Here is a 141,289-nt window from a genome sequence, read left to right on the forward strand (position 1 = left end):
CTTTTCTCATATGAAGTTTTTTTATTCAAACTTCACCTTAATTTATAGCAAAATTGAACGATAAAACGTGAAGGCTAGGGCATTGTGATGTTTTTCTATCTTTTCATTCAAGTATAATATTTATCATTTGAATAGGAGAAAGGTTTTTATTCGAGAGCATTATCTTTTGATAATGACTATTGTTGAAAATTATTAGATGAACCTGATTTTAGATATTACAAAATGAAATCTATTATCAACCATTTAAAAATATTTTTGATCCATAAACTTGATTGTTATAAAAATTATTAAAATAAATGCATGACTGTTTGATGGTTGACTTATTGGTATGATGATATTTTTTGTTAGTGTAGTCAATTATTGGTTACATGTGACATTGAAATTTGATGATGTAAATATATTTAATTTATTAATAAAAATTTATTTATTTTTAATATTTATTAAATATTTTATTAATGAATTTAAAATAAAAATAAAATTTACCAGACATGAGCATGGATGCTACCTCGCCAACGCTTCAACAGCAGTAGCCCATTGGGCTGCTGCTGGAGCCTCATGCCAGCTGCGCCAGGCTTGCCTCAACGTCAACCTTGCATCATCCCACCGCCGGCATGGATAACCACATGGCAGTAGCCACCATAAACGACTAAGAGTGTGTTTGGCAGTGTGGTAACGGTTGCTTTTCAAATAGCTTTTCGTGCCGAAATATATGCCAATGATGTTTTTTCATTTTTAAAAAATCATTTTTGATATCAGCACATCAAAACGATGTAAAAAGTACAAATCGCACTCAATTTTAGCAAAAAAAAATAAATTGAAATTTAATGAAACACCATTTGGAACGCAATGCCAAATGATGTCTAAGTAATTTGAAAGGAGAGTTCACACCTAGTACAAATTCGAAATTTCTTTATAGAAGATCTCAGATAATTTTTCCCTTGAACTCTTCAAAAAATATTTGTAGTCAAAGACATGCCAGAATATCCCTTGAATAACTTCAGAATAAGATGAAAACTAACTTTAGCTAATATATAAAATATTTATTTATTTTTCACAATACATTTTTCAAGTAGATATATGCACCTTTCACAAAATTAATGAAATCAATTATTTCCATTCTTGCCTCAACATCAATCTTGCAACGTACCACTGTCGGCATGAACAACCAAATGGCAGTAGCCACCACAAACCCCACCACAAGTGGTGCTGCCACCACCCTAGGCAATCCCCATGAACAGTTTAATTCCCTCTTGATAGCAATTTCAATAGTCAAGCAAACACCGTGCAAGAGAAAGAAGCAGGTGACCTCCCAAGTTGGCTTTCGGCGTCCAATGTGATAGAAAATCAGCTCGTGCATGATGCCAGAAACCAAAAATGATGCGATCGCAGCTGGTAATGGGGTCCATTTTTTTGTCATAAAACGGCTAAAAATGGATCTCACAGGATTGAATACTGCAGGGTGTAGGACACTAGTCACCATCAGGTTCCATCTTTTGCCCCAAAAGTCTTGCAATGAGCTAGCCAGGTATGGCTCATCAAACTGTGGCTCGAGTTCTATACCGAGGAAGGCTCGAGCTACGGCTCCAACCATGGCTAAGATGAATTCTAGACCGATATAAATGTGGATAACATAGACTAGCAATATGATTTTTGAATGGATATATTCTTCTTTGGTGTACATGTAACCAAATAAGACCAGTAGTAGAAACTTTATGAAATATCTTAGAGGTCTACTAAGGCCTTTTCTGGGGACTTCTTGAGATGGGGTATCAGTATCATTGTCTTCAACATTTACAAGCTTCTCAAGATCTTGATTATCATTAACATTTACAAGCTCTCGACTATGAGGTGATAGATTTGGTGGAGGGTTTTGTTGAATCTTGATGGGAAGGCAAGCTAAGGCAATAAAATGTGGCAAAGAGAGGGGTGGTTGGGGTGATAAAGGGCCCTGGTCTAAGGCAAAGAGAAGAAGCTTGAAGTTTGCAAGCCATGAGAGGAAGAAAGAAGAAAGAGCTCTAAGATTGAAGACAGAGATATAGAGAGGAAGGACAAGAAATATGCATATGACTGGGAGGATAGCGAAGAGCCTAGCTGTTCCTTTGTCGATGAACTTACCTATTTTGTGACAGTAGCAAAGTAGGGCTAAGACAAGCATCCATACCATGAGGAAGTTGGGCAAGCCACCTCCCATTTTCAATCTATGTTTCCTCAAATTGTGAGGAGACTATGCGTCTAGAGCACCTTCAAGTTGCAAGAACCATCCTTACCAGACAGCATATGTTCTTGATATATTTTATTTACTGTGGCCCATTCACCATGTGCTTTAAATGATTTGATATGAATCCAAGACGGACAGCCAACCGCATTCAAGATTTTTCTTCTGTTTACTTTACTGAATTGATGTGTGCTAAAGATTTTTCTTTACACCATGGCCTCTTTTTTGTGTCCATACTACTTGTCGGCTGTTGATCTTAACAAAAGTAGTGTTTCGAATCTTTTTTTTTACCTGATTTGTGTTTGATAAAATTATGCTTTTATATATTTAAAATAAAAGGAAATTGCAGAAAAAAAGACAGAATGTTTTTCAAAACTTGTCATATGCGAAGTAATTTAAGACTTGTAACTTGTCAAAACTGAATATTAAATCGCAGTATATCAAGCTTTAATTAGAATCTTAATTTTCTCGTTCTTTTTATCCTCTAACGAAGGGTATACGTAGTTATAAATATATAAAATCTGAGCTTAATTATGTGTAGATTATCTTATGTATTTTCATTAATTTTGATGACAAATAACATAACATAATGATAGTTATTTTTATCTCTTAATATAAAGCTACATCTCCATCACACTGAATGCCCTTTTCAATTGCTTTATACATTGTAGGTTGCCCGGGCCCCGGTGTGTTCCATATCCTTTTGGAAAAGGAAAGGATAAAAAGAGAGAGGGCATCAAGACGAAGGGATAGGCACACGATTCTAGAGCTAAAAAGAGTCGTGTAGGGAAAATAAAGATCACATCAGCAATTCTATTCTTATATATCCAAGTAATTAATTAATAGCCATGATCGTGCACAATCAAGCTAAGAATTGTGTTCTGACAAAACACAAGAGTTAGATTTTCAATTTCCATTCGAAGATTTTTAGGCTTTAATTTATTAGGAATTCAAAGGATTTATACATGTTTTTTAGATAATAGTCGAGAATCTTTATTGACTAAACCAGAATACAGAGATGAACAAAATTACCTGTTTCATTGAAGAAAATTATCTGAGTATATCAAGATTGTACGTGTAACATAGTTTAAGTCTAAAACTTTTAAAAATAAAAATTAGGGTGGGAATATATTATTTGAAAGAAGGTTGTTTTCATTGTGCACACACTGTAATATATTAAATTCTCGGCAAAGGAATTTTAATTGTTAATATCATCATTATTTTTGGGATTTGGTTAGAGTATCAACGAGACAAAAATTCCACAATTAATCCATTATTTTATATATGAATAGTCTGTAAAGGATATCCTAACATTTATAAGAAGAAGACAAATGGTCTAATAAAAATTGGAAATAGTGCGATTAAATTTCTTATTATGGGAATGCTATGAATTAATTCTTGGGGAATTTCTTTTGAAAAAAAAAAAGGGGGGTCGGCTATTTTTGTTTGTGTTGATTAGGAAAATCATTGAGCAATCGTTAACCAAGTTAAGGTGGTAAAGGAGAAAAATGTACTAGCCTCTAGGTGTGAGGCTTTTAATTATTTCTCAAGAACAAAAATCCGTGCATTTATAAGGTTGGTTCATTTGTGTTTGTTACTTGATTGCTATTGTTTTTTTTTTTAAAGGTTAAAATTAATAAAAAAAATAATACTCAATTAAAAAATAAAAAACCAATTGACACTAGAATTGTTTATACAGTCAAAATTAGCATCAATGAAAACTCTCTTTTTATATTAAAATCTAATGATCTTTTCTCACAAAAAAAAAAAAGACTAGAAAATGAATTTTAATAACCAAAATCTTAGGAACCTAATACATATTAATTCAAAAAGATATGGATCAAACTTAAGTTTTTGTACTATGTTTGAAGTTGTTACATATTTTATGTGTTTTTTATTTTGGTCTTTTTTTTTTTAATTTATTTCTTAAAAAAAAAAAAGAATTAATTGGTTATTAACTTGGTTTTAAAAAGGTTTAATTATATATAAAAAAATAAGAATCAAATTAAAAATCTAACAAAACACTAATATTTAGTTTAAAGTAAACAGTAAAAACACCTAACGGCATAGTGGTTTTTTTTTTTTTTTTAATGCTGTCCCGTTCATGTTCGGTTTTGGTTTGGTGGGAGTCATGACAGGCGTTGGGCTTAATGGAAATAATCCTCCTGTGTTACATAAACGTCAGGCCAGTGGAGAAATTACATAAAAATAAAATCTTATATTATTTGAAGAAGTTAGTTGATATGTAATTGCTAGGTTTTATATGGTGGAGGAAACGCAATGCCCTGATGTTTGAAGTATAGTTGTATTAAAACAGGTTTAATTTGGTGAGTTATTGGTTCGGTGACATTTCGACTCAGAATCTTGTTTTAAGCAGTTGTTTTACTACTCGGTTAAATTTGAGTATGACACGATCAAGTTAAATCCCATGATTTTTTTTTAATAATTTTTATCCAAAACCCATCAATCAAAACCCAATTGATGATCGTGACAAGTTATGGGGTAAGCACTATTAAAGTAAGATCATATTCTCCATGTTTTACTCAAAGCTCAACAAATTCAAGCATAATTATGAATTAGGATTTCTACTAAAGATTTCAAGTTCAAGAATTTGTGCTTCTGTGTTTTTTTCTTGTAAGATCCTCGTGTTGCATTGCATATCTAAAGAATGTGGCAAAGGTTAATGCCCCGAATATTCAAATAGCAAGATTCATCTCCAGGCAGCACAATTAATTGTCAGCTATTTGTCCCAAGCATTTGTGTGTGTGTGTGTGTGTGTAAGACTCATTGACCATTCAGTACCACTCATTTACATTTCATGGATAATGTAATACTTACAAACGCAAGCATGACAAAGAAGATAGATAGCAGATGAAGACAAAATATTTTAAATGATTGATAAGTTTTAAATTTTCTTGATATATTGGAGATGATTTTATTGAAGAGAGTATTAAGAATATAAGCCCCAGTATGATGTTATGTTTCAAGTGGGTTGGGTAAAATTTGAATTTTTTTATTTTAAAATTAATTTTTTATATTTTTTAATTGTTTTAATGTGTTAATATTAAAAATAATTTTTTAAAAATAAAAAAAAAATATTATTTTAATTTATTTTTAAGTGAAAAACATTTTAAAATATAACTACTACTATACTCTCGAATATAAAATAAAATTAAAAATTCATAGCACTAACATCGCCATCCCACAAGAACCTAAACATGTCAAGATTAACATGGTAAACAACCTCTTCAAGCCTTGTTTGCTGACAAAACACTAACCAAGGTTTCAAATGCCACAAATGAAGATTCACCTTCCAACAAAGCTTTCCTTTCAATTTCACTCATTGCTTTGACCTTGCTTTTTACCTCACTAGAACCTTCAATCACATCTTTCACAGCTTTTGCTATTTTGTCTGCCTTCTACACATCACTAGCATCCTTTCTATAGTCCTCAAGAACCTTTGTCTACTTTGCTAGAACCCAAGTGCAATCTCTTTCACTTGCGGTTCACTCAAGCTCCCCTGACTTCCAAAGCGCAAGAACACCACAAGAATCAAGAAACTTCATGATCTCATCACGTTGGTTCCCATCAGCTACTGGACTGTTGCCCTTGTGATAAACCACTGGCCCCACAGTGTACACTTGCCTCACCATCAAGATAGTCAACAGCATATATAGGATTCTACTTCACCAAATGTATTCACAATAATACCCTTTACCTCCTTGAATTTTCTAGCATGGCCCACAAAAGTTGAGTACCCTCCATCATGGAACACCAAACTTGGCAAAACCTTGGAGGGAATGGGTTCATGTAACCAGGGATGATAGAGTCAGGATCAGTTGGTTGAAGGTGATCCCTCCCTTGTCAAACTTATCAGGAAGGTAAAGCATAGAACCGAGAAAAGCAGCACCAGAAGCCAAGAAAATATAGCAAATCAAGAACCAAACCAGGTGACTTGTTGGACAAAGCATCGTTGAAAATTGCATCCTTAACATGGTCTCTATGATCAGCAACGAAAATTGAAACAAAATGTTCAGGACAAGCTAGAACATCTTCTAGGGGTGGTGGGGTCACAGAAGGAAGACCTAGGAATTGAAACTCAGGATGAGATGCATTGAAGTTTCTCAACATATGTCGCAGCATTATGTGCAAATGGTGGTGACATAAGAAGCATTGTGGTGGAGAAACTTTCATCTCTTTCAAGCAAACGTTTTGCAAACTCCATGACTGATCATACAAGGTGATCAATCCCTGGTGATGGGACAAAGACCAGGGCTTAATTTCTTGGGTGCCATTTTTGGAGGATATGTAAGGTTTTTTACTCCTTTGTGCTCTTTGGTGGACAAACAATTTGGGACTGAGTTATAATAGATGCTAGATCTAGTGGGAATTCAATGCTCCTTTACTCTGAATAATGTTTGAGAATATATTGATTTCCACATATTGAGTGTTGCCAGTTGTTTGAGATTGTAATTTTAGTTGTTATTTAAATAATTTTTTGTGTTAAAATATATGTTAATTATTTTTTTTATTTTTTAAAAATTATTTTTAACATTAATACATCAAAATAATTTAAAAACATTAAAAATATATTAATTCAAAATAAATAAAAATAATTGAAAGTTTTATAAAAATAATTTTAAAATACAGAAACAAATAACTCTAAAAAAAATATTAAGTACCTACTAAGATTTTAATTAATTTTTTCTTTACAATAATTATAGCGAGGACTGTTTTTTCCGACAAAAATTCATGGGGAACCAAGAAGAAGTCAAAAGATGTCGTCCTCACTTCGAAGGAAATACATTGTTGAAAGAGTCCTATTTTCAAAAAAAAAAATCATTTTTTTTAAAAACAAATTACATTTTAATTAACATATAGATGCGGTAAATAAAATATAGTGAATTGTATATTTTAAAAACGTTAATGATTGGTTGAGATTGGAGATATGAAAATTTTGTACAATTTATTTGTATTTATATTTTTTGTGTAATGGAAAATATACCTAAGATAATTTAATGGAAACTTATAATGACATAAAAATCTTGTCATTATCCTAAATTAGAAGAAGAATCAATGAATTTCCTTATAATAAAAATTAGGCGACATTTAAACTTTCTCTCTTTCTCTGTTTTTTTTTTCTTTAAAAAAATTCTATTTGTGATTTTACTATGTTCAATGAAAAAGAAATATTTGAATTTTTATTCTATTTCAAGATATCTATTTCTATTTATTATATTTGAAGATGTCTATTTCTAAAATTAGATTAATCATAGATATTTTTTAATTAGATTTCAAGTCAAATTTAATAATATTTATATTTTATCTATTATTAATTTAAAAATAACTATTAAAAGGAAACAAAAACCTCATCTATTCAAATTGGTTTTATATATTCAATATCTATTGGGTTTGAATAAATTATTATTTTTATTAGTTATTATCTCGAGTCAGAAAAGATATATAAGACACATCCATGTTTTTATATTTTAAAAAAATATAAATTCACTCAAAAAAAATTAAAAATATATTTATTTTATATATTTTATAATCAAATATGTTTTGTCTCTTTTACATTTATCATTTTTATTTCATGATATTAACCAAAATCAACCATGAACTTTCTCTTGCCATTAATGTCACCGACAAAAATAAAATTGAATGGTTTATCATGCAAGAAAATTCGAGAAATGCATTCCTTGGTATTTGTGTCGAATTGAGAGTGTTTGGAAATATTAGTTAAAGCTGTGGTTTTTTAAAAATTTTAAAATATTGTTTTATATTAAAAATTATTTGTGTATATTTTGAGAACAGTAGGTCACCTCACATGCAGTGCTCTTTGGCATTTAGCAAACATTTGATCTGAACGTACTCAGTGGTTGGGGTGATCAATGCTAGCACTGAGTACCTTTAGTACTTTTTGTTTGTTTGTTTGTTCATAAAGAAGACACAGGTTGCAGCAGGATCATATTTCTTTTTTTTTTTTTTTTTATTTACGTTGGTGTCCGGACCAGCTTGCGCGCACCACAACTAATCTCACGACTCACTGAATATCCTGCAAATCCAATGAGCATGTAAAGCACCGCAGGGGTGACAGGCGTGCACGATGAGGTTTGAACCCATGATGCAGAGGAAAGGAACAAGTCCCTTCAACCGCTGAGCCAAGACCTCAAATGCAGCAGGATCATATTTCTTGATTCGAGTGTTGTTTGTTTTAGTTTTTATGCCTGAGATTGGATATAATTTATTTATGTATAAAATTCAATCATAAAAAAATATAATTTTTTATTTTTTATAGTTTTTTTTAGTGGATTTTATATCTAAATCTCAACCTCTAATAAAATCCGAGAGTTACCCCTACAAATTATCCATGCTACCAGAGAAAAAACAGAAAAGGGATGGCCTTTCTACAAGGCCTCCGCTTAATTAAGAGACTAATGCATACAAAATCAGAACACAATACTGTAACTTACTATGAAAATGAGATTAAACCATAATAGGAAGTGATGATCATTGATGAAAATTAAGCTCTTCAAGGCTTGTTTTCTAACCATTGATCAATCAACTTTCCTAAAGCAACATATGAAGATCCACCCTCCTCCACAGCTTTCTGGGCCATTTCACTGGTTGCTTTGGCCTTGTTTCTAAGTTCACCTCCTTGCTCCATCATGGTTTTCACAGCTTTTGTTATGTCCTCTGCCTTGACAAAATCTGTGGGACAATCTCTCCTAAAATCCAAAGTCAATTCCACTGGTAATCCCAAGTCCTTCACCAGCTGAAATGCGTTGATATGTTGCTCACCATATAATGGCCAGGTTATGATAGGCACACCATACCATAAGGTCTCCAAAGTTGAGTTCCATCCACAGTGTGACACAAAAGCACCTACTGCTCTATGTGCCAAGATTTCTACTTGAGGTGCCCATCCACATAGCATGCCAATATTTTTAGTCCTTTCCAAGAATCCCTCTGGCAAGATTTCTCCATAGTTGTCAAAATAACTAGCATGCATCTGCCCCTTGGAGGGTTTCAATCCAATGGACCATAAGAATCGGCGTCCACTCTTCTCGAGCCCGATTGCAATCTCTTTCAGCTGAGCCTCATCAAAGCCTCCTCCACTTCCAAAGCACAAAAACACCACTGATTTTTCAGGTTGATCACCAAGCCATTTGATGATCTCGTCACGCTTAACAGCATCTGATCCTGACAAACTCTTTCCCCTGTGATCAATCACTGGCCCGACATTGAAAATTGGTGGTATATCATCTCTAGCCAAAAGAGCATGAACTACATGAGACTCAACCTCTGAAAATGTGTTAATAATGATGCCATTGGCATCTTTGAACTTCCTTCCATGGTATGCAAATGTTTCATATCCCTTATCGTTGTGCAGTAACGGCAAAACACGGTAAGGCACAGGATTTGCATAGAAAGGGATGATATAGTCAGGGTCAGTAGATCTAAACTTAGGCTGGCCATACTCTTCCCTGTCTGAAAGGTAAAACATCAAGCCAAGAAAGGCAGCACCAGAAGTGAAAAAAACATGAGAAGGGACCCCAAGTTCTCTTGCAACATCAATAAAGGCAGTGCAAAACAAATCAAAAACAACACTAGCAATGGGAGCAGGGTTATTGGCCATCACTTGGCTAACGATAGCATCTCTTACAATGGTTTTGTGATCATTGATGTAACTACTAAAAGCATGTTCAGTGCTCACAGCTAAAGCTTCTGCAGAAGGTGGAGCTATGGTCTCAGGAAGGGCGATGAACTTGATTTGTGTATGGGCTGAGGCAAGTGATTCGATGTACTTGCTTATGCTCTCAGCATGTGGATTGTTGATGACAAGCATGGTTATCAAGAAACTGTCATTTCTATCAAGAACCAGCTTTGCAAACTGAGCAGTTGATACAAGGTGGCCAACTCCAGGTGAAGGGATGAACACTAGCTGTGCTTTCTTCATTTTGGAGGTTTTGTGGTGATTTTGTGATGCCAACTTATTGATTTGCTGGAGTGATCCACGCTTGCCTTATAATGGCTCAATATCAAAGCCACAAACCATCACGTGCCACAGTGCTAGTAGTACATAATGACAATATATTATTTTATCTTAGAAAAAAAAAAAAAAAACTCCGAAAAACCTTATCTCGAATTGCTGCTTCGAATTTTTCCCACCATCAGATGAGGGTCATATGACGGTGGAAACGAATTCGAGGAAGATATCTAAGCAGCTAAAATTATGAAATATATATTACAGTACTTGTAAAGTATATAAGAAAAACGAATCCAATTTAGAAACATAAAAATGTGTTCAAGATCAGAAGCTAAGATGCCGAGAGAGGTACGATAAGGGTTGATTAGTTGATAGTTACATTTGTGGTATTTGGTGACTAAGGTTTGGCCGGAAGTGGGAATGCTACATGATATTTCAGAAAGAAAATCTTGCCCATCAATGTGGAGGTGGTAATTGTTTGGTCCCCCTTTATCTTTGTGGAGAGGAATAAAAGAGGGCCAATAATTCAAAGAAAAACACATAAGTATGGTAGCGGTAGTGGATAAATAAATTCTAGAATCCTAATAAATTATTTATTGATTCAGCTAGTGTATAAATTGATATAAAAATAAAATGTTTTATTATTTCGGGATGAAAAAGACGACGATGGTGAAAAACAAAGAAGACATTCCTTGAGCTTGCAGAAATTCATCCTAAAACTTTGAAATGATTTTTCTTCTCTTTTCAACCAAACATTTTTTTTTTTTTTTTGTATCATCTCATGTATAATATTTTGTATTTTATACAATATTATACATAAAATAAACATCCTTTTAATCGGAAAAAATGATTAATAGTGTAAAAGTTGATCTCATAGAGGTGTAAGATGTTGGAAAATATCACCATAGAGACCGATTGGTTTTATAGTAAAACTCTCATAAGACTCCAATACCAATTCTATACCTCCAAAGAGAAGTTGAGAGCAAGAGAAACCTAAGAATATTGTTTTTCATGACATTACTACCAGACGAACTGGGCAACAATCAACAAACCAGAGCGCCTGCATATCCACGTACTCAGTTTTGAGCCCTACAGAGCAAAGACGAACACAACGCAGGACAACCAAACCATAGTCACTATCTGAATCACCCAAGTAAATCATAACCGAGTGATTTCCCGCACCAACAAGGCAAGGAGTGATACTTAAACTGTTTTACTTGAGCATTTGTAAGCAATCTACAACTCGGGGAAAGTATTGAGTATTTAAGTTTCCTGCTGCAATAGATGGATAGTTTTTAGTAACAAAACTGTTCATTCCTTCAACGATATGAAACAGCAAAACTACAGCCTTGTTTTCTATGAAACTTCGTATTTTGCTAAGCTTTGTAAATCAGACAGGTGCCAATCAAACAACAATGCCATCTCATCTGATCTTCCGACAACCATTTACAGAAGGGAAAACTCTTGTTACTTGCACCTAAAAACAGTATGATGATGGAGCAACAATAGGACTTCTAACCTCCAATGCTACTGCTGCTGCTCATATATCTGCACATATGCCTCAGAGAGCGCAACCATCTGAGGAAGGGTTTCAGAAACATGCAGATCCTGCATCTCATACCTGCACAGCATTGATCGTCAGATATGTTATATAATTACTACTTTCATTCACAACCATACCAGTGGATTAGAAATAGAATTACCATAGCTCTTCTGACTTCCGCTGCACAAAAACCCTGTAGAACCCCTCATTAGGCTTTCCATCATGGACAATGTTCGCAATCAAATCATACTTCGAGCGCAATCTCTCATTTTCTTTAGGCATTGGCAAAGGAATAAAATCTTTCAATTCCAAGTTCTTCACAGGAAAGTTGACTGTAACGATAACAACAATTAGCAATGGATAATGCAAAACCAAACCAAGTTCTAGGTTAAATTCACTGTTAGTGTCCAGGATTACCCAAGGTGGGATTCTTCTCGATGAAAAAGTTGTTCTTTTTAAATCGCTGCATATGTAGTATTAAATATCGTGGCAATCTGGTGACACGATATTTCATCCGGGCAACACGAGGACGAACAACTTCAGTCACAGTATCACCATCAAATTTCTTCAGTATATTGAACAGAGGAACCTGAAACAATAGCATAAGTAAAAAATGTCTTCACCAAGAAGAGGAAAATCACAAGTGGAATTTAGTCAATTTACGCAAAAGGAAAAAAAAGTCCAGTATAAATAAGCCCAAAGACACAGCCCGCATTTCTGGGTCACATGTGATCATCACATACACACAAATATAAACTGTAAATCCAAACTTGAATACTGCAGTTAATTCAGCTTTCATCTAAAGCCCAATTCAATAAGGTTTTAATTTAACCAATTGAGCAAAATATAGACTTGCATGGCAACCAACAAAAGCACTAAACTAGGAGTTGAAGCGAGAATAGAAATTAGCACTTCTTCTCAACAGATGAATAAAACAAAAGAAACTGAAGAATAGAAAACTGAATTATGTTCTATCCCATGGTCAATAGCAAACCCTTGATTGCCAGGGATAATGGAGGCATGAGCTAGGACTTTTCACTTATTTATAGATCTGGCAAAAAGAATCAACCAAATGTTTCTCTACCCAAAGCAGCAGTGTCTAAATTCACTTCTATGGATCTAACCAAGCATCTGTTTTTTTTTTTTTAATCATTTCATTGGGTAAAGGCATTAAACATGATGCAGTGCTTAAGGCAGAATCTCAATAACACCAAAGATATTGCAGGATAAAGCCAACTAGCGCACTAGCTCAGCTAGAGAGTGTTTTGGCATCACCTCTTTAAAAAGATATAGATCAAGTTATTAATATTTTCAGGCTAGCTAACACATAATGCATAATTACCTGAGGTATTATATTCTTCTCCATTACATCTTTAAACAGAGGAGGTGGTGGCAAATCCAGTCCAAGCATTAAGAATTGCATTCCAGAAGTTTCCGTGAAAATATCATGTTTAGTTCCACCATCAGTAATTCTTTGATCAGAATTTTGATCATCAGCATTTTGTTTCTTCTCAGTGATAGCTTTGTTAGGACTCTCTTTAATAACCTCCAACTCACCCTGCCAAGTCAAGTTTAGATAAGCACCACTGAGATAAATAATATTAGCAAGCAAACTGTATAACAGATTAGAAAGTATTGGAACAGTAGCTAGCACCTGAAAGCACTCATAAATGATACTGTTATTTTTCTTTGAAGTTCTAAGATTTGCATGCAGGGTATTAAGAAGCCATGCCATGAACTCCACAGGATCAGACTGTTGTCCTATTCGAAACCGTTTCTTACTAACTTTCATAACTGCCTGGAGAAATTCATGTGGACTCACCTGAAAATTCCCAAGAAAATGGATAAGAAAATTAAATGAGGAAACACAAGTTGAACATTGGAAAACCATAACTTCATAGAAATAACCAAAGGATCAAACCTGTCCTTTAAAGTTCCGAGCATGCCATATTTTACGCATGAGTTCTCCAAAGCGTTGAACAAGAGGAGACTTACAATGCTGATAGTTTTCAGGGATAAGGAAGAAATTCCTTAAGGGTGTAACTCTCATTAGAGACTGAATTGTTACATTCACAAAATCAGTTTCCTTGATGTTATTCAGACCCACCTGAAGGTTAAAATCAAGCAACATAGTTAACAATGTAAAAGGCCCAAAATCTGCATCTTATTGCAAAACTAAGTTGTATCCTGAGGGGAGATGGTTACCATTCCAGGAAGGTAATCAGACCCATCAAGTGCCCTGGACCATTGCCTGTTTTTGTCAATCTGTCCAACTTGATCCCTGGTAAATCTGCATGGATGATGCGAAGTTCCTGAAAGTTAGTAAATTTATGTAATAGAATTGAAAGGAAATGAAATCAATAACACTGGAGACAGACGGGAGACAAGGATAATGGGGTTTGTAACAAGTCAACCCTCAAAGATCAAGAACACACTAGCTATGAGGAGACTCAAAATATTCAACTTTTATTCATCCATGTCTACCAAAAGGCTATTCCCTTCAAATATAAACTAGGAAAAAATAAAATTAACCAAGGAAATATCTATTTTCCCAAAAAAGCTCCAACATCAAATAATAACATAAACCCTGAGGCCAAAGAAAATGTATAATGCACCACACACACACTGAGAGCATGAGAGAGAGACCTTGGATTGAGAACATGTCGTATGTCATCAAGTGATGGGTCAATAATCTCATATCCATCAGGAAGACAATAAACCTTCTCTGTCCTAAGATTGATGTACACATGGTGTCCTGCTTCAAGACTATGAGTATAAGCATGGGATTTCTTCCCTCTTCCTTGGTAATACTTCCCACAAACTAAACATGCATACACATTCAAATTCGACAGAGAAACAGAGCAAAATTTCTCGAAATCAAAATCCAACACCTGCAAAACCCAAAAAAAAATAATCATCAAAACCATATTTTAAGCATGCAAACACATAAACATAGATAAACCAAAACCCATATATATCATCCAAATAAATGTCTCCTTCAAATATTTATTTAAACAAACATGAACATGACTGCACAAAAAGAAGCCATGTATGTTTTATGGGGGGAAAAGCACCTTTTTAATACGTTTATGTAGACAAAGAACTACACAAACAAGATCCCAAATATATCAACCCAAAAAATGCATCCTAAGCATATCCATGTACACACACGAACACACAATTACACAAACAAAAAGCCACGTATATCAACCAGAAAAATGAATCAGATAACACACTTTTGCCTACAAACTACAAAATAACTACACAAATTATCCAACAAAATGCATCCTTCCACACATTTAAATACACAAACACACACATAAACTAACAAAACCACATATATCATCCAAGAAAACACATATTTAACACATTTATGCACAACAACATACATGTAACCTCATGTAAACAAAAATCCATGTTATCTCCTAGATAACACAATTTACTACATATAAACCCGCACATAAAATATTCACAAAAGATGCAATCTTTACCTGTCGATTAACAGTATCCAAATACGGGCAATCTTCACGAGGCTCAAATTGACTCTTCCTCCTTTCCAAACTATCCCCTTGTCCATACACATCCTCTTCCTCCTCCTCATCCTCACCATTCTCCGCCGCAACAACTTGTGTATTACTCCCCTCCACCCCAACACCATTAATTGTTTTCCCCCTTTCGAAGTCCTCGTCTTCATCATCCACATCATTGTAAGGGACAAGTGGGTTTCCAATACCAGAAGCTGAGGACTGCTCATCCACTCTCTGCCTCTTTAAAACACTTCCACTTTCTTCACTCCCCATATCATCTTCTTCTCTCTTGTTTTTCATTATATTTTCTTCCTTCACTGTTATAACACGTTGAAAACAAAAGACAAGCTCAGTTTATGCAGATTTAATCAAATCTCAAGCTCTAAAACATCAAAATCAAAACTTTAATCAATAAAAATAACATTTCAAGATAAACAACAAAAGGGGTTTCGAGAAAACAACTAACCTTTGATTCAGTGATCTTGAGAAGAACCCCAAATGTTTCCGATGTCTAGACTACTGAAAGAGCTTAAGCTGACTTCAGGAAAAACGACTTGTCGTTTCTTACCTTTTGAGTCCCACTTCTACCCTTGCCTGATTCCTAAATATATTAACAGTGGTAATTAATTTTAAGGATCGCTTTATTTTTACTTGTCTAGAATTAATAAACGAAAAGCTTACGAAAATCTATTGGGAGTTTGATAAACTTACCTTTAAATAAATTATTATAATTTTTTATTTATGATAAAAGAATTTTCAAATTTATTTACACATCAATTAAAAGTGATTTTTTTTAAATAACTTTTTTTAAAAAAATCAATGAACATGTTATTGGCTTTTTGAAAAGCCACTATTAATAATATAAATTTTTATATTTAATGATAAACAATATACTATCCAGACTAGATTGAGTTTTAACGAAGATTAAATATTTTTTTAAAAAATTAGAAAATAAAAAATAAAAATAACCAAATGATACATCAGAACAATGTTTTTCCAAAAGTCATTATTTTGCATTATTGATAAGATCGATGCACACAAAATTCACACTATATCTCACATGTAAATGAGTGTGTTAAGAAGGGCATTTTTCGCATGATTTGGGTATTTTCTATTCATTGTAATTTGGTTTTTCATATATATTATAGTTATCAAACACTATTTAGATCATCATGGCCCATGCATATTTTAAAAGTAGAAGATAAAATTATTATTATTATTATTATTATTATTATTATAAGATTCATCACGTGAAAAAAATATATAAATACCCTTAGAATTTACCTCTGCCAAAACGTTAACAAAAACTAAAAAAACTTAAGGGGCGTCACCTCCTATCCTTTATTCTTAAGTTTTTAATCGCATTTTTTTTAATCTAATTATATAAAATTAAGTTTAAAATTAAAACAGGGATGAAAACTTAAGGTCGGCCACTGTTCATATAAACGGTGAGCCTCTTTTTCCTTGTTTTTAATTTTCAATTTTTTTAATTGTAAACCTATGTTTTTATTCTTTTTACATTATATTTTTTTTAATATATTTTTAAGCTTATTTGAGCTCATTAAAAGTAATTTTATCAATTTAACATGCTTAAGAGACTTAATGAATTACTTATTAAAAGATAAAAAAATTATATATTTTATATTTTGAATCTAGGTTTTTCTATAGGTTTTTTCACCAAGTTGGAGTGACAGAATAGAAGCGTAGGCTTGATCAAAGTTGAAGTACACATATTTAGATTTTTAAAAAGGTATTATAGGCAAAAATCTAATCTTATTTGAAATTCTAATCAGGCATGCAAAATTGAGTCAGAATCCTACTCGCAACAAGATTATTTGCTTTACTAGATATTTATTTGAGCATATCTTGAGCTTGAAATGTCACAATTAGATGATTTCAAAGTCCAAATTCATCTACACATCCAAGGTTGCAACTTTTATGAAGAGCTTCAAGTCAGATAAAATTGTTTTCAAGATGAAAATTATAATACAATTTGAATGATGGGATGGGTGTTGTCTCTTGATCTGATAGGAAACTAATAAGATAGGAGTCTTGATGTTTAAAGGAAATATGATGGGATCAAATAGATATTTTCTCAGGCCTGTAACCTCCTAGTCTTTATTCTTGATATCTTATCATGAAGGTTGCAACTTAGAATTAAAAAAGAGGAGATCAACGTGACAAAAATAGAGAGGAAAAAATGTTCTTTACAACTAAAATTTTCATAGAGTTCATCTTTACTACCATAATTTTTAGAGATCATAAGCAACAAATTCTCAATTTCGGTTCAAGGGGAACATATTTCATCTCCATTATCAAGTCGTAAAAAGTAACATTATCATTGTAATTATTTCAAATTCAAGTATTTTTTTTTTATTATTTCAGAACTATGCTATTGATTTTTGTTCATGATAATTGAATTGTTTTGAGATGGCATATATATTTTCTAGTTTCTTTCAATCCATAATTGTAGTTAGGGACTAAAGTTAAGAAGCAAAAGAGTTAATTTGATTTCTGCAACTCTCAACTTAATTTATGAAGGAAAAATAAGTTAATTTAAATTGTCAAGCTTTTAAACGATTGCTTAATATAAATTTGACAAACTTTGCTCTTAAGGCTATTATCTAGTGAATTAAATTTTCTTTACAATTTTAAATTCGCTTGATGGTAAAAAATTGATTAGAAAGTTTTGTCTAATTAATTTACTCATAATCTCCTCGATTTCCCTTAGCTTTAAGGGATATCAAATTTATTTGCTTGAATGAAAATTATATTTATTTTACTTAAATGACCAACATATTTATAAAAATGGATGCCTGGACCATTGAACTGAGTGGTAGCCAGATTATAAGCAAGGCATAGCAGATGATGCATTGCCTGTTTCTTTTTTTAAATAAAAGGTGGATGATATGATCAGGCATAAGTGCTTAAGTAACTTGGCATGTTAGGGTCTTAAAAGAAAGTTCAGATGCAAGGATCTAAGTCAAGAACATGTTTTTTAGCCATATTTATCCTTCTTTTTTATAATTAAAATAAACAAAATATTATTAAATGCATTAGAGCTTATAACATAAGTTATGATTTTGACTAGTTAACCCATATTAACAAGAATTTACTCAATACATCATTGCCTTTTAAACCAACATTTTTAGTCTTATTTTATGTTATTTTTTTATTTTTTGATATTTCTTTATTCATGAAGTCAACTGGTGAGATCAAAATAACTACCTCATGATTGAATTAGAAACTTGTACGTGCCAAGGACACCTATATGATTTCCAAAACACCTCTCTCTTCTAATGGCTCCTACCAATAAAACATTATTATGTCTAACCTCTCATGTGTTTCATTGTACAAAGTAAACGACTGTATATAGAATTTATTTACAAGTGATATTTTAAGTCCGGATCGTCTTGCACAATGAATATAATCCTATAATCCAACCAGAATAGAGGAAATTATAAGTATGTGCATAATGCTCCATGAACAATTCTATCAAGTCCTTCGTCATCTAATGGAACCATATCATTTGTCATTTAGATTAAAATGATTGGTTGCAAGATGTCTAAGCTTGTGGTTACAATTTCAAAATCGATTATGAAATTAAGTTTGAGAGTTGTAGAAAAGTGATGACAATGCTTGAAAATGTCATGGATGAAAAAAAAAGAAAAAAATTTCTAAATTGAGTTTGAGTTCAAATTTGTTGCAATTATCTTACATTAAATTAAGATTATTTTTATTAGTTATTTTCTAATAACCTTGATTTTTTATTATTATTTTTATTTTTGAAATTTCAACAAAGTCTCCTCTATAATTATAATATCCCAAGTTATCGACTAAACCTGTATATTTCAAGAAAATTGTTTCTCAAACTCAATCTAATCACCCCAAATCAAATATCATCACAACATTAACAAGTGTCATCTTCTTTCCAATTTTATTCATGTTTCTTATATCTATTATATTAAAATTAACAACAACATTGTTGTCTCATATAAACAAACAAAAAATTAAAAAAATAACAAAAATATTGAAAGAAAATCAAAAAACATATTAGTAAGAAGAGTATATCAAAATGCCTAGGGGATCACCGAAAATTGGTTGCATAGGAGCAAGTATGCAAGATTGAAAAATTTGATGGTGTGTTTTTAATTGATAATTTGAAATGTAGGTCTTATTTGTTTTTGTATTTTAATAATATTTTTGAAAAATTTTGAAATTCTTTTATTTTTTTTATTTTTTCTTTAAAATTTTTCTTTAATTCAAATTAATTTATTTTTGATGTTTTTAGATTATTTTGATGCGCTAATATTAAAAATAATTTTTAAAATATAAAAAAATATATTATTTTAATAAATTTCTAAATAAAAAATACATTAAAAAATAACCACAACAGTACATACCTAACAATACATTACAAATGAGTTTCAGGAACAGAACTAGAAGGACAGTAAAAATTATGGCTTCCTTAAACTGTCGAAGACGCAATGAATTTCGAGCGTGTTTGACAGTGTGGTAGTGGTTGCTTTTCAAATAGCTTTTTATGTCGAAATACATGCCAATGATGTTTTTTCATTTTTTAAAAATCATTTTTGATATCAGCACATTAAAACGATCCAAAAAATACAAACCGAACTTAATTTTAATAATAATAAAAAAAATTTAAATTTAGACAAAACACCACTTGGAACGCAATGCCATACGGTGTCAAAGAGAGGAAAGGATATACTAAAAATAAGCATTTCGTTTCACAATGAGAATTTTTGCTATAAAAGTACAAGTAAAGTGAGACTTCTTATTTCTGGTGAATCCAGTGAAGTGACTTAAAGCACATAAATTGAAACATCAATCGCGACGATGTGTTTGTTTTTATGATTGGGGTTGAATTTTGTGAGTGGAGTTTATTAAAAAAAATAAAATAAAAAATAATTTTTATAATTATATGCATAATTAAATTATACCCATTTTTTAACCATAAAAACAAACATATCCATTAGGATTCACATCTTGAACACAGGTCTTTTTATTCTTAGAAAGGTAAATCAAATGTCTTATATTCGATGTCATAAAGAAAGGATTGGTGTGACCTGACATGATCGGTCGCAATTAGCAAGCTACTTTTATTGTATAGCTCAAGAACAAATGAGCCTCTTGACAAATAAAAATAGAAAATCTCTACCGGAAGACATGAAGCTTATATGCTTGCACTGAAAGAAGCATAGGTAAGGATTCCAGGGTCTTGTTCAAACTTTACCATGTCTTCCTCGGACAGTCCAATCCATGCTTCTATTCCCTCACCGTCTTTTGTATATATCTAAGAAAATGGCAACCCTGTTAAGCTTCAAGGCAGGACTTAACCAAAGAGGTTTGCCCCACCCAAAATCAGTTTCATAAAATGGAAAGTTGCACCAACTACTGAAACCGAACACCGTCAAATTCGAACCCTTTCTAGCTTCCTCCCCGGCTCTTTTGAGGAGTTTAAAGTACCCACCACCAGCATGAATCTTCCTGATAAAGTCATCATTCATCATCCTTATCGACTCGTGAAGTTTTCCCGCTAAACCATTATAGCTCAACTCCTTACTTTCACTCTCTGGCCACCTTGCTATTGTCACTTGGAAGATGTTTCCAATTGATTGTTTTGGCACTGGTGGTTTCAGTCTCCTCCGCAGATCGACAGCAATGGTTGCAGCATTTATCTGCATCGCTTCATTTTCTCTGGCGACGGTCATCATGGCCGTCAAAATAAGAGTTGAAACAGCTATGAAACGAGACGGCCGATCCAAAGATGGTCCGTTGCCTACTTCATCTCTTAGAGCAGCTAACCTGGAACCATCAAATTAACAAGAACCTTTTCATCACGATTTCACTTGACACATCCTCTTTTACGAAGCTGTGCAAAGAGAAGCTTGATAGATCTTGTGGAGGAAAGAGAGTCGTGCAGTCGAAAACCACCTCGTCGATAACGTTATTGGGATCACGAGAAATTGCAGCCCAGCAATTAACAAAGGTTGCTAGAGTGGACGCATCAGCAACTGCATGCCAAATGCAGATACTAATTGCGACCCCACCACAATTGAAGTAATTGACTTGAACTGCCATCGTTACCTGATCAGTGCTTAGTTTAGATGACTTTCCATATGGGCTACATGGTAGTAGCTGTTGCTGCTGATTTATGTCTGCCTGCTCAAGTACCATGGATATGTCACCAGCCACTCGAGCTTCAATGAACTCAGCGCCATCATCATTGCAGTCAACTGAAAAGCCATCCTTTATTCGTCCAGCAAAAGGGTAGAAGTGAGTTAATGTTCGTGAGAAAGACTCTTTCAGATGATCAGAGTTCTTGCAGAGATTCTCACTGGCCGGTGAGTAAAAGAGGATGATGGGGATGTAAGGAGGAGGAGCTAACTGATCTGATACGAATTGAGTTTTACTCTTCGAAGTTTATTCACAATATTTGTATATTGATTTCAAGATATAAATTCATCAATACATCTGCCTTTATATAGCAATAGACAGTAAAACTATTATGGAAAAACTCCTATAATTACAGTCTGTTACAAACTAATTTATAACTGATATAAATATATTATGTATAGCTAATAGTAAAGTGAAACTAATATAATATTTAACACCCCTCTTAAATTGGTGCATAGATATCAGTCATGCCTAATTTGTCGAGACTGATATGAAATATGTGGCTCATTCTGCCTTCGTCAGTACATTTGCAAGTTGATCTTGAGATCGAACATGAGGAACTTCAATAATCTTTTCTTCTAATTTTTCTTTTATAAAATGTCTATCAACTTCAACATGTTTAGTTCTATCATGTTGGACAGGGTTATGAGCAATGTCGCATGCCGCCTTGCTATCATAATATAACCTCATCGGACTTGTCTGTTCAACCTGTAATTCCTGCATTAAATTTTTTATCCATAATAATTCATATATTGCTTTGGCCATTCCTCTGTATTCAACTTCAGCTGAGGATCTAGCCACTACTTCTTGTTTCTTACTTCGTTAAGTGACCAAGTTTCCACCCACAAATGTGAAGTATCCCGATGTAGATCTTCGATCTTGTATTGAGCCTGCCCAATCAGCATCGGCATATCCATCAATCTTCAAGTTGTCCCCCTTTTTAAATAGAATTCCTTTACCTGGAGATGACTTCAAGTAACGCAAGATACGGGTGACAACTTTCATATGTTCTTCACTAGGGGAGTGCATAAACTGACTGATTACACTTAAAGCATAAGCTAAATCAGGTCTGGTATGTGCAAGATACATTAACCTTCCCACTAGTCTCTGATAACGTTCTTTATTAGTGTGGATTTGTTGTGGATGTATACTTAGTTTCAGGTTTTCTTCTATAGGAGTGCTGACAGGGCTACAAGCTGTCATACATGTTTCTTTTAACAAATCTAAGGCATACTTTCGTTGTGACAAAAATTCCTTCTTTCGATCTTGATACTTCAATACCAAGAAAGTATTTTAAGTGACCTAAAGATTTCATTTCAAATTCTTGTGCAAGACGAGTCTGCAAAGCTTTCTCTTCTTCAGGATTATTTCTGGTTACTATCATATCATCCACGTATACGATTAGAGCTGTGACTTCCCCTTTTTTTATTTTCAGGAATAACGTATGGTCAGAGTTACTTTGCTTGTATCCAATGGATTTCATGAATTTAGTGAACCTCCCGAACCATGCTCTCGAAGATTGTTTTAACCCGTATAGGGATTTCTTTAACCTGCATACCTTTGTGCTTCCTTTGATTTGCATAATGCATCCAGGAGGTAATTCCATAAATACTTCTTCTTGGAGATCCCCATGCAAAAATACATTTTTGACGTCAAATTGATATAGGGGTCAGTCACGGTTCACGGCTAAAGATAGTAGGATACGAACAGTATTTATCTTGGCCACCGGTGCAAATGTTTCCATATAATCAATCCCATAAGTCTGAGTGTATCCTTTGGCGATAAGCCTTGCTTTAAACCTTTCAATAGTGTCATCTGCTTTATGTTTAATGGTAAACACCCACCGACACCCAACTGGTACCTTTCCTGCAGGAAGTTCAACTACTTCCCATGTGTAATTTTTTTGAAGGGATCTCATTTCTTCATTCATGGCCTCTTTCCATCTTAAATCTGTTATGGCTTCCTGCACACTGTTAGGAATAGATATAACAGATATTTGGTTTATAAAAGTTTCATTTTCCTTTGATAATCTATGATAAGACACATAATTACTCATAGGATAATGAGGATTAGAGGTAAGAAGTGGTTCGTACGAAGTTTTGGGTTTTCCTCTCATGGTTCTGTGAGGTAAAATTTTGAGTTGAGTTTCAGAACTTACTTGAGGTTCAGTTATGGATTCAAGTTCAGGATACACTTATAGTGGAGAGGCTGGTAATTGAGGTACCTGAGTTTCTTATTGCAGCACCTATATTTGATCTTCTTTACTGTCAATAGTTTGTTGTTGTTCTGCTCCTATATATTTTTCACTATTTCCATCTAATGCATCTTGCATGGTATGTGAAGATGCATTACTAGTATGTTTATCTCTTGTAATATATAGGTCGTCATAACATGTCTGCCAGTTACTCTTGTTGTGCTCTTGACTTGAGGATTCAAGGGGAGAGTAATACATTTTATTCTCATGAAATACAACATCAAGTGTAGTGTAGAGTTTCTTACTTGGTGGATGATAACAGCGATACCCTTTCTGATGCTGGGCATAACCAACAAATACACACTTGAGTGCTAGTGGTTCCAGTTTATTCCTTAATGGTTTGTGAAGATGAACAAATGTTGTGCATCCAAAAACTCTTAGTTGCAAATGTGACACAACATGAGAGCATATTGTTTTATGAAGAACATTCAGTGGGGTCTGAAATCCTAATGTGCTTGAGGGTATCCGATTGACAAGATATGTTACTACTATGATAGCTTCACCCCAATATTTAGTTGACATATGAGCTTCAAATAACGAGGCTCGAACAACTTCAAGAAGCTGACGATTCTTACGTTCTGCAACCCCATTTTGTTGAGGGGTGTAAGGGCAAGTGGTTTGATGAACAATTCCATGATTAATCAAATATTGTTTCAACTACTGATTAACGAATTCTCCACCATTGTCGCTATGAAGAACCTGTATTGCAGAACTATATTGTGTAGCTACCATGTTATGAAATTGTTTGAATAATGAGCTTACTTCACTTTTGCATTTCATTAGGCAAATCCATGTCATACGTGTGTGATCATCAATAAAGGAAATAAACCATCGTTTACCATTAAAAGAGCAGGTATTTGTTGGACCCCATACATCTGAATGTACCACCATGAACGGTGCTGGGCTCTTACTCATGTTGTTTTGAAAAGGAACTCGATGGCTTTTAGCTAATTCACATACATCACATTTAAACTCTATGTTTGTTAGCTGAATAAAGAGTTTTGGCATTAATTTCTTCAAATATCGAAAGGATGAGTGTCCTAAACTTTTATGTCATGACCAAATTTCAGAGGTTGCAGCAGATTCAATATTTGCAGCAGATTTATTCATGGAGAATGCTTGAGCTAACTGGTGACAGCTTGCTGGGGCTAAATCCAGATAATAGAGCTTTCCCCTTCTAGTACCATAACCAATTGTCTTCCGAGTTTGAATATCCTTGAAAACACAAAGGTTAGGCCAAAAAATAACAATGCATTGCAGAGCAAGAGTTATTTGAGCTACTGACAATAAATTATAATTAAGAGTTGGAACAACTAATACGGAGTCAAGACTTATATTTTTAGTGAGGATGACAGATCCTTCCCCATTAACAGACGATGAGGTACCATTTGCTGATGATATAATATATTGTTCTGATGGTTTAAAAGATTTAAGCCACAATTTGTCAAAGGTCATATGATCAGTAGCTCCAGAATCAATTATCCATTCATTTCTACTGCTAAGAGTGGAGGTATGAAATACTTTACTAGATTCTTCCTCTATGAATGTTTCTTTCGGATGTTGATGTCCTGCCACAAATTCTTCCTTAGTCGTGAGACTGGTTTTGTTTGAAGGATGTTCTGCCACAAATCTCTCAAGCGTCGCCACTGCAACTAAAGCATGAGTATTTGATTTTGAATTTCGTTTACGAGGTGCTTTAGCAGGATCCCACCATTCTGGATACCCAATTAATTCATAGCATTTCATCTTTGTATGTCCAGTTTCACCACAGTGTGTGCAGACATATTCTGACTTTGCCTTTCCAATTTCATAGCTGCTGTTATGAGTTTCTGATGTCCAATTCTTTTCAATAGTAGGGCCATTTGATCGGTAGTTTCTTGGCTTACCTTGTCGTGCCATCATTGCATATGATTCTGCATGGCCAGCTCCAGCTTCATTGTTTAAAGTAGATCTGCGAACAGCATCACGGCGTATATAGGCAGATGTATTGATGAGGTGTCGGTTTTGTTGTCTTATCATTCATCATGGAAAAACATGATCTCAGGATGCAAATAGAAAGAAATGTTCAAGAATAGGCTTCAAGATCAGAATGCAGAAGAATATTTCAAGAACTGGTTGGACTTGTACGATTCAAGACTGGATTTCAAGATAAAAATGCAGAGCCGAAGAAATATATTCAAGAACAGGTTTCACGATTCAAGAATAGATTTCAGGATCAAAATACAGAGGGATATTTCAAGAATTGGTTGGAATAGGTGATATTTGTATAGCAGAACAGATTGCAAAAAATTGATAGATAGAATGCAGGATCTTGCTGTTGAAGTAAACTGAAAAAAGGATATATAAACATAGAAGGATGCAGATAAAAAAAAAAGATTTCAAGGGAAAGATATATCAGTCATGCATTTCCATGCTCTGATACCATGAAACGAATTGAGTTTTACTCTTCGAAGTTTATTCACGATATTTGTATATTGATTTCAAGATATAAATTCATCAATACATCTGCCTTTATATAGCAGTAGGCAATAGAACTACTATGGAAAGACTCCTATAATTACGGTCTGTTACAAACTAATTTATAACTGATATAAATATATTATGTATAGCTAATAGTAAAGTGAAAATAATATAATATTTAACATGATCAAGGACAGAAAGCTTATAGGTTTTTAGGTGCTGTGAAGTGGAAGAAGAAGGTTTCAGGATTTCTTTAGAAATGATCTGAACTTCCATTTTCTACTTTCTTGTGAAAGAAAAACATAAATTAGATGCTAGTGTTTGATTCAATACAAGAGAACCGACCAATACTTACATGGAGCTGCACATTTTTTATAAAAGAAAAGTTAGGCTACGAATTGGTGCTCATGTTTTTTATACGAATTGGTGCTCACGTTTTTTATAAAAGAAAAGTAAGGCACCACAATTGTTGCCAACTTTGAAAAAAAAAAAAAACAGCGAGGATATGCTCAGCCTATAGATAGATTGCATCCCAAAGCCTTTAAGGGAAAAAAAGAAGAAGATGAGGTGTATCAAAGCATTTTGTTAAAAAAAACATTGTTCACGTGTAATATTATTAACATATACTTTATTATTTATATACACGGAAAGTCCATAGCATATGTTTGTTTTTTGAAAAATAATTTTTTAAATTTTTTTGTGTTTGTTTGTTATTAGAAAAGTTGATTAACAAAAAAACACTTTTTAATCAACGAAAAATTTGGTTTAGTTTTCAGGAAAGTGTTTTCTTGAAAAATTTGGGCGGAAAACACTTTCTGAAAGTCATGAAAAATTTAGAAATATCATATTATTTACTGATTATATCAAATTTGATCCTCAAACTTTTTGATTGCTATATATATATTTTTTATTTTGAATATTTATTTTTTAATTTCATCTCTTAAAATTTAATTTTTTTATTAACTTTGGTCATCATTTTTATAATTGTTATTTTTTTTTTCTTATCATTTTTTTATTGAAATTTTTTATCTAAGAAATTTGATCCTCATTCTTTTGATTCTTACTAATTTTATTTGAAATAATTTATGAAATGTTAATTATTATTATTACTTTAATTTCTTCATCTTTCAATTTTTTTATTTTTTAGATTTGATCTCTATTATTTTGATTATTATTTATTTTATTTAAGATAATTTATGAAATTATATTTTTTTTTTCAATTTCATTGTCATTCAACTTTTTAATTTGTAAGATTTGTTCCTTATTATTTTAATAAACTTGAGAAAAATAAAATATTAATAAGTTATTTTCCAGCTCATTTTTCATGACATAACGAAACACTGAAAAGTGTTTTCCAACTTATTTTTCATTACACTATCAAACATCAGAAAATAACTCACTTTTCTGGAACTCACTTTCCAAAAAAAATACTTTCCAACAAACAAACGAGGTCTAAATTGATAACTGTTATTATGGCTAACTTTGAAAAGAAAGAAAGAAAGACAGCAAGCTGAGATGAACAACACAAGAATAGTTAATATATATATATATATATATATATATTATATATATATATTATTGATTAATTTTTTTAATGATAAATAAATACAAGAAAGTTTGAAAATAAATTTCTAAAATAAAATTTATGTAAGACAAATAGGGTCTTAGTTCCACTTTATCACAATAGATATAACGATTTGTTATGATTAACAGAAAGGGAAAAAAAAAAAAAAGAGATGGAGGCTAAGAGGACTTGGGATACTCCTAATGTCATATATATCAACCATAATCTAACCGTGTTTTGAATGGAATTTTAAAACTAATGACAGGAGGATTTGTGATGGTGGGACCTACCTATCAAATTTGAAATGTCGGACTTCTTAATTTTTAATTAACTTATTTTATCACATGTTAACATCATCGCAACTAAATTGGGTAAAATTAAGGCTAATGACATGAATCTGGAATAAAAAATAAACCGTCATATCAAACAATTACAGACTTTTTCAGGCAAAGAAATCCGCTTTAAACAGAAATACAATCTTTTCTACTACTTCCAGGAACCAATGTCGAAGAATCTTATGGCTGCTTGAAAAGTGTGGTGATGGCTAATTGGCTACCGGGATTTTGGTAAAAGTTAGGCATGGACACGTCATGCCGTTGTTCTTGCACCCACCGACTGAGCAGACTCCTCCGTTCGGGTTAAAAAGAAGACTATTCTTGTAGTTTACGCCTTATAAATAGAGGCTAGAGTGAAGCCAAATGATGACATCTGCTTGTTTTATTGCTTGGGATGAATGAGAGGTTGGGGTCACGGGGAGTATTATTGAAAATTACTAAAAAAATTAGTTAGGTGGGTATATTCTTTGAATAATTTAGATTCTATATATATATAAGTTTCAATAATTATACCCACCTAACTAATTTTTTAGTAATTTTCAATAATACTCCCCGTGACCCCAACCTCTCATTCATCCCAAGCAATAAAACAAGCAGATGTCATCATTTGGCTTCACTCTAGCCTCTATTTATAAGGCGTAAACTATATATATATATATATGCGCGCGCATGCTATGTAATTTATTTTTATATAAAAAAAAATAAAAACTTTTCACTCTTGTATGGTTAGATATGTTATCAAACTAGGTTAAAACTTGTAGTCTTTATTGTTTTCTATTATTTACAATATTTATCAATGAAATAATATTTTCAATCAAAATAAACATTGCACCAATAAAGTATTGGACCATGTAATTAAATAGTGTCTTTGCTGGTTTTTGCATGCTTTTCCCCATTTTTTTTCTGCTAATGCTATAAAAAAATATATTATTATACTTTGAACTATGATTTTTTAATATGAAAGATGTAATGCTTCATGTGTTAGTTTAACATCCCCTATAACCAATCAATTAGTTATATATGACATTATTATTTTATATAAATATATATGTATTTATTAATAAAAGTTTAATTTATTTTTAATATTCAAATAATATTATATCAACGAATCTAATATTTTATTATGAATCTAGAGTAAAGATAAAATTTATAAGATAAAAATAATTTACAAAAAAAATTATATAGTTGTTATAGCTATGATATTCTTATTGCATCGAAGTACTATGACTAAAATATTTATGGTCGATACTCTTTTAAATATTACTATATTAAATTGGGTCATTTGAGTTTTGTCAAGGATTGAGTTAAGTATTGACTTAGTCTTATAATTATTACTCCAAAACTTTTCGCAATTCATTATAAACTATCACATGAACAAGTTGAATAGTACATTAACATAATTGTTTAATATGTTTAAGACTATTGAAGGGGCTCTTAAAAAGAAAAAAGATTAAGTTCTTCTAATTAAGTCTTCTAGAATGTCTAAAAAGAACCCTCTGTCTTTGGCAGGCAGAAGATAAGCTTTCTCATATTCCTCATCTCTTGAGCTTTACCCCGTTGATGTTGAAGCCAAAGAAACGAGGGGAAGGGCACAACTAGTAGTTCCCACAACCATTCTTATTCAATGTTTGATTCGAATAGCTAAGCGGAGGCTGAATTGAAGAAAAGAGTAAGGATTGGAATATGAAGGATAAAAAAAATAAGGGTATTGTCTCTAAAACAAACAAACCTATTAGGAGCATTAAGAAAGATAAGAACACTTGTCATCATTGTGGCAATAAAGTACATTGGAGGAGGAATTGCAAGGAATAGTTTGCAACCGTAAAGGTAAAAATGCTTAATGAAGCTTGTACATTAAGTATGTATATTATCCAATGAAAAAATTGTTTTTAATTAATATATGGATATTATCCAATGAAAAAAAAATTGATATTTTGCTAATTTATAAGATTTTTCAAAAAAAATTTATAAATAGTAAGTTATGCCTTTTATTTTTTTAGTGGTTGTCTGTTAGATAAAAAAATTATTTAAATCATAGAAAAAAAACTATTATTCTAGACATAGCAATCCATTTCTCCTAAATAAGAATTTAAGAGATTTTTCAAAGATAATTCTTGTGGATTATCGTTGGAGGTCAGACAATTAAACAACTCGTGGTTTGCGACAACCTAACCTTTAAAGAATTATTCAAGCCAAAAAAAGATCATATTTTTTAGGTAATAAATCCTTAAACAATTATAAATTTATCTAATGAGATTCTAGGGACTCTTAAAATTTTTTGTTTTATTGTTTTCATTGCATGTATGATATTCAGAACCCTAACATCATGTTCAATATGTAGTTCGCCTATTTGTACACCCATGTCTCTATTAAAAAGGTGTTAAAAATATATTTAGCTTGAAAATACATTAAATTGATATATTTTTAATATTTTTTTATGGTTTTGATATATTGATATTAAAAATTATAAAATTTTATTATCCAAAAGAGAATTAAAAAATCTAAAAAAAATCATTTTAACTTATTTTCAAATAAAAAATACTTCTAAAAATATCATGCATAATAAATATCAAATACATAAAACTCGTGTCAAAATAATGACAAAAGATTGTTATAATTATCGTTTTGAACGCAATAATACATATTGTTATTTTATCGCTCATATAGCATATGTCTCATTTAGTGAAATCATAGATGAATACATATACTTTTAGATTCCATATGTTGTTGAATTATTTTTGTGTGTTGTTTGATATTTTAATAGTTATTGTTTTGTAAAGTATTTTTTTATTTAGATATTTATATAAATAATAATTTTTAAAAAAATTTATTTTTAAAATCAACATATTAAAATATCAATAAATACAAAAAAAATATAAAAAAAAAAAACTCTTTTAAAAAAAAAAAAAACAATGTTTTGATCAATAACAAACATGTGAATATATATAAGAATATATATATAACACGTACAAGGATTCCTTATCATTATCAAAATGAACAGTGCCTACAAAGATATTGCCAATTACCCCTAAAAAATATCCTTAATTAAAGAAAGATGGTTTAAAAAAGTTCTAAAAGATGTTTGATTTTGATTTCTTACTTATATGTTCAAATACATTCGCTATTATGGCCTAACTAGAATTGTAAATTGCAACACTAGTAAAAACACTCTAATCTAATATAAGCGAGTTGCATCAGCTGATTAGAATTCATAACTCAAGTAAAAAAAATCATCATCTTGTCAGCTTCTATTTCTAACTTTATGCTAGACTCTACTGTAACTTGAAAACTCTCGATCGGTTCTCATTATAGATGCAGAACAAAAGCATTATTAAATTTATAAAAGAGTTTGAAGAACAGAACTGGAAGGTCGCCAGAGATTCTGGCTTCCTTCAACTGTAGACGATACAACGAATAAAGAAAGGAAAACGATCGACGTACGGACTAAAAATACAGTGAAGTGACTGAAAGCATACAAAGTGAAAGAACCATATCCTACCATGCAACTCGATACATTAGGATTGGTATGGGGGCATGATGCCACCAGTCCCAGCAGCAAGCAAATTTTATTGAATAGATCAAGAACCAACGAGCCTGCCGACAGATCAAAATAGAAAATCTGGACCGGAAGACATGAAGCTTATATGCTTGCACTGAAAGAAGCATAGGTAAGGATTCCAGGGTCTTGTTCAAACTTTACCATGTCTTCCTCGGACAGTCCAATCCATGCTTCTATTCCCTCACCGTCTTTTGTATCTAAGAAAATGGCAACCCTGTTAAGCTTCAAGGCAGGACATAACCAAAGAGGTTTGCCCCACCCAAAATCAGTTTCATAAAATGGAAAGTTGCACCAACTACTGAAACCGAACACCGTCAAATTCGAACCCTTTCTAGCTTCCTCCCCGGTTCTTTTGAGGAGATTAAAGTACCCACCACCAGCATGAATCTTCCTGATAAAGTCATCATTCATCATCCTTATCGACTCATGAAGTTTTCCAGCTAAACCATTATAGCTCAACTCGTTACTTTCACTCTCTGGCCATTTTGCTATTGTCACTTGGAAGATGTTTCCAATTGATTGTTTTGGCACTGGTGGTTTCAGTCTCCTCCGCAGATCGACAGCAATGGTTGCAGCATTTATCTGCATAGCTTCATTTTCTCTGGTTACGGTCATCATGGCCGTCAAAATAAGAGTTGAAACAGCTATGAAACGAGACGGGCGATCCAAATATGGTCCGTTGCCTACCTCATCTCTTAGAGAAGCTAACTTGGAACCATCAAACAAGAACCTTTTCATCACGATTTCACTCGACACATCCTCTTTTACGAAGCTGTGCAAAGAGAAGCTTGATAGATCTTGTGGAGGAAAGAGTGTCGTGCAGTCGAAAACCACCTCGTCGATAACGTTATTGGGATCACGAGAAATTGCAGCCCAGCAATTAACAAAGGTCGCCAGAGTGGACGCATCAGCAACTGCATGCCAAATGCAGATGCTAATTGCGACCCCACCACAATTGAAGTAATTGACTTGAACTGCCATCGTTACCTGATCAGTGCTTAGCTTAGATGACTTTCCATAAGGGCTACATGGTAGTAGCTGTTGCCGCTGATTTATGTCTGCTTGCTCAAGTACCATGGATATGTCACCAGCTACTCGAGCTTCAATGAACTCAGCGCCATCATCATTGCAGTCAACTGAAAAGCCATCCTTTATTCGTCCAGCAAAAGGGTAGAAGTGAGTTAATGTTCGTGAGAAAGACTCTTTCAGATGATCAGAGTTCTTGCAGAGATTCTCACTGGCCGGTGAGTAAAAGAGGATGATGGGGATGTAAAGAGGAGGAGCTAACTGATCAAGGACAGAAAGCTTATAGGTTCTTAGGTGCTGCGGAGTGGAAGAAGAAGGTTTCAGGATTTCTTTAGAAATGATCTGAACTTCCATTTTCTACTTTCTCGTGTTTGATTGTATACAAGAGAACCTACCATCACTGGAGTTTTATATAGGGGCCAGAGAAATTACCACTATAGAGCTTGATCTGATTCTGAAAGCTACTGATCATAGCCATCGATAAGACTAGTGATATGATGCCAGCTCCACTACAAGTCGGAAACGAAATACCGTGAATCAAGATTCCATCAATAACATCAACCACGTCTAAAACAGTGACTCCACTTGCGAACTCTTGACGCGTTTTCTGACTGAACATTCAAACGTCAATCAATCATGTCTCCTGTTCCAGCAGATCTCATGAATATTGTTTTTTTAATATTTTTTTAAAAAATATATTAAGAAAATATAATTTTATTTTAAAAAAAAATTATTTAATTCCATAACCATACAAAGATTAAAATTTTTAATTTTCCACACCATCCATTTAAAATACAATGCAATATCAAACACGAGCAACTTGATATTATATTAACAGCTAATTAATATTATCTCAACGCAATCACCACCATCATCAAATTGAATTTTTCATTTCCAGACAAACAGTCGGCGGCGACTTCTGCCGATGTTTCATACGGCATCATTCTAATGCCGTGCGGATTCCGGCATTGTGTTCACACAAAATTAGAATAACTGTTTGGTTACATAAACGGAAACAATATGGCAGTATTTCATCCAATTCACTATGGAATCTAGGTCGGATTCCATTACAAGATTTTTCATTAAAATCATCCCTTGAAGAACACAATTCAATAACTTTATAACTGCTCACAGCTCAGCTTCCTTGGAGTTTTTAGACACCTCTTACAACTCCCAAATGATCTCTTACTACCGGTACCAATTCTTACTGCCACAAACTTCTCAAATCCGACTCAGATATGATATTTAAGTTTTTTGACACTGTTTTTCCTTGCAGACCTAAGTAATGATATTTACATTTTTTTACTTATTCATATAAAAGCTCAATCCAATCCGTAAGTACTCAGTTATTATTTCTAGCTTGCACCGAATAAGACCTAAGTACTCCTGGGCCACTATACAGCCCAGGTTATGTGGAAAGAGAGATGAGCAAAGCGTCCCTCATGGGATGACACGTCATTCAAAGTCGTCTTCTTCACCATGTCATCGGAATTTGGCCTTCACATGGATTTCACAACATGCCGACAGGCATAGTAGACCTCATAAATGTAAATCTAACTTCAAAATCTATTTTGAAGTATCCAATTCAAAGCTTGTAACTCGGCAACTAGAGGGATTTTTCCAGCAGAAATTGGACTGGAAGATAAAGAAACAACCCTGAAAGGAGGAGGCGAGGAGAAGTCTAGAAATAAGAGACATTCTATGCGACAGAATCACTCCTAAGTCCTAAAGTCAGCAACTCAGCCAGGTTCCAGAGTTGAGTCCGGAGTTTGAAGTAAAGCTATACAAATAGCCAAAATGTCTTAAACATTCAATTAATTAAATAATAAAATAACAAACACCTTTCAGAACTTTCCGAACCTATCAATCTTTCTTTTATTGTGTTTTCCCTCTTTTTTCAAACAATAATTTTGCGTTATTTGATAAACATCACCATATTTGTTGTTGCTCAAAGTATTTGATGCCTTTAATTAATTATTAGTATTTGATTATTGGCATAGTCTAACTGTCCATAATTACAATAATTTTGCAATGATTTACAACACATTCCCACTGGAAAATTGGTACATGTAACACCTTTGAATTGCCATTATCATTTAAGTTGATCCAATGGGATTAATCAAGAATCTTTTTGCTCGAAATGTTATATTTTGCATCTCTCGGGCTATAGGAGCTGCTGAATGCTGATTGATTAACATGACACTGTGAAGGATTGGAGTCGGGTATCTCTGAATTCAAGATCCTGAGTTTCGTACCAGTTTTTTTCAGATTACATCAAGTTATCATTATTTTTTTTTCATTTTTTTTTTAATTTGAACCTAATGAAGTCTCCAATTCAAATATGTATCAGGTCAATTTTTCAGTCTAGGCTTTATAACTATGACTTAAACTATATAAAATCTATTAATACCAATTATTTTGTCAGTGCTTAATATCCACAGGAAAATTAATAGATAAAACAATATTTTAATCATTGTTTACAACCTCCACTTTCTCCTTCTTTCTTTTGGGTCTTAAAATCCAGCTGAAAAAACATTTCAAAAATTCGATAAAGACTTCTTTCCTAGTTAAATCTTCCCTCCATATTATGCCTACCTTTCTTTTTTACAATTGTTTTATTTTGAAAAAAAAGGAAAGAAAAAAAGTTTAAAAAAAAACATAAACTTTAGGCAAGGACTAAGTTATAAATGAAATTTAAAGTATAGAGTTTTTAAAACCACAAGTACTAGCTAATTAGTTATGTTAAACTACAGGGACTAGATCATTAACTCTTCTTTCTTTGGGGTCAAGTTAGCTTCTCTCGTTATTGGGTACAAGCCTGGCACGTCCCATGCAGAAAGGTCATGTACTCTTGTGAACTTGCTCTGTCTTCTTATCAAAAATACCATTAGCGGCAAGAATTTCCGGTGAGCATTTGCGTTTTGCCATTTTTTCAGTCAGACCTTTCATCAAACTCCTTGTGTCGGTTACTATTACCATTAAAGAATTCTCAAAATCAAACCCAAATCAATGTCCAGCCATATCCCATTTGATATCATAACTAGAATCCTCTCCAATCTTGACATCAAGACTCTCCTATGCTTCAGGAGCGTGTCAAAAGGATGGCGTTCTTTAATAGACAGCAGTGGTTTTATCAACACCCATATGAGCCTGTCAATCAAAACCAACACTAACAACACCCTTCTTATTCTTGGAGAAGGAGGCCTCAATCCCATAAACTTCGACGATCTTTCTCCTGGTGACCTATTAAACTTGCAAGACCAACCATTTATTTCAATAGGATGGCAAGATGTTCGTTTAATGGGTTCTTGTAATGGTTTGGTGTGTTTAAGCAATGATGATGGTGACGTTGTTATACTTAATCAATCAACGCGAGAACATAAAAGGATACTGTCTCTTGTTCGACATGGATTTGAACTTTCTGTTAGTTCGGCACCAGATGAGCATTGGGTTTGGGGAAGCGGATATGGGTTTGGTTACGATGCAGTTTCTAATGACTATAAGGTTGTGAGTATTGCCAAGTTTCTTGGAATAGGTTTTACTAGTTTCAAAGAATCAGAAATGAAAATTTATAGTGCAAAGAAAGATTTGTGTGGGGTTATTAAGATCCCTAATGATATGCTGTTTACGAATGATAAAATGGGTGTTTACGTTCATGGATCATTGCATTGGATTGCTAAGGGGTTTGGTATTTGGAGGGATATAATTGTTGGCTTTGATCTTGGATTGGATGAGTTTAGAGAGGTGCCACAACCTGATTATGGGGGTAATATTGTGATTGACATTGATCTTGGTGTGTTGGGCAGTTATTTGTGTGTGTTTGCTAAATTTAGAGATCGGAGTGCTGACGTTTGGATTATGAAAGAGTATGGGGTTGAGGAGTCTTGGAGTAAGGTGTTCTCTATTTCGAGAAATGTGTTGTTTTATGATTCAGTAAGGGCGTTGAGTTACTCTAGGAGAGGTACAGAAGTTTTGTTAGAATTGGATGAGAAAAGACTTGTTTGGTATGGCATGGAAACTAGAAGGGTTGTGGATGTTGTGATTCAAGGAAGGAAGAAAGAGCGCTTGGAAGCAATTTTATGTTTGAATTCCCTTGTTCCTCCTGATGGTAATGACAGAGTTGTTAACAGTCAGCAGCCGACGAAAGAGCAAAAGAAGAACGAAGAAGAAGAGGTATTGCTTGATCTTGTTTTTCTTGAAGTCTTGGGATTGATGATTGAATTGCTAAATGTTTGCATTTTTCAGTTGAGCTTTAGTACCTGAGGTTACTAGAATAACTGGTGATGTAATTACTGATGCAATATATTGTATCATGGATAATCCAATCATTAGCATTTTCATTAGAGATTTGAGCCTACCCTGTTGTGGCTTTGTACTTTTCAGGGATGACTTCCTTCCATCAGGATTCAAGCTCAAACTGTAGGCAAAACCAAGTGAATGTGAAGCTTTGAAGCTGGGAAGAAACAAGGGTTACAGAACATTTTCAGTTAGTGTTTCTTTTTCATGTTTTTGTTTTCCCCTGCCGGGGTTTGGTGGGTGCAATATGAATACAGTAGTCCCGCCTTCTGTCTTTTGAGATCTCCATCACCTTATCACGCTTGAACATATTAAAAAACCTTAGCTATAATTCTTTCCAAAATGTAAAGACTAACTAGTTCAAACTCTTGCTTGCATTACATCAAAGCTCAACATATTATTATGTGTTGCTTGATCTTGATATTACTAATACTGAGTGTGTGGTGCGAAATATTATTGCGATGTTTGACTGGTTCTGATATGTTTTTCTGTGCATCCCTCACGTTTACATATCTGGATTGGATGATGGATTGCAAATGTTATACTAATGAACAACATCGTGCGAGCATTGATAGTACTGATTTTTCTGCAGAAATCTTGAATTCACCTGACTAAGATACTGTTCAATCAATCTTTGTTATTTCGAGTGATATGAAACATCACCAGACTCGGCAGTCTGACTCGTTAGATTTTCACCTATTCAATCTTTATCTAAATTTTTTTCTTTATTGCTTAACATGTATATCTGGATATCCCTGTAGAACACACAAGAAACTTATTTTCAGGATCTTGGATTAGTTGCTAGTGGTTCAACTACTTGCATTGTAGAATTTAGGATTGATTACTTTGATTACACATATATGAACACACATTTGGAAGGAAAGATTCCAAATACTATCGTTCAGTTTCTGTGACTTTCCATGAGGTTCTGCTATCGTTGCTTAACACAGTATGTAGCTAGCTGACAGCTTGCTCTGAATCTGGTATACATTGCAATAGCTAAGGTTCATTTACAACAAAACTATTCAAGTCCTAGTGTGCTTCTTGAATTTTTATACGTTGTTTGGTGGCTCTAATTACTTGTAGTCACTGCCCACCTTCTGGTCACTTTCGAGTCCAAACTAGATGGCATTCTCTTATTATGGACTTGCAGAATTGAAAACCTGAGAAATCAGCAGAAAACACAATATGCTGTTCAAGATAACTCTATTTTGTCAAGTATCTTAACTTCAATTCTCTTGACCCTGAAACCTACCTTCGTTCTGGTCTTTATTTTCATGTTAATGGACCAAAGTTATTAAGCCTGATCAGTCCATAACCTAGATCAAGGCTTTAATCATGTGAGATGAATCAATTAAAACAATATCATTTATTAAAAAAAAAAAAGATTGCAACCCTCAACTAAATCAATCCCTACCTAGTTTTTTAAAACCTAGCCAAGCTCAAGTCTCACATCAACATGGTCTGGCAGGCCAGCTCTAATAACAATGGTCTGGACTTTCACAGGCATTCAGTTCTTAATTTTAACTCGTCAACTTCACCAAATTTGACTGCTCATTATCCAGTATAAGAAGTTTTGTCCCATGATGCTCGTATGATCTCCATTGTGTTGATCAAAATCAAGATTCTGGGGGGGTATCCATAGCTGGATAAATTTTATGGCGATGAGAACAAATAAATAGCCACATGATTTCCACCATTCAGTAGTGCAACAGAGCTTACAGCACCTGCACATGCCTCCATGGAAGTAATTCCATGCAGATCACAAACAAAAGAGGAAACGATGCCACTTGCAGTAGAAAAACAACAGGCTATATAACAGGATACACATATTGGTCTTTTTCAAGTTAACCGGATTTTACAATTCCACTGCGGTTTCCTTCATTCTACTACGAGGGTTAGGCATCGGGAAGTCAAACTGACAATAAAATTAGCACGAAAACCTACTACATCCAAGGTCAGTGACGGTTGTTACATTTTCATTCTGATCATAGTCGAGTAATCACCATTTCATCTAACCACGTTAATTCACAAAGGACACAACAAAAAATAAACGATCGGAAAAACAAAATAAGCTTCTTCGCTATCTGGTCTACTATCAGAAGTGAGCAGATGGTCATCGTTCCATGCACCTGCAAGTAACAAGAAAAAAACTAGTCTGATTACCTGTTTGGTATGCATCAGACTGCAAGAAAGTTAATCAACATATGAAGAACAGAAAATATAGCAGGCACACCAAAAAGGTTTTAAACCCAAAGGATGACAGCAAGGGGGATTCAGCAACAACAGAACTTCTAAAGCTAAACTACTCGGGTGAAGATTTATAACTAAGCAGCAGGGTAATCAAATCACCAACTAAAACACAAAAACAGGAGAGCCGACAATACTAAAGATTGTGGATCATACTAACCAGTCATCATCACGGAACATCATGACCGTTTGAATAAATGATGCCGTGCTAACACCTCACCTACCCCCACTGCAGATATGCTTTCACATCCAAGAAGATCACGAAGCTTTGTATCACATTGTATCGCCATTGAATTTAACGGATCCTAAAGACACATGAAAACCATGGAACTTTTAGATTCCAGCTAACTTATCTAAAATAAAAATTAAGGTTTATTGGGAAAAAACAGTATATAATAAAAGAGAGATTTATCCAAAACAAAGTTTCATTCTAGAAAATTAATTAACGAGCTAATATGGAAAGTGCATGGGGAAAGAGATGGATATCTACACTCAATTCCCACCTCCAACTGTTTTAGCTTTATGTACTCCCAAACACGTCTGGATGCTTCTGTTTGGGTCATTTCCCTCTCAGTAGTCCCCAAAAACTCAGCAAGTCTTTCAGATATTACCACAAGTGATGCACCAGGTTCAGTATTTTCAGTTGGGGTCTCAACATCCACCTTTGCTCGCTTAGCTTGACTGGATTCCTCTGAACACACATTAACAAGAAGAAAATTTTAACCATCTCAAAGTCACTGCAGAACAACAACACCAACACCAACAACAACATGCTTACTGTAATTATCATAGAACATACTTGATGGTTGAAGCGGGATGATATGTTTAGCCAGTAACTTATTCATCTTAAACATGTCAGTGCAGTCTGTCTCAAAAACCACACGTAAAGCATCATCGCAAATTATCTTCCTCTTGTTACTTGGATCCTGGAGGTTGTTTTTCCTTATGTATTGCCACAATTGCTTCACAATCTGCACAAACACAAACCACCATTCTTAGAAACAACAAAGAATTACTCCATGAACAGCAAAGCTACCTAGCCAAACTAAGAAATGCGCCTGACCAACAGCATATACCTCAGTCCTTGGCAGCGCTGGCTCACCAACAATGGCCTGAAGTTCAGGTGAAACACCGCATACTTTGTTTAACCCACCAGGTCCACCTCTTCTTTTGGATCCAACTGGAGCACTGCTGCAAAATAGTAAAATACAAACACAAGTTCAATCTCAAGTTCAACCACATACTATAAACGGCTGCATGATTTTGCATTTCAAAACATCTTCAAGCTCCGATCAAACAAAATCAACAACGGCCGGAACTTGCACACTAATCATCAGCTAAAAATACCCAGAAATAGAGACTTGCACACTAACCATAAGCTAACAAATGCCCAAATAATGGATTTTTCTACCCGGCAACAAATTTATAATAAACCTCCAATTGGGTCACTATTTAACCAAAAAAGGTGACAGTTAAAATATTTTTAACTCTGTTTGTTTAGTAACTACAAAGACTCAACCTTTATAATAAATCTTACTAACCAGAAACAGATGGAAGTTATAAACCCTATAAACTAATCACTTACTTCTATAATTTACCCTAAAAAAAAAAAAACACATAAAAGCTAGATTTGCAACGAGTAAAATAGAACAAATAAACCCTCAAAACCTCAAATTGAGCCATGAAAAAAAACCTAAAACGAAAAAAAGACAAAAAGCCCTCAACTTTTACCTCTCTTTAGCCACTTCATTAGTAACAACCCCAGCATTTTGGACATGCTGTGTCTGCCTATGCTGCTGCTGTGCTTGCAGCTGAGGTGGCGGAGCTGGGGGAGTCACCACCGCTTGTGGCTGCCTAAAGTTAAGGTCCTGAGAAAAAACCTGGTGCTGGTGGTGTTGTTGAGGATGGTGCTGGTGTTGGTGCTGGTGGTGGGGGTGAATGGCAAAATGGGAAGGGTGAAATTGTTGTTGAAATTGGAGGGCAAAATGGTCTTTAGGGGTTAAGTTAAGAGCTTGCCCTTGTTGGAACTGAAAAGCTTGCTGTTGTGGTGGCAGATGCCCGGTGGTGGTCACGGAGGCGGGGGCGGTAGCACTGGCGGTGGTGGTGATAGGGTGGGAACGGAGGAGAAGGTCAATTTGGTCACGAATAAAAGCAGCTTTGTGTGACAAATCTAGCCCTAATTTAGCTTCAAGTTGCTGTACGACACCGTTTAATGAAGTAACGGCGCTTGGGTCTGCTTGCCGCAGCACCGTCTCTACTCCTTTCGCTATCTCCTGGTCCGTCACCATGGCTTGCCTCTCTTCTCTCTCTTCACAAATACTTTTAACGGAAAAAACGGACACAAACGGTAACTCTCTCTTTCTCTCTAGAAACCGCTCTCTTTCTCTCTCTAGAAAACTTCTCTGTCTCTTTCTCTGTCTACTTTCTCTCTATCTCTCTCTTTATAATTTTCAAAAGGACGGAAATGACCTCCCGGTTTTCAAACTGGAAATGACGGTTTGCCCCGGTGAGAGGCGTGTTTGAGATGGTATAATGGGTATTTGAAGAAGTCTTCTCTTTCTTGGAGCTCTAGGCTGTCATTTTGGGTATGCGGGATGACGGTTTTGGGCTTGCAGATTGGGCGTTGTAGGGGAGGGGAGGCAGGGGTGAGGAGGTAAATCGGGTGGATTTGCAAGTGGGATTTTATTTTATCTTGGAATTTAAAAAGGAAAAGATAAGACTTGAGAGAGTGGATAAAGATATAATTAAATTGAAAGGGGGAAATGACAAGATAAAGTGGGTTTCAGTTTTTATTTATTTATTTTTTAAAAAAGTTATTTATTAATACAAGCAGTATTATTAAACTCATTTTTGTTATTTTTAAAATTGTTTGGAACACAATACAAATTATATTTTTAAAAAAATTTTAAAAATATTTTTTTTGTTAAAACTAATTTTTTTTGTGTTTTGATCGTTTTAATACGCTAATCTCAAAAATAAATTTTTAAAAAATAAAAAATATATATTATTTTAATGTATTTCAACAAAAAAAAATACCTTGAAAAAAAATTATAACCACATACCTGAACACACCTTCGATTGACCAAATTAAAATTTAGTTTAATTTTAAAAAAAATTCAAATAAAATATGAATAGAAATAGATACATGCTCACAAAATTAGTTATTACCGAATGATAATAAAGATCATGTGTTAAAAAAAAAAAACAAGCAAGGGTATATTGGTCATTGGATTTGTGATTGGGAAAATGGATGGTTTGATAGGAATTTAGTAGGGTTGGTCAACAACATAAGAATGTTGGTAAAGACCGAAGAGTAACAAATTAGAGCTTTATGGGTCCAAGATCTACGATTGGAACACCTTCTCTTGCAGCAACATCACCTTTGTTTTTTAAGGAAAGAGAAATAATTAGACTTTGGAAATAACCTTATTAATCTAAGTGCTTGTCATTGGCCTCGTAGATATATTGCAATTTGCAAATGATCCACGAATTTTTTTTTTTAAAACATAGTTTAAATCAATTTTATTAAACTTGACTCGGTTTAGTTTGATGAATAACTCTTTTAACTTATAAATTAAATTTTAAAAAATAAATGATATCATTTTAACTATTTTTAAAAAATACATATATTAAAATGAAGTTGTTATGAATTGATCTAGTTACCCTATTAACCTTATAATTTGAATTTTAAATAAAATTTAATAATTTTTTCTAAATTAATAAGTTTGTGTCACGATCATATCTTTGTGACTATAATATAAGCAATTATTTAACATCAAAATCTGTGTAAGTTGTCGAGATGTGATGAAAAGGCTTGGGTATTAGTTGCATAAATGGACAAGGGGAGGACTTGAGTTCTTTTTATGGGGTCTGAATTTTTTTTTTTTTTTTTGCAAACAAGACAAGCACAAAAGGAATAAAAGAAAGAAAAAGAAAACAAAGGGCATGTATTGATGTAGACTCTTTTATCTTTTATCCCTTTATGATGGCTAGATTTTGCGCAAAGCCTGTTTGTGGTCCATATATTCCATGGATCTTCCTTTTAACTTGAAAAATGCCATGTGAACACATGGTTTCAAAAGTAAAATATATTATGCCATTTGAGAGATAAAAAGACCTCTGGTTCAAATTTAAAAAATAAAACAAAAGAGAAACATGTTAGTAATTAATTTATTTAATTCATAACTTTTGATTTTGCGGTATTGACTTTGATGGTAAATGATTTGTTATCTATATTATCAACTAGAGTTTAAATTTAAAAGAAAAAAGTTTTTATGAAATATGTTTTTTTACCACACTTAGAAATGAATATACTAAAAACCTATTAGAGATGCAATTTATTCTTGATATGTGAAACTTTTTCGAGGTAAGAAAACACATTGGATTTAAAATTTTTAAATTAACTCAAAGTAAAGTTATTAAATTTGATATAATGTATTTCATTATTTATATTAAATATATATAAAAAATTAGTTTTTAATTGAACTTGTTGATTTGTCGGGTCAATTCATGACCTAATTAAAATATGATTTAATTTTTTTTAAATCATTTTAAAATAAAAATACCAGTTAATTTTTTTTAAATAAAACAATACTATTTTTATTAATTAGATTCAACTCGCTTAATTTGTGTCCCTTATTGCTTAAAGCTTAAAGTTAGATTTTAACCTCCAACTACTTTCTTTACTAAAACGAAGCCCAACAATCGAAAGGCCACAAATTACGAATGGGCTTACCAATTTTAAACCCAAAGAAACCAAGCCCACGTGAGACTCCAACTCCATCACCTAATTGTCTCTCAAGCTGTCAGTAGAGGGGTAACACACCACCATCATGGCACAGGTTCTTAGCATAAAGCCTCTACATTCGTCAACCCGACCCGAATCAAATGGTACGCTATTCTACAACCAGACCCGCAAGCAAGATGGAAAGAAAAGATGGACCACTTTGCAGCAAGAACTCCGCTGTAATGGCAAGTTTTCTTGTCTTTTCCCGGGCAGTGGCAGGGAGTAACAAAAAAAGTTTGCTCCTTGATGCTTTATTTTATCCCTTTTTGAGAAAATTGTTACTGGGTTTTGTTTGGATGTAAATGAAGGAAATTTTGATCTGACAGTGAGAAAGATTGAAGCTTTGAGGTTTTTTGTTTTGGAAATCAAAACCCATGTTTGGATTTTGGGGTGATTGAAAGTTGTGGTTTTGAATGGTGGATGTGGAACGTGATAAGGTGTTTTAAGTGGGTTTTTGAGCTTCCAAGAGAATTGCTGTCTGCTTAATTGGGGAGGCTGGGGGTTACGAGGTAGTGTGCGTGTTAATTGCAGTATTTTTATTGAGTTGGAATGAATGAAGGTTAGCTGGTTGTTTAAATGGGATCTAGTTTATTTTAGAAGTTTAGAATATTCTGTTTACTGATTCAGCTATAGTTATTGTAAAGAATTTTGAAACTACGTTGAGCGTTAAATGTATTTGTAGGTATAAATTAGCTTTGTCTTCTTCGTGGCTGCAGGAACGAGCTTAAAAAGCTTTAGAAAGTGCTCTTGGTGGAAAGAAAGATGAATTTGAGAAATGGAACGAAGGAAATTAAGAGGAGGGAGGCAGCAGGTGGAGGAGGAGATTCTGGTGGGGGAGGTTGGTTTGGATGGGGTGGACGATTTGGCTGGTCCAATGGTGACAACTTTTGGCCAGAAGCACAGCAAACTAGTCTTGCTGTCCTGGGTATTATTGCCATGGTAAGGTTTTCCCTTTTCAATTCTTGAGTTTTTGCAATGTTGTTGTGTGTGATTAATTGCTCTCTCCCTTTTTCTTAAGATGTTATTTTATGTGTACAGTATCTCGTAGTTGCAAAAGCTGACTTGATCCTTGCTGTTATCTTCAATCCTTTGCTATATGCTTTGCGAGGGACAAGAAACGGGCTAACTTTGATATCATCAAAAATCTTGAGAAATGCATCTCTAGATGGCCCTTCTGATTTTTCAAGTGCATTAAAGAATGGCGTTTCTGTTGAAGTCTCAGCTAAAGAGAGTGTCAAGAGAAAATGGGGAAGCGATTGATAAGTTGTGTCTAAGGTTTAACAGTTACTTCATCCCTCCACTAGTAGCTGGTGTGGCATCTATACTTGTATTGGGCAATCGAATTGCAGATTCTTGAGAATGCATTTTTTGAATGGTGAAGATTACCAAGCCTGGCTGCGTAGTGTTTAAATATCTACCCACTAGGGTTTGGAGACGTGCTTCCCTCTTGTTGGGGCATTTTGTACTTGAAACTAATCTTCATCTTCTCCGTGTTACATCAAGATTAAGGAGTATTTGAACATCAAATGGAAAGAGACTTGTTCCATATTTTGTCAGTAACCTTCAAGTCTACTTTTCTATAATATGCATCATTTATCATCTCTAGATAATCCATTATTTTTTAGAATTGAGGAGACCTGTTTTGATTCATTTCAAATTTATATTATACAAATTGGATTGACTTAGTTTGCAGAGAAGGATCCAACAAACCACAGGGCAGAGCAAGAGCCATTTAGATTCTCTTCATTTGCACTGCATAATTTTCTATTTTCCCAATTTCGTTATATCTGCTTTCTTGTCTGGATTTACTGAGTAATCATATAATATTGGGATTGAAGAGGGGATTTCGAAGGTGAATACTCGTGTCCAGTCTGCTGTACCAACGGTACCCATAAACGCAGCCAGAGATTACTACTACAAGTATGGGTACTGTGGTTTTACTACTGAAGGAGCAATGATGAATGTACTTGGAGCTGAGGACTAGGTTAGGTAAATGGCAAATTTTGCCACCATCCGAGCTGAGCTGTGTTGCTGTTGTGCCATAGTTGACCTAGGTAAGATATCTCTGCCAACCTGCTGACATCACGTAATGATTCAAGCACATCTCTATCAACCACTGGAGTATTGGAGGAGCTAGAGTGTGGTAAAAATCAGTGTGAAAACAAGCTCTTTGTTTCATGATTTCATCAACACAAGGGATAAGGTCAAGCAAATAGTTCAACAAGGATTTCATGAAGTTCGTAAAAAGTTTTTAACTGAGGTGCATGCATTTGTTGACAAACCCTGCTGTGAAACTACCTTTATCCTGTTATTTCCCTTGATTCTGAAATTATGAACCTCTTAAGAGCATCATAATTCCCTCAGCGGCTTGAATTATGAGTGGGGGACAGAGACTAAAGAAAGAGGAACCATACAATGCAGAGATTCTCCTTGCTACCTACACAATGGTCAAAGTTATTAAACTCCACTTGAATAGGAGGTTGGGCAAGCTAACTAAGATTCACTAGGGTTAATTAAAACGTTTCATTTTTTTTTTTAAATAAAATGATTTGTAATGATTTTTTTTTAAATTCAAATCAGTTTTAATTAAATTAATTTTTACCTAGATTTTTTTTAAAAATTTGATCCAAGGCTAAATTTAATAATATCAATTCTGTGCATGATAATATATATATATATCGATTCTAATACATAATTGAATCAATGAAACATTTGTTTGTTTATGGAATCATAATTAATCAACCTACATTATTTTGAATTCTTTCCTCTATGCACTAAGCTAAATCATTATGTGGGTCCTTTTTCTAAATTTAAAATGACATTATAATTGATTGATTTTATAATACTTGTAATCACCAATATTGTAGTTCAATATATATACATATCATAAAATGTATAATTGATGAGTTTTTCTGTATCAATATTTGCTTATCAACTCAAAATTGTTGATTTAAAAACTCACCAATCATTGATTATTTTTTTTATTTATTACATTGATTGGGTTTTATAGCAGGTATCAGAACTAACTCGAGATTTAACATGGTAAAACTTGAGTTATGAGTTTATTAAGCTTATTTTTTTTTTAAAAGTAAAATAATATTGTTTTTATTTTTTTAAAAAAATTAAAGAATTAATTTAATCAATTCAGTTATCATAAATTTTAAATAAAACTTAACTCATACTAGAGTAAACATCAACCATAAGTCGGGTTTGATAAATATGAATTTTACATCTTACATACAAACGTTTCACCATTGACAAGGACAAGAATGTGTACATCTAAGCAACCTAAGATCAAAAGTACTAAAAACTGAGAGCTTATCCAAAGTCAAGACTGATAAAAACAGCTGGTCAGACCAATAATAATAATCAGAATCCTAAGCAGCTTTTTTTCATGTCTCAATCATGGTTTCCATTACAGAGAGTCAAAGGGTATCCATCATCCATCCAATCCTAGGCTGTCTTACTCTGACATCTCTGTCTCTGTCTCTCTCTGTATATTTTTTTTTGTTTGTAATCAAAATCATGCACTAATTTTTAAAGCACCCATCTCCTTGAATCATGGTCTTCGTGGATCCTCCTAGTGCATGAGTGACCTTCACGATCTTGCCACCTCTCTTTTTTTCTTTGCCATTGTTGCTAAGTTAAACACAATTTTAGGATCACCACATGACTGTTTCCTTTTCCTTTGTTTGAACTTTCCAAGAATTAAACTCGTGCCCCTCTTCTCCTCTATCTCTCTTTCTTGGTTTTGCTAGTGTCTTTTTGTTGCTTGAAGGGTTGTGTTTTGCGGTGTTTTTTTTTGAGTGGATTTTGTGTCGTGTTTAGCTTTCTAAGATTCTTTGACCTTCTTTCTTTTGTTGGTTTCTGGTTTTTGGCTTCTTTTTTGTGTTCCTTTGCTTTTTTGGGGCTTTCTGTTTTGTTTTTTGTTACCTGAGGGAGACACAGACGGAGAGATAGATACACAAGTGCCTGTTCCATCTAGTTCTTTTTGTTACTGTTGATGGGCTGTTGATGTCTTTGGAGGTTGGCGTGGATTCAAATACTAAAAGCATGGGTTTTGATGAGAAAAACAAAGATGAAGTTTCAGAGACAAAAGCAACAACGAAAACACCTCCAAATGAAGAAGAACATAATGTTGATGAACGTAAAAGTGGTGGGATTAGTAGAAAGATGAGTGAGAGTTCTCTTTATGCAACTGATCAAGAAGAAGAGGATGATGATGAATCTCATGAAAGGAAGATTGAGCTTGGTCCTCAATACACACTTAAAGAACAACTTGAGAAAGATAAGGTTTGTCTTTTCTCATTCTTGTTTCTTGTCATTGTTACAGTTCGATTTTTGCTTTATTTATGTCTATTTCTTTTTTCTGTTTTCTGGGGTTTGAGAATGTAGGATGATGAAAGCTTGAGGAGGTGGAAGGAACAGCTTCTTGGGGCTGTGGATATTGAGGCTGTTGGAGGTAATGAGATCAATCAGCTTAGAAAATTTCAAATGTGTTAATTTGAAGTATAGTTTAGTTTTCCTTTGCAATTACTGGTAAAGTTTTTGTTAATTAGGGGTTTGATTTTGGTTAAACACAAGTATAATTGTCAAATTAGACTTTCTTTTTCCCAAATTTTATAGCAATTGTGTTTGATTTCATTTGTTACTATGGTGTGTCATCATCTCCATTTATTCAAGTATACTATTTCATTGGTTGAATCTGTAAATGGTTGAATTTTGGATTAAATTTCCTCCGTTAGCCTCTTGGATTCTTGGAAGCAATCTAATCAATTAATGGCAGGTCAAGTTTGTTCAGATCTCTGACATTATCTTAATGGCTTTTTTTTAACTATGTAGAGACTCTAGAACCTGAAGTTAAAATCCTGAGCCTCGAAATCAAATCCCCTGGTAGACCTGATATTGTTCTTTCAGTTCCTGAGAATGGCAAGCCTAAAGGTTCTTGGTTCACCTTAAAAGAAGGTAGCCGCTATAGCCTGCAATTCACTTTTGAGGTTAAGAACAACATTGTTTCCGGCCTCAAATATAGTAACACAGTTTGGAAAACTGGTGTCAAGGGTAACAGTCTCTCTATCAATCTCTTGCAACCTCACCCTATCTGGCATTCTTTTTTAATGTGTAATAATGAGTTTCCCTCGTGGTGATTTTTCCTTACAGTTGATAGCTCGAAGGAGATGATCGGAACCTTTAGTCCTCAGGCAGAACCTTACACTCATGAAATGCCCGAAGAAACTACTCCATCTGGTATTTTTGCTAGAGGATCATATGCTGCTAAAACTAAAGTAAGTTCTAACAGTTTTCCTTGTTTTTTAGCCCTTCGATATTTTCATGCAGCAAATATGTGGGTTCAAAATATGTTCAACCTAGCACCTTTTCTCAATGATACTTGTTAAATTTGAAATGTTACGGGCTCCATAGACTTTATTTGAAGGTCTTAGAAGGCATTTTCACATGGACTATGCACATCATGTTCAGCCCTTTTCATCTGTTCTGCTGATTCATGTGACAGTACATGTGGGGCACCTACATTCAAGAGCATGGTTTAGAAAAAAAGGCAAAAATTCAAATAATTTCAAATATGCTAGCATTAAATCCATTACCATTTAAAGTCCCACCACTTTAGTTAGTGTTTCAGAGCATCCAGCAAGGCCTAACTTAATCTGCTTCGAATTGACATGCAGAGTAATGTTCCAATCAACTAGTTCTGGAGTAATGTGTGCCATAAACTATACAAGTGAAAATTTTAATTTGTGTGTCATCCAACGTTTAGACATTAAATTTTACAGATAAATTATTATATCCATAGATTTTCTGGTTTGCACAAGCTGCTACTGATTTCCATTGCTTTCTTCTTTCTCTGTCTCCAGTTTGTCGATGACGACAACAAGCGCTACTTGGAGATCAACTACACCTTCGACATCCGTAAAGATTGGCTGCCAACTCAAAACTAAGGGTTTCTTTTTACCTTCAAGTTGCAGCTTCCATATAGTTGTTTTACAAGTTGGAATATGCTTTTGATGTTTAACACATCTTCTTTTTATTGTCTTATTTATGACTCCAATTTGAGACTGGTCATTTGAACAATGAAGAGAGGATTTACAAATTTTCAGCTAGATGTTCATTTTCATAATTGTTGGTTAATAAATCCACCATTAGCTTAAATTGAGCACTTCCTTTCTTTCTCTTGGATCATTATTTTGTTTATTGTCTCAAGACAAAAGAGATGAAGACAGAGAGGACATGTCCTCTATACTTTTACTTTTTTTAAGGATAGGAATTCACTTTAAAACCATCCCAGAAACAATTTTATTTTATGTCTCCATCTTCATTTCTCTAACCAACCACATTCTTCTCTCTTTTGTACTTGTCCCTTCAGTCAGTCGCGTGGCATTAACTCAACGCAGCATTATTCTCCTTGTGCTCTGCTTTCAAAGCTGGACAAAGTTTTCTGCTTTAACTGCCTTTTTCTGTCATGTTCTCTTCGTTGCAATTCTTTTGCAACGGTTCTGTTTTGCATCTTTTGTCGACTCTCAGTTTAGTTTTATAACTATCATGTTGAAACGGATGACTTGCGGGGGTAATTGGCTCATCTTTCTAAGGACATTGTCTGGGGGACCAGGAGCCTATGATCATGGTGGGAGGGAACACAACAGCAATTGTCTGGACTGTCATTGAGAAAGAGTTACTAAAGGTAGAAAAGAACGATGGATGTGATTCAGGACACTCGTCGTTGCATTGTGATCAAAGCCATGCAGCTTCTGAATATATTATTCGGATCCTAGCAATGCAAGCGATTGTGAATCTGCAGTGGCATTTAGACAGTTTTCGGTTAGTTCCTCAGTATAGAAGAGAAGGAGGTACGAGGAATAAGAATACATTTTGCTAATTTCATGTTCATGTAAAAAGAGAGATATAGAAGACAGAGACGGCCAAACCAAGTTATTTTATCTCTTTAAATATCTCATATTTTCAATCATTATACTCAGCTTTGGATTATTAGAACTGAAACTAGAAAATATAAAAACGAAGCTTTTGTTATTTTATTTTTCGCCTAGGTATCTGGGCTTGTTGATTCCAAGCTTTGTAGTGATTGGGCTTGCTTCCAAGTCTATATATTTTTTTATTTTATCAACTTTCAAATATGTTTTATCACGTATATATATCCATATTTTATTTTTTTAAAAAAATATTTTTTAATAATATAACAGTATTAAAAGTTTGAATTTTTTATTTTATCAAATTAATATGAAAAAAATCAATGGATCAAAATAAACAATAAATGATTTTTATAATTTAATAGTTTATGATAATTAAGAACGAGTGAATTAGAGTATTTTTTTTTTTTTATGAATTGAAAAAAAGTTAATAACAAGAGAGTGTTTTAAATTAAAAAAAGTAAGATTTTTCTTTTACTGTATGAGTTGGTTTTTCATCATTATGAAAGAAAATAATATCATTATTGAGAAATTAATATAATAATTAAAACATACATAATATATTGAAATGAAAAATTCTTCATGTTCTTAAAGAAATTGAATTTAATGATGAAGAGGTGTGGATTGAATGATAACAAAAAAAAGTTGTATTTGTAATGAAATTATTTTCTTTCATTTCTAACCATGTTAGATTTTAATTTTGTGTGGGTGCACAAATTTTATTTGATTACAAATTATTCTTTTAACATGTTTGCTGGGCTGATAAATTATCATTTAAAGTTACTAAAAAGAAATTAATAAGTAAAAAAATAGTTTTTATTTATTTATTATTATAAATATCCCAAGTTTAACAATAATATATACAACTTGTAAAATAAATCTTTCAACATTTTATAAAAATATTTTAATATCAACACATTAAAATAATACAAAATATTAAAAAAAAATTTAAAATAAAAAAATAAGAACCCGACCTAGCTTTCATGGTAAATTGGATGACTAAACCTAGTTCTAGATTTTGAAAATTCCATGATTTATCCATTAAAGCCTCTCGGTTTTCTTCTGTTTCGGGTAATGTTTTCTTCTGTCATACCCTTCAAAATTTATCCATTAAAGTTAATATATATATATATGTCACGACCTGAATCCCGGGTTCATGACCGGTAATGTAGGAGCAGTATCGAAAGGACACCTCACCCACGCTAAGCCTTAGAACATACATATTAAAAGAACAATTTATTCAAAAATACGCAGCCCTTTATAATCTTCAGAAATATTATATTATTCAAAACTAATAAAATCAAAAGATAGTTTAAAACTCTCCATTAGTAATTAAAACAAAAACAATAATCTATAATACTCATTACATTGTCAAAATCCAAACTTAATTAAAACAAGGTAATAATGGAGCGTCTAAGACATCAAATCAAAACTAAAAGGAAAGCCTTGCAAAACAAACAAGGCATACCAACTAAAATTGAAGAAGCGGAAACACTCAACAAAGTCCAACTGCTATAAGAACTAAAAACCTGAAATAATATTAAAAATGAGGGGTGAGTTCAAACAACTCAGTGAGAGAATAATATTTAATATACATTTTAGATATTAATAGTTTGCAAGATGATTTATCTTGATATACATGTACATATACATATACATATACATACTAAACATATTATCATAACGTAGTGGAATAAATGTCAGAGATTAGATGACACCCGAAGGTGACCAGATGACATCCAAAAGTGACCAGATGACACCTGAAGGTGACCACTGTGGGATGATCAGTCGCCACAGGCTGATGCCTCTCTCACTAGCTAGGTATACAGAATACTATGTGCACAAAGACTAACTACTCTCCGTTAGCATGGAGTTACTGACAAGTCCTATATCAAGGCATAATAGGTATTCATATAATCATCAAAGAAATATATATCATATCGAATAGAATTTAGTTCAACAAATTGCGAGTGCAAATTCAAAAATAAATGAGTACTCGGAAAATAAAGCAAAGCAAAATATATAGATATTCAAGGAATTAACTAGTTGTACTCATCGTATAATCAACATAAATATTTATTTATAATATATGCATATTAAAGATTATCCCACTCACCCGACAAATATAGAACTAAAAGGAATATCAGATGAAAGACCCGAAAAACCTATTGAGTATCGTTAGAAGAACCTACAATAAATATACGAAATATACTAAAAAACAACTCAAAGCAACACAATTAAAATATTTCAATGCATAAAAGAAAACCAGGTTTAGTCTCTTAGGTTTAGGGACTAAAACGATAATTATCCAAAACAGGGACCAAAACGTAATTTTACCAAAACTGGACCAAACTATAAATACATAACCATACTGAAATTTCACCCCTAAACCATCCTCAATTATGTCTAGAATGAATCAGGGACCGAATTGTAATTTTATAAAGTTTAGGGACTAAAATGTAAATTCCCAGAATTTAGGGACCAAACTGAAAATATTCCAAATCAATTATCAAAATGAGATTCATCATCCTTAATCTCATAATAACATTGTCCAGAATCTCAAAATACATTTAGGGATCAAATTATAATTTTTCCAAAGTTTAGGGACTAAACTGTATTTCTCATAAATCAAGGACCAAAATAAAATTTGGTCATCTTCAACCTCAATGCTATTCTGTCCAGATTTTCCAGCAAGGTTAAAATGAATTTCTTAACCCATAAAAATTAATTTAAACAAATCAACTCATAATCCTTATTTCTAACAAAATAACAATCAATCACCTAACATTAAACCCTTTATAATCATAAATCAATCTTCACAGCATAAACTTTCAATCCTTATAAACCCTAATCTCTTCTTTAATAATTCCATAAGCGAACTATAATCAAAAGTAATATGAAAGGGAACCACTTACTTGCTACTTTCACCTTTCTTAAACCAAAAACTCAAGATAAAAAACTAAACTCTTTGGTTTGAGGAGGGGAGGGTCACAACGGCTACAGGAATTAGAAGAGAGGAAATAAATTCTCTTGCAACTCTTCCTTAAATACTTAGGTTGGGTTTGGGCTGACTTGGGCTTAGGTTTATGCCAAAAGTCTGGGTCTTACAAAAAAAGAAAAAAGAAAAAAAGAAATATATATATGCTGTTCAAATATATACGACTAGTGATATATATAGTTGTTTAATAAATTTTGTTTTGTTTTGAAGGACAATTAAGTTATTTAAGTACTGTAAAGAATAAAATAACCAATTTATTTCTGATCTATTTAATAATGATTAATTAATGTATCATAAAAAAACTATATTACCTTAAAAAAATTATTTGATTTTATCACAAAATAATCATTACACCATCATTGCTATATTGAATATATATATAAACCATGCCTTTTAGTGTTCCTTACTAGATTTAATACCTGCGCTTCACAGCAGGTAATCTTTGGAGACGTGGAAATTCATAAGAGTAAAAGTGATTTTTGCTAGATATGACCTCCTCTAGGGTCTGAGTAATTGGATTGAGTCAACTCAAGTCAGTTTTTTATTGTTCACAACAAAGCTTTTTTCAAGTTTATTTCATAAATCAGTCATGAATTTAAACAACTCCAAAAATAATTAGGTTTTTAACCAACATTTAATGAATTTTAAGGATAAATTAACATGCGCACTATTTAAAGCTGATTTTTTTTTTTTATATATAAATTTATATATAAAGCAATATATGTATACCATTAAGTAAATGGTGACCGAATAAAAAGAAAGATTATAAAAAGTAACTAAGAAAGAGGAGAAAAAACAAAAGACCAAACTAATTAGTCCTGTTAAAGATACATTAAAAAGATGAGATCTGTGTAACTAAAATCTTTAACCAAAAAGTCAGATGCTGAAAGGTAGAAATGACTTAAATTAGGTGGCAACTGGGGTGGGTATGATCAACTTTGCTTCTTCAATAGTACTGTATATCGCACGCCATTTTGTTCCAAAGCATTCAAATTAAGCACTATTCTTCTCCTTCATCTCTCGCTCGGTTTTCGTCTAAGCTTATTGCCCTTTTATGCTTCCGTCTCTGCTTGTTCAGCTGCTTTAATGGTAACTTTGCACTTAGCCTTCTCCAACTCTGTATTGGCAAGAGCTGCCTCTCCTGCGAGCTTGGCTACCTTAAATTTATGAACCTCGTCAATCTTCTATAGATTGAGTTCAGTATATAGAGCCTGGATCAAGAACATTCAGCATCCAAATATTTGAACCAATTTAAAAAACATGTTTTTGTTAATGGTTCATTAAGTTATGGTGTCTCATATCATTTTCATTATAATCTATCAATTAAGTTCCTTCCTGACATTCAACAGCCAACTGAGTCCATGTTCACATGCAGGCTTGAGTTCAATGACAACTAATTTCTTTCAAATTTTTGGTGCAATTGATGATGAAATAAAATACTTTTTTGAAGATTTCAGGCAAACAATGACCAAGGAGTTTGAAATAATAAATATTGGTCTAATGTCCTACTATTTAGAGATTGACATCAAATAAAAAAAATATAAAATCTTTGTGAATCAAGAGAAGTTTTCAAGGGAGGTTATCAAGAAATTCAAGATGAAGAATTGTGCAAAAGTGAATACTTTAGCTGAGTGTGGAATATAGATGTTAAAGAATAATGAAGGGGAGACACTAAAGTCTACAAATTTAAAAGCCTAGTTGGGAGTTTGAGATATTTAACATGTACTCCATCCAAATATTTTTTTTGTAGTGAGACTTATAAGTAGGTTTATAGAGACACTTATTATGATACACTTCAAAGTTTTGAAGCAAACTCTTCGGTATATCAAAGGTATTGTTAATTTTAGCTTATTCCATGGTTATTCTAATAGCTTTAAACTTGTGGGTTATATTGATAGTGATTCAACTGGAGATATGGATGATAGAAAGAACACTACAAGTTTTGTTTTCTACAATGGGAGTTATAGCATTCACACAAAGTTTAAAGAAGCAATCTGTAGTCACTTTGTCAACATGTGAAGCTGGAGATATAGCTACTATATCATGTGTTTGTCATTCTATATGACTAAGGAGATTATTGAAGGAATTGGAATATCACAAAAGAAACCTATTGAAATTTATGTGGACAACTCATCAGGCATTACATCAGTAAGGAATCTAATATTTCATGATAGAAGGAAGCATATTGATATAAGATTTCATTATCTAAAATATTGCATTGCAAATAAAGAAGTTAAAGTCAAGTATGTGAAGACTTAAGACCAAATCACGAATATTTTCACAATGCTACTCGAATATGATATGTTTTCCAAAATAAGAGACATATTGGGAATTATAACAAAATCAAATTTAAAAGGAGATGTTGAAAGTAAACTAGATTTTAGTTTTTCTAAAGAATAGAGGAGCCGATTGACTTGAATTAAATGAATTTGTCAAATGGTTAAGTCGGCATAATGCTTTTCTTATTCATATAAGTTTTTTCCATTGTAAATTTAATTTTTTTTATAATCGAGGACTTTATGCCTATATATGAGGTATTATTAATTAATATATAGAGAGTGAAATAAAAAAGAAAAACACTTCTTTTTAATATTGCATTGCTTAGTTGATCTTATACCACACTTTTTTTTATTTCCAACATAATACGCCCAAGTAGCTAACTTAAACAAAGAAACCTAACCAACATGTCAAAAGGAAGAATGGAAGCCGTTAAAGATCTAATAAACTGAAAAAAGAAAAAGAAAAAAGCAAACTCATCAATCTTTCATAAAAAATAACAAACCACAAAGACATAGATAAAACAAGACCAAAGAGAAAAATATTGGAGCAACGAAACAGAAATCATGAGGAAGCAAGCAAGAAAAGAAAAGAAAAAAAACTGAATAAGGAAAGCTGCAACACACACACACTAATCCGGCAGCCCCTCTCTAAATCAAGCAAGAAAAACTACAGCTACCAAACCTGAAAAAGTAAAGGACAAATGATGAACATCAAAGCTAGCATGAAGAAGAAGCAGAGTCATGTACTATCACAGCTTATAAAATGACAACACACTCATTGACAATAATACGACAGAGGTCTAGTTCTTGGAAAAAACAAAAACCTCGTGGCAAAACCATCATGGAAAATAAATTATTAATACCCTCAGTTAAAACTATAACTAAAAGAGCAAAGTTTTTTTTTACTGCAGTCTGTAGACTCTGTACTAAAAGCTGAAATGTTTTTTATTTTTTTTATTTTTAACTTTTTGCTTTTTTTTTCTTCATTTTTTTCTTTGTTTTTTTTAATGGATATTTTTTAATTTTTTTTTGTTAATGTTAAATTTTTTTGTATCTCAAACTTTTATAACACGCATTCCGGGTTTAACGGGTTAACCTAGATTTTTTTTTCTGGTTTTTCTTTTTTATTAAAATTTTTATTTAATTTATTTTGTTAAATTAATTATGGGTTAACCTGGTTTCATAGGTTAACCAAATTAATTATGGGTTAACCCGTCAATTTTTTTTTCTATACAGTTATCAAACTTTTATGACGCGAATCCCAGGTTTGACGGGTTAACTTGGTTTGAGGGTTAACCCAATTAATTCATTTTTTTTTTACTTTTTGCTTTTTTTTTCTTTGTTTTTTTTTAATGGATATTTTTTTAATTTTTTTTTGTTAATGTTAAATTTTTTTCTATCTCAAACTTTTATAACATGCATTCCAGGTTTAACACGTTAACTCAGATTTTTTTTCCTGGTTTTTCTTTTTAATTAATTTTTTCATTTCCACAATAAAACACTGATTCCTTAGGTGTTTTTTTTTTTTTTTTTTATGTTGTCTTAGTTTTTTTAGCTGGTTTTTTATGTTTTTTGGGATTTTTTTTGCTTCTTCCTTTGTTTTTTTTTTAACAAATATTTTTTGTTTAATTTAGTTTATTAATATTTAATTTTTTTATTTAGTGGTCAGACTTTCATAACACGTTTACCGGATTTAATGGGTTAACTTGGTTTGACAAGTTAAAATATAATTTTTTTTGCTTTTTATTCTTTTTAATTAATTTTTTTCATCTAGTTTAGTTTGTTAATGTTAAATTTCTTTATATTTAGTTATTAGACTTTCATGACACATATCCCGAGTTTCGCGGGTTAACCTGGTTTCACAGGTGAACCCAGTTAATTCCAGGTTGACCCGTCAATGTTTTTTTTTAATTAATTTCATAAATGTTTTTGTTTTACTTAGTTTGTTAATGTTAATTTTTTTTTATTTAGTTATCAGACTTTCATGACACATGTCACACCCGACATCGCGGCGGTCCTAAAAATAATTCTCTTGAATTAAGAAAAAAGAACAGATTTCTGGCATCCGATTCTTTTAAGGCAAAAATGTCTCGTTTGAGGAGTCGCCACCTAGTATTATGGTCACTAGGAACCCTAGCTGGTCAACAGAGATTCTATGGCTCGGGATTGGTTACGTAAAAGGGAAGATATTATCACCCCTTAAACGTTCTGCCTAAGGCAAACTGCATTGTTGGTTTTGTCTTAAATTGCTAAATATTTATTTTTGTATGCTGTGATGATTTGTTTATAATATTCCTGACTCTGGCGCCAATGAATATTCGAGCCCGAATAATTCCAACTCTGGTGTTGGTAAAAATTCGTAGCTACGATAAAAATTAGATCAATATATTTTTTTATTCCCTACTCTAGCGCCAGTAAATAAATAAATAAAAATAAATTTATTTTTACACATACTTTTTATTTATGCACACATTTTTTATTTTTCTAGCTAAACAAAAATAAAAAAAAACACAACGAATAAAAATAATATAAATTTAAACTGATATTTTTATTTCTGACTCTGGCGTCAGTGAATAAACCAATAAATTTACATTATTTTTATTCATGCGTACATATTTTTTATTTTTATGTTTTTTATTATTTTTTATTATTTTTATTTTTTTTTGGGTTGGGTCCAGCTCAGCCCACATGGGTGGGCTAGACCCAGCCCACTCCAGCCCGGTCACTGGCCCAAGCCAGTGACCCGGCTGGGCAAAAAAAAAAGAAAGAAAGCAGGAAATGAATTAAAATCTAAAGTGAACAGTAACCGGTGAATTAAAAATGAAAAGCGGGGAAAGAGAAGATTACTTACCTGGTAGCTGCACTTGAAGATGTGATGACAGTAATGGAGGGCCGGCCGGTTAATGTTACTTTCTCCTCCTGCGTTTGGTTTGTCCCTTTTTCTGGTCTTCTTTCTCTCTGCCTTCTTTTTATTTCTGGTTTCCTTCTCCTTCTGCCCCTCTCTATATCACTTCTCTCTCTGTCCTCTGCTTTTTCTTCTTCATCTTCCGTCCTCTGTCTCTGGTTCTACCACGTTCTCGGTGTCGTCTTCTTTGTTCTGCTGCCTCTGGTTCTAGAGGCCGGTTGCTGAAGACTGTGAAGACGATGGTCAACGCCGGTTCTCGTCTCTACACTTTCGTCCGATGGGTTGAGTTTACGTCTCCTTTGCTCCTGGTTTGAGATCACCTTCAGTTCTTAGATGAAGGGACAAAGACGATGGTGGGGTTGCTTGAAATGGAGGAAGCTGCTGGGGATGAAGGTCTTCCACTACTGCTCACAGTGCAGAAATCATTGCTGCTAATGTGAAATGGCGCAACTATGGAAGAACTGTTGTCGCTACACTCAATGGAATCAGCAACTGTTGGCCTTGCTCATGAGCTGTGAGGGAGATGCTTGGTGAAGTCTAATGAAGCTCGCGGTGCTAGTCTGGTCTCCAATGGCTTTTCGGTTCTGCCTTTTCTCCCCCGTTCATGGCCCCCTTTTTTCTTGTCTCCTCCGGCTTTATAGCCACAGCATTCCACCGTTACCAGGTAATCAATCGACTGTTATTGTAGGAGTAATGGTGGCGGTCGGCAGCTGAAGCGTTGAAGAAGATGAATAGTGCTGAGAAACGGCACCGTTTTTTGTGTTTTTCATTTTGGCCCTTGAAGTTTTAAAAGTTTTGTAATTAAGCCCCTGGTTTAAACTGTAATTGCCCCCCTGCATTTGCGCGAAAATTTCAATGTAGCCCTTGGATTTTAATTTTTCAATTTTGACCCCAAACTTTAATATTTCTTCAATTAAGTCCAAGCCAATTAAGTCCAAAAACTTATCAATTGTCCAATTAAACCCTTGATTGAATTAATTAAATTAATTTTCAAGCTTAATTAAGTCATAAAACTTATCAATTCTCCAATTAAACCCTTAATTGGATTAATTAAATTAATTCCAAGCTCAATTAAGTCTCAAAACTTATCAATTTTCCAATTAAACCCTTGATTGGATTAATTAAATCAATTTCCAAACTTAATTAAGTCTCACAGCTTATCAATCATGTTGCCCTTAACCCAAATTTTAATTAATTCTTCATTTATTTTATTTTTACTTGTTTTTTCATCATTTTTTTAGCATTTTTTCAGTAAATAAAATAATTAAAATAAAATGGTCAAAAATTGGGTTATGACAACACAGATCTTGGGTTTAACGGGGTAGCATGGTTTGACGAGTTAACCCAGATTTGTTTTTGTTTAGTTTAGTTTGTTAATGTTCACTTTTTTTTTATTTAGTTACCAGACATTCATGACACGGATCCCGGGTTTAACAGGTTAACTTGGTTTGATGAGTTAACCTGAAATTTTTTTTGCTCTTTTTTTTTTCTTTTTTAATTTTTTTTCGTTTAGTTTAGTTTGTTAATGTTAAATTTCTTTCTATTTAGTATTTTTTTTTTCTTCTTAGAGGTTTTTTTTTCTTTTTAATTAATTTTATTTAATTAATTTAGTTTATTAATATTAAATTTTTTTTTTCTAAGTAGTTTTCGGCTGATGCCTTTAGTTTTATTTTTGTTTGTTTGTTTGTTGTTTTCATGCCTTTGACTGTGGACTGCACAGTGCAGTCTACAGTGAAAAGACTGATGCCTTTGTTTTTTTTTTTTAATTAATTTTTTCTGTTTAATTTAAATTGTTAATGTTAAATTTTTTTCTATTTAGTTATCAAACTTTCATTACACGGATTCCGGATTTGACAGGTTAACCTGGTTTGACGAGTTAGCCTAGTTAATTATGGGTTAACCCATTAATTTGTATTTTTTTTTTAATTATCAAACTTTCATGATGCGAATTTAAGGTATGACGGGTTAACCTGGTTTGAAGGGTTAACCCGGTTTGAAGGGTTAACCCAATTAATTCATATTTTTTTTCTCATTAGTTTTTTTTCTTCCTGTTGGTTTTTTTTTTAACTAATCTATTTTATTATCTCACTTTTATGACACGACCTTGCAATTAGACCCACGTCTAATGCTATTGGATCTGATATTGTAGTCTAAGCACTTTTATGCTAAGGGTTAACCCAAGTTTAATGTTATTATTATTATTATAAACATTACTCTTGAATCTAGCGATGCAACCAAAATTGAGACTCTTGGGAATAACTTTACAAAAAACCCTAATACTTTTAAATCTTGACTATTTTTGAAATGCAAAACATAATTGACCCGCGGCATCACGCGGGGCATGTAACTAGTATCAACTAAACCAGATCACTTTTCCAGTCTAGCACTACAATATACTGCCAAAAATAAAGCACTGCCAACTTTCCATCCCTCTCCATACATGAAAATCCTTCATGTCACTTGGCTGTGTATTGCCATTGTTAGGTGTGTTGCCATTTAATGTGCCTAACATTGACTTTGACCATTCACCTTTGTTGAAAATAAGGTTGGAGTTGGTGGCACCATCATGCTATATATAGGCACCATCTTGAGAGCTAAATGAGAGAGAGCTGAGAGAAAGAAAGATGTGAGAAATATAGGAGAGAATGGGCTGCCAAGGGCAGCCAGCAGTAGCTGCCATTGCAGCACTAAGAAGAGAGAAATAGAGTGAGGTTGAGAGTTGCCAAAGAGGAGATGATTCCTCCTCCTCTATTGTTGTAAATCTTGTTCTCTCCCTATATAATCAAATGACTTCTCCCGTGGATGTAGGTGGTTTGCCGAACCACATTAAATATTGTGTCAGTGTGCTTGCCCTCCCGAGAGCAAATATCAGTACATCACCGGTCGGAATTCCCTACAATTGGTATCAGAGCATATGGTTTAAATGGTGTTTGATTTTTTGCTCAAAAATGAAAGTTGTCAAAATGGTGTTTTGACCATACCACCGTGTAGAGGAGGCCGATACGAAGCCACTGGTGAAAACGGCGTCAAAATCGGACGTCAGACATGGCTGCACTCTCCATCACTCTCCGGCAAGGTGTCTGCCCACGCGCCCCACGTGCCCCACGCGTCTTCTTCACCCGGATGAGTTGACCCGACCCGAATACCAGTTGACCCGACCCATGTGAACAATAGTCATGAACAGTGACGGTATCATGAACAGTACCATGCAAAGGATGACATGAGCATGACGCAAGGATGACATCAGCATACACAGTCAGCAAGACATTGACTAGTCACCAGACATGTCAGCATAGTGGGACCCCCTGCCACGTCATCAGACGCGAGCCGAGTCGAGTTGAGCCGAGCCGAGCCGAGCCGAGCCGAATTGGAGTTGAGCCGAGCCGCGAGCCGAGGGATAGGATCCAGTGTAGCTAATCCTACGTGCAACCGGATCTGAGATTGAATCTGAGCCGTTGATCAGGACAAAATTTTTTTGATCAAATCATAGCCGTCTGATGTGCGATTTGGACGATTCAAGACATGTTTCCAGCTAATTTGATCATTCCGGATGCAATGGTATGGTCCGATCGTTGAGATTCGAGACCAAAAATGGTGGTGGTGAATTATTAAAGAGAGATTGCCCGATCAGGAGGCATAAGGTCATCATGGTGGTTGATGGAGATGAAGAAGAAGAAGGTACACACATTTGCCCAATTATGTGTGCTGAACTATTAAGTGGGAAAATTTAATTGCCTTGATGGAAGGCAAAATTGGGACTCTCTAGACACCCGATCATGTGGACGATTTGAGGTGGAGAGTGGAAACTGATGAAGACCAATCTTGACGAATCTAAGCACTGGTAGTCTCGCCAGATGTTGAGAAATCAGGTATAAAACCGGGATATCCCAAATCACTTGTAAAGGAAAGCCGCAACAAAGCTAGCAAATGGTTGTATATACAAAAAGGCAGTACGGTGGATAGATACGTTCTAAGAAGTTCTGTCTAGGAGATTGGGTTTTAAGCGGGACTAGTGTGACCCCTCCAAATCTTTCCTGGGAACTTGCTTAGTTGAAGGATCATTCACACAATACTATTTTTGTATATGTAACAGTTTGTAATGAAACTGTTGAAGACTAGCACGATGACGACATAAAGGAACAGTTGGGTTCCATATGTTCAAGGATCTGATGAAGTGGTGATTTCTCCAAAGAAGTTAGATTCGGTGACTGTGATTTCTCGAAGGGAGAATTAATGAAGACCCTGATAATGGAAGACAAATACAACAAGGGGATAAACATTGACACCCTATTTTGACTTGGATAAATGTTGTGACAGGATGAGCTGCTGTCAAACATAAAAGCAAAGAATAGGGAGAAATCTGGAGAACCGGAATTGCACGAGAGCACACGGAGATTGTGCAGGAGTACCCGTAGGATCCAACAAGGTATTGTAATGAGACAATAGGTGCAAGGAGAAGAAGAGTTCCCAGATGAAGCTCAGAGCAGAGACTGTGAGAAAAAAGTTGTACAACAAGAAGTCTCTTGTGCTCTTGATAAAGGCAACAAGTGAGGACCTTTCCAATGCATGCAAGGATGGAAAGATGAGCTGTTGCAGAAGCACCGAATTAAGGGGGTGCGAACGCCTATGATGAAAGGCGAAGACACCAAAGAGAGTTGGTGTGGGTGGAGCTATCAAGCAAAAATGGATAGAAGCTCCAAACATAGAAAATGAGATGGAAAACTGTGAAGAGTGCACCACAACTTTCTCTTTCTATGTGATTAGTGGTAGTGATCTCTCCCAAGTCCACATGGTGGTAGAGAATCTTGAAGCCACTAGAGACATCCCCTATGAAGGAGGATGTGGCCGTCTCATGATGACGAGTATAGACACCTCAGATGGTAGGTGTATGGGCTAAGATTAGAGACACCTCAGATGAAAGGTGTGAGGACCATGATATGAGTCCATGTTCAGACCGTCTCATGACGACAGGCGAAGACACCTTAGACAGAAGGTGTGAGGACCATGATATGAGTCCAAGATCAGGTTGTCTTATGATGATAGGCGGAGACACCTCAGACAAAAGGTGTGAGGACCTTGATATGAGTCCATGTTCAGACCGTCTCATGACGACAGGCGAAGACACCTTAGACAAAAGGTGTGAGGACCATGATATGAGTCCAAGATCAGGTTGTCTCATGATGACAGGCGGAGACACCTCAGATGAAAGGTGTGAGGACCTTGATATGAGTCCATGTTCAGGCCGTCTCATGATGAGCAAAAACACCTCGGATGTATGGTGTGAGGGCCATAATGTGAGCCCATTGCAGACCGCCGTATAACAACGGGCGGAGACACCTCAGAGAAAGGTGTGGGCCACGATGTGAGCCCAGATTCAAACCGCCGCATGACGACGAGCGGAAACACCTCAGAAGAAGGTGTGTGGCCATGATAGGAGCCCCAGATTTAGACCGCCACATGACGACGAGCGGAGACACCTCAGAAGAAGGTGTGTGGGCCATGATAGGAGCCCCAGATTTAGACCGCCGCTTGACAACGATCGGAGACACCTCAGAAGAAGGTGTGTGGGCCATGATAGGAGCCCCAGATCAGAACGCCCTCGAGCTGATGTGATGGCTAGATATGAGTGGACAAGTGTATAGCCAATGAAGTGGCTATGATGAGTATGAAGACAAATGCAGGATTGACTTTCATGGATATTGCCCCCATGCTAAAGATTAATGAGCTAGAAGACATTTGCCTTGAACAATAAATAGGTGACTTGTGGAGCATTAAGACGCGACTGCTATGAATGAGCAGAGGGCATGCGCAGGTTCCGGGAACAAGTTGACTCTTGTCAAGGTGGTGAGCTCGGAGATGGCATTGTAATACTCAGAGTATGAAGATTGATATGGATCAACCTGTAATGGGCTGCCCCCATAAGTAAAGGTGGATAGCTACCCGAACTCTTGAGATTAAGAGTGAGAGACTCATGGAGAAGTAAGGCGTGGTTCCTAAGGTGGAACAGAGGGCAGACGCAACTCCTGGATGAGTAGACTCTTGGAAGAGTGGTGAGCTCGTGATCACATTAAAATGCTCAATGACTGTCGCACTTGGGAATATCAGTTTGAGGGGGTGTTGTAAGCCTTGATGTGAGGCTTGATAAATCATTCCGGGCCAAGCATGGTTGATATGCTTGAAGGGGAATGTTGTTCCAGAGACAAGCGTTAAACACTCTTCAGATGAGATGTGACAAACCATCTGGTTGAAGTGATCCTTTGGAGTGAGCAAAGGGGTGCTTGGTTGACTCTGGTGATTGAAAGGTTTGGCGAGTACTTGTAAACTTAGCCGCAGATGCTCTCGGAATGGTAAGCTTGGAAGAGTTACAGGATGCAAGATTGTGCTGAAGAAGCAAGAGGACAATTGCCCATATAAATGTCAAAGGGGGTGATTGTTAGGTGTGTTGCCATTTAAGGTGCCTAACATTGACTTTGACCATCCACCTTTGTTGAAAATAAGGTTGGAGTTGGTGGCACCATCATGCTATATATAGGCACCATCTTGAGAGCTAAATGAGAGAGAGTTGAGAGAAAGAAAGATGTGAGAAATATAGGAGAGAGTGGGCTGCCAAGGGCAGCCAGCAGTAGCTGCCATTGCAGCACTGAGAAGAGAGAAATAGAGTGAGGTTGAGAGTTGCCAAAGAGGAGATGATTCCTCCTCCTCTATTGTTGTAAATCTTGTTCTCTCCCTATATAATCAAATGACTTCTCCCGTGGATGTAGGCGGTTTGCTGAACCACGTTAAATATTGTGTCAGTGTGCTTGCCCTCCCGAGAACAAATATCAGTACATCACCGGTCGGAATTCCCTACAGCCATTATCATCTTGAAACACTTTCACCATCAAGGTTCATCACCACCATGGTGGTTTTGTCGATGTAGACCCAACAACTACACCCTCATCACACGTTAATTAATCATTATCATGTATCCCATGGAAAAAATATAGTTTGAAAACCTGACCGGTCCTCGACGGTCCATCCGCGACCTGATGTTAATTGATACAGTCATAAAATAAAAAGAAAGGATAAAAATCAGTTTTGTTTGTAGGTTTGGGCAACAACTCGCTAGAAGTCATGAGAAATTGAAATACTGTGTAAATACACAGTAAAAGCTATCACATGTTTCATTGTTTTTAAGAGCACAATTAGCTTCGTCTTTTTTTTTTTTTTTTTTTTTAAATTTTAATTTAATTTAATATAAATATATATCCATCCTCTCCTGTCAAGCAACAACGTTATCTAAAATTTATAGCTGAGGTAAGAAGGTAACCAAAAGAGTCTAAACCAAAAGAGTGACAGGAAAAGCAACTTGGTAGCCCTTAATTAAAATGCTTTTATTTTCTGCTTTTACTTTTGGGATGACCCCATATGCCATGAAGCTTTCTTCTTTATTCACAAGATAAAGAAATAGAAAGAGGAATAACGTTACACTCCAAGCTTGCTCATCTCCAGTAATTCTTTTGATTACCTCCGCTATGAATTTTAGATGACGTTGTTGCTTGACAGAACAGGAAGGGATTTGTGCTCATGAGAATCATAAACTGAAAGCCTTATATTCCATTTCTCATTTTAATTCTTAATGATGATTCTTATATACAGAGTAGTTAAAAAGTATCTTAACGTTTTAGCTTGTGCAGAGAGCAAAGTGTTTTATTCTTTCCTGAGAATAACCTTTGATTTCATGATAAAAAGCAAAGCGCAGTGACCAATTACCATTCAAGTTGGTAGCGCAACAATAATTAGCTTGTGCAGAGAGCGAGCGGTTTGTGGCACGAGGGACTAGATACACAAAATCCCACCTCAAGTACTGCTCTTTGCATTCAGATACATTTTGGCTGTAAATTAAGGTATGCGTTGCATGCGTCTCCCTTTCGTTTCTTCATTTCTCTCCAAGTCTCTGAGCTTAAATTTGAAAGTTGTTTTCTTCCTTGTGCAGTATTATATTTGAAAGTCCATTGATGGTAGAAATTAATTGGTCTTGCATGTGCTAGGGAATGTAATATAAAATTATTCTTAAGCATCATCCACCTAATTTATGAAATAATTCCTTGTAATGTCTCATGAACTGTTTTACATATAGTACTTTAAACTAAAGCATGATTTGGATTATGCAGAACAATTCTTAGTCCTTTCTCTCTCAATATATTATGCAGAACAATTCTTAGACATTTCTCACTCAAATGAATTCTTAGTCCTTTCTCTCTCAATATATATATATTTCGATTATGCACGTGATTATTAGCTGGTATTTTGTTTAATTGATTAGTATATATATCTTTAAGTAAACTTCATGTCTGGCTTATAATGAAGGGGAGCAAACATGGATGTGTATAGTTTACCTGGACGTGTTGTCGCATTGTGGAACGACTGGCAGCTTCGCTCAATGATTTTGCTAAGTCTCTGGCTGCAAATTTTCCTCACCATCACAGGCAGTCGACGAAAGTATACAGCTGGAATCTGGCTTGGGACGATGGTTTGGCTAGCATATACGTCAGCTGACCCGTTGGCAACTCTTTCATTAGGTACAATTACTCGTAATCAAGGGGGATCGAATTGTACCACTACAAATGAAAGCATCACCCCGGCATTTTGGTCATCGATGCTCCTTGTCCACCTTGGTGGCCCTTACACCTTTACTGCCTATGCAGTAGAGGACAACGAACTGTGGTCGAGGCACGTCCTTCAGCTATTAACGCAACTTTCGATGTCCTTTTATGCATCATTGAGGTCATGGTGGAGCAAGGATCCTCTCAGATATTTAGCCATTCCTATCTTTATTGCCGGAATCATGAAATATGGGGAGAGGGTTTTGGTTCTTTGGTTAGCAAGCTCCAACAAGTTTAGAGAGTCCGCAAACGAAGAAAGGAAGCTTCTACGAGAGCAATTAGATAACAAAATTCCACGCGATGACTTCGATAACATGGATGCAACAAGGTGCGATGAAGTTTTGGAATTTGATCGCATAAGACCAGAGGCAAAACATCTCCATGAAGCTCATTTCTTATTCCGAACTTTGAAGTTACTATATGGAGATTACCTTGTTACATATCCAACTCATATGAGCAGCTATAATATCTTGAAGAGGAAGTCTGCTGCCAAAGCATTCGAGTTGATAGGAGTGGAGTTGGGTTTCATGTTTGATGTCCTTTTCACCAAGGCGATGACTGGGGTTGGCTTGCGGCCTCGCCTCTTTCTCCGCTCCATCAACTTTCTACTCTCTGCCTCTGCACTACTTGCATTCTGGATAATGGCCAGAAACTCCAAAGCCTATTCCGAAATTGATATCACTATATCATACTTGTTGCTAGGAGGAGCTATTGTTCTTGATATTTACTCAGTCATTTGGATGCTTCTCTCTGATTGGACTATGCTTTGGCTTAGCAAGAAAAGGGAGCCATTGGCGAATTCTATTTGTCAATTTATTTATTCTTCTCGGTGGCTGTCGTCTCTTATTCATAAAAAAAGGTGGAAAGAATCTATGAACCAACATGCCATACATAAGCATAATGAGCAAATTAGTGTACCAATGGGAAATCTTATCAGCAAGGGTCACAACTTTCGGAGATGGAAAGAGGATGTGGATGGTTATTTAAAGGAATTGATCTTCAAACGTCTCTTAGATATGCGTTCAAGATACAGTTGCCAAGATGATCAAAGGATCATGATATTGGCAGAGAGAGGTGATCATGCACTCAGAAGTAACGAATGCTCTGAAAAATTTGGTTGGTCTGTGGTTGATATAGACTTTCATGAAAGCTTCCTATTATGGCACATTGCCACTTGGTTTTGTCACGTAGGCCATACTGAATCTCCTCTTGTTAAAGTAAGCAGATCTTTAGCTAGTTACATGTTGTATCTTCGGAGTGATATGCCGTTTATGCTACCCAAAGAGATGGGTGAAGCAAAGTACATGTCAACCAGCGTAGAAGCCACTTTTCAAGTTGAAGAGGGACAAACCGAGGGGTCAGTGCTATCTGATGGTCGCAACCTCGCCAGTGCATTGGACTTGCTGGAGACAGAGGATGGGTGGTCAGATGAAAGAAAATGGGAAATGATATCTCAAGTGTGGGTGGAGATGCTAACTTTTGCTGCGATTCATTGTGGATGGAAAGAGCATGCAAAAGCACTTAGTCAAGGAGGAGAGCTGCTTACTTTTGTGGCCGTTCTTATGTCTCATCTTGGCATAAATGAGCAGTGTATCTACAAGTAAATAATTACTTGGTACTTTGCATATGTTATTATTCCTTCTTCTTCTTTTTTTCATTTGTTTATTTTGATAATAAGATTTTTACATGTTTGTGATTGATACGTTGTTATATGTACAAAGGGTTGAATTCTCGGTTTCTTAAATTATCATATTCATATATTATTTATATGACAACGCGTTAGTTCAAAGATATCCTTTCTCTTAAGCCAAAATCCATGTTCATATATTATTTACATGATAACACGTTAGTTCAAAGATATCCTTTGTCTTAAGATAAAATTAAAAAAACAGAAGAAGAAGAAGAAGAAGAAGAAATCGTCAATAAGCTCGAAGTTTTCCTAAACGTACTCATGAACTTTTATTTCTTGTAGCATTAGATGGAGCTTTTCTCCTTGATTTATGGGCAAGAGAAAAAGGGATAAAGTTTTACAAGCTTGTTGATTTCCTGTCCACATTTTACATGAATTATATATTTTCTTGAGATCGAGGATGGGAAGTCATTTGTGCTCATGATAAAGATTTAGCTTGTGACAATCGAAAGCAATTTATTCCAGTGGTCCTTTTATTTTGTAGTAATGATCGTGATGAGAGCAGGTGTCTATAATATCCTTTCATATTGATGATAAGAAGTAAAGTATTTGTACAAATTCATGTTCTTGCAGCATCTTTAATATACAAGAAGCACTCTTTTGTGGAACCGGGACTAAAAAATACACAAAATTCAAGTTGGTTGCACAAACTGTAATTAAATTAGCTCGCCGGAACACCTCTTTCCATAATCTTCAAGTACGTTTTAGCTGTGGAGGTATGAGTTACATGTGCCAGCCGCTAATTGCTTCATTTCTATAAGTCTCTCTACTTAAGTTCGGAAGTTTTTTTCTCTTCTTTTTTTTCTCTCTTGCTTATGATGTTATAATATATTTGAAAGTATGATACATTTAGTTGAAATATTTATAGTAGAAATAGCTGTTGCACTTGAACGTGTTAGAGAAGTTAGATTATAATATAAAACTATTCGTAAGCATGACTGAGCTTATAAAACAATTCTTTAGAATCTTACTTTACTTTGTAAGAGGATCAAGATTCTACGTCAATTCGATACTTTTCTCTTATTGTAAGATCTTTTCTTTTATACTTTATTATTGCTTTCATTTTATTGTTTAATTGAGATTTTACTTTATTCAACGTGATTCATGCTGTGAAAGATGTTGTGAATGAATAATTTGGTATGCTGTTCATGCATGAGCCTACTATGCTGTTTAATGTTGGCATGAATAATTTGGTATGCTGTTCATGCATGAGCCTACTATGCTGTTTAATGTTGGCATGAGCTGTAAAACATGTGTAATAGGAATAGAGATGGAAAGAATAGGAGATATTAAAGTTCCATCTCAGGATAGCATAATTATAGGATATAATTATAGGAACTGAAAATGTATAGCCTAAAATAAAAGATTTACTTTAGTAGTATAAACATGTAACAAGCCACCGTGTTAATCTCAATCATAAAATAAAGAGTAATTATTCTGACATGGTATCAGAGCATTCTACCCTTTTTTTGCTTCAAAAACCCTAATACTCGCCTTTGTTTTTCTTCTTTCTCTTTTTCCCTCCGCCTACCATGACTTCAGAAGCTGGTATAGAGCATTCTGATGTAACTCAACTAGAGTCCATGTTTATAGAATTCACCACAAAAATCACTGAGGCTCTTAGCAAAATCCAACACCGACCATGACTACTGAGCCTCCTACTTCTCCGATCAGCATCAAGTTGAACGGCAGCAACTATGCCCTCTGGTCCTAAGTTGTCGAGATGTACATCTCAGGCAAAGACAAATTGGGATATATCAATGGTGATCTTCCACAATCACCATCAACAAACCCTTTCTTTCACAAATGGCGTACAGATAATGCCATTGTCAAAGGATGGCTAATTAATTCGATGGATCCCTCGTTAATAGGGAATTTTATGCGGTTCCCCATTGCAAAGATGGTGTGGGACTCCATTGCTATTGCTTATTTTGATGGAAGTAATACATCTCAGGTTTATGACCTGAGACGTCGTGTGACACAACTCAAACAAGCTGGAGGGACTTTGGAACAATACTACAACGACCTTCAGGGGTTATGTCGTGAGATTGATTTTTGGCGATGGAGTGTGCAATTGATATTCACAAGTATAATATTATCATTCAAGAAGACTGGGTGTATGTTTTCTTGGATGGCTTTGACAACCAACTGGACAAAATCAGAGGAGATGTACTGCAACTTCGTCCATTCCCTACTGTTGAGCAAGCATATGCTTATGTTCGCCGTGAAGCAAGTCGCCAGACTGTTATGATCACTAACAACGAGAATATTCCTGGGGTTGTTCTCGCCACCAAGGGACTGCGACTTAGGCCAACCAACTCTATTTCTAATATACATCATGGGAAGCAGAAATCTTGAGCATCAACTGAAGGCTTAAAATGCACTCATTGTGGAAATCAAAAGCATACACGTGAAAATTGCTTCAAGTTGCATGGGTATCCAGATTGGTGGAATGATCTCCAAGCCAAAAAACACCATGACACAACTAATAAAGAAGTGGATCTTGGCACTGCAGCAGCGGTTAATACAGAACCTCACCTATCTTTTACACCACAGTTATAGCCTCACAATTCCTCATCCTCAGACCTAGGTAACCTTGGCTGTGTTTGTTTTAATTCACCATGTGATGCTGAATGTGGTACATGGCTACTGGACTCTAGCGCTACTGCTCAAGATTTCATTAAAACATCCTTACCAAGACGTACCAATATCGCCAATGCTAATGGTGTCATCTCCCCAGTCACTGGTGCAGGCACAATGATATTAGACATACATTGCAGCTGCCTAATACATTACTTGTTCCATCTCTGTCTCATAAGCTCCTCTCCGTAAGCCAAATATCCTCTTATCTTAATTGTCTTGTGCTTATGTATCCTACCTTCTGTCTTATTCAGGACATTCTCAGAGAGGGGGACTCTATTGCACATCATATGGGAAGAGCACATCATATGCAGCACTCGGTTGGAATAAAAGAGAAGGAGATTTGGCTTTGGCACTATCGTTTAGGACACCCGTCCTTCACTTATATGAAACACTTGTTCCTAGAGTTGTTCTCTCAAGTACAACATTTTGATTTTCAATGTGAAACCTGCACCTTAGCAAAAAGCCATAGGGTCACTTATCTTGCGCATTTGAATAAAAAGGATACTCCATTTTCTTTGATACATTCTGATGTGCGGGGTCCTTCTCCAATTCATACAATATCATGATTCAGATGGTTTGTGTTTTTTGTGGATGACTGCACCCGCATGACTTGGCTCTATCTGCTAAAACATAAAGATGAAGTATTAAGTGTGTTTAAATCATTTCATACTATGGTAAACACATAATTTTTTGCTAAGATTCAAGTGCTTCGTTCGGACAATGGTGGTGAATATATTAATCACCAATTTCGTGATTATTTCAATCTTCACGGCATTCTTCATGAAACCTCATGTCCTCAAACTCCTCAACAAAACGGTATTACTGAGCGAAAAATCAACATATTCTTGAAACTGCAGAGCTCTCCTCATCAGTGCTCATGCTCTCTCTCGGTATTGGGCTGATGCAGTTACTACTGCTGTGCATCTCCTAAACAGATTACCTTCTAAAGTGCTGACTTTCCAAACTCTATTACAAGTTCTTATAAAACATACTCCTCTGCCTTCAGTCTTAATACTTCCACCCCATGTGTTTGGGTGCGTGGCTTATGTCCATCTTCATAAGAACCAGCGAACTAAGCTGGATCCATGTGCTCGTCGATATTTTTTTCTGGGATATGTATTTCATCAGAAAGGCTATAGATGTTATGATCTTGCTTCGCATCGCATTTATATCTCTATGGATGTCACCTTCATGGAAACAAAAACATTTTTTCCACCCGATTCTCTTCTTTAGGGGGAGACGAAATAAGAAGAATCAAAATGGATGGAACTGAACTGGTCGGGCCTATCTGAAGCACATGTGGAACCAATACAGTTAGCTTATGCTTCTAATCAAGAAGCCAATCATGAAGGGGCAGTTCCAGAAGTTGCAGAAGATACAGTGTTAGAAGCTGTAGAAATTCCAGAAGTTGCAGAAGATATAGTGTTAGAAGCTGTAGAAATTCCAGAAGCTACAGAAGATGTAGTTCCAGAAGCTGTAGTTTCTCATCATCAAGACGACAATGCAGTTTCTTCCCCCTCTATAGTACCCGAACACCTAACTCCTGAGAATGATCCTGAGGTAAGTTCTTTGAACACCGATATCATAGAATCTTCTACTGGTTATAAACTACCTCACAAGCATAATCATGGGAAACCACAAAAGCGATACTCACTAGATATTGAAGAAAGGAGAACACGATACCCAATTGCCGATTATGTGTCCACACAGGGACTGCCGGATTCCCTCAAGAATTTTATGCATGACATCTCTACTAATCACGTCCCTACAGGAGTGGAGGAAGCCATGAAAAATCCGAAGTGGACCCAAGCAATCAGAGAAGAAATGGAAGCCTTAATGAAAAATAAGACATGGAACCTAGTAGCATTATCGAGAGGAAAGAAGATAGTGGGGTGTAAGTGGGTGTTTTTTGTGAAATATAAAGCAGACGGATCCGTGGAAAGATATAAGGCAAGACTTGTGGCAAAAGGGTATACACAGGTATATGGTGTAGACTTGTGGCAAAAGGGTATACACAGGTATATGGTGTAGACTACCGAGAAACTCTCTCCAGTTGCTAAACTAAACACTATTAGGTATTGTTGTCTATCGCAGCAAATCTAGATTGGCCATTACTTCAGTTTGACGTGAAGAACGCCTTTCTTCATGGTGACCTTGAAGAGGAGGTGTATATGGACATTCCTCCTGGCTACTCAGTAACTATAGGAAAGAATAAAGTGTGTAAATTGCAGCGAACCTTGTACGGACTAAAACAATCGCCACGACCATGGTTTGGAAGATTTAGCTTGGCAATGAAGAAGTATGGCTTTACACATCAGATCATACTTTATTTCTCAAAAGACAGCAGGGCAAGGTAACAACTTTAATTATCTATGTCATTGATATAATTATTACAGGAGATGATAAAGAAGAAATATCGCTACTCCAAGGGCAATTGGCCAGCGAATTTGAGATGAAAAATCTAGGTGGGTTAAAGTATTTTCTGGAAATAGAAGTTGCAAGATCAAATCAAGGCATTTTTCTGTCCTAGAGAAAGTATATCCTAGACCTATTATCGGAAGTTGGATTGTTGGAGTGCAAACCAGTAGATACCCTGATTGTCCAAAATCACAAGCTTGGAATTTATCCGGACCAGAAATTAGTTGATAAGGGGAAATATCAACGATTAGTTGGCAAACTAATCTATTTATCGCATACTCGTCCAGATATTGCATATGCGGTAGGCGTGGTGAGTCAATTTACCACTTGAATAGCATAGCTTTGTTCTTTCCCAAAAGTGCCAAACCATCAGAGAATTCTCTTCACCATTAATAGGGATTGGATACTGGCCGTTATAAACACTAGGGTTTCGTCAGCATATTGCAAGTGAGTGAAATACTCTCCACATCCCAATTTTAGACATCTAAATAAACAAGCCACTGATGCATGCATGGTAAAACAAGACTGCTAATCCTTCTATAATAATGTTAAACAAAAATGGAGATAATGAATCGCCTTGATGAATTCCACGAGTGACTTGGAACTCTCGAGTAGGAGATCAATTAACAAGAACTGATAATTGTGGAGTAGAGAGACATTCTAGTACCTTGTGTTTGATGAAAGCCCTAAATGTAAAATAGTGACCGACAACATAGACAAGTTTTCCTAAACGTTCTTAACTTTTATTTCTTGTAGCATTAGATGAAGCTTCTCTCCTTTACTGAGGGGAAAAAAGGGAAAAAGTATTACAAGATTTCTTTTCTTGAGAGGATGGGAAGTAATATATGGTCATGATAAAGTTTTAGCTAATCGAAAGCAATTTATTCCATTGGTCCTTCTATTTTGTAGTAATGATTGTGATGAGAGCAAGTGTTTATTCTTTATCAAGAATATCCTTTGATATTGATGGTAAGTAAAGTATTTGTACCAATTCATATTGTTCCAGCATCATTCATATAAATGAAGCACGATTTTGTGGAACCAGGACTAAAAAATACACAAAATTCAAGTTGGCAGCACAACCAGTAAATTAGTACACCAGAACTGCTCTTTCCATAATATTCAGTTACGTTTTAGCTGCAGAGGTATGAGTTGCATGTTTCTGCCTTTCATTGCTTCATTTCTCTAAGTCTCTCTACGTAAGTTTGAAAGTTTTTTTGTTTCTTTTGCTTTTGATATTATACATATAGTTGAAATAAGATTTATAGTAGAAATAGGTGTTGCCATTCCACGTGTTAGAGAATATAGATTGTAATATAAAACTATTCGTAAACATCTCCGAGCTTATAAAACAATTGTTGAGATCTTATTCAACTTTGATTTTATGTATTAAACATTTTAAAGCTTGATTTCGATTATATATATGAATTCTAAGTCAATTCAATACTTCTCTCTTAATATATGATCTTTTCTTTAATGCTTTATAATTGCTTTCATTTGTTTATTGTTTACTTGGTATTACAATATTCAATGTGATTCATGTGAATTGCTAAGAAAGATGCTAAGAAAGATGCTATAAATGCATAATTCGGTATACTGTTCTTGCGTTATGTGATTACTACGTGTCTAGTATTCTGTTCAATCAATTAATGTCTCTTTAACTAAAGTTCATATCTGGCTTGTATTGAAGGAAAGCAAAGATGAATTGGTATAATTCTTATGAACATGTTATCGAATTGTGGAACGAATGGGAGCTTCGCGCAATGATTTTGCTAAGTCTCTCGCTGCAAATTTTCCTCATTGTCACTGGTCATCGACGAAAGTATACAGCCGGAATCTGGTTCGGGATGTTTGTTTGGCTAGCATATTTGTCAGCAGATTGGTTGGCAACAGTTACATTGGGTATTCTTGCTCGTAGCCAGGGGGGTTCAGAATCCAAAGGTACAACTTCAAATGCAACCTTCATCCCGGCATTTTGGGCACCGATGCTCCTTGTACACCTTGGTGGTCCTGACACTATAACTTCCTATTCAGTAGAGGACAACGAAATGTGGTCAAGGCACTTGCTACAACTATTAACCCAACTTGCGGTGGCCCTTTATGCATCGTTTAGGTCATGGTGGAGCAAGGATCCGCTCATATATGTTGTCATTCCCATCTTTGTTTCTGGAGTTATCAAATATGGAGAGAGGGTTTTGGTCCTCTGTTTAGCAAGCTCCGACCCGTTTAGGGACTCTGTAAACAAAGAAAGAGTGGCTCTACAAGGGCAAATAGAAAGGTCATTTCCAGACGAAAACTTTATTAGCATAATACCTGAGGCCAAATATCTCCATGAAGCTCACTTGCTGTTCCGAACTTTGAAGTTAGTATTTGCTGATTACACCGTTCCATTTCCTGTTCATAGGATCAGCTACGGTATCTTGCAGAGCAAGGATGCTGCTGGAGCATTCAAATTGATAGAAGTTGAGGTGGGGTTCATGTTTGATTTACTTTTTACCGAGGTGATGACAACCGTTTGTCCGAGACCACGCATCATTCTCCGCTTCATCTACTTTCTGTCCCCTGTTTCTGCATTAATAGCATTCTGATCAATGACCAGAAAGTCCCATACCTATTCCAACATTGATATTATTATATCATACTTATTGCTGTTTGGAGCTGTTGTTCTAGAGATTTACTCGGCCATTTTGATGTTTTTCTCTGATTGGGCTAAGCTTTGGCTTAGCAAGCAAAGGAAGCCATCGGCGGATTCTTTTTATCGAGGTATTTGTTCTTCACGGCTGCTATCGCTTTTTAGCAATAACGAAAGGTGGAAAGCATCTATGGCCCAAAATAGGCTAACAGATTATCCAAAGACATCAAGCAAACGCATCCCAAAACTCTTTAGCACTGGTAACATTCAGAACTGGGAGGCTGTTGTTGATGATTTAAAGGAATTGATCTTTAAACGTCTCTTAGATATGCGTTCAAGATGCAATTTCCCAGGTGCTAAAAATGTCATACTGGAAGAGAGTGGTGGGCATGCACTCAGAAGTAAGAGATGCGATGAAAAATTGCAACGGTATCTGCTACGAATAAACTTTCATAATAGCTTGCTAATATGGCACGTTGCTGTTAATAATTGTTTCAACCAGGATTCTTCGGATTCAATTCATCGTAACATGAGCAGATCTTTATCTCGTTACATGATGTATCTATGGAAGGACTTGCCGTTGATGCTACCTAAAGCGTTGGGTGAACCATTGTACAATCAATCCTTTCGCGTGCGGTATGATGCCGAGGAGCTCAGCAAATTATTGGAGTTGCAGCAGGAAAAGGAGGGTTGGTCAGTTGATGAGAAATGGGAATTGATAAGTGAAGTGTTGGTAGAGATGCTAACTTATGTTGCGAGTCAATGTAAATGGAAAGAGCATGCTCGAGCACTTAAAGGAGGAGGAGAGCTACTCACTTTGGTGGCCATTCTTATGGCTCATCTTGGTCTCCATGGGCAGTGTATCTATAACTAATTAACTAATGCTATTATATATACAAATTTATGAATGATTTTATGTAATAATATACAATGATAGCTTCATAACTTTCATATAACACTTCAATTTTACCAGACGTGATGCTTATGAAGTTTTAGTATATTGTTTGTTAAAGAAACAACGATTGAGCAGGATTCTGTTCAAAGGAATCAAAGCTCACAATATAATTATCTAAGCAAACCTTCGCAATCCTACAGAAATTTCTTTGGCTGTGATAAGGTGTTTGATGAAATTTCTGACTGAAACGGAGATGAAAAGGATATGAAAAAAGGATTGCTTGGTTTTTTTTCTCCACTGGTTATTTTATAAAGAGTAAATTATATATAATTCAGTACTTGTATTGTTGATGATATTATAGGTTATGAAAAACATCTTATTCCCTTGATTAAAGTTAACTGTTATTCTTTTCCCTAAATTTCTAAATTAAACCTTTTAATTTTTCCAATAGTATAGGTAAGATTGAAAACTTTGATTATCAATGAAGAACAATTTATGAAAAAATATCAATTTAATTGTGATGAAAAACCAACATAAAGACCAAGTTACATTATTTCATTCCAAATAATAATTTAAGCTTTAATTATTTCATTCCAAAATATTTTATTTTTTGTTTGCAATTTTATAAATATAAATGTGATGTAGTCATACTTGCAAAGATTTAGAGTTCTAAGAAGTTATATAAAGATTTATTACAAATTAGGTAGAGATTTGCTCCAAAAAAATTATGTGAATGATCTAACAAATATTTTTATATCAACTAGTGGGACATGACTAGAACCAAAAGTGAAGCTAATCATGTCAGACAAATATAGTAATTAAGATTAAGAGACTATAACTTTCAGATTCAGATTTTTGTAGGAGATTTCCAAAACCCAATTCCTGAAAAATTGCCTTTGGTGATTCATCCACTACATGGATATCCTGAAATTAGGCTTGGAAGATCCTATTTTGCCAATTTCTTTGATTTTCTCATATATTTTGTGTTATTTTGAATTTTATATTATTTTACTGTGTGTTTTAGGATTCTGATATTATTACGTAGTTTGGGTCAATTTTCTAGCCTATAAAAAAGCATTATAAGCCTTTTTAGAAGACATATATTATTAAAATTTATTTTTAGAATAATAAATTATGAATTTAAGATTTGAGCTTCTAGCCCTTTTCTCTCATCAAATGTGTTTCTTCGGTGATTGTTTTAATGTCTTTATACTTTCATGTGCAAAACAATATTTAAGAAAATTTTAAAAAATACTTCCTTAACTAAAAAGAAAATTGTTTTAAAAACTAGATTGCATTTTTATCTGTATATGTGAACATTTTCAACTCAAAATACAAAAAATTGTATTTCTTAAAGGGTTCTTCGTCGATGAAAATGACAAAATCAAATGAAGTACAATATTTGCTCAAAACTTGATGATTGAGGGATAAAATTCACAAACTTAATTGTAGACCTCAATCCGTCGTATCCGCAATAATTCTTGCCATTAATAAAAAAATAATTACAAATTGTGTGTAAAAAATTCAACCAGACATTAATGATTCGCAGTTTAACTTTCTATCGTTGATATCTGCTTGAACATTTTCAAACCTGTTTGCAACAGCAGAATGTAATGAGTTGAACGAATCTTCTTACTTCTGCATCAACTGAATCGATATTTGTCATAGAAAGATAGCGTATATACAATTTCTCTAGCTTTTAGTTGAAGCCAAAATGTTTTGGCCTTAGCAATAAGCCATTTCAATTACAATAAGAAAACAATCTGTTCTTCTAAAATCAAGGCCGCAAATTAAAAAAAAAAAAAAAAAACATTCTTCTCTAGAGCCCACTAAAACGAACAAACAAAACTGGCGAAGGTGACCTGACCGGAGGGTGCGAGCATAAAGTAAGGACAATAATATGAATGTGTGATCGACCAATGTAGTAAAGCTGCAGCCATCATCTAGTTAATGAAAAAAAAACAGTGTATTCTTTTTCCTTTTGCATTTATTTATTTGGTAATATAGTTTCTGTAAATGAAAATAATTTACTCTTACATGGTTGTGATTGTTATGTTATTATATATACAGAAGGTTAATTTTGTCGGTACAGCACATGTATGTTTTAAACTATATATCCCAGAGGGCATTCTTTTGAAGATTTTCTCGCACCAGATGACCAAGTTTTAAGCATATGAAATTAATTTTTTATAGGCTCTCGTAGAACTCAAATCCTTTATGATAATGTGGAAGCATAACACTTACCAACAATGAGTCCCTGAAGTAAATTGATTGCATAAACATCTTGATTTAGATGATAATACAAAAACTTATTAACTTGTAACTGTGTTTGGTCATATTAAAGCTCTAATATAATGTTAAAGAATAATCGCAACTTAAAAGTTTACATGATACTTTTCTTGAGAGCATGGGAAGTAATTTGTGCTCATGAGTACTCTCAACTTCTGACAAAGCTTTAGCTGTGACAAGCGAAAGCACTTTATTCCATTGGTCCTTTTATTTTGTAGTGAGAGCAAGTGTTTTATTCTCTCTTGAGAACAGCTTTTGATTTTGATGATAGGAAGTAAAGTACATGTACCAATTCATATTCTTGCAGCATCATTAATATAGATTAAGCACACTTTTGTGGAACCAGGACTAAAAAATACACAAAACTCAAGTTTGCTGCACAACCAGTAATAAATTAGTCCATCAGAAGATTCAGAACTGCTTTTTTCAAAATCTTCAGGTACGTTTGGCTGTAAAAGTTTGATTCATTTCTCCAAGTCTCTTTCATTTCTCCAAGTCCCTCTACCTAAGTTAGAAAGCTTTTTTTCATTTGCTTTTGATATTAATTATAATATATTTGAAAGTTTGATACATGTAGTTGAAATAAAATTTTTGATAGAAATAGGTGTTGTCGTTGCATGCGTTAGAGAATATAGATTATAATACAAAACTATTCGTATGCATCACCGAGCTTATAAAGATTATTCATGCGAATTGCTTAGAAAGATGTTATAAATGCATAATTCGGTGTACTGTTCATGCATTATGTGATTAATATTCTGTTTAATTGATTAATGTATCTTTAAGTAAAGTCATATCTGGCTTGTGTTGAAGCTAGGAAAGCAAAGATGAATCTGTATAATTTTTATGGACGTGTTATCGAATTGTGGAACGGATGGGAGCTTCGAGCAATGATCTTGCTGAGTCTCTCGCTGCAAATTTTCCTGACCATCACTGGCAGTCAACGAAAGTATACGGCCGGAATCTGGTTCGGGAAGTTTGTTTGGCTAGCATATTTGTCAGCAGGTTGGTTTGCAACTATTACTTTGGGTATTCTTGCTCGTAGCCAAGGGGGTTCAGAATCCAAAGGTACCACTTCAAATGCAAGTTTCATCCCGGCATTCTGGGCACCGATGCTCCTTGTGCACCTTGGAGGCCCTGACACTATTACTGCCTATTCACTAGAGGACAACGAATTGTGGTCGAGGCACTTGCTTCAGCTATTAACCCAACTAGCGGTGGCCTTTTATGTTTCGTTGAGGTCATGGTGGAGCAATGATCCGCTCATATATATAGTCATTCCCATCTTTGTGTTTGGAGTTATCAAATATGGAGAGAAGATTTGGGTTCTCTGGTGCGCAAGCTCCAGCAAGTTGATGGACTCAGCAAACAAAGCAGGCATACATGTACGAAGGCAAATATATCCGGAAATTTGCGCCACCAAAAGTTGGATGGTATTTTGCCACAACTTCATGAAAGTTTGATCACGGAACTGGGCACAGATCGCCTTGAGCAAATGTTGGGCATAGAAGGGGGCACAGAACGAGGCCTTGTTGATATTTCTTCCACAGAACAGGGCTTGAGGCGCTTTGTTGAAATGTTGGTCACAGAAGGGTTCGTGGATGTGATTGATGATATTTGGAGCAGTGAAGAAGAGAACGTGCGTCGCATTAATGAAATTTTGGGCACAGAAGGCTTTGATAAAATTTCGGGCTTTAATAACATAATATCAGAGGCCAAAAAGTTCCATAAGCTTGTTTCTTATTCCAAACATTGAAGGTACTATTTGCTGATTACACCGTTCCATTTCCTGTTCATAGGATCAGCTACGGTATCTTGCAGAGCAAGGATGCTGCTGGAGCATTCAAATTGATAGAAGTTGAGTTGGGGTTCATGTCCGATGTACTTTTCACCAAGGTGATGACAACCGATTGTCCGAGACGACGCATCATTCTCCGCTTCATCACCTTTCTGTCCTCTGTCTCTGCATTAGTAGCATTCTCATCAATGACCAGAAACTCGCATACCTATTCCAAAATTGATATTATTGTATCATACTTGTTGCTGTTCGGAGCTACTGTTCTGGAGATTTACTCGGCCATTTTGATGCTTTTCTCCGATTGGGGTATGCTTTGGCTTAGCGATCAAAGGAAGCCACTGGCGGATTCTATTTCTCGAGTTATTTGTTCTTCTCGGTTGCTATCGTTTTTTAGCAATAACAAAAAGTGGAAAGCATCTATAGCCCAGTATGAGCCAAAAAATTCTAGAGAGAGCCCATGTAAACACCTCCCAAAACTCTTTAGAACCGGCAACATTCAGAGCTGATCTTCAAACGTGTCTTAGATATGCGTTCAAGATGCAATTTCCCATCAGATCCATATGAGATATTGATGCAATTAAAACTTCTTCAGCTTCTTTTCATGATGTTCAGCCCAACCCCAGGTGGCTTATGTGATCCCAGAAGAGATTGCTGAGATGTATATTTTTAGAGATTCTAATAATTGCCCTTTTACTCCTTTTACCCAGACTTTCTTATTTTATTTTATTTCCTTTTTTGTATGTTATTTTAAGAGAAAAGGGAACAAAACAATTGAATTAATAAGAGCGAAGACAGTGTTGCAAGGGATTTTATTAAATCAGAATTCCCACAAATGCATTAAACTTACATACCTCAAAAGTAACTGCCCATTTTCCATTTCTTAGAGGACGATGTAAGAGATTGAGATTGCCCATATAAAGAGACTTGTTGGGAGGGGTACGATCAATTTCTTTCAAGACTGTATCCACCCTAACAAATGTATCATCATCACATTTCATTATGTATGCAGCTGAGACATTCTGAACCTGTATTCAGCATATTCAGAGATACCAAAACAACTAGATTCAGGAGATATAATTAAGTACACAGTCACAGATATCCTATTTAAAAGATTCAATGAAAGATGATCAATGAATAAAGTGTCACGACCCGAATCCTGGATCCGTGACCGGCACATAAGCAAGGTTCCCCTCCAAGGTTCCGTACTTATGCGAACCCAAACTTATATACAACTTATCCTTCAAAACTCAATCAGAGTTGTTCAACGCAGCGGTAATAACAAAACTAACTTTATAACATAATTCGATTGTCTTAATACAAGAGTTCATATATATTCATAGTTTTGGAGCACTAACTTGACATAAAAGGAAGGTACAAATTACAACCAAAAAGCAGGTTCGGAAGATTCAACAAAAGTGACCTGCTATCAAGCTATAAGCCTGAAAAGGATAAATAATGAGAGGGTGAGTTCAACAACTCAGTGAGTAGATAACGTTCAATATACACACACGAGGTAATACAGCAATGAGAATATATATACAATTATGGCTCTAGGTTCTTATTGGAAGGTTTCTCAAATAGGCCATAACAAGAAGATTATATGGTAAAGCTCGTCAGAAAATCAAAATGCAATGAGCATGAGGCTCCGTACTGTGGGATGATCAGTCCACACAGGTTGGTGACTCCCCCGACCAACTAGGGTTCAGATACTATGTGCACAAAGACTAACACTACCCTGTTAGCATGGGTATTCTGACTGACATACCATAGGTTCATAATCGTAATCAAACAAACATATTCATATCTCAAAGCTCAACTCATTACATCAATCAAATGAGGAGCTATCAATTCAGAAATCAATTCAAAATATATGTTGGTTCATATCAAGAATTCAAATTCAATAATTGATCATGCTTTATCATAACAAGGATAATAATCAGCATATATATTATCAAGAAGCATGACTCAATTCATATTAACAAATCAAATATTTATACTATTTCTCATGCATATGGAAAATTATCCACTCACCTGACTCAAAAGCAACAGCACTCAAAAGCAAACACCGAAGAAAATCCTACTGACGTCCCGCCGGTAGAATATCAGGATTATCTGAATACAAAGGAGACATATTCAAGAATGACTCAAAAGAAAATATAACCTATTTAATACACTTAACTAAGTGTGTATTCTGTAATCTTATATGTTTTTGAACTAACTAGTCAATTTTCTTAAAAACCCAAAATCTAACGGTTTTCCCGAAATCTAACCCATAATAAAAACAACTAATAAAATTGGTAATAATTCACTAAATAACCCTTAATTATTCATCAAAATAATCTGAAAAAGCTAGGATTACAGCTAGGGACTAATCTGAAATTTTTCCATATTTTTAAGGCCAAATTGTAACTTTTGTCAAATGGAGGACCAAACTGAAATTTGTCATAAATCCATGAATATACTGAAATTATGACCTCAATTAATCCTCAATTCTGTCCAGGATGTATCATTATGCTTCAGGGACCATTCTGGAAATTTACCAAATTTTTAGGGTCAAATTGTAATTTTTGTTAAATTGGAGGACCAAATTGAAAGTGTTAAATTATCTTATCTATACAGTAATTCTACCCATAATTTATATGTTATTCTGTTCAGAATCTCGGAATATGCTCCAGGGACCAGTTTGTAATTTTCCAAAGTTCGGGGACTAAACTGTAATTTTCGGAATTGAGGGACCAAATTGAATTTTTGTCATCTTCAACCTCCAATCCAGAATTTAACAGAAACCCCACTGTTCTCCCCTGATTTCTCACTCAAATTTCACCATTTAACCAAAACTCTAACTCAAAATCATCAAAATCTTCATAATCAACTAAATCATCAATTAAACACAACAATCAACCTCCATCATTCAATTTAATTCATCAATTTAAACCAAAACACAAATTCTCAAAACCCTAACATTCATCAAAATCAAATTAAAGCTTACTTAAAACATATTATACACATTAAACAACCTAAATCTTACCTTTTTAACTTATTTCCTCAAGTCCTTTCCTTTTTCCCTTATTTTCCCCTCTTTTCTCTTCTTCTTCTTCCTTCCTTCTCTCCTGCCGATTCTCTCTCAAAATTTTCAGATCTCTCTCTTTTTTTTTTTTCTATTTATATATCAACTATTTATCCAATTACTACTATACCACTCATTTAATTTATTCTTACATCTAAGCCTTTAAGGACTTTATTGTATTTTCCATTCATAAATTTCAAAACATTACATAAAGTGTAGACTTACCCCAAACTCACAAATAGCAATAGTTTTGAGAACCACAAGCTCATAGCGATCCATAAATGGCAAAATCACAATATCACCAAAGTAAGCTGCCTCTCTTTTTAGCACTGCATTCACCTCCTTCCTTGGATTCTGTGATTTCGTAAACGAGAACAAAGATAAATTAGAGTGTGACTGTTATAAAAATGGTAGCTAAGAAGAATGGCAAAAAAGAAAAATGAATAGTAAAAAAACATAATGCCACTTCCTCTGTTCCAAAACAACAGAACATCTTATAGAATGCACAATATTACATCAAGATGATTAAATAATTCAACAACTGAGACGCACATACAGGCTCACTTATGCACAATGAGCCCTAAACACATAATATGTACTTGATAGAAAGGCAAAATGACAACTCGCAGAATAACCACCCCTCTGAACTTTTGACCATGGACATAAATAAGGGAATAATGGATCATATTTTGGGATAAGAAGGAATAAGAATACTCCAAAGCATTTCCTCCAAAAAAAATAGAAAGGGTGCATAAATTGAGCAAACCTCACATGCATATGTCGTATATCAAGGGTATTTATGTGAGTGTCACCACACAAAGTTTCTTTGCAAGGCAAAATTTTAACCTAAGACTTAAACCAACACTACCCTATGTGAAGGTTTTGAGAAACCACCTTACTTATGAGGTGGAGATACGTTTTATTTATATAGAGCATGTATACATGTGTAGCTGGACTACTAAGAAGGAAAGAATCATAACATAAATACAATATATTACATTCCTATAATTATGAGCTAAGAATCAGGAGGGGATTCTGGAGTATCCTCAACACCCCCCCGCAAGGTAAGCATGGGATTAGAGCACATGCGTAACTTGGAGCGAAAGAATGTGAAGAGTGGCCTGGAAACACTCTTGGTAAAGACATCTGCAACTTGAAGAGTAGAAGGAACATGTTGAATGCGAATACGACCAGCGACCACAAGTTCTCGAAGGAAATGATAGTCAAGATCGATGTGCTTGGAGCGCTTGTGAGAGACTGGATTGGAGCTTAAAAAGATGGCACTTTTGTTGTCACAGAGAAGTAGCGGTCGATCTGGACGAGGGATGTGTAAATCATGCAGGAGATGATCTAACCATAAAACCTCCGCAGCAGTGGAAGCAAGGGCACGATACTCAGATTCACAGCTAGAGCGAGATACCGTAGGTTGCTTCTTGGCACTCCAGGAGACAAGGTTGTCGCCAAGATAGATGGAGTAACCAGAAATGGAGCGCCTAGTGTCAGGGCATCCAGCCCAATCAGCATCAGAGTAAGCAGTAATGGTAGCAGAAGAGGAGGTAGTGAATGAAAGGCCAAAGTGAAGAGTGCCTTTGACATACCGAAGGATGCGCTTTACAGCTTGAAAATGGTCATCAGTAGGAGCATGCAAGTATTGGCTAACGGAGTTGACAGAATGAGCAAGATCAGGACGAGTGATGGTCAAGTATTGCAGAGCACCAACAAGAGAACGGTACAGAGTGATATCTGCAAACGGAGAACCAGCGGAAGAAAGATGTTGAGCGACAACCATAGGAGTGGATACCGGTTTGCAATCAAGGAGTTGAGCTCTCGTAAGAATGTCGCGAGCATACTTGGTCTGACTGAGAAAGAGTCCTGTCGAGGTAGAGGTGGCTTCGAGACCAAGAAAGTAGCTGAGAGAACCTAAGTCCTTGGTGGCGAATTCTGAGTGAAGCTGTTGAATGAAGCTGTTGAGAAGAGAGTTATTGTTGCCAGTGAGGATAATATCATCAACATAGAGTAAGAGATAAATGATTTGTTGTTGACGATGCAGAACAAATAAGGAGGTATCAGCACGACTGCATGTAAAACCAAGTTTCAAAAGAAACGAGCTGAATCGTTGAAACCAAGCACGCGGAGCCTGCTTGAGGCCATAAAGAGCCTTCTTGAGTTTGCAAACATGCTGAGGAAAGCGAGGATCAACATATCCAGGAGGCTGCTCCATATAAACATGTTCCTGCAAAATACCATGAAGAAAAGCATTTTTAACATCAAGTTGGCGAAGAGGCCAACCATGAGTGATTGCTAGTGACAACACTACACGAACAGTGGAAGCTTTGACTACTGGACTGAAGGTATCAGTGTAGTCAAGACCAGGGAGTTGAGTGTAGCCTTTGGCAACAAGACGGGCCTTGAGTCGGTCAATAGAGCCATCAGACTGATATTTTGTACGAAAAACCCATTTGGAACCCACAATGTTTGTGTTGGGAGGTCGAGGAACAAGATCCCAAGTGCAATTTTCACGGAGAGCATTGAGTTCTTCATCCATAGCAGCGAGCCATGCAGGGTTTTTGGCAGCAGTCTTGAATCCACGGGGCTCAGATGTAGTAAGGAGGGCATGTAAGAGACCCGAGACATGTTGACTCAGATAAGTGGGGTAACGTGGCCGAAAAATGCCTGCTTTAGCTCGAGTGACCATCGGGTGAGAGGATGAAGCAACAGACTGATCATGAGGATGAGTTGGAGTGTCAGAATGTAATGGAGCATGTGTTTGAGGACCAGGGGCTTCAGAAGAAGCTGGGATGTTCTGTATGGAAGACATCTGATCAGTAGAAACCTGCATAGGCTCAAGTAAAGAGTCAGAACAGAGACGACATGCATGCGACTGAGACCGAGAATGAGGATTAGATTGAGGAACTGTGGGCAATGGGGCAGTAGATAATGGTGGGTCATGGGCGTGTACGAGCTCATTAAAACTGGAAAAATCTAAGGATGTAGGAGGCTGTGCGATAGAGTTAGGTATTAGTGGAAAATTGAGTTCATCAAATTTGGCATGGGGCGTGACATAGATCTTGGAGGTAACAGGGTCTAGACAACGATAACCTTTATAGGAAGGACTGTAACCCAAGAATATGCATGGAATGCTGCGTGGAGAAAATTTGTTAGCAGCATAATCACGTAAACATGGATAAACTCTACAACCAAAAGGATGAAAATTGATGTAAAGAGGAGCTTTACCATGTAAAATCTCAAAGGGAGAAAGACCTCCAAGAAGTTGGGTAGGCAACCGATTGATGATGTAAGTCGCTGTACTAAAAGCGTCAACCCAATAATAAGTGGGTACTCGTGAATGAAATAAGAGTGCAAGGCCCATTTCAGTCACATGGCGATGCTTGCGCTCAGCCCGTCCATTTTGAGAAGGAGTATAGGGGCAAGACTTTTGGTGTTGAATACCAGAGGAGCGGAGCTGAGATTGAAAACGGTTGCTGCAAAACTCAGCACCACCATCACTCTGAAAAATTTTAATTTTGCAAGAGTATTGATTTTCTACAAAGGTCTGATATTGAAGAAAAATATCAATAAAATCAGATTTAAATCTCATTGGGTAGAGCCATGTAAAACGAGAGTGATCATCGACAAATATCACGTAATATGCAAAACCCATTTTTGATTTAATAGGAGCTGGGCCCCAGATGTCGCAATGAATAAGACCTAAAATAGAGTTGGATCGAGTATTATTAGTAGAAAATGGAAGCTTATGACTTTTTGCAATCTGACATGTAGCACAAATAGCCGGATTAGGCAAAATAGAAGTAAGGGATAAATGCCCTTTTTTATTTAATAAAGAAATAATAGAGTGATTAACATGACCAAGACGCGCATGCCATAAATCATACGATGCTGTAAGGGCAGATTTATTTAGGACAGAAATGAAAGCAGCATTGCCTCGCTCTAGTACATAGAGACCGTCATCACATCTTCCGGTTGCCACCACCGTTCTTGTGATCTTGTTCTGAATAATAAAAGAAGAGTCAATAAATGTGACCAGAAAAGGAAAGTCTTTAGTCAATTTACTAATGGACAAAAGATTTTTTGTGAGATGTGGTACCAATAAAACATCAAGCAATTTTAAATTTGGAGAGGGTTGAGAGGTACCCGTATGGGTGATGGAAAGAGGAGCCCCATTTCCCACAATAACCTTATCCTTACCAACATATTGCTCGGAGGAGATCAGTGCAGTCGAATCTGGCGTCATGTGAGCAGAGGCACCGGTGTCAAGGTACCAATCTGAGGTGGAGCCAGGAAAGGTTTCAGCAATGTGCGCTGATGGCTCTACACGATCATATCGATTCTGACATCGATCAGCAGTGTGGCCCTCTGTTTTGCAGATTTGGCAGCGTGGATTATAAGAGCGGCGAGATCTATTATTCCCAAATGAATGACCACCGAAGTTGCTAGAGGAGGAGCCATTTGTGCTGCCATGTGAGCCACCTCTGTGGCGACGATTTCCTGTGGGACGAAAATTTCCACCACGAAAGTGTCCTCTGTTCATTGTGGCTGTGAACGCTGCAGAAGAGAGAGTGGGAGTTTCAAGTGATTTTTGAAACAAATCAAAACTTTCAGCCAGAGGGACCAAATCATGAAATGAAGGCAGAGATGTAAGAGCCATCTGTATGGAGGAGAAGGAAGCAAACTCAGTGCCAAGAGCACGGAGAAACCAATGAGATTTATCAACTTCATCAACTGGTCGTCCGATTGCCACTAATTGATCACAAAGGCCTTTGAATGCACGGGCAAAGTCAGCAATGGAGCGGTTTCCTTTCTTCATGAGTTGAAGTTCATCCTTTAGGCGAATCTCTCGAGTTTTAGATCTATGGCTGAACACACGTTCAAGAGCAAGCCAGACATCCCGAGAGGTTGCAAGACCAACAGCAGCTGCCATGGCTTCTTCTGTGAGAGATGACAACAATAGGCTTAAGATCCGTTGGTCCTTGAGTTTCCATTCAAGGAATTCAGGGTTGACAGTAAAGGTACCGTCTGTGGTGGTGATTCTTTCAGATGGTTGCTGAAGAGAACCATCAATGAAACCAATGCAACCTTGGCATTGAAGGAGAGGAATGAGCTGGCTTTTCCAGAGCAAAAAATTTGTGGCTGAGAGCTTAATGGTGATCATGTGAACCATGGTATTGAAAGAGAGAGGCTCTGCCATGAGGAAGAAGGGAGGAAGGAATTTTTTTGCTTGTTTTGGAATTTAACCTAGAAGAGCTCTGATACCATGTGAAGGTTTTGAGAAACCACCTTACTTATGAGGTGGAGATACGTTTTATTTATATAGAGCATGTATACATGTGTAGCTGGACTACTAAGAAGGAAAGAATCATAACATAAATACAATATATTACATTCCTATAATTATGAGCTAAGAATCAGGAGGGGATTCTGGAGTATCCTCAACACCCTAGCCTGTGGCTACATCTGCAGAGGTTGAAGGGTAACTAGAGATTGATCCTAGCATCCAAGTTCTCTTGACTTGTAAAGTTATTTTGAGTGCTTTAATCATCAATGAGGGGGGGGGGGGGTTAAGGCTGCTAAATGTGTCAGTGGTCCCTCAACTATTGCTCAATTTCAAAATCTATTAGTGCAATTACAATTTTCTTTGAGATTTTAATGCAGTGCTTTGATCCCAACTTTCCAACAACTTTTTTCTGATGTAGCCAAACAACTACTAGCATGTATATATTTTTTTAATTTCACTTTTTCAATGATATTTTTTTTAAAAAAATGTTAGCAAGCAGAAACATAAATTGGATAAAAAGACCGCGCACTACACTTTTGAAGTTGAAATAATACATTAGAAAATTTGATGGTTGAGGAATCCTTCTGAAATCATGGAATAATTAAGTGACTGTTGATACAGTTAAACACTCCTTCAAAATAAATAAATCAATGTGGAGATCTTACCAGTGCAACAACGAAACGAGCAACTACATTTGAAGACTTGATTACAGATGATTGCATCCAAGTTTTTCTAACTGCCATGCGTTCTGCAAAGTGATTTGTAGCTGATAGGATCCCAATAAAAAGTTGAAGGGGACTCTTTGGTAAAGGATGAGCTTTCCACTTCTCTGACATTTCCAATACTCGCTGAGGAGAGAAGCTTGGATGAGAGCTGGGCAGAGAAGTTGCAAAAACTGAATGAACATCTACGTCTCCTTTGATTGCTAATCCTGTTGCATCTTCGAGGGTAAATCCCTAAAGGCAAAGAAAAAATTTTAGGAAAGTATTTTGAGTTTAATTTTAATAGAAAAGAATTGATCCTCTCTTTGAATATGTACTTAAACAAAACATAATACCACTGTAACAAACATGACTGTTAAGAACAGGAACCTCAAAAATCTACAGATAGACCATAACAAAGAAATCCAGTGGAAAGAAAAGGGAATCAAGAAAAGGAATCACAGACTTAAAATGATGGCAAACAGTGATAAGCTTAGTTCCTGGAAATATTCATAGAAAAAATGCAAATCTCACAAACAATTTGAAAGCACTGTTTTTCCATAGTGAGTGGATGGAACCACTAGAAAGACCATTGAGCATCAGACATGCAAATATATGTCCCAAATCCAGAAGGCCAAGGTTCACCATTTGAGTTAGAGAATCAGGAAAAAACTGTCAAAGGGAATAACAATCACTTTTTTTCTCATCTATATCAACATACCGGACGATATGGAAATGAGGTCACATGCCGCCCCCCAACAGTAATATTGTATCCATCAACACCAGCACGCAAGGTCAGGATAAACAATCCGCCCTCCACAAAAGGAAATGGCCATGTCACTTCAGGTTTCTGTTCACGCCCTATAAATCTCTTGAACCATGAGGCTGTCTTGGACTCTTTTGAATCTACATTATCATCACGCATCCATTTCTCACACCTCACATGTTCATCAACTGTCAAACATATGCATTAGAAAAACTTTCAATTTAATTATTTAAAATAGAGTGACATAAGCAGTTTTAGCTTTTGTCCCTATTTCTAATTGAATTGTATAAAAAAATAATAAAAGCAACAATATCTCTCTCACCTCACACAACAGCTGGTGTGAAGAAAAGTGTCTAGAGAATATCCAAAACTTTTAAACATCAATTCCTGGGACTTGAGCCTCATTCAAATACCTCAAGTCATTTCTTGAATTCTTCAATATATGCTTATATGCGAAGCCATGTTTCGTTGGCCCCAACCCGTCACAAGGTGAATTTAAATCCAACTTGGGAAAATTCTTTACATCTACTTAATTTCCAGCATATAATGGGGAATGCTATTTGTGGTTTTGGCACCCATGAAAAGAAGAAAATAAATTATTTCTTTAATACATGTATACACTAAATAATTATCTTTCCAAGTTGCATTTGACTTAACGTACATAAGCAAACAAGGAAAACAAGTTAATTAACACAATTAAGAAAACAAGTTAAATCTTACCCAGCATATCCTCATCTTTCTTTTGCTGGGCTGATAAATTATCATTTAAAGTTACTAAAAAGAAATTAATAAGTAAAAAACAACAGTTTTTTATTTATTATTATAAATATCCCAAGTTTAACCGTAATATATACAACGTGTAAAATAGATCTTTCAACATTTTATTAAAATATTTTAATATCAGTATATAAAAATAATTTAAAATATTACAAAAATTAATTTAAAATAAAAAAATAAGAATCCGACCTAGCTTCCATGGTAAATTGGATGACTAAACCTAGTTCTAGATTTTGAAAATTCCATGATTTATCCATTAAAGACTCTCGGTTTTCTTCTGTTTTGGGTGATGTTTTCTTCTGTCATACCCTTCAAGAAGCAAATTTCATGGTCGATTCCCTTGCAAAACCAGGGGTGAATAGAATGGGGGAGTTTATGGCCTGGAAAACAGTTACCGATAATAGAGACAGGTTTTCCCATGCTGGATTTAATTTTCATAGCACTGTGATTTAATTTCTTTTTTTTTTCCCTTTGATTTCCAATTATGAACTATGCCTAAAAGGCAAGTCGGGTTTGAAATAGGCTACCTCGTTTTTTTGTGCTTAAATTAGTGAAAAACATTTTAAATAATCAGTTGATACAGAATTTGGTTAATTTATAATTTTAAAAATAAAAAAGTTAATATATATATATATATATATATATATATATATATATATATATATCATGCTGTTCAAATATATATGACTAGTGATATATATAGTTGTTTAATAAATTTTGTTTTGTTTTGAAGGACAATTAAGTTATTTAAGTACTGTAAAGAATAAAATAACCAATTTTATTTCTGATCTATTTAATAATGATTAATTAATGTATCATAAAAAAACTATATTACCTTAAAAAAATTATTTGATTTCATTACACCGTCATTGCTATATCGAATATATAGATAAACCATGCCTTTTAGTGTTCCTTACTAGATTTAATACCCGCGCTTCACAGCAGGTAATCTTTGGAGACGTGGAAATTCATAAGAGTAAAAGTGATTTTTGCTAGATATGACCTCCTCTAGGGTCTGAGTAATTGGACTGAGTCAACTCAAGTCAGTTTTTTATTGTTCACAACAAAGCTTTTTCAAGTTTATTTCATAAATCAGTCATGAATTTAAACAACTCTAAAAAATAATTAGGTTTTTTAACCAACATTTAATGAATTTTAAGGATAAACATGCGCACTATTTAAAGCTGAATTAATTTTTTTATATATAAATTTATATATAAAGCAATATATATATATATATACCATTAAGTAAATGGTGACCGAATAAAAAGAAAGATTATAAAAAGTAACTAAGAAAGAGGAGAAAAAACAAAAGACCAAACTAATTAGTCCTGTTAAAGATACATTAAAAAGATCATGAGATCTGTGTAACTAAAATCTTTAACCAAAAAGTCAGATGCTGAAAGGTAGAAATGACTTAAATTAGGTGGCACAAACAATCACTCCCGTAATCCTAAGAAGATTATTATTTCACCACCTTACCACCTGGTGGAACCGCTTCGATCTTTCTGTAAGCAACACCATTTTGTTGGCAACTTTGATGGCAACTGGGGTGGGTATGATCAACTTTGCGTCTTCAGTAGTACTGTATATCGCACACCATTTTGTTCCAAAGCATTCAAATTAAGCACAATTCTTCTCCTTCATCTCTCGCTCGGCTTTCGTCTAAGCTTATTGCCCTTTTATGCTTCCATCTCTGCTTGTTCAGCTGCTTTAATGGTAACTTTGCACCTAGCCTTCTCCAACTCTGTATTGGCAAGAGCTGCCTCTCCTGCGAGCTTGGCTACCTTAAATTTATGAACCTCGTCAATTTTCTATAGATTGAGTTCAGTAGAGCCTGGATCAAGAACATTCAGCATCCAAATATTTGAACCAATTTAAAAAACATGTTTTTGTTAATGGTTCATTAAGTTATGGTGTCTCGTATCATTTTCATTATAATCTATCAATTAAGTTCCTTCCTGACATTCAACAGCCAACTGAGTCCATGTTCACATGCAGGCTTGAGTTCAATGACAACTAATTTCTTTCAAATTTTTGGTGCAATTGATGATGAAATAAAATACTTTTTTGAAGATTTCAGGCAAACAATGACCAAGGAGTTTGAAATAATAAATATTGGTGTAATGTCCTACTATTTAGAGATTGACATCAAATAAGAAAAATATAGAATCTTTGTGAATCAAGAGAAGTTTTCAAGGGAGGTTATCAAGAAGTTCAAGATGAAGAATTGTGCAAAAATGAATACTTTAGCTGAGTTTGGAATATAGATGTTAAAGAATAATGAAGGGGAGACAATAAAGTCTACAATATTTAAAAGCCTAGTTGGGAGTTTGAGATATTTAACATGTACCCGTCCAAATATTTTTTTTGTAGTAAGACTTATAAGTAGGTTTATAGAGACACTTATTATGATACACTTCAAAGTTTTGAAGCAAACTCTTCGGTATATCAAAGGTATTGTTAATTTTAGCTTATTCTATGGTTATTCTAATAGCTTTAAACTTGTGGGTTATATTGATAGCAATTCAGCTGGAGATATGGATGATAGAAAGAACACTACAAGTTTTGTTTTCTACAATGGGAGTTATAGCATTCACACAAAGTTTAAAGAAGCAATCTGTAGTCACTTTGTCAACATGTGAAACTGGAGATATAGCTACTATATCATGTGTTTGTCATTCTATATGACTAAGGAGATTATTGAAGGAATTGCGAATGTCACAAAAGAAACCTATTGAAATTTATGTGGATAACTCATCAGGCATTACATCAGTAAGGAATCTAATATTTCATGATAGAAAGAAGCATATTGATATAAGATTTCATTATCTAAAATATTGCATTGCAAATAAAGAAGTTAAAGTCAAGTATATGAAGACTTAAAACCAAATCACGAATATTTTCATAATACTACTCGAATATGATATTTTTTCCAAAATGAGAGACATATTGGGAGTTATAAGAAAATCAAATTTAAAAGGAGATGTTAAAAGTAAACTAGATTTTAGTTTTTCTAAAGAATAGAGGAGCTGGTTGACTAATTGAATTAAATGAATTGGTCAAATGGTTAAGTCGGCATAATGCTTTTCTTATTCATATAAGTTTTTTTCCATTGTAAATTTAATTTTTTTTATAATCTAGGACTTTATGCCTATATATGAGGTATTATTAATTAATATAGAGAGTGAAATAAAAAAGAAAAACACTTCAATAAAATTAACCTTCCTTTTATTTTTATTCTTCTTCTTTAGTTTTGTTCTTGACTTTTTAATATTGCATTGCTTAGGTGATCTTATACCACACTTGTTTTATTTCCAACATAATACGCCCAAGTAGCTAACTTAAACAAAGAAACCTAACCAACATGTCAAAAGGAAGAATGGAAGCCGTTAAAGATCTAATAAACTGAAAAAAGAAAAAGGAAAAAGCAAACTCATCAATCTTTCATAAAAAAAATAACAAACCACAAAGACATAGATAAAACAAGACCAAAGAGAAAAATATTGGAGCAACGAAACAGAAATCATGAGGAAGCAAGCAAGAAAAGAAAAGAAAAGAAAAGAAGAAAAACTGAATAAGGAAAGCTGCAACACACACACACACTCTCTAAATCAAGCAAGAAAAACTACAGCTACCAAACCTGAAAAAGTAAAGGACAAATGATGAACATCAAAGCTAGCATGAAGAAGAAGCAGAGTCATGTACTATCACAGCTTATAAAATGACAACACACTCATTGACAATAATACGAAAGAGGTCTAGTTCTTGGAAAAAACAAAAACCTCGTGGCAAAACCATCATGGAAAATAAATTATTAATACTCTTAGTTAAAGTTAAACTATAACTAAAAAAGCTCAATTTTAGTGCAGTACAGTAAAAGCTGAGCTGTTTTTTTTTTTTTTTAGTTTTTTTTTCTTTGTTTTTTTTTAATTGAGATGTCTTTTTTTTTCATTTTTTTTAAACTTTTAACTTTTTGCTTTTTGCTTTTTTTTAAGTGTTTTTTTCTTCATTTTTTCTTTGTTTTTTTTTAATGGATATTTTTACATTTTGTTTTGTTAATGTTAAATTTTTTTTGTATCTCAAACTTTTATAACATGCATTCCGGGTTTAACGGGTTAACCTAGATTTTTTTTTTCTATTTTATCTTTTTAATTATTTTTTTTGTTTAATTTATTTTGTTAAATTAATTATGGGTTAACCTGGTTTCATAGGTTAACCAAATTAATTATGAGTTAACCCGTCAATTTTGTTTTTTCTATGCAGTTATTAAACTTTCATGACGCGAATCCCAGGTTTGACGGGTTAACCCAATTAATTCAATTTTATTTTTTTTTTACTTTTTGCTTTTCTTTTTCTTCATTTTTTCTTTGTTTTTTTTAATGGATATTTTTTTTAAATTTTTTTTGTTAATGTTAAATTTTTTTTCTATCTCAAACTTTTATAACATGCATTCCAGGTTTAACGGGTTAATTCAGATTTATTTTTCTGGTTTTTTTTTTAATTAATTTTTTCATTTTCACAGCAAAACACTGATTCCTTAGATGGTTTTTTTTTTTTTTTAATTTTTAAGTTGTCTTAGTTTTTTTAGCTTTTTTTTTCTTTTTTTTTTTTATGTTTTTTGGGATTTTTTTTTTGCTTCTTCCTTTGTTTTTTTTTTAACAATTTTTTTTTGTTTAATTTAGTTTATTAATGTTTTAATTTTTTTATTTAGTGGTCAGACTTTCATAACACGTTTACCGGATTTAATGGGTTAACTTGGTTTGACAAGTTAAAATATAATTTTTTTTTTGCTTTTTATTCTTTTTATTAATTTTTTTCTTCTAGTTTAGTTTGTTAATGTTAAATTTCTTTATATTTAGTTATTAGACTTTCATGACACATTTCCCGAGTTTCACGAGTTAACCTGATTTCATGGGTGAACCCAGTTAATTCCAGGTTGACCCGTCAATTTTTATTATTATTATTTTCATAAATTTTTTTGTTTAACTTAGTTTGTTAAAGTTAATTTTTTTTTATTTAGTTATCAGACTTTCATGACACAGATCTTGGGTTTAAAGGCTTAGCATGGTTTGACGAGTTAACCCGGATTTGTTTTTGTTTAGTTTAGTTTGTTAATGTTCACTTTTTTTTTTTATTTAGTTACCAGACATTCATGACACGGATCCCGGGTTTAATGGGTTAACTTGGTTTGACGAGTTAACCTGAAAATTTTTTTGTTTTTTTTTTTTGTTTTTTAATTATTTTTTTCATTTAGTTTAGTTTGTTAATGTTAAATTTCTTTCTATTTAGTATTTTTTTTTCTTCTTAGAGGTTTTTTTTCTTTTTAATTAATTTTATTAATTAATTTAGTTTATTAATATTAAAATTTTTTTCTAAGTAGTTTTCAGCTGATGCCTTTTTTTTTTTTTTTTATGCCTTTGACTGTGGACTGCACAGTGCAGTCCACAGTGAAAAGGCTGATGCTTTTTTTTTTTTTAATTAATTTTTTCTGTTTAATTTAAATTGTTAATGTTAAATTGTTTTCTATTTAGTTATCAAACTTTCATTACATGGATTCCGAATTTGACAGGTTAACCTGGTTTGACGAGTTAGCCCAGTTAATTATGGGTTAACCCATTAATTTATTATTATTATTTATTTTAATTATCAAACTTTCATGATGCGAATTCAAGGTATGACGGGTTAACCTGGTTTGAAGGGTTAACCCAATTAATTCATATTTTTTTTTCATTAGTTTTTTTTTCTTCCTGTTGGTTTTTTTTTAACTAATCTATTTAATTATCATACTTTTATGACACGACCTTGCAATTAGACCCACGTCCAATGCTATTGGATCTGATATTGTAGTCTAGACACTTTTATGCTAAGGGTTAACCCAAGTTTAATGTTATTATTATTATTATAAACATTACTCTTGAATCAGGCGATGCAACCAAAACTGAGACTCTTGGATATAACTTTACAAAAAAACCTAATACTTGTTGTAACCCATTTTTGGGTCCCCGCAAAAAATAAAATAAATAGCCAAAGAAGGTTAGAAAAATAACAGGAGGCAGAAGCGCTCGAAAAATGGTCAGAAAATTGGTCAAGGAGTATAAAGATACAAAGATTGGATTTTTGACAATATATTCTTGAAGGATGAGAACCCTATTGAGAAGGAAATTTTGAATTTTGAGGAGAGAAGCCCAAATTTGGATGTTTATGGGTTTAATTGATTTTTTAATTGGATTTTATAGGGGATTTGATTGAAAGAAAAATTGATTTTTAAGTCAATTTGGGCTTTAAATTGAAGAAATTTAAGTTCTGGGGCCAAATTATAATTTTTAGGATGTTATTAAGTCAAATCAGGGGCTTGATTGCATAAATATTGAAGTTTAATGGCCAATTAGGGGTTTAATTGTGAAAATCCGAAACCAGGGACTAATTTGGAAAAGGCGCAAAGATAGGGGGGCTGTTTGGAATTGATTGAGGGGCCTAATTGAAGAAATTGGAAGTTTATTGATAAATTGAGGGCTAAATTGCATAATTTAGAGGCCAAGGACCAAAGTGGAAAAGGCGGCCAACTTGGCGGACAAGACCGAAATTGGCAGGGACACAATTGAAAGGAACAAAAATAATTGGGGGACTGATGTGAACGTTGGCGCATTTCTGGCGCCACATTTAAATGAAACGGCGCGTTTTCTCCAAAACGACGCCGTTTCATGCGTTTTTTTTTTTTTTTAAAAAAAAAGACCAAACGGTGCCGTTTTGAATGGCACTGTTTCTCTTCTTCTTCCCCCTCGCAGGCGTAGCAGAGGAGAGGAAAACCGGGGTTTTTGTCCCCGCCTCTCTCCTCACGTGCCATGGCCCGACACTCCACACCTTGGGACCCCCGAAACCGAAGCCACTGGCCGACCACCCGCCGCGCCACCGAACCCGAGAGAAGCACCTTGGCAGCGGCGCCTGCCGACCGACCGACCAGCACGCCTCGTTCCCCCATGCATGCCCCGATATGCCTATAAATAGAGAAGAAGCAGAGTGAGAAAGGAGAGGAGGAACGAAAAAGAGGGACCCGAAAGAAAGACAAAAAACCGAGACAGTGAGAGAGAGAGAGACCGAAAGAGAGAGAAACCACAAAACTTACGAAACAGTGACCGAAAACCCATGGTTTGAAAAGCTTGGGGTAGTTGAAACCGAGAGGGGACATCCAGAAGTTGAAGCAGAAGCGAGCGAACCGAAGGTGTGGTCTCGGTCCACTTGGAAACCACTGTGAGCTAAGCCGCTGCCACCGCCGCCACCGCAGCCCCCGCCAGCAAGCCGCCGTCTCCGCTGCGCCAGGTACGCCATTCTGACCCCCCTGCATTTTCTGTTGAAGGCTGGCATAGGTTGGCCTCCTGCATGCAGAATCGTTCTGCATGCAGGAGGCATACGGGGGGGAAAATAATTCCCTCCCCCGTTCATTTCTTTTTCTTCTGTTGGGCTAGACAGGGTCTGGCCCAGTGATAGGCGGGTCTGGGCCGGTCCGGCCCAGATCAAGACAAGATGTTGTTGGGCCGAGTCTGGCCCAACATTTTTGGGGCTGGAGTCCGGCCCAGTTAGTTGGGCCGGCCCAGCCCACTTGATATTAATATTATATTATATTATTATATTATGCATGTGGATGTATATATATATATATATATATATTTAAAAAAAAATAATAAAAAAATAAAAAAAATTTCTGAAAAGTAAAAAAAATATATTGTTGTTTTTTATATACATTGATTTGCATTTTTTTTTTATACTATGGGAATATAATTTCAGTGTTTAAAGACACCCGTTTTCGTCAAAAAAAAATGTTTTCTTGCGTGTTGCATACGGCCAATACTCTAACATGATTTTGAATTTTCTTTTTTATATACAAAAAATATTGGAAGCTTTGAAGGTGTGTTTTCGCATAGATTTCTTAAACACAAATCATTTTCTTGCATTTGTGGATTTTTACAACATGTTTGTAAAACTCCAAAGGGTATTGGCCAATATTCCAAACACTATAAAAAATCTTATTTTGGGAGGAGAAGTTGTGGTTATTGTTCACCGCTAATGTTTGGAAGAAGAAATCCTTAAAAGGACGAACATCCAAAATATTATTGGGAGTAATAAATCAGCGCACATGTTTGAAAGAAGCTTTGGTTGCAATTGAGGACATTTCAAAATTTTAATTTTTTTTTTACTCCACGGTTTACGAGTCGTGAAAGTATAAAATTGTTTTTTTTAAGAGTTGTGAATTTTTTTTTCTTTCTTTTCCGGGCGATTTACGAGTTGACGGGATTAGAAAACACCAACACCATAGACTATAGAGCAAACCAAACACCAAGCAGTTTACCTTAGGTAGGGCGTACTAGGGGTGCTAGTACCTTCCCTTTACGCAACCAGTCCCTTGCCTTAGAATCTCTGAAAGACCAGTTAGGGTTCCTAGTGACCAAATACTAGGTGGCGACTCCAAAGAACCAAATCATTAGAACACCACAAAAATCGCCAGCCGATGTCGCGCCTTATAATTTTTTTTATTTTTTTGTGGGGGTGTGACAATACTTTTAAATCTTGGCTATTTTTGAAATGCAAAACATAATTGACCCGCGGCATCACGCGGGGCATGTAACTAGTATCAACTAAACCAGATCACTTTTCCAGTCGAGCACTACAATATATTGCCAAAAATAAAGCACTGCCAACTTTCCATCCTTCTCCATACATGAAAATCCTTCATGTCACTTGGCTGTGTGTCGCCATTATCATCTTGAAACACTTTCACCATCAAGGTTCATCACCACCATGATGGTTTTGTCGATGTAGACCCCAACAACTACACCCTCATCACACGTTAATTAATCATTATCATGTATCCCATGGAAAAAATATAGTTTGAAAACCTGACCAGTCCTCGACGGTCCATCCGCGACCTGATGTTAATTGATACAGTCATAAAATAAAAAGAAAGGATAAAAATCAGTTTTGTTTGTAGGTTTGGGCAACAACTCGCTAGAAGTCATGAGAAATTGAAATACTGTGTAAATACACAGTAAAAGCTATCACATGTTTCATTGTTTTTAAGAGCACAATTAGCTTCTTCTTCTTCTTCTTTTTTTTTTTAAAATTTTAATTTAATTTAATATAAATATATATCCATCCTCTCCTGTCAAGCAACAACGTTATCTAAAATTTATAGCTGAGGTAAGAAGGTAACCAAAAGAGTCTAAACCAAAAGAGTCTAAACCAAAAGAGTGACAGGAAAAGCAACTTGGTAGCCCTTAATTAAAATGCTTTTATTTTCTGCTTTTACTTTTGGGATGACCCCATATGCCATGAAGCTTTCTTCTTTATTCACAAGATAAAGAAATAGAAAGAGGAATAACGTTACACTCCAAGCTTGCTCATCTCCAGTAATTCTTTTTGATTACCTCCGCTATGAATTTTAGATGACGTTTGTTGCTTGACAGAACAGGAAGGGATTTGTGCTCATGAGAATCATAAACTGAAAGCCTTATATTCCATTTCTCATTTTAATTCTTAATGATGATTCTTATATACAGAGTAGTTAAAAAGTATCTTAACGTTTTAGCTTGTGCAGAGAGCAAAGTGTTTTATTCTTTCCTGAGAATAACCTTTGATTTCATGATAAAAAGCAAAGCGCAGTGACCAATTACCATTCAAGTTGGTAGCGCAACAATAATTAGCTTGTGCAGAGAGCGAGCGGTTTGTGGCACGAGGGACTAGATACACAAAATCCCACCTCAAGTACTGCTCTTTGCATTCAGATACATTTTGGCTGTAAATTAAGGTATGCGTTGCATGCGTCTCCCTTTCGTTTCTTCATTTCTCTCCAAGTCTCTGAGCTTAAATTTGAAAGTTGTTTTCTTCCTTGTGCAGTATTATATTTGAAAGTCCATTGATGGTAGAAATTAATTGGTCTTGCATGTGCTAGGGAATGTAATATAAAATTATTCTTAAGCATCATCCACCTAATTTATGAAATAATTCCTTGTAATGTCTCATGAACTGTTTTACATATAGTACTTTAAACTAAAGCATGATTTGGATTATGCAGAACAATTCTTAGTCCTTTCTCTCTCAATATATTATGCAGAACAATTCTTAGACATTTCTCACTCAAATGAATTCTTAGTCCTTTCTCTCTCAATATAATATATATTTCGATTATGCACGTGATTATTAGCTGGTATTTTGTTTAATTGATTAGTATATATATCTTTAAGTAAACTTCATGTCTGGCTTATAATGAAGGGGAGCAAACATGGATGTGTATAGTTTACCTGGACGTGTTGTCGCATTGTGGAACGACTGGCAGCTTCGCTCAATGATTTTGCTAAGTCTCTGGCTGCAAATTTTCCTCACCATCACAGGCAGTCGACGAAAGTATACAGCTGGAATCTGGCTTGGGACGATGGTTTGGCTAGCATATACGTCAGCTGACCCGTTGGCAACTCTTTCATTAGGTACAATTACTCGTAATCAAGGGGGATCGAATTGTACCACTACAAATGAAAGCATCACCCCGGCATTTTGGTCATCGATGCTCCTTGTCCACCTTGGTGGCCCTTACACCTTTACTGCCTATGCAGTAGAGGACAACGAACTGTGGTCGAGGCACGTGCTTCAGCTATTAACGCAACTTTCGATGTCCTTTTATGCATCATTGAGGTCATGGTGGAGCAAGGATCCTCTCAGATATTTAGCCATTCCTATCTTTATTGCCGGAATCATGAAATATGGGGAGAGGGTTTTGGTTCTTTGGTTAGCAAGCTCCAACAAGTTTAGAGAGTCCGCAAACGAAGAAAGGAAGCTTCTACGAGAGCAATTAGATAACAAAATTCCACGCGATGACTTCGATAACATGGATGCAACAAGGTGCGATAGAGTTTTGGAATTTGATCGCATAAGACCAGAGGCAAAACATCTCCATGAAGCTCATTTCTTATTCCGAACTTTGAAGTTACTATATGGAGATTACCTTGTTACATATCCAACTCATATGAGCAGCTATAATATCTTGAAGAGGAAGTCTGCTGCCAAAGCATTCGAGTTGATAGGAGTGGAGTTGGGTTTCATGTTTGATGTCCTTTTCACCAAGGCGATGACTGGGGTTGGCTGGCGGCCTCGCCTCTTTCTCCGCTCCATCAACTTTCTACTCTCTGCCTCTGCACTACTTGCATTCTGGATAATGGCCAGAAACTCCAAAGCCTATTCCGAAATTGATATCACTATATCATACTTGTTGCTAGGAGGAGCTATTGTTCTTGATATTTACTCAGTCATTTGGATGCTTCTCTCTGATTGGACTATGCTTTGGCTTAGCAAGAAAAGGGAGCCATTGGCGAAGTCTATTTGTCAATTTATCTATTCTTCTCGGTGGCTGTCGTCTCTTATTCATAAAAAAAGGTGGAAAGAATCTATGAACCAACATGCCATACATAAGCATAATGAGCAAAGTGGACCAATGGGAAATCTTATCAGCAAGGGTCACAACTTTCGGAGATGGAAAGAGGATGTAGATGGTTATTTAAAGGAATTGATCTTCGAACGTCTCTTAGATATGCGTTCAAGATACAGTCGCCCAGATGGTCAAAGGATGATTTTGGCAGAGAGAGGTGATCATGCACTCGGAAATTATAACAGATGCTCCGAAAAATTTGGTTGGTCTGTGGTTGATATAGACTTTCATGAAAGCTTCCTATTATGGCACATTGCCACTTGGTTTTGTCACGTAGGCCATACTGAATCTCCTCTTGTTAAAGTAAGCAGATCTTTAGCTAGTTACATGTTGTATCTTCGGAGTGATATGCCGTTTATGCTACCTAAAGAGATGGGTGAAGCAAAGTACATGTCAACCAGCGTCGAAGCCACTTTTCAAGTTGAAGAGGGACAAACGGAAGGGTCAGTGCTATCTGATGGTCGCAGCCTCGCCAGTGCATTGGACTTGCTGGAGACAGAGGATGGGTGGTCAGATGAAACAAAATGGGAAATGATATCTCAAGTGTGGGTGGAGATGCTAACTTTTGCTGCGATTCATTGTGGATGGAAAGAGCATGCAAAAGCACTTAGTCAAGGAGGAGAGCTGCTTACTTTTGTGGCCGTTCTTATGTCTCATCTTGGCATAAATGAGCAGTGTATCTACAAGTAAATAATTACTTGGTACCTTGCATATGTTATTATTCCTTCTTCTTTTTTTCATTTGTTTATTTTGATAATAAGATTTTTACATGTTTGTGATTGATACGTTATTATATGTACAAAGGGTTTGAACTCTCGGTTTCTTAAATTATCATGTTTATATATTATTTATATGACAACACGTTAATTAGTTCAAAAGATATCCTTACTCTTAAGACAAAATCCATGTTCATATATTATTTATATGATAACACGTTAGTTCAAAGATATCCTTTGTCTTAAGACAAAATTAAAAAAACAGAAGAATAAGAAGAAGTCGTCAGTAAGCTCGAAGTTTTCCTAAACGTACTCATGAACTTTTATTTCTTGTAGCATTAGATGGAGCTTTTCTCCTTGATTTATGGGCAAGAGAAAAAGGGATAAAGTCTTACAAGCTTGTTGATTTCCTGTCCACATTTTACATGAATTATATATTTTCTTGAGATCGAGGATGGGAAGTCATTTGTGCTCATGATAAAGATTTAGCTTGTGACAATCGAAAGCAATTTATTCCAGTGGTCCTTTTATTTTGTAGTAATGATCGCGATAAGAGCAGGTGTTTATAATATCCTTTCATATTGATGATAAGAAGTAAAGTATTTGTACAAATTCATGTTCTTTGCAGCATCTTTAATATAAAAAAAATATATATATATACAAGAAGCACACTTTTGTGGAACTAGGACTAAAAAATCCACAAAATTCAAGTTGGTTGCACAAACTGTAATTTAGCTCGCCGGAACACTTTCCATAATCTTCAAGTACGTTTTAGCGGTGGAGGTATGAGTTGCATGCGTCAGCCGCTCATTGCTTCATTTCTCTAAGTCTCTCTATTTAAGTTCGAAAGATTTTTTCTTCTTTTTTTTCTCTCTCTTGCTTATGATGTTATAATATATTTGAAAGTATGATACATTTAGTTGAAATATTTATAGTAGGAATAGCTGTTGCACTTGAACGTGTTAGAGAAGTTAGATTATAATATAAAACTATTCGTAACCATTACGGAGCTTATAAAACAATTCTTTAGAATCTTACTTTACTTTGTAAGAGGATCAAGAATGATTTTATATTAAATATTTTAAAGCATGATTTCTGTTGTGTAGAAGAATTCTACGTCAATTCGATACTTTTCTCTTATTGTAAGATCTTTTCTTTTATACTTTATTATTGCTTTCATTTGTTTATTGTTTAATTGAGATTTTACTTTATTCTACGTGATTCATGCTGTGAAAGATGTTGTGAATGAATATTTTGGTATGCTGTCCATGCATTATGCGATTACTACGAACCTACTATTCTGTTTAATTCATTAATGTATTTTTAATGTTAGCTGGTGGTAATAGTTAACTAGGAAGGAGGTAGCCACGGATAGAGATGGCTTATGGCAAGGGTTACTTGGCCAACAACTCGAGTTGTTCCTAATAAATAAAAATATATTTATTAGTTATACTTTATAAAATAAAAATTGTCACTACTTAACAACTACTAAATTTCAAGCACAAAATAAAAACTGCTCAAGACCTCATCACTTGTCAGATATATATAAAAGTTAAAAAAAAATTTCTTAAATATTTTAAAAGGTTTTATTTATAGTTTTGCCTAAGACCTCATTTATCTTAAGTCGGCCTTGACTAAGAGGAGAGAACATCCCTCGTTCAAATCCTATTATTTACATTTCTCATCTCACATATAAATACGTGATTGATTATAAATTTTGAGTGATGGTCTTTCCCTTATGGTTTGGTTCTTAGAAGTTGCCACCCATCCATGGATCGCATCTAAAAATGTCTCCATGATAAAAATTGTCGCACCCCAAAAAAAAATCCTTGCGTGGCGCGGCATCGGCTGGCGATTTTTCATCGTTTGTTGGGTTTTGCTTTGAATTCGTTCGTGGGAGTCGCCACCTAGTAATTTATTGAGGGCTACTAGGAAACCTGATGTACTGGTCTTGTCGGAGATCGCGGGTAAGGGACTAGTTGTGGTTAGGGAAGGTATTAGCACCCCTAACACACCCTACCTGAGGTAAGCTGCATTGTGTTCTAATGTGATTTAAAAATTTAAAATATTAATTAAATTCTAAGGCTTGAATAAATTAGTTATTAAATTCCTGAATATATGTAAAAACTTGTTCTAACATTTTCATGGAAAATACAACTTGATTTTATTTGTCCTTGAGATATTTAACCATATTTAAGAAAATTTAAAATATTAATTAAATTCTAAGGCTTGAATAAATCAGTTATTAAATCCCCGAATATATGTAGAAACTTGTCCTTACATTTTCGTGGAAAATACAACTTGATTTTATTTGTCCTTGAGATATTTAATCATATTTAAATTAACAATTAATTCTCTTTTGTCTTTTTTTATTTTTAATTCAATAACATAAATAAATAAAAAAAACAAACATACAAGCACACATAAACATTTCTTTTTTTTTTTGTTATGTATCACTTTCTCTTTTCTTTCTTTTCCTTCCATATTTACAAAAATAATAATAATAAAAAAAAAACTCAAAACTAAATAAATAATATTACATTAAACATTTGGAAATTGCAAAAAATGACCCAAAACAAATTCTGGGCTGCATTTCGGGCTGCCAGAACAGTGGCGGCGCGTCCTCCCACGCGCCACCGCCACTGGTGGCGCGTGGGTTCACGCGCCGCCTTGAAATTCAGGCGGCGTGAGGGGGCTGTAATGGCCTCCTCCCCTCTTCTCTTCCCTGTCCGTGGTGGCTTTCACCGTGACCTGCAACAAGAGAAAAACACCCAAACAGTCGTTTTTATTTTGTTTTTTTAGATCTGTCCAGCTCCTCCGGCTTCTCCTTTTCTGTCGGTGTTTCTGCTGCCGATGGGCGATCTGGTGACGGGGAGTGCTTCTTCTTCTTCTCAGCCACTTCAGTGGCTGGCTGTCACTTTGGGTCGCTCTGGTTTTGGCCAAAAATAGAGGCGGCTGGGGAAGGGAGAGTCCGTGGGTGGTGGCGTGCTTCTGTGGAGGAGACGCCGCTGCAAGGCTGGTCGGGCGGAGATGAAGAGGAAAGCGAGGCTGCTGCTGGTGGCTTGGGTTCCGTGGTGGCCGGTCCGGCCGCTAGTCTGTGGGGAGGAGAAAAATGGGGAAGAGGGCTTCGGTGTTGATGGGTCTGTGGGTGCTGGAAGAGGGGAGCTAGTCCGGCTGCAGAGGGAAGGTCTTGGTCGGCTGAAGGAGGAAAAAAAATGGCTTTGGGGGAGAAGAAAATCAGAACCAGGGGGCTGTTCGGCTGTGTTTTCCGGCTGAGGAAAAGGAGATGGAAAATGAGGGAACCGTTTGGCAAGGGGGGAGGAGAGGCGGCTGTGAGTCTCTGGTGGCGGTGTTCCCTTGGCCGCGAGGAAGAACGCCGGCCAGAGGAGGGGCACGACCGGCTGGCTTTTGGAGCAAAAATCACCAAGCAGGGGAACGGTTTTGGGGAATAAAAACAGAGGAAGAAATGGCTGCAGGTGATGGGTTGTGTTGGGGAGAGAGTGGAATCGAGAGAGGAGCTGTGAGGGGGAGAAGTGAGGCTTGTGTTTTGTTTCGGTTTTGACCGGGGAAGGGAAAAGTCAAGGGGGGACTGCAGTGAGAAAAGGGGCTGTTCCGTTTTGGTTTGGGTGTGTGTGGTTCAGTTTCAACCAAGGGGAAGGAACAAATTTTGGCTGGCTAGGAGAAGAAGATGGGGGTAAACGGTGTGGAGCTGGTAGTGAAAAGGAGTTCGGGACCCGGCGAAAATGGCTCCCCCCCACTTTGCAAAGCTGGGAATGAGAAGAAATAGGGGTTTTTTTCATTATGAGGAGGGCCACCATGTCGGCGGGAAACAAGGAAAAGAAGACCATGGGTGGGGGCTGAGTTCATCATTTTTAGCCGAAAGAGAGGGATTAAATAATGGTCTTGGGCCAGGGGCAACGACTAGTTTCGGGTGAAGAGAAAAAAAATTCTTAGGTTGCCCCTCCTTTCAAAATTCAAAATTCCCTTAGGCAAAAATATTGTTTCGGCCTCAAAATTGGTCCTTTAATTTTCTTTTTTTTGTAAAATTTGTTTTTCTTGTTTTTTTGTATTTTTTGAAAACAAGCAATATCAACGTCGACTCAAATACGAAAAATCAATTATTTTGAAAATGACGCGTGAAAAGTCGAACGCATTCGAAAGACCCTTAAAAATTTAAATTCTTTTTTAGACGACGTTGAAAATGCTAAAATTACGAAAATATATTAAAAAACATATTTTTTGGATTTTCTTTGTTTTTCTCTATTTTTGGATTTTTTTGAAAATATATCAAAAACATGAGTCAAAAATTGGGTAGCAACAGATGCCCCCTCTTTACAATGCTTACGAAGCAAAAATCCTCGATGTTTTGCATAGTAAGCTTTGTAAAGAAAAATTTGTCTTTCTGTTTGCTCAATATATTTTTTTGTTAACCTGAAATCTCATCTGGCGACCTCCTTAACCAAAACCAAAGAATGCGTGTAGCTTGGTCAACCTGAAACCCCAATGGAGATTCCCTTTAACCAAAGCTACATGAGATCCCATCTGGCGACCTCATTTAACCAAAACAAAAGAATGTGTGAAAAATGGTCTCATTGTATGGGTGACGAACCCCAGAAAAATGATGGTCTCATTGTATGGGTGACGAACCCCAGTGAAAATGAGGAAGAGTGGTCTCATTTTTTGGGTGACCTACCCAGGGGGAAGAATGGCCTCATTCTTATGGGTGACCTACCCAGGTAAAAAAAAGATGGAGAATGGTCTCATTCTAATGGGTGACCTACCCAGAAAAAATGGTGGTCTCATTGTGATGGGTGACCTACCCAAGTGGAAAAAAGGAAGAGTGGTCTCATTCTTTGGGTGACCTACCCAGGGGAAGGAATGGCCTCATTCTTATGGGTGACCTACCCAGGTAAAAAAAATGGAGAATGGTCTCATTCTTTGGGTGACCTACCCAGGGGAAATGGTGGTCTCATTGTGATGGGTGACCTACCCAAGTGGAAAAAAAAAGAGTGGTCTCATTCTTTGGGTGACCTACCCAGGGGGAGGAATGGCCTCATTCTTATGGGTGACCTACCCAGGTAAAAAAAAAAATGGAGAATGGTCTCATTCTTTGGGTGACCTACCCAGAAAAGATGATGGTCTCATTGTGATGGGTGACCTACCCAAGATGGAAAAAATGTGAAGTGTGGTCTCATTGTAATGGGTGACCTACCCATATGAAAAAAAAATATGAAGTGTGGTCTCATTGTAATGGGTGACCTACCCAGATGGAAAAAATATGATGAAGTGGTCTCGTTGTGATGGGTGACCTACCCAGATAGAAAGAATGTGAAGTGCGGTCTCATTGTAATGGGTGACCTACGCGGATGGAAAAAATGTGGAAAACTGCGGTCTCATTGTCATGGGTGACCTACCCGGATGGAAAAAATGTGAAAAACAGCGGTCTCATTGTCATGGGTGACCTACCCGGATGGAAAAAATGTGAAAAACGGTCTTATTCTGATGGGTGACCTACCCAGATGGAAAAAATGTGAAGACAAGTGTGAAAAATAGGACTTACCTGGCGAAGTCCTGAAGGGATGACAGAAGAAGGGTTGGAAAACTTGGTGCTTCCTGATAATTCCCGATCATAGGGTTTGAAAAACTCGGTGTTTCCTGGCTGCATGGGTTGAAAACTCGAGGCTTCGCGATTGCAAGGTTGATCTTTCCATTTCTTTGGGATTTTCCTAATGGTAAGGTTTATCCCATCGTCCTTTTATTCCATGATCAAAACCGATTCTTTATTATCATCACCACAATGCTTCTTTCTCTTTCCACCATCTTACTGGACCTCATTAAGGATTTTCCTGTAACAATTCAAAAATATATGCAAATGGTTTTTTTTTTTTTGAGGTTAGATGATATGCATGCATCCTTACCTGATTCGAAATATAGGTCCCCCCCTCCTTGATGCTCCATCGTCATAGGGTTCCCTTGTTTGCATCCCAAAGCTTTCTTTGTTCTTCTGATGCCTTGGCTCATTCATGTGCTAGTCATCCACTCAGCTGTAAATGTAGTGCCCATCCTAGGCGGTCTTCGACGATTACTGCTCTCGTTGTTCAAGCTTGACAATGCCCCCAAGTGTGGTGTTGCTTGATTTATTATGAAGGATGTTCTCTCTTGGATTCTTCTGGGAATTATCTTCTGATTGGTTGTGTGTATCATGCCAACACTCATCAAGATTGTTAACCAGTCTGAAATTGCCTCCAGTTGAAACAGTACTCTTCAAGTACATATTATCATCAGCCTTCTTAGAAATCATCCAGTCGTCCAGACATGCATCTCATAGCTTGCAGTACAAAGGCTCATGGTTGTATGCTCAGTGTTCTTCTTAATAGATTCACTTCAACTCTTTTAATCAGTTTGTGAAAAGAAATGTCTCGGCCTCATCAATGATGCTGCTTTTATCACCCATACTCATGTGGTGAAATGCTCATCTGGCTTCAAAACAAATTGTCCCACACAGTCAGTCTTCAGGGTGGGTGCCTTTCTGACATTCATTCAATGCAGTTGCGTGGTAACGTCTGTCGATAACCATGTTTCAAAGGATGACAATATGAGATTGTCCTTCAAGTGCAGCATTGTTCCACAGTCAATCTTGGTGGTGTACATATGTTCGATGTTCATTCAAATGCACTCACCCGATAACATCTGTCAGGAGTCATAGCCATGTTTCAGAGGGTGACCCAAGATGAAGATATGAAAATATCCTTCAAGTGCAGCGTTGCTCATCAATTGCTGCTGAAGTATAATAAATCATGGATTGTCTTTGAACAACATTGCCCCTAGTTGATCTGAACATGCTCATTCTTCTGTTTACAACCAAATAGCTTTTGTGAATGCCAGGAATGACTTTGATGGACTTTGATGACTCATCATGTGATTCTTTCTCTGCCCCCAGTTGATCTGGATACTGTTTGTTTTCCTTCTTAAGGTCCACTGTATTGCTCCCTAAGTGGTCAACGTTTCAAGGAGTGTCGAGAAATGTTGATGTCGATTTTGTCAAGGATTTTGCAAACTCAATTGATGTTCTTGTTTGAAAATCTTTCTTTTTCTGGAATCAAATCTCACATTTCAACGATCATGTCTATTCAAGTCTAATTGTTGTAATGAAATCAGAGAGATGTTTGTTTGTTTTTTGAAATTATTTTTTTCTTTTGAAATTCAAATTTCTTTGGTCAAAGACCCAACACACTATTCAATGCAGTCCTTTGATTGTCTTGTATTTTGAAAATAGAAATGACTCATTGTAAGATTAAAATGGTCTTTCCCATGGTTCTTTGTGTCCATTTTAAACTCTGATTTTGGGTATATCTTTTGATGGTCTGTGATGAGATGACGTTTTTATGAACTTCAAAAACAAGATGCTCAGGCTTTATCAAGAAAGGTTGTTTCTTTTCTTAGCATTTATTTTATCAGCATGCATAATAACCAGTAGTTGAATTCATTGAAGTCACGACCCTTATGGAAAAGCTCTTAAAGTTTTGAGAGCGCCATTTATCGGTTCAGATTGCTTGCTTGATTAAAAAGGGCTTTTAAAAGCACGTAATGCAGGCTATGGTTCGTGGCTATGAAAGAAAAGAATTTCAAAGGCTCAAAAGGTGTTTGAGGGTTTCAACGACTTAGGATCAACATTAACTATTCATCGATTATCTTTCTCTTGTCGTCATTGTAGAGAAAGTGACATATAACCTTGTTAATCTCAAATATCAGAATTTTCTTAACATAGGTCATAATGCAAATCCAACTTTTTCTTTGATGAATAACCAATCTAAAATTTTTTGAAGACATTAGAGGCTTTATCCTAGACACACCAAAAGATATGAAGCATCGATTTTTCTAGTGTTGACTTTTGGCATTTATTGTCTTTTCTCATTTGAAAGTTGTCTTGCCTCTCTTAGAATTGGTAGGCATTTTCTTTTCATTTCCTTTCCATTTTTTTGCATAGCCTTCCTCAAAGTTTTTCTTGGATGACCCTCAATCTATGGATTTTCTTCTTCTAGCCCTTTCTCAAACATTGGACTTTTGTTCTAAGCTTTTCTTTGATCCATTGATTTTATCCGTGTCTCCAAAATATTTCTCATTTGCCCCCAGTGTGGGGTGTGATCCTAGTCAGGGTTTTCATGAAAAGATATTTTATCCAGCTTAAAATGGGACTACAAGGGATATAATCTTTAGAAAGTGAAGGGAATATCAAAGATGGCATTTTCTCATTTCAAGCAAGGTCGGTTAGAACCGATAAATTTTGACCTCATCTAGTGTAATGATTGGGACTTGTAAGAATCATGATTCACGAGTCCATAACTACCGAATCCACTACATGTCATTATGCATACTGTTAAAACTTAGCTATATGGTGTGTGGTTCAGTTTCAGGAGGTATGAGTTCAAAATTGTTTAGTCACCTCATGTCATTTCAAACAAGAATCGAGTCATTTTTGCAATCAAAACACTTTTAATCTTCAGGATTGATTAGCCTTTATTGCATGTTGGAGTTTGATCAAAATATTTTGTCAAAATAAAATGCTAAACATCTGTTGATTTCAAAACAACAAAGAGACAAAAGCAAGGCATGTTTCGTTGAAGGATGAGATGTGATCCCAAAACAACTGCATAATTCCATAACAATATGATTGCCAGTTCATCACCATTCTTGAATCAACTTTTCTGGCAATATTTGCGTTTTGCCAAGCACTTTCGATCAACATGTCATTCTGAAAATGTTCGGGGGACAATATAGCCAATGACACCCTCCTTCACCGACTCCACTTGTCTTTTGTTCACCAACTTTCAGACTCAATTCTTGAAATTGTTCACTTGAAATGGTTGAGGACCCCACAATGACATCACATCTCTTATCTGGATTATACCACCTAGAAATTGGTGGTTGCATGGGATTTGTCGAAGTCAAGCAAAATTCTGGAATCTGGCAGATACTGGTCGACAAACTTAAGTGGCAGAGGAATGTCCCACCTTGGCAAAGACATTTGAGCAATTGATGCTACCGTGAGACCTGACTATACCACATAATTAAGGGTTCACACCGTCGAAGTCATCTCTTAATTCACCTCTCATCATTGTTCTGGAATCCATGGCAGATCCTTCAATCTTTTCTCTCTTCATAGCTTGTTCAATTCTTCAGCAAATCCTCACAACATCATTTCAATCTTCCAATGTTGTTGTGGTTGGTTGCGGATTGTTGGAAAACTTTCCAACAGCTTGGTAATCTTGGCAGCACCCAGAAACTTGTATTATCGCCACTACCGACGTGTGGAATCACACATTGTCTCTATTGGAAGAAAATGATGAACATGAATCTCCTATATTTCTTCTTTGATTTCTCTCGAACGGTGCAACAAACAAGCACCAATAGAGGGAGTTCTGCTCTGTTGAAGTTTCAGTCTTCTCCATGTTTTTCAGTCTAGGCATGTCTCTTCTCTCTACTTTTATGTTTTAGTACTGATACTGTTTGGAGGAAAATCATAGATGATCTGAAACTACTGTGTTCTTTCTTGGATTTCCCACTTGCGGATCCACAAACAGATTCCTGCCAAGAGAGCTCTGCTACGTTGAAGTTTGATGTCTGCTCATATTTTTCGGACCAGGTCTGGCTCTTCAACCTACTAAGAGGTTTTCGTGCTGAAACTGATGAGAGAAATAGTGGTAGCATATGCAACTTATAAATCCCCTCTTGCATTCTCAATTTGCAGAGCCATAAATGGATTTTTGTAGAGAGAGCTCTGCTACATTGAAGTTCAGTGTTTAATCATGGTTTTTCAGACCAACATCTTGTGCTGCTGAACTGGAATTGAGCTCATAATTGGGGTAACTTCAAAGCAGACTAATGCACCATGAACATGAGGCTAGTAGTCGTTTGGTTCCATTAGATGATGTGGAGGCGATGAACACTTAACAGTGCAACTAGACAAGAATCAGAGTTGTCATTAGTTGATGACTGAAGGCATTGCTGCTGTTGTTCATGACTGAAAAGGAGAGGCAGCTTCAATTGGACGTGGACAAGCAGTGTTCCCACAGAAGACTGTGCAGACATTCTCTTTCCATTTGATGCTCAACACTTGTTCGAGCAGATCTGAGTCTAGCTACTTCACCTTTGATGCTCTCAACCTTAATCATATGAGCCTCTAACACCTTTCTTCAACTCCATCATTCTTCTCCAATCACGTACAACACAGCTTGTGCGGGGGAACCTACTTTTCGACCCGGTACATGCATGATAAATGTATGAACATGTAATCTATATGATGAACTCACCCTTCGAGAGGTGACAATATGGTCGTAACTCTTGTATGATGGACAAGAATTGTGATTTTTGCCCAAACTCTACAATGAAAATTTTCGGAGCAACGATCAATGTGTCACCCACAAGTCTTGAGTTCAAGATGCTTCAAGAAGGGTTTGCTCGGATGCAAAACAATAGCACATACATCCTAAAGACAAGCTCTATTCATTTTACGTGAGACAGGGTAGGTTTGCTACTTGGTCTCTAAAAAGGTCTCTTGTTGTCCCAGTGATCGCCTTCGTAAAGGCAATATAGGGGCCTAGTAGGTAATTGGTTGGCACATGTCCAACTATTACCAGTCTAAGCACTCAACAAAGAGTTGGGGTTTACACAAACTTAAACCTTGACTCAAGTCGTAAGGTAAGCTGCTAGTCCCCCACCTAACCTAAAGCTGGTGTGTGCTTTCAAAAATTAAAACTTGTGATGCATGAGAGAAATATATACAATGCATGAATAAAACACAAACAAATAAAACAAAGCACACAACAACAAAAAAAATTGAACACATCAAAACACAAAGCTTAGTCCGATAAAGTTGAAAACAATACCTTTCCCCAGTGGAGTCGCCATCCTGTCGCACCCCAAAAAAAAATCCTTGCGTGGCGCGGCATCGGCTGGCGATTTTTCATTGTTTGTTGGGTTTTGCTTTGAATTCGTTCGTGGGAGTCGCCACCTAGTAATTTATTGAGGGCTACTAGGAAACCTGATGTACTGGTCTTGTCGGAGATCGCGGGTAAGGGACTAGTTGTGGTTAGGGAAGGTATTAGCACCCCTAACACACCCTACCTGAGGTAAGCTGCATTGTGTTCTAATGTGATTTAAAAATTTAAAATATTAATTAAATTCTAAGGCTTGAATAAATTAGTTATTAAATTCCTGAATATATGTAAAAACTTGTTCTAACATTTTCATGGAAAATACAACTTGATTTTATTTGTCCTTGAGATATTTAACCATATTTAAGAAAATTTAAAATATTAATTAAATTCTAAGGCTTGAATAAATCAGTTATTAAATCCCCGAATATATGTAGAAACTTGTCCTTACATTTTCGTGGAAAATACAACTTGATTTTATTTGTCCTTGAGATATTTAATCATATTTAAATTAACAATTAATTCTCTTTTGTCTTTTTTTATTTTTAATTCAATAACATAAATAAATAAAAAAAACAAACATACAAGCACACATAAACATTTCTTCTTTTTTTTGTTATGTATCACTTTCTCTTTTCTTTCTTTTCCTTCCATATTTACAAAATAATAAAAAAAAAAACTCAAAACTAAATAAATATTACATTAAACATTTGGAAATTGCAAAAATGACCCAAAACAAATTCTGGGCTGCATTTCGGGCTGCCAGAACAGTGGCGGCGCGTCCTCCCACACGCCACCGCCACTGGTGGCGCGTGGGTTCACGCGCCGCCTTGAAATTCAGGCGGCGTGAGGGGGCTGTAATGGCCTCCTCCCCTCTTCTCTTCCCTGTCCGTGGTGGCTTTCACCGTGACCTGCAACAAGAGAAAACACCCAAACAGTCGTTTTTATTTTGTTTTTTTAGATCTGTCCAGCTCCTCCGGCTTCTCCCTTTTCTGTCGGTGTTTCTGCTGCCGATGGGCGATCTGGTGACGGGGAGTGCTTCTTCTTCTTCTCAGCCACTTCAGTGGCTGGCTGTCACTTTGGGTCGCTCTGGTTTTGGCCAAAAATAGAGGCGGCTGGGGAAGGGAGAGTCCGTGGGTGGTGGCGTGCTTCTGTGGAGGAGACGCCGCTGCAAGGCTGGTCGGGCGGAGATGAAGAGGAAAGCGAGGCTGCTGCTGGTGGCTTGGGTTCCGTGGTGGCCGGTCCGGCCGCTAGTCTGTGGGGAGGAGAAAAATGGGGAAGAGGGCTTCGGTGTTGATGGGTCTGTGGGTGCTGGAAGAGGGGAGCTAGTCCGGCTGCAGAGGGAAGGTCTTGGTCGGCTGAAGGAGGAAAAAAAATGGCTTTGGGGGAGAAGAAAATCAGAACCAGGGGGCTGTTCGGCTGTGTTTTCCGGCTGAGGAAAAGGAGATGGAAAATGAGGGAACCGTTTGGCAAGGGGGGAGGAGAGGCGGCTGTGAGTCTCTGGTGGCGGTGTTCCCTTGGCCGCGAGGAAGAACGCCGGCCAGAGGAGGGGCACGACCGGCTGGCTTTTGGAGCAAAAATCACCAAGCAGGGGAACGGTTTTGGGGAATAAAAACAGAGGAAGAAATGGCTGCAGGTGATGGGTTGTGTTGGGGAGAGAGTGGAATCGAGAGAGGAGCTGTGAGGGGGAGAAGTGAGGCTTGTGTTTTGTTTCGGTTTTGACCGGGGAAGGGAAAAGTCAAGGGGGGACTGCAGTGAGAAAAGGGGCTGTTCCGTTTTGGTTTGGGTGTGTGTGGTTCAGTTTCAACCAAGGGGAAGGAACAAATTTTGGCTGGCTAGGAGAAGAAGATGGGGGTAAAACGGTGTGGAGCTGGTAGTGAAAAAGGAGTTCGGGACCCGGCGAAAATGGCTCCCCCCCACTTTGCAAAGCTGGGAATGAGAAGAAAATAGGGGTTTTTTTCATTATGAGGAGGGCCACCATGTCGGCGGGAAAACAAGGAAAAGAAGACCATGGGTGGGGGCTGAGTTCATCATTTTTAGCCGAAAGAGAGGGATTAAATAATGGTCTTGGGCCAGGGGCAACGACTAGTTTCGGGTGAAGAGAAAAAAAAATTCTTAGGTTGCCCCTCCTTTCAAAATTCAAAATTCCCTTAGGCAAAAATATTGTTTCGGCCTCAAAATTGGTCCTTTAATTTTCTTTTTTTTGTAAAATTTGTTTTTCTTGTTTTTTGTATTTTTTGAAAACAAGCAATATCAACGTCGACTCAAATACGAAAAATCAATTATTTTGAAAATGACGCGTGAAAAGTCGAACGCATTCGAAAGACCCTTAAAAATTTAAATTCTTTTTTAGACGACGTTGAAAATGCTAAAATTACGAAAATATATTAAAAAACATATTTTTTTGGATTTTCTTTGTTTTTCTCTATTTTTGGATTTTTTTGAAAATATATCAAAAACATAAGTCAAAAATTGGGTAGCAACAAAAATGATAAGAAAAGAAAAGAAAAAAGAATACAGTTCATATCTGTTCTGCGTTGAAGGCAAGTAAAGATGAGCGTTGAAGTTTTCTGAACGTGTTATCGAATTGTGGAATGAATGGGATTACAAATAAGAATTTCACCATCTTTGTAAGAAAGTAAACCATTACAAGAACCAACTAAGAACTCAGAACATTCTTGTTTTGATGTTGTAACACATGGTTGGTCTTGTAGGGTTATTGGGGACACCAGAATGTCAAAATCAATGAATAAAGATATAACCACCGCCTCCTTTTTCTTGGATAAAAAGAGTTTTGTTTGTGCTGGTTTTGACATATTCGTTCAAACCTGTCTAATAAAGAACACGCATCTGTAGCGGTGCAGAGTTTTGATGTTTAGTTTGGAGAGGATTTCGGTGATGATTTCAATTGGGGTGCAGCTTGCCTTTGTGTTTTGACTTCCGATGACTCCTTAGGCTCACCGGCCCATATCCTAAGGAGCTTTTTTCTTGATTAAAAATAAAATAAAATGAGAAATAAAGTTATACTCCAAGCTTGCTGATCTCCAGTCACTCTCTTGATTGTCTTCTTAAAATAAAGTTATACTCCAATCTATAATTAAATCTTACATGGCACTGTTGCTTGAGAGGAGAGGAGGGAGTTTCTGCTCACGAAAAATCATACACTTTATAAAGTTTAAGCTTGTGTAAATGAAAGCAATGTTTTTCATTTGTCATTTTAATTTTTAATGATGACTCTTATATACATATCTTACAGTCTTGGCCTGTGCATAGAGCAAAGTGTTTTATTCTTTCTTAAGAATAATATTTGATTTCATGATAAAAAGTAAAGAACATTTACTAATTCATAGTATTAATATGCATGAAGCACCAGGGACTTAGCACACAAAATTCAAGTTGGTAGCACAACAGTAAATCACTCCACCTGAACTCCACTTTGCATAATCTTCAGAAAACATTTTGTATGTAAAGGTGTGAGTTGCATGTGTCTTCCTTTAATATTTCTCCCCAGGTCTCTTAACTTAAATCTGAAGCTTCTTTCTTCTTCTTAATGTAGTATTATATTTAAAAGTTGATTGTCATAGATATAGTTGAAATAAAATTCATAATAGAAATACATCTTGCATGTGTTCGCTTATATCCAAGAGCGTTGCTTGATTTTTTCCTAACAAGTAGAAAAAAAACGCATTGCTTGGAATCTTAATTATGCTTATTTTATATGTTATTAACTGTATTGTATATTTTATTCAATCCGTCGTGGTGACACGTGTTTCAAAACAGGAATAAAGGGAGCTCACTTGGCTGCTCTTATACCATTTGTAGGAAGATTAATGCTGAAACTTATTCTGAACAACAATGGCAAAGTGCAAAACTGAAGAACAGAAAGAAATTGAGAGAAAAGTATACTTTTTTTAAATTTTCTCTTTGAAATTTTTCTCTGCTATCATCTATTATCTCCTCCTTGTAACTCTAATTACAAGCTTATTTATAGACCTAAAATCCTAGAAATCGAACTGAATAAGAAATTTATTCTAACTAGAAAATTAATTATGCCGACATAATCGATCTGGAAGTCTCTGGGTGCCTCTAAATGCAAGAAATCTTAGTTTAACTTTATTGTCAACACTTCTCGGTGGCTGTCGTTTCTTATTCATAAAAAAAGGTGGAAAGAATCTATGAACCAACATGCCATACATAAGCAAATTGAGCGAAGAATACCAATGGGAAATCTTTTCAGCAAGGGTCACAACTTTCGGAGATGGAAAGAGGAAGTGGATTGTGATTTAGAGGAATTGATCTTCAAACGTCTCTTAGATATGCGTTCAAGATACAGTTGCCAAGATGATCAAAAGATGATATTGGCAGAGAGAGGTAAGCATGCACTAACAAGTAAGGGACGCTTTGAACAACTTGGTTGGTCCGTGCTTGATATAGACTTTCATGAAAGCTTCCTATTATGGCACATTATGTAAGACACAAACTTTTGGTCTCAATCCAAGACCAAGTTAGTTCAAACTCAATCTAAGTTAACCTAGGTATATAACAAAAAAGTTACAAGAGAATTGTTTTTTTTCTCTCTCTTCTAATTATTGTGATCGTCGTGACTTTCCCCTCATCAAACCAAAGATTTTAGTTTTTGGTTCAAGAAAGGTTAACGTAGCAAGTGATTCTCTTTCATATTACTTTCAATTATGGTTTGTTTACGGAAAAATTAAAGAAGAGATTAGGGTTTATAAGAATTTAAAATTTATGTTGTTAAGATTGATTCATGATCATTAAGAATTTAATGTTAATTGATTGATTTTGAGTATATTGTTAGAAATAAAGATTTGTAAGTTGATTTGTTTAAATTGATATTTATAGATTAAAAAATTCATTTCAACCTTGCTGGAAAATCTAGATAGAATGGTCTCGAGGTTGAAGATGGAAAATTTTTATTTTGGTCATTGATTTATGAAAAGTACAGTTTAGTCCCTAAACTTTGAAACAATTATAATTTGACCCCTAAATGTATTTTGAGATTCTGGACAATGTTATTATGATGTTAAAGATGATGAATCTCAGTTTGATAATTGATTTGAAATATTTTCATTTTGGTCCCTCAATTTTAGGAATTTACATTTTAGTCCCTAAACTTTATGGAAATTACAGATCCCTGGTTTTTTCTAAAAAGAATTGAGGATGGTTTATCGGTGAAATTTCAGTATGGTTATGTATTTACATTTTGGTCCTCCAATTTTGGTAAAATTATGTTTTGGTCCCTTTTTGAAAAATTGTCGTTTTAGTCCCTAAACTTAGGAGACTAAACCTGGTTTAATTTTATGCATTGAAATATGTTATTTATGCATTTTTGGATTGTTTTTTAGTATATTTCATAAATTTATTGTAGGTTCTCCTAACGATTCTCAATAGGATTTTCGGGTCTTTTCATCTGATATTCTTTTTAGTTCTATATTTTCCAAGTGAGTGAGATAATATTTAATATACATATAATACAAATAAATATGTATGATTATATGATGAGTACGTGTTGCTACCCAATTTTTGACCCATGTTTTTTTATATATTTTCAAAAAAATCCAAAAATAGAGAAAAACAAAGAAAATCCAAAAAATATGTTTTTTTAATATATTTTCGTCATTTTAGCATTTTCAACGTCGTCTAAAAAGAATTTAATTTTTCAAAAGATTTTCAAACGCGTTCGACTTTTCACGCGTCGTTTTTTAAAATCATTGATTTTCCTCATCGAGTCGACGTTGATATTGCTCGTTTTCAAAAAATACAAAAAAAACAAGAAAAATCAAATTTTACAAAAAAAGAAAGTTAAGGGACCAATTTTGAAAACTTGGCAATATTTTTTGCCTATAAATACTGGTTTCCAACACTTACAAGGGAGAGAGGGCATTTTTGACACATTCAGAAAAAAACACAAAAAACCCTAACCTAAACCCCATTCTTTCTCCCCACTCAAAAAACCAGCCGGCGGCGCCTCCCCTACTGGTTTTGAATTTTTGTTCCCCGGGGTCCTTGGATTTTCCTCTCCCAGAACCAGAGAGCCAAGGACCCCCACCATTTCAGATCCCACATTTCACCCCGCCGTTTCCCCAAAGCCATTTTTCTTCTTCTCACAGACAAACCCCCCTCCCCCGGTTGGTTTTTGAATTTTTCTCCCCGATTTTTCTTCTCCTGAAGCAAGACAGCCGCCGCCCAAGATTTGGCTCCCCATTTTTCCAGCTTTTCTTTCTCCGAAACCAGCCGGCGGCATCTTCCCCTGGATTTCGTTTTCTTCTCCCTCACCAGACCCAAACACAGCCGGTTCCACCATCTTCTTCACCCCCCAAGCCACCGCAGCTCTCCATTTCTCCTCCACCGTTTCCAGCTCTTCCCTCTCAGCGGCAGTTCGTCTCCATCAACACAAGCCGCTCCTCCTCCCTTCGGTTTCCTCTCCCAGCGGCGCCCGAACAGCAGCGCCATTAACATCGTCTTCTTCTCCCTTAGCAGACGGTCACCAGCAACGGCGAAGCAGCACCGACAGATCAGCCGCCTCCCTACCTCCCCCGATCTCTTCCTCGCCATCGACACCGGAGATTCCTCCAGTAGCAGCCGACACACGGCGCCCACAGACCCACCTCCAGAACAGCCCTGCAGTGGCCACCGCAGCCGGCCATCACCGATCTGCAGCCGGCGAAAGAAGAGGACAAATCTGCAAGAAAAAAACAGATCTAAAAATGAAATCAAAAACTTAAAATCAACTGCCTTGTGTGTATCTTTGGGTCTTTGCAGGTGACGGTGACCCCACCGCCGACGTGGGAAGAAGAGAGGAAGACGTGACCGACCCCCTGTTTCTTCGGTGTTCCATGTGGCGACGCGTGAACCCACGCGGCACCAGTGATGGTGGCGCGTAGGGAGACACGCCGCCGGTGCTCTGCTGTCCTTTGCCTTCACAGAAGTGGTTCCAGCACTGTTAGGGAGTTTTTGAAATGGCTGTTTTGTAATTTTAGAATTGTTTAATGTAATTTTTGCTTAAATGTAATTTTTGTTAGTTTTGAGTTTTTGTACTTTGTAAATGATGTAAAAGAAAATAAAAGAAAAGAAAAGAAAGAGAAAGTGATAAATAATAAAAAAAAAGGAAATGAGTGTGTGTGTTTGTATTTTTTATTTATGTTATTGAATTATAAAAATAATAAAAAAAAAGACAAAAAGATTTAATTGATAATTTAAATATGGTTAAATATCTCAAGGACAAATAAAATCAAGTTGTATTTTCCATGAAAATATGAGAACAAGTTTCTACATATGTGTCACACCCCCCCCACTAAAAATTTATAAAGGCACGACATCGGCTGGCGATTTTCGTTGTGTTCTAATGATTTGGTTCTTTGGAGTCGCCACCTAGTATTTGGTCACTAGGAACCCTAACTGGTCTTTCAGAGATTCTAAGGCAAGGGACTGGTTGCGTAAAGGGAAGGTACTAGCACCCCTAATACGCCCTGCCTAAGGTAAGCTGCTTGGTGTATGGTTTGCTCTATAGTCTATGGTGTTGGTGTTTTCTAATCCCGTCAACTCGTAAATCGCAAGGAAAAGAGAATAAAAAGAATGAAGAAAATTTCACAATTCCTAAAAAAAAAATTACTTTTCACGGCTCGTAAACCGTGGAGAAAAAAATAATTTTTGAAATATTCTTGATCGCAGCCAAAGCTTCTTTCAAACATGTGCGTTGATTTATTACTCCCGATAATATTTTGGATGTTCGTCCTTTTAAGGATTTCTTCATCCAAACATTAGCGGTGAACAATAATCACAACTTCTCCTCCCAAAATAAGATTTTTATAGTTTTTTGGAATATTGGCCAATACCCTTTGGAGTTTTACAAACGGGTTGTAAAATCCACAAATGCAAGAAAATGATTTTGTGTTAAGAAATCTATGCGAAAACACATTTTCAAAACTTCCAATATATTTTTTTTTATATAAAAAGAACATTCAAAACATGCTAGTGTATTGGTCGTATGCATGAAAACAAAACATTTTTTTTTTATTTTTTTTTTACGAAAACAGGTGTTTTTTAAATACTGAAATTATATCCCCATAGTATAAAAAAAAAAAAAAACAAATCAATATATACCAAGAACAACAATATATTTTTTTTTTACTTTTCAAAAAAAAAATTTATTTTTTTATATATTTTTTTTATTTTTTAGAAAAAAAAAAACATATATACACACACATGCGTAATATAATAATATAATAATATAATATAATATATTTATAAATATATTAATATACTAACTGGGCTGGGCCGGCCCAACTAACTGGGCCGGACTCCAGCCCCAAAAATTGTTGGGCCGGACTCGGCCCAACAGTAACCTGCCTTGGTCTGGGCCGGACCGGCCCAGACCCATAACAAAAAAGGAAATGAACGGGGGGGGGAATTATTTTTCCCCCCATGCCTCCTGCATGCAGAAACGATTCTGCATGCAGGAGGCCAAACTACGCCGGCCTAACAAAAAAATGCAGGGGGGTCAGGATGGCGTACCGGGCGCGGCGGCGACGGTGGCTTGCTGGCGGTGCTGCGGTGGAGGCGGTGGCAGTGACCCACTCCTATCGACTCCTCACGGCGAATTCCAAGTGGTCCGGCGACGTCCTCTCGGTTCGTTTGCTTGGTTTCGGTTTTCTCACTTCCCTCCTGGTTTCAAACCTTCCCTTTGCTTTCGGTTTTCTTGGGTTTTTTGGTAACTCTCTCCTCTGTTATGGTGTTTCTCTCTCTTCCTCTCTCTCTCAACTGTCTCGGTTTTTTTTTTTTTCTTCGGGTCACTCCCTCGGTCCCCCCCTTTTTCTCACTCTGCTTCTTCTCTATTTATAGGCAATATCGGGGCATGCATGGGGGAACAAGGCGCCGCTGCCAAGGTGTTTCTCTCGGGTTCGGTGGCGCGGCAGGTGGTCGGCCAGCGGCTTCGGCTTCGGGGGTCCCAAAGTGTGGGGCGTTGGGCCATGGCACGTGAGGAGAGAGGCGGGGACAAAAACCCCGGTTTTCCTCTCCTCTGCTACGCCTGCGGGGGGGAAGAAGAAGAGAAACAGTGCCGTTCAAAACGGCACCGTTTGGTCTTTTTTTTTTTTTTTTTTTTAAACGCATGAAACGGCGTCGTTTTGGAGAAAACGCGCCGTTTCATTTAAATTTGGCGCCAGAAATGCGCCAACGTTCACATCAGTCCCCCAATTATTTTTGTTCCTTTCAATTGCGTCCCTGACAATTTCGGTCTTGTCCGCCAAGTTGGCCGCCTTTTCCACTTTGGTCCTTGGCCTCTAAATTATGCAATTTAGCCCTCAATTGATCAATAAACTTCCAATTTCTTCAATTAGGCCCCTCAATCAACTCCAAACAGCCCCCCTATCTTTGCGCCTTTTCCAAATTGGTCCCTGGTTTCGGATTTTCACAATTAAACCCCTAATTGGCCATTAAACTTCAATATTTATGCAATTAAGCCCCTGATTTGACTTAATAAATTCCTAAAAATCATAATTTGGCCCCAGAACTTTAATTTCTTCAATTTAAAGCCCAAATTGACTTAAAAAATCAATTTTCTTGCAATCAAATCCCCTATAAATCCAATAAAAAATCAATTAAACCCATAAACATCCAAATTTGGGCTTCTCTCCTCAAAATTCAAAATTTCCTTCTCAATAGGGTTCTCATCCTTCAAGAATATATTGTCAAAAATCCAATCTTTGTATCTTTATACTCCTTGACCAATTTTCTGACCATTTTCCGAGCGCTTCTGCCTCTTGTCATTTTTCTAACCTTCTTTGGCTATTTATTTTATTTTATTGCGGGGACCCAAAAATGGGTTACAACAATATGTTCGGGGATTTAATAACTGATTTATTCAAGCCTAAGAATTTAATTAATATTTTAAATTTTCAAATCACATCAGAACACGAAGCAGCTTACCTCAGGTAGGGTGTGTTAGGGGTGCTAATACCTTCCCTAGACAAGACTAGTACATCAGGTTTCCTAGTAGCCCTCAATAAATTACTAGGTGGCGACTCCCACGAACGAATTCAAAGTAAACACAAAACGAGATAAATCGCCAGCCGATGTCACGCGCTGAGATTTTTTTTTTTGGGTGTGACAGTACGCCTAGTTAATTTCTTGAATATTTATATGTGTTTCTTTATTTTCTAAGCACTCATTCATTCGTAAATTTGCACTCACATTCTGTCAAACTAAATTTTATTCGATATCATATATCTTTCTTTGATGATTATATGAATATCTATTATGTCTTGATATACGATTTATCAATAACTCAATGTTAATATAGAGTAGTTAGCATATATGCACATAGTATTTTGTATACTTAGCTGATAAGAGAGGCTAATAAAAAGCTAATATTACAACTAATAAAAATTGATAATAATTCATTAAGTAACCCTTAATTATTCATCAAACTAATCTGAAAAAGCTAATATTACAGCTATGATTAATTTGGAATTTATCATATTTTTAGGACCAAATTGTAACTTTTATCAAATGGAGGACCAAACTAAAATTTGTCATAAATCCATGAATATACTGAAATTCTAACCTTAATTAATCCTCAATTCTGTCCAGGATGTATCATTATGCTCCAGGGACCATTCTGGAATTTTACCAAATTTTTAGGGTCAAATTGTAATTTTTGTCAAATTGGAGGACCAAATTGAAAGTGTTAAATTCTCTTATCTATACAGTAATTATGCCCATAATTCATATGTTATTCTGTTCAGAATATCGGAATATGCTCCAGGGACCAATTTGTAATTTTTCAAAGTTTAGGGACTAAACTGTAATTTTCACAAATTGAGGGACCAAATTGAATTTTCATCATCTTCAACCTCCAGTCCAGAATTTTAACAGAAAACCCACTGTTCTCTCCAAAATTTCTAAACACAATTTCACCATTCAAACAAAATCACAACTCAAAATCATCTTTTAATTCAATCTCTCAAAATGAACCAAATAATCAATTTCCCATAACAATCAACCCCTAACATTCAATTTAATTCATCAATTAAACCCAAAACACAAATTCTCAAAACCCTAACATTCATTAAAACCGAAATTTAAAGTTAAAGAAAACATATTATACACATTAAAGCATAAATCTTATCCTTTTAACTTATTTCTTCCAACTCCTTTCTTTTTTTCCTTATTTTCCTTTCTTTTCTCTTCTTCTTCTTCTTTCTCACTTCACTCCTTTCAGTTCTGCTCTCCAATTTCAGATCTCTCTTTTGTTTTGTTTTTTTTTCCTTCTATTTATATTTATTATGTTTATCTAACTACCACACTACCCCTCATTCATTTATACCCACACTTTAAGCCCTCAAGGGCTTTATTGTATTTTCTATTTCATTAATTCAAAACGTTACAAGGATTGTGACAGCATAACAAAGACCTTGCACAGAGTTTATGTTGAATGGCTACCCATATAAATGTTTGAATCTTTGGAGGAGATGCAGAGTTTTCAAACCTGTTTCTGAAAAGAGCATGATTCAGTACACTCTATTCTATCAATTAAAGTGTTGCAAGATTTCACAGTAAACTGCCCATCCCTGCAGGTAGTCTATACCTTCAAATCTGATTTAGTATAATCTAGCCGCACCTCCTGAAGAGCCTGCTATAAAGACATTGCCTGCTCAATTTCAAAAACTTTGAGTGTCCTCTTTTAGTTGAAGTTCCACACCTTGTTGACATTTACCCATGATCACATTTATGAGATTGTTGTTGTTGGCGTACTTGAAACCCTGTATCATCTTGGAAACATGAATTTTAGTGGAGTCTTACCCAACCATCTATCACTCCAAAAAGAAATAGTCGGTCCATTTCCCACTGCATAACTAGAGCAACCTCGTAGAGTTTCAGAAGTAACTGCAGGTTGTATGAGAGAAGCGATTCATTGCCAAACACATGACAATCATTTTCTAAACATAGGAAGACCATTTTCAAAGATAGGTCTATATTTTTTGCATATAACCTCCTGCCATCTAGCTTTAGGCGATAACTTTAGCCTCCACGACCACTTGAATAGCGTAGCTTTGTTCTTTCCCAAAAGTGCCAAACCATCAGAGAATTCTCTTCACCATTAATAGGGATTGGGTACTGGCCGTTATAAACACTAGGGTATCGTCAGCATACTGCAAGTGAGTGAAATACTCTCCACATCCCAATTTTAGACATCTAAATAAACAAGCCACTGATGCATGCATGGTAAAACAAGACTGCTAATCCTTCTACAATGTTAAACAAAAATGGAGATAATGAATCGCCTTGATGAATTCCACGAGTGACTTGGAACTCTCGAGTAGGAGATCCATTAACAAGAACTGATAATTGTGGAGTAGAGAGACATTCTAGTACCTTGTGTTTGATGAAAGCCCTAAATGTAAAATAGTGACCGACAACATAGACAAGTTTTCCTAAACGTTTCTTAACTTTTATTTCTTGTAGCATTAGATGAAGCTTCTCTCCTTTACTGAGGGGAAAAAAAGGCAAAAAGTTTTACAAGATTTCTTTTCTTGAGAGGATGGGAAGTAATATGTGGTCATGATAAAGTTTTAGCTAATCGAAAGCAATTTATTCCATTGGTCCTTCTATTTTCTAGTAATGATTGTGATGAGAGCAAGTGTTTATTCTTTATTAAGAATATTCTTTGCTATTGATGGTAAGTAAAGTATTTGTACCAATTCATATTGTTCCAGCATCATTTCATATAAAATGAAGCACGATTTTGTGGAACCAGGACTAAAAAAATACACAAAATTCAAGTTGGCAGCACAACCAGTAAATTAGTGCACCAGAACTGCTCTTTCCATAATATTCAGTTACGTTTTAGCTGCAGAGGTATGAGTTGCATGTTTCTACCTTTCATTGCTTCATTTCTCTAAGTCTCTCTACGTAAGTTTGAAAGTTTTTTTGTTTCTTTGCTTTTGATATTATACATATAGTTGAAATAAGATTTATAGTAGAAATAGGTGTTGCCATTCCACGTGTTAGAGAATATAGATTGTAATATAAAACTATTCGTAAACATCTCCGAGCTTATAAAACAATTGTTGAGATCTTATTCAACTTTGATTTTATGTATTAAATATTTTAAAGCTTGATTTCGATTATATATATGAATTCTAAGTCAATTCAATACTTCTCTCTTTAATATATGATCTTTTCTTTAATGCTTTTATAATTGCTTTCATTTGTTTATTGTTTACTTGGTATTACATTATTCAATGTGATTCATGTGAATTGCTAAGAAAGATGCTATAAATGCATAATTCGGTATATACTGTTTCTTGCATTATGTGATTACCACGTGTCTAGTATTCTGTTCAATCAATTAATGTCTCTTTAACTAAAGTTCATATCTGGCTTGTATTGAAGGAAAGCAAAGATGAATTGGTATAATTCTTATGAATATGTTATCGAATTGTGGAACGAATGGGAGCTTCGCGCAATGATTTTGCTAAGTCTCTCGCTGCAAATTTTCCTCATTGTCACTGGTCATCGACGAAAGTAATACAGCCGGAATCTGGTTCGGGATGTTTGTTTGGCTAGCATATTTGTCAGCAGATTGGTTGGCAACAGTTACATTGGGTATTCTTGCTCGTAGCCAGGGGGTTCAGAATCCAAAGGTACAACTTCAAATGCAACATTCATCCGGCATTTTGGGCACCGATGCTCCTTGTACACCTTGGTGGTCCTGACACTATAACTTCCTATTCAGTAGAGGACAACGAAATGTGGTCAAGGCACTTGCTACAACTATTAACCCAACTTGCGGTGGCCCTTTATGCATCGTTTAGGTCATGGTGGAGCAAGGATCCGCTCATATATGTTGTCATTCCCATCTTTGTTTCTGGAGTTATCAAATATGGAGAGAGGGTTTTGGTCCTCTGTTTAGCAAGCTCCGACCAGTTTAGGGACTCTGTAAACAAAGAAAGAGTGGCTCTACAAGGGCAAATAGAAAGGTCATTTCAAGACGAAAACTTCCATGGCATGAGCACAGAATATATATCAAGGAGGATTGATGACACTTTGGGCTTTAATAGCATAGTACCTGAGGCCAAATATCTCCATGAAGCTCACTTGCTGTTCCGAACTTTGAAGTTAGTATTTGCGGATTACCTTGTTACATTTCGTACTCATACGATCAGCTATCATATGTTGAAGAGAAAGAATGCCGTTGAGGCATTCAAATTGATAGAAGTTGAGGTGGGTTCATGTTTGATTTACTTTTCACCAAGGTGATGACAACAGTTTGTTGGAGACCACGCATCATTCTCCGCTTCATCAACTTTCTGTCCCCTGTTTCTGCATTAATAGCATTCTCATCAATGACCAGAAAGTCCCATACCTATTCCAAAATTGATATTATTATATCATACTTATTGCTGTTTGGAGCTGTTGTTCTAGAGATTTACTCGGCCATTTTGATGTTTTTCTCTGATTGGGCTATGCTTTGGCTTAGCAAGCAAAGGGAGCCACCGGCGGTTTCCTTTTATCGAGGTATTTTTTCTTCACGGTTGCTATCGTTTTTTAGCAATAACGAAAGGTGGAAAGCATCTATGGCCCAAAATAGGCTAACAGATTATCCAAAGACATCAAGCAAACGCATCCCAAAACTCTTTAGCACTGGTAACATTCAGAACTGGGAGGTTGTTGTTGATGATTTAAAGAATTGATCTTTAAACGTCTCTTAGATATGCGTTCAAGATGCAATTTCCCAGGTGATAAAAATGACATACTGGAAGAGAGAGGTGAGCATGCACTCAGAAGTAAGAGATGCGATAAAACATTGCAACTGTATGTGCTACAAAGAAACTTTCATAGTAGCTTGCTAATATGGCACATTGCTGTTAATAATTGTTTCGAACAGGATTCTTCGGATTCAATTCATCGTAACATCAGCAGATCTTTATCTCGTTACATGATGTATCTATGGAAGGACTTGCCGTTGATGCTACCTAAAGCGTTGGGTGAACCATTGTACAATCAATCCTTTCGCGTGCCGGTATGATGCTGAGGAGCTCAGCAAATTATTGGAGTTGCAGAAGGAAAAGGAGGGTTGGTCAGTTGATGAGAAATGGGAATTGATAAGTGAAGTGTTGGTAGAGATGCTAACTTATGTTGCGAGTCAATGTAAATGGAAAGAGCATGCTCGAGCACTTAAAGGAGGAGGAGAGCTACTCACTTTGGTGGCCATTCTTATGGCTCATCTTGGTCTCCATGGGCAGTGTATCTATAACTAATTAACTAATGCTATTATATATACAAATTTATGAATGATTTTATGTAATAATATACAATGATAGCTTCATAACTTTCATATAACACTTCAATTTTACCAGACGTGATGCTTATGAAGTTTTAGTATATTGTTTGTTAAAGAAAACAACGATTGAGCAGGATTCTGTTCAAAGGAATCAAAGCTCACAATATAATTATCTAAGCTAACCTTCGCAATCCTACAGAAATTTATTTGGCTGTGATAAGGTGTTTGATGAAATTTCTGACTGAAACGGAGATGAAAAGGATAAGAAAAAAGGATTGCTGGGTTTTTTTTTCTCTCCACTGATTATTTTATAAAGAGTAAATTATATATAATTTAGTACTTGTATTGTTGATGATATATATAGGTTATAAAAAAACATCTTAGTCCCATGATTAAAGTTAACTGTTATTCTTTTCCCTAAATTTCTAAATTAAACCTTTTAATTTTTCCAATAGTATAGGTAAGATTGAAAACTTTGATTATCAATGAAGAACAATTTATGAAAAAATATCAATTTAATTGTGATGAAAAACCAACATAAAGACCAAGTTACAATTATTTCATTTTCAAATAATAATTTAGGCTTTATTTTATTCATTTCAAAATATTTTCTTCTTTGTTTGCAATTTTATAAATATAAATGTGCTGTAGTCGTACTTGCAAAGATTTAGAGTTCTAAGAAGTTATATAAAGATTTATTATAATTAGATAGAGATTTGCTTCAAAAAAATTATGTGAATAGTCTAACAAATATTTTTATCAACTAGTGAGTCATGACTAAACCAAAAGTGAAGCTAATCATGTCAGACAAATATAGTAGCTAAGATTAAGAGACTATAACTTTCAGATTCAAATTTGTGTAGGAGATATATTTTCAAAAACCCAATTCCTGAAAAAATTGCCTTTGGTGATTCATCCACTACATGGATTTCCTGAAATTAGTCTTGGAAGATCCTATTTTGCTAATTTCTTTGATTTTCTCAGATATTTTGTGTTATTTTGAATTTTATATTATTTTCCTGTGTTTTAGGATTCTGATATTATTACGTGTTGGGGTCAATTTTCTAGCCTATAAAAAAGCATTATAAGCCTTTTTAGAAGACATATATTATTAAAATTTATTTTTAGAATAATAAATTATGAATTTAAGATTTGAGCTTCTAGCCCTTTTCTCTCATCAAATGTGTTTCTTCGGTGATTGTTTTAATGTCTTTATACTTTCATGTGCAAAACAATATTTAAGAAAATTTAAAAAATACTTCCTTAACTAAAAAGAAAATTGTTTTTAAAAAACTAGATTGCATTTTTATCTGTATATGTGAACATTTTCAACTCAAAATACAAAAAATTGTATTTCTTAAAGGGTTCTTCGTCGATGAAAATGACAAAATCAAATGAAGGAACAATATTTGCTCAAAACTTGATGAATTGAGGGATAAAATTCACAAACTTAATTGTAGACCTCAATCCGTCGTATCCGCAATAATTCTTGCCACTAATACAAAAAATAATTACAAATTGTGTGTAAAAAATTCAACCAGACATTAATGATTCGCCAGTTTAACTTTTCTATCGTTGATATCTGCTTGAACATTTTCAAACCTGTTTTGCAACAGCAGAATGTAATGAGTTGAACGAATCTTCTTACTTCTGCATCAACTGAATCGATATTTGTCATAGAAAGATAGCGTATATACAATTTCTCTAGCTTTTAGTTGAAGCCAAAATGTTTTGGCCTTAGCAATAAGCCATTTCAATTACAATAAGAAAACAATCTGTTCTTCCAAAATCAAGGCCGCAAATTAAAAAAAAAAAAAAAAAAAAAAAAAAAAAAAAAAAAAAAAAAAAAAAAAAAAAAAAAACATTCTTCTCTAGAGCCCACTAAAACGAACAAACAAAACTGGCGAAGGTGACCTGACCGAGAGGGTGCGAGCATAAAGTAAGGACGATAATATGAATGTGTGAATCGACCAATGTAGTAAAGCTGCAGCCATCATCTAGTTAATGAAAAAAAACAGTGTATTCTTTTTTCCTTTTGCATTTATTTATTTGGTAATATAGTTTCTGTAAATGAAAATAATTTACGTCTTACATGGTTGTGATTGTTATGTTATTATATATACAGAAGGTTAATTTTGTCGGTACAGCACATGTATGTTTTTAAACTATATATCCAGAGGGCATTCTTTTGAAGATTTTCTCGCACCAGATGACCAAGTTTTAAGCATATGAAATTAATTTGTTATAGGCTCTCGTAGAACACAAATCCTTTATGATAATGTGGAAGCATAACACTTACCAAACAATGAGTCCCTGAAGTAAATTGATTTGCATAAACATCTTGATTTAGATGATAATACAAAAACTTATTAACTTGTAAACTGTGTTTGGTCATATTAAAGCTCTAATATAATGTTAAAGAATGAATAATCGCAACTTAAAAGTTTACATGATTCTTTTCTTGAGAGCATGGGAAGTAATTTGTGCTCATGAGTACTCTCAACTTCTGACAAAGTTTTAGCTGTGACAAGCGAGAAAGCACTTTATTCCACTGTCCTTTTATTTTTGTAGTGAGAGCAAGTGTTTTATTCTCTCTTGAGAACAGCTTTTGATATTGATGATAGGAGGTAAAGTACATGCACCAGTTCATATTCTTGCAGCATCATTAATGTAGATTAAGCACAATTTTGTGGAACCAGGACTAAAAAAATACACAAAACTCAAGTTTGCTGCACAACCAGTAATAAATTAGTCCATCAGAAGATTCAGAACTGCTTTTTTCAAAATCTTCAGGTACGTTTGGCTGTAAAAGTTTGATTCATTTCTCCAAGTCTCTTTCATTTCTCCAAGTCCCTCTACCTAAGTTAGAAAGCTTTTTTTCATTTGCTTTTGATATTAATTATAATATATTTGAAAGTTTGATACATGTAGTTGAAATAAAATTTATGATAGAAATAGGTGTTGTCGTTGCATGCGTTAGAGAATATAGATTATAATACAAAACTATTTGTATGCATCACCGAGCTTATAAAGATTATGAGGCTCTCTCTTCCTGGTAATGAGCTGTGGAAGAAGATGATATTCAACAAATTCAAGCCGGTGTTTGAAAATGGTTTCCCTATTTTTAGTAGAAGATTGTCTTGTATCTGGAGGGATATAACATCCCTTATGACCACAACAGACTCTGTCTCTTCAGCTTTAGCCAATAATTGCAGATTTGTAGTGGGAAATGGCTCTCTGACTCGATTCTGGTCTGATGTTTGGTTTGATAGCTCTCCATTGAAAGTCATCTACCCTCGACTCTACATTCTTACCACTAAACCGAATGCCACAATTGCTGACATGGGAATTTGGGAGCAAGGAGAATGGAAGTGGGAGTTAGCTTGGAGGAGACAATTGTTCCTCTTTGAAACTGAGCAGGTCGTCTACCTTCTCTCATCTCTAGGAAAGCTTTCGAATAAAGGCAACAACTTTAGATAAAAAAGTCTGGTCCTCTTCAACAGATGGAGGGTATACAGTTAAAACTTGTTCTCTACTTATTGACAGGATTGTGAATCCAGGGCTTAGAACTTTCAAGGCTTCGATATGGCAAAAAGGGGTCCCTCCTAAGGTTCAATCTTTTCTTTGGCTAGCTGTTCAGAATAGACTGTGCACTAAGGATTTCTTACTTTGCCGTAATATAATCCCAATTGATCAAGCCTTTTGTATCTTTTGTGAAAATGAGATTGAGACTTCAAATCATCTTCTCCTCCATTGTAGACCAGTGTGGAAATTATGGATGAAATTCTTGGATTGGTGGGGTATTAGTGGTTGCTTCCCTGCTGTGTGGGATGATCTTTTACATCAATGGCCCAACCTAGTGTTCGGAAAATTCCAGCGTAAGGCTTGGTCTATGCTTTCTTGTTGTGTTAGCTGGAGTATATGGCTTATGAGGAACAAGGTAATCTTCAAATGATGGAACTGCGACCTTCGAAGATATTTTCTCCTTAATTCTTTATCGCCTCTCAAATTGGCTCAAGTCTGCAGATAAGTTCTTCATGGCTACTGGCACTACTTTAATTATGGGTCCTGAAGGTATTATAGATTGGTCTAACACCAAATAAAGGCTTTTAGCATGGCGTATCAACTTCTTCATTCCTAATGTCCTTTTTCGGTTATGTATCTATTGACTTTCTTTTCCTTTCTTTTTGTGTTTGTTTTTTTGTTATTGTGATTCTTTTCTTTTCATGTATCTTGTTTTTGGCTACCTTCTGGTTAGCCCTTTCAATATATCGACTTATTCCAAAAAAAGATTATTCATGCGAATTGCTTAGAAAGATGTTATAAATGCATAATTTGGTGTAGTGTTCATGCATTATGTGATTAATATTCTGTTTAATTGATTAATGTATCTTTAAGTAAAGTCATATCTGGCTTGTGTTGAAGGAAAGGAAAGATGAATCTGTATAATTTTTATGGACGTGTTATCGAATTGTGGAACGGATGGGAGCTTCGAGCAATGATCTTGCTGAGTCTCTCGCTGCAAATTTTCCTGACCATCACTGGCAGTCGACGAAAGTATACAGCCGGAATCTGGTTCGGGATGTTTGTTTGGCTAGCATATTTGTCAGCAGATTGGTTTTGCAAACTATTACTTTAGGTATTCTTGCTCGTAGCCAAGGGGGTTCAGAATCCAAAGGTTACCACTTCAAATGCAAGTTTCATCCCGGCATTCTGGGCACCGATGCTCCTTGTGCACCTTGGAGGCCCTGACACTATTACTGCCTATTCAGTACAGGACAACGAATTGTGGTCGAGGCACTTGCTTCAGCTATTAACCCAACTAACGGTGGCCTTTTATGTTTCGTTGAGGTCATGGTGAGCAATGATCCGCTCATATATATAGTCATTCCCATCTTTGTGTCTGGAGTTATCAAATATGGAGAGAAGATTTGGTTCTCTGGTGCGCAAGCTCCAGCAAGTTGATGAACTCAGCAAACGAAGCTGGCGTACATGTACGAGGGCAAATATATCCGGAAATTTTGCGCCACCAAAAGTTGGATGATATTTTGCCTCAACTTTATGAAATTTTGATCACGGAACTGGGCATAGATCGCCTTAAGCAAATGTTGGGCATAGAAGGGGGCACGCAACCAGGCCTTCGTGATATTTTTGTCACAGAACAGGGCTCGAGGCGCTTTGTTGAAATGTTTGTCACAGAAGGGTTCGTGGATCGGATTGATGATATTTGAGCAGTGAAGAAGAGAACGTGCGTCGCTTAATGAAATTTTGGGCACAGAAGGCTTTGATAAATTTCGGGCTTTAATAACATAATATCAGAGGCCAAAAAGTTCCATGAAGCTTGTTTCTTATTCCAAACATTGAAGGTACTATTTGCTGATTACCCCGTTCCATTTCCTGTTCATAGGATCAGCTACGGTATCTTGCAGAGCAAGGATGCTGCTGGAGCATTCAAATTGATAGAAAGTTGAGTTGGGGTTCATGTTCGATGTACTTTTCACCAAGGTGATGACAACCGTTTGTCCGAGACCACGCATCATTCTCCGCTTCATCACCTTTCTGTCCTCTGTCTCTGCATTAGTAGCATTCTCATCAATGACCAGAAACTCGCATACCTATTCCAAATCTGATATTATTGTATCATACTTGTTGCTGTTCGGAGCTACTGTTCTGGAGATTTACTCGGCCATTTTGATGCTTTTCTCCGATTGGGGTATGCTTTGGCTTAGCGATCAAAGGAAGCCACTGGCGGATTCTAATTTCTCGAGTTATTTGTTCTTCTCGGTTGCTATCGTTTTTTAGCAAAAACAAAAAGTGGAAAGCATCTATAGCCCAGTATGAGCCAAAAAATTCTAGAGAGAGCCCATGTAAACACCTCCCAAAACTCTTTAGAACCGGCAACATTCAGAGCTGGGAGGTTGTTGGTGGTGATTTAAAGGAATTGATCTTCAAACGTGTCTTAGATATGCGTTCAAGATGCAATTTCCCATTATCTCCATATAAGATATTGGAAGAGAAAGGTGATCATGCCCTTAGAAGTAAGGATTGCCTTTCATGGTCCGTGGTTGATAAAGACTTTCATGAAAGCCTCCTCATATGGCACATTGCTGTTAATACTTGCGTCGACCAGAATTCAATTCATGGTAACATGAGCAGATCATTATCTCGTTACATGATGTATCTATGAGTGATTTGCCGTTTATGCTACCCAAAGAGTTTGGGCGAACCAAAGTACAAGCAAATCGGTCAAAAACCCGGGAGGGTCAGCACTATCTTGATGGTGGCGATAAACTTGCCGAGTCATTGGACTTGCTGCAGATTGAACAGAAATGGGAATTGATAAGTGAAAGTTCTGGTGGAGATGCTCTAACTTATGCTGCGATTCAATGTGGATGGAAAGAGCATGGCTCGAGCACTTCAAGGAGGAGGAGAGCTACTCACTTTGGTGGCCGTTCTTATGGCTCATCTTGGCCTCCATGGACAGTGTAAGTAATTAACTAATGCTATCGAATTACTTAATATTACTTGCTCTTAAATTTCTCAGTTTGTACAAACTCTTGAATGATTTTATGTAATAATATGTCTACCAAATTCTGTAAAACATGCTTAATATTTATGAAACTAGATTGAATTTTTATTAGTATATACTAAAAACTGAGTCTTTTTTAAAATGATATTTTTGGTGAATAACATTGAATAAAATCAAATGGTAGTACAAAGGGGATACATAAAAGATTTAACAACACATGAATAAATTATGGACTGACGAAGCCAAAAATAAAGCTTCAAGGAATCCTCGCTTTCTTCATAGTAGATTCAGCGGGCCTCGTGAGGATACACTAGCTTAGAGATTCTTGATCTTCTGCAAAATTAGTAGCGTAGGAGACTCAATTTAGCAAGATTGATGTGGAAAATGAACTATAAATACCGTGCATGTTGTACTAAAGAAGCAAACAGAGGATAATGTTCTTTTTTGTGGCGATATATCTGTTTTTTTCTTTTTTTTACTGCCCTTACCAAAAAATCTTTTTGAGGTATTTATACCCGAAGAAACATGGAGGTAGGGACATAAAAGGCAAAACGTTGTCCTAACTAGTGTAGAGGTAATCATAGGAATAGTGTAGAGGTATTTATAGCTCCAATGAGTTAATGGTGTGTTATTCAAGATGAAGATTTTATCAACGCAAAAAGTGTTTAACATGTAAAACATTACCAAGGTTGAAGAATTATTTGGGTTTTTTTTTAAGTATTTTTTTTGTTTGAAAATATATTAAAAATAATATTATTTTTTATCTTTAAAAAAAATAATTTTTAATATTATTATTTAAAAAACATAAAAAAAAATAAAATTTAAATAAAAATTTTTTTTATTATTTTTTTAAAAACATGTGTAGAATCCAAACCATACCTAAGTGGGCTCATGATGTGGTGGAAGTGGCTTTGTCAAGGTTAATCTAAAGCTTTTAAAAAAAAAAAAATTAATTTTTTTTTTTATATTCTCAATTTTTTTAATGTGTTAATATTAAAATAATTTTAAAAAAATAAAAAAATATTATTTTAATATATCTCCTAACAAATATCATTTTAAAAAATAATCATTAACTATATAACAGAATCTTAATTCTGCCTGAATGTTGAGACTGGATAGGGTTTTTTCAAAACACCCAAGTTTTTTTTCATAGGCCTAAAGGGACATAACAGAACTTTAAAAAGGGGTATTTGCTATAAAATTGATCAAATAAAATACAAACTTCAATTGCCACAATCCTAATGGTTTATGGCAAAAAGCTGCCATTAAACCCTTTATTAAAACTAGCAAATGTTTTTGGGCTGTTTCTTAGGAAGAAATACAATTGGGCCTATTGGTATTTGTCTCAAATAAAATGAAATTACCATTTGCCATTATTTCGGTACAAAAAATGGGTAGAAGTTTCAATCGGATATTGATGATACCCGGTTGAACTTTTCCATTGCTGATATCGCTTTTGAACGTTTTCAAAAACCTATTTGCAACAGCCGAATGTAATAATCTGAACGGAATTTTCTCACTTCTGCATCTACTGAATCGATATTTGTCATAGAAAGATAGGTATATACAATTTCTCCAGCTTTTAGTTGAAGCCAAAATGCTTTGGCCTTTGCTGTAAGCCATTTTCAATTACAATAAGAAAAACAGTCTGTTTCTTCCAAAATCAAGGCTGCAAATTAAAATACAGCCATCTCTACAGCCCATTTAAACGAGAACAAAATGTAGTAAAGCTGCTGCCATCATCTAACGGATCCTTGGAGACATCTGATAATATATCTATCATCTAAAGCTGCAAACATTGTGCCGACCTCTCGCCAAACTTGTCCCACAGACAGATCCATCTGCCTTGGGGATCTGGTAATGTGCAGTATAAATAGTTCTCCAAGCATCCGTATTGACAGAATTTCCAGTTGTGGGAGTACTGAACAGGGGTGGAGCTGTTAAATTGTTCAACCCACATTCCCATACTAACATCTTCCATCTTAAAGAGCTGCAATGAGATTTTAACAATATTTTCATGTACAAACTACAGGCTGATAGGAAAGGTAGTCGTCAAAGAAATGCTAACAGAAAGGGGGGCAGAGAGGGGAAGAGAGCATCCTTCAACTGAGGGAGGTATTAGATAAGATTATATATCACTAACCCTGAGGCTTCGTTTGCCATGTTGAGCAATGACAAATTTAGCAATATCAGTAGAAATTACATATCCAGGTCCATTGGCGTAAGGAGGATATACTTCTTCAGGCCATTCCTGTTACATTTAGGCAAATAACCTTCAAATGCAAGAAGTGAACATAGAAAAACAATTTTATCATTCAGATTCTATTTATCAAGACAGAGAAATTGAAATTTTGAATTCATTTGGGTAGCAACATAGCTAACCATATCTAGATTAGTTCCTTTTCCATTTTGCACTCCTAGTCAAAGCAGAATGTGTAAGATGTTCAGGACTATGGGCTCAACTAAAAAATGGTCCCCCAGTCCCTAAAAACTAAAAACACAAAAAAGCAGCACCTTTAAGGATGATGACTCTGATAGCAGGTTGGGAATGATGTTTTAATTCTTTAACTAACACAGGAAAAACCCTTATCATAGCTAGCCAACAAGCACAAACAGCCTTCTCAAAGCTGTCTTATGCCATTCTATGCCTTGAACAAGTTCCTTGACCAACATCCATTCCATTCCATGAAATATCAAATGCGGTCAAAAAATTACAAGGGAAAGGGGTAAAAAGGAAGACAGTTAGGCAACTCTTGCAAGTACTGTGGGAAGTGATACCTCATTCGGGTAATGCAAAAGTGCCATGACCAGTATCACCAACGTTCCTTCTAGTACAACAGAGAATGGCGCTACAGCTTGATAAACAATTAAAACTTCTTCAGCTTCTTTTCATGATGTTCAGGCCAACCCCAGGTGGCTTATGTGATCCCAGAAAGATTGCTGAGATGTATATTTTTGTAGAGATTCCTAATAATTGCCCTTTTACCCAGACTTTCTTATTTTATTTTATTTTCCTTTTTGTATGTTATTTTAAGAGAAAAGGGAACAAGACAATTGAATTAATAAGAGCGAAGACAGTGTTGCAAGGGATTTTATTAAATCAGAATTCCCACAAATGCATTAAAACTTACATACCTCAAAAGTAACTGCCCATTTTCCATTTCTTAGAGGACGATGTAAGAGATTGAGATTGCCCATATAAAGAGACTTGTTGGGAGAGGTACGATCAATTTCTTTCAAGACTGTGTCCACCCTAACAAATGTATCATCATCACATTTCATTATGTATGCAGCTGAGACATTCTGAACCTGTATTCAGCATATTCAGAGATACCAAAACAACTAGATTCAGGAGATATAAATAAGTACAGAGTCACAGATATCCTATTTAAAAGATTCAATGAAAGATGATCAATGAATAAAGTATAGACTTACCCCAAACTCACAAATAGCAATAGTTTTGAGAACCACAAGCTCATAGCGATCCATAAATGGCAAAATCACAATATCACCAAAGTAAGCTGCCTCTCTTTTTAGCACTGCATTCACCTCCTTCCTTGGATTCTGTGATTTCGTAAACGAGTACAAAGATA

At 35.4% G+C, this 141,289-nt stretch overlaps 12 protein-coding genes, 1 long non-coding RNA gene and 3 pseudogenes across 15 annotated transcripts; 6 read left to right on the forward strand and 10 right to left on the reverse strand.

Annotated features, from left to right (window-relative positions):
* Nucleotides 1–1,025: 1,025 nt before the first annotated feature.
* Nucleotides 1,026–2,404, reverse strand: LOC118058449 (acyl-CoA--sterol O-acyltransferase 1). Its single transcript, XM_035071149.2, has one exon. It carries the CDS (start codon nt 2,189–2,191, stop codon nt 1,052–1,054), a length of 1,140 nt encoding a protein of 379 aa, XP_034927040.1. The 5' UTR covers nt 2,192–2,404; the 3' UTR covers nt 1,026–1,051.
* A 3,214-nt stretch (nt 2,405–5,618) lies between these two features.
* LOC118058487 (UDP-glycosyltransferase 71K2-like) lies at nt 5,619–7,588 on the reverse strand (annotated as a pseudogene).
* Nucleotides 7,589–8,598: 1,010 nt separating this feature from the next.
* On the reverse strand, nt 8,599–10,292 carry LOC118058448 (UDP-glycosyltransferase 71K1-like). The gene has a single exon (XM_035071148.2). It carries the CDS (start codon nt 10,173–10,175, stop codon nt 8,748–8,750), a length of 1,428 nt encoding a protein of 475 aa, XP_034927039.1. The 5' UTR covers nt 10,176–10,292; the 3' UTR covers nt 8,599–8,747.
* Nucleotides 10,293–11,402: 1,110 nt separating this feature from the next.
* On the reverse strand, nt 11,403–15,898 carry LOC118058447 (uncharacterized). Its single transcript, XM_035071147.2, has 10 exons — nt 15,742–15,898; nt 15,240–15,592; nt 14,395–14,639; nt 13,954–14,038; nt 13,670–13,855; nt 13,403–13,570; nt 13,091–13,306; nt 12,166–12,337; nt 11,909–12,080; nt 11,403–11,826 (listed from the first exon to the last, which is right to left on the reverse strand). The coding sequence occupies exons 2-10, from the start codon at nt 15,573–15,575 to the stop codon at nt 11,733–11,735; spliced, it is 1,674 nt and encodes a 557-aa protein (XP_034927038.1). The 5' UTR covers nt 15,576–15,592; nt 15,742–15,898; the 3' UTR covers nt 11,403–11,732.
* Nucleotides 15,899–20,313: 4,415 nt separating this feature from the next.
* LOC140955742 (epi-neemfruitin B synthase L1AT-like) lies at nt 20,314–26,582 on the reverse strand (annotated as a pseudogene).
* A 4,817-nt stretch (nt 26,583–31,399) lies between these two features.
* LOC118058446 (epi-neemfruitin B synthase L1AT) lies at nt 31,400–33,153 on the reverse strand. Its single transcript, XM_035071146.2, has one exon. It carries the CDS (start codon nt 33,023–33,025, stop codon nt 31,727–31,729), a length of 1,299 nt encoding a protein of 432 aa, XP_034927037.1. The 5' UTR covers nt 33,026–33,153; the 3' UTR covers nt 31,400–31,726.
* Nucleotides 33,154–35,435: 2,282 nt separating this feature from the next.
* On the forward strand, nt 35,436–37,448 carry LOC118058465 (F-box protein CPR1). The gene is made up of 2 exons (XM_035071167.2): nt 35,436–36,844; nt 37,055–37,448. The coding sequence occupies exons 1-2, from the start codon at nt 35,681–35,683 to the stop codon at nt 37,058–37,060; spliced, it is 1,170 nt and encodes a 389-aa protein (XP_034927058.1). The 5' UTR covers nt 35,436–35,680; the 3' UTR covers nt 37,061–37,448.
* A 1,315-nt stretch (nt 37,449–38,763) lies between these two features.
* LOC118058444 (uncharacterized) lies at nt 38,764–41,640 on the reverse strand. Of its 3 annotated transcripts, none has more exons than XM_035071144.2 (6): nt 40,949–41,640; nt 40,294–40,405; nt 40,017–40,188; nt 39,721–39,908; nt 39,378–39,522; nt 38,764–39,099 (listed from the first exon to the last, which is right to left on the reverse strand). In XM_035071144.2, the coding sequence occupies exons 1-5, from the start codon at nt 41,503–41,505 to the stop codon at nt 39,397–39,399; spliced, it is 1,155 nt and encodes a 384-aa protein (XP_034927035.1). In that variant the 5' UTR covers nt 41,506–41,640; the 3' UTR covers nt 38,764–39,099; nt 39,378–39,396. The 3 variants fall into 3 exon arrangements, with proteins under 3 accessions (XP_034927035.1, XP_034927033.1, XP_034927034.1); XM_035071142.2 differs by having other exon boundaries at nt 40,294–40,408; XM_035071143.2 differs by having other exon boundaries at nt 38,915–39,152; nt 40,294–40,408.
* Nucleotides 41,641–44,027: 2,387 nt separating this feature from the next.
* On the forward strand, nt 44,028–45,602 carry LOC118058486 (uncharacterized; annotated as a pseudogene).
* Nucleotides 45,603–47,615: 2,013 nt separating this feature from the next.
* On the forward strand, nt 47,616–50,954 carry LOC118058464 (rho GDP-dissociation inhibitor 1). The gene is made up of 5 exons (XM_035071166.2): nt 47,616–48,296; nt 48,399–48,465; nt 48,846–49,064; nt 49,164–49,288; nt 49,874–50,954. Exons 1-5 carry the CDS (start codon nt 48,018–48,020, stop codon nt 49,955–49,957), a joined length of 774 nt encoding a protein of 257 aa, XP_034927057.1. The 5' UTR covers nt 47,616–48,017; the 3' UTR covers nt 49,958–50,954.
* Nucleotides 50,955–66,699: 15,745 nt separating this feature from the next.
* Nucleotides 66,700–69,466, forward strand: LOC118058468 (uncharacterized). The gene is made up of 2 exons (XM_035071173.2): nt 66,700–67,009; nt 67,473–69,466. Exon 2 carries the CDS (start codon nt 67,483–67,485, stop codon nt 69,370–69,372), a length of 1,890 nt encoding a protein of 629 aa, XP_034927064.1. The 5' UTR covers nt 66,700–67,009; nt 67,473–67,482; the 3' UTR covers nt 69,373–69,466.
* A 1,715-nt stretch (nt 69,467–71,181) lies between these two features.
* On the forward strand, nt 71,182–71,816 carry LOC140955738 (uncharacterized). The gene is made up of 2 exons (XM_073410197.1): nt 71,182–71,412; nt 71,526–71,816. Exons 1-2 carry the CDS (start codon nt 71,182–71,184, stop codon nt 71,814–71,816), a joined length of 522 nt encoding a protein of 173 aa, XP_073266298.1.
* Nucleotides 71,817–82,935: 11,119 nt separating this feature from the next.
* LOC118058485 (hydroxyproline O-galactosyltransferase GALT2) lies at nt 82,936–100,066 on the reverse strand. The gene is made up of 7 exons (XM_035071188.2): nt 99,864–100,066; nt 94,220–94,322; nt 92,681–92,705; nt 91,916–92,148; nt 91,159–91,449; nt 85,426–85,554; nt 82,936–83,158 (listed from the first exon to the last, which is right to left on the reverse strand). The coding sequence occupies exons 1-7, from the start codon at nt 100,064–100,066 to the stop codon at nt 82,946–82,948; spliced, it is 1,197 nt and encodes a 398-aa protein (XP_034927079.2). The 3' UTR covers nt 82,936–82,945.
* On the reverse strand, nt 83,407–85,268 carry LOC140955657 (uncharacterized). The gene is made up of 3 exons (XR_012170035.1): nt 85,162–85,268; nt 84,165–84,245; nt 83,407–83,572 (listed from the first exon to the last, which is right to left on the reverse strand). It is a non-coding gene; the product is annotated as an uncharacterized lncRNA (long non-coding RNA).
* A 2,185-nt stretch (nt 100,067–102,251) lies between the features above and the next one.
* On the forward strand, nt 102,252–104,991 carry LOC118058466 (uncharacterized). Its single transcript, XM_035071169.2, has 2 exons — nt 102,252–102,539; nt 103,004–104,991. Exon 2 carries the CDS (start codon nt 103,014–103,016, stop codon nt 104,898–104,900), a length of 1,887 nt encoding a protein of 628 aa, XP_034927060.1. The 5' UTR covers nt 102,252–102,539; nt 103,004–103,013; the 3' UTR covers nt 104,901–104,991.
* A 34,171-nt stretch (nt 104,992–139,162) lies between these two features.
* Nucleotides 139,163–141,280, reverse strand: LOC118058471 (hydroxyproline O-galactosyltransferase GALT2). The gene is made up of 5 exons (XM_073410206.1): nt 141,132–141,280; nt 140,832–141,005; nt 139,840–139,947; nt 139,494–139,686; nt 139,163–139,308 (listed from the first exon to the last, which is right to left on the reverse strand). The coding sequence occupies exons 1-5, from the start codon at nt 141,183–141,185 to the stop codon at nt 139,163–139,165; spliced, it is 675 nt and encodes a 224-aa protein (XP_073266307.1). The 5' UTR covers nt 141,186–141,280.
* Between the last annotated feature and the right edge of the window lie 9 nt (nt 141,281–141,289).

Source organism: Populus alba, chromosome 6 (genome assembly GCF_005239225.2).
Source record: "Populus alba chromosome 6, ASM523922v2, whole genome shotgun sequence".
NCBI classification, from domain to species: Eukaryota; Viridiplantae; Streptophyta; class Magnoliopsida; order Malpighiales; family Salicaceae; genus Populus; species Populus alba.

Coding starts and splice junctions, on each gene's coding strand:
- LOC118058485 (XM_035071188.2), bottom strand. CDS start 100,066: ATGGCGTACCTGGCGCAGCGGAGACGGCGGCTTGCTGGCGGGGGCTGC. Junction 92,706..94,219: donor CGAAGCGGTTCCACCAGGTG/GTAAGGTGGTGA, acceptor TTATCAGCCCAG/CAAAAGAAAGATGAGGATAT. Junction 92,149..92,680: donor GAAAGATGAGGATATGCTGG/GTAAGATTTAAC, acceptor TATGTTTGACAG/TTGATGAACATGTGAGGTGT.
- LOC118058449 (XM_035071149.2), bottom strand. CDS start 2,191: ATGGGAGGTGGCTTGCCCAACTTCCTCATGGTATGGATGCTTGTCTTA.
- LOC118058465 (XM_035071167.2), top strand. CDS start 35,681: ATGTCCAGCCATATCCCATTTGATATCATAACTAGAATCCTCTCCAAT.
- LOC118058447 (XM_035071147.2), bottom strand. CDS start 15,575: ATGAAAAACAAGAGAGAAGAAGATGATATGGGGAGTGAAGAAAGTGGA. Junction 13,856..13,953: donor CTGATTACCTTCCTGGAATG/GTAACCATCTCC, acceptor TTTAACCTTCAG/GTGGGTCTGAATAACATCAA. Junction 12,081..12,165: donor CGAGAAGAATCCCACCTTGG/GTAATCCTGGAC, acceptor TTATCGTTACAG/TCAACTTTCCTGTGAAGAAC.
- LOC118058444 (XM_035071142.2), bottom strand. CDS start 41,505: ATGGTGACGGACCAGGAGATAGCGAAAGGAGTAGAGACGGTGCTGCGG. Junction 40,189..40,293: donor CAGCGCTGCCAAGGACTGAG/GTATATGCTGTT, acceptor GTGTTTGTGCAG/ATTGTGAAGCAATTGTGGCA. Junction 39,523..39,720: donor TAAAGCTAAAACAGTTGGAG/GTGGGAATTGAG, acceptor ATGTGTCTTTAG/GATCCGTTAAATTCAATGGC.
- LOC140955738 (XM_073410197.1), top strand. CDS start 71,182: ATGTACATCTCAGGCAAAGACAAATTGGGATATATCAATGGTGATCTT. Junction 71,413..71,525: donor ATGGAAGTAATACATCTCAG/GTTTATGACCTG, acceptor TTGGCGATGGAG/TGTGCAATTGATATTCACAA.
- LOC118058464 (XM_035071166.2), top strand. CDS start 48,018: ATGTCTTTGGAGGTTGGCGTGGATTCAAATACTAAAAGCATGGGTTTT. Junction 48,466..48,845: donor GGATATTGAGGCTGTTGGAG/GTAATGAGATCA, acceptor TTAACTATGTAG/AGACTCTAGAACCTGAAGTT. Junction 49,065..49,163: donor TTGGAAAACTGGTGTCAAGG/GTAACAGTCTCT, acceptor TTTTCCTTACAG/TTGATAGCTCGAAGGAGATG.
- LOC118058446 (XM_035071146.2), bottom strand. CDS start 33,025: ATGGAAGTTCAGATCATTTCTAAAGAAATCCTGAAACCTTCTTCTTCC.
- LOC118058468 (XM_035071173.2), top strand. CDS start 67,483: ATGGATGTGTATAGTTTACCTGGACGTGTTGTCGCATTGTGGAACGAC.
- LOC118058471 (XM_073410206.1), bottom strand. CDS start 141,185: ATGGATCGCTATGAGCTTGTGGTTCTCAAAACTATTGCTATTTGTGAG. Junction 139,948..140,831: donor AATGGGCAGTTACTTTTGAG/GTATGTAAGTTT, acceptor TAAATGTAACAG/GAATGGCCTGAAGAAGTATA. Junction 139,687..139,839: donor ATGGCAAACGAAGCCTCAGG/GTTAGTGATATA, acceptor ATCTCATTGCAG/CTCTTTAAGATGGAAGATGT.
- LOC118058448 (XM_035071148.2), bottom strand. CDS start 10,175: ATGAAGAAAGCACAGCTAGTGTTCATCCCTTCACCTGGAGTTGGCCAC.
- LOC118058466 (XM_035071169.2), top strand. CDS start 103,014: ATGGATGTGTATAGTTTACCTGGACGTGTTGTCGCATTGTGGAACGAC.